The sequence below is a fragment of the Camelus dromedarius genome, chromosome 3 (assembly GCF_036321535.1).
Source record: "Camelus dromedarius isolate mCamDro1 chromosome 3, mCamDro1.pat, whole genome shotgun sequence".
Lineage (NCBI taxonomy): Eukaryota > Metazoa > Chordata > Mammalia > Artiodactyla > Camelidae > Camelus > Camelus dromedarius.
In genome coordinates this window covers 18,792,217-18,936,395 of record NC_087438.1, presented here as the reverse complement: position 1 = coordinate 18,936,395, position 144,179 = coordinate 18,792,217, and the positions used below count along the sequence as shown (strand labels likewise).

The 144,179-nt window shown below is 32.8% G+C and overlaps 1 protein-coding gene across 1 annotated transcript; it reads left to right on the top strand.

Annotated features, from left to right (window-relative positions):
* The first annotated feature begins 24,401 nt into the window (after positions 1 to 24,401).
* Positions 24,402 to 137,624, top strand: CDH9 (cadherin 9). The gene is made up of 12 exons (XM_010985509.3): positions 24,402 to 24,842; positions 64,304 to 64,576; positions 107,815 to 108,109; positions 114,680 to 114,799; positions 115,386 to 115,553; positions 117,683 to 117,870; positions 118,838 to 119,091; positions 128,693 to 128,829; positions 129,305 to 129,426; positions 132,790 to 132,907; positions 133,008 to 133,259; positions 136,717 to 137,624. The coding sequence occupies exons 2-12, from the start codon at positions 64,349 to 64,351 to the stop codon at positions 137,202 to 137,204; spliced, it is 2,370 nt and encodes a 789-aa protein (XP_010983811.1). The 5' UTR covers positions 24,402 to 24,842; positions 64,304 to 64,348; the 3' UTR covers positions 137,205 to 137,624.
* Positions 137,625 to 144,179: the final 6,555 nt, after the last annotated feature.

Here is a 144,179-nt window from a genome sequence, read left to right as displayed (position 1 = left end):
TATAATCACAGCCTTCTCCTTATTAATGACTAGCAGATGTTGGGTACAGTTTAGTGAGATAGGCAAAGCAAGCATACTCTAAATGACTAAAAATCTGCTGGTTGGGCTATTTTTGAAAATAGATATGAAAAATATGAGTTTGGTGCTGGTGGTTTTTGAGCTAATTATTCTCAACTGCCTGTGAATAAATATACAATCTAGGGGTCAATATACAGAGTCCATCGTTGGTTCATTTATGTAACAGACAGCTGTTACTTTTTATTAAATAGGGCTCTTGCTGTGTCTTTTGTAAGAGTACACCCACTTTGTGAACCAGATCTCTAACCCTACATAACCCACAGTTGTGGCAACAGGAAGCAAGCAGATTTCATTGTTCTTTGAGAGTGAGGATGAGGGGGTCCCTCTTGTTTCCATCTCTTTATTCTCAGCCTCATGTGTTCTTCTGATTGGGAACACTGCTCCATTCAAGTGTTTCTGATTCTGTGAGTATACCACATCCTACAGAATGACAACCCCACCCCCACCCCCCAGAGAATTGCCTCCATGCTGGTGCCTCATCAGTTCTTTCAGGAGACCATTCTGGAGCCACCTGCTTCAGGGTGGTGAAGCATTTCCTTTGCTGTGAAATGTGTCTGCTGGCTAAGTGCTATATCGTGGAATTCCATGTCTATGGACAAGACATCCCGTATGCCGCTGGATGGTGGGTGCTGGCTGAGACTCTGCGTGCCAGAAAGGCAAATCCACAGCTGGACTCTGTATTCTTGTCAGAATGAACCTCTGGCTCATACACGATGGAATAAACTCATTGTAATTGACCTGTAATTGGCAACCATGTGGCCCAATTGATTTTTTTCAGAAACAGTGCCAAACTAGGAGCCTGGCCTTAGTCTCCTTTGTGGGCAAATTTGTCACATAGCTGTGGCAAAAGCTAGTGCAGTTTTGGTGAGTAGAAGTCTATGCTATTAGGCCCATGTAGACTTCATCTCTTCCACAATGACCACTCTACTGTTCACCCATCAAGTCAGCCAGAGGTGAGTGATAACAAAAACTGACTAATGCTTGCTGATTATCTACTTGTTTACTTGCTTTCTCAGTGCCTCTGGTATGGTTGATTCTTACTAGTGGGTGTTGTTGGTAACAGAGCAATAGTTAACAATCTCCACACTCTGTAACTCCCATATGTCCAGCCACATATCTCTATACCCGACATACTTGCTTTTGATCTTTCAGATCTTTCTCTTGCAGGTCCCTGTCTAGGCAGCCAGGCCATTTGCCACAGCTTATGATTCTGAATAAGTTTTCATACTGGACCACTTTCTTTTCATATAAAGAGGATAATCAGGTATTATAATAATCAGATAACCAGTCTAACTTTGGCCCTTTGGAAAGATTTCCCTTCTCCACTGTCTTTCAAGAACATGTCTCTGTCTATGTTTGGCTTAAACTCACATATTAAGGTTAGTCATCAGTAAACTCAGGTCAGATTCCTTCAACTAGCTGTGCAGGACCTCCTCCCTTATTGACATAGAAAGTAACTAAGGGAAATACGCTAGTACACCATGGTGGATGAAATGGGAGTCCATGTTACCAACTCATGCAGCTTACTAGTGCCCTCTGGCCTGGCTTAGGATTGATCCTAGATATACAGTTTCCAAATTATGGTAAAATTCTGCTAAGCCTGTACAACAATATGTCTCATCAGATTTGAGAGAACTCAGCTCATAATGGATAATTCATGTCCTTCTATCAGGTGTCAGTAGATTACAGAAGCTGTTTCTCAAAAAACATATAACCCTTTGCTGCAGGCCTTGCTACAGATACTCAGGAACCATATTGTGGTTCTCCCACAATTTTTTTTTCACAAACTCTAGATTCCCCTTACTGACACCCCCATCACAGGGTCTGCAAGATTGCATGTTTCAAACAACAGGGCTGCTTGGGTCACAGCCTGAACATACTGTCTCTTCGTCTTACTCCCATCTTTTCATGCAACCCAGATTGTAGATTAGAGCAGTATTACTAGGTATAGAATGTACTGCCTTTAGGAACCAAGAGCCCTATTAATCATTGTGCCCCCTTCTTTATATCAAGAGGATGCAAGATGGAAAAACTTGTCTTTTACTTTGATGGAAATATCATAGGATGCCCTCTAGAACGCTATAGAAGTGGCAGGTTTGTGAAACTTTCTCTCTCGTCCCTGAAGCACATGTTTTTCATCAATTTCTCTAGCAGCCTAGACTCCTCTTGCTCATCCTGCCTTATAAACCTAATCTTATTTATGTAATTGAGCAATGTGATATTCTTTGGGATGTCCAGACAAACCAGATCATTTTGGACTGAAAGCAGGAGATCTACATAGTCATAGAGCAAAATAGTAAAGGAATATTGTTGACTTTTCTGTGAATGCAAACTATTTTTGATCCTTTTTGTTGACTGGGATAGGGAAAAAAAAACAAAAAACGTTTGCTAAATCAATAGCCATATACTACATACCCTTTTAAACTACATTAGCAATGATACTACATTCAGCATGGAGCTAAGATCAGGACTACTAACTGTTTTAGCTTGTTATAGTCTACAGTCACTCTGGGTTGCCACAGTAACCAGACCAGTGGGTTAAATGCAGATATGATGGAGATCATCAGCCTTGCATTCTTTAGACAAATGCTAGCACTAATCTCTGCCATTGGGGGCAGAGCCCAAGTCTTTGACCACAATTCTGTTTAGAGACTGCAGTGCATTGGCTGTGCACCAAGTCTGGTGTGGGGAGGGAGTCTTTCTTTGTGAGACTTTCTAGGTACAGTCTTTGTAATTACCTGTGGACAGACTGGACGGTCACATACAGAATTACGATCTCGAGCTGGACTCAAACCATTTAGCTGTCTCTCCATGGCTGTTAAAGTAGCTAAAGCCCTCTGACTTCTGGCAGTCTACAATCCTGCCTCAGTTGCTCCCAGGTTCAAAAGTACCCATGTCTATTAATGAGCCAAGAGACTCTATCCCCAACTTCAACCCTGGGCAGCAGCAGAGATCCAACACCAAACTTCTTTGTGAAGCTGGTATCTTTTCACCATTGTCATCCTGATGGCATTGGTGAATGATATGTCCTCTGAGCCTTCCTGAGGAACAAAATCCTCTGGTATTTCTTCTTACCCTATATAATATACTCATTCCTTTATGCCTGTATCCCTCGGCCATTTTCTCCTCCATTTGAGATAACAACTCAAGCATTCCAACTTCTTTCAGTACGGGCCATTACTCTCTCCAGACTTCTTAAAGTCTCTCTAGTAGTGAGTTTACCTTATTTGCGGGGGTCCCTGCTAGGGAGTTAAACCATGTATTTCAAATTAGTGTTCCCAAATCAAATGAACTCTTGTTCATTTAGTTTTATGTACTAAATCCATTGATCAAGCATTTTCAAAATTCAATCCACTGGTGTTAGCCAGGTCCCTGCTGGTACTTGCTAGCTACTTTAATGTGCAATCTCTTCTTTCCCTCTTAGGCCCAGCTTGCATATGCTTTGATTTAATATTATTGGCCTAAAAACTAAGAAGGAAGTTGAGATCAGCCCTTGCCTTGTGCAAAAGTAGTCTCCCTTTGCAATGTACTTCTCATGTGGGAAGTGCTCCTTCTTATCAGCAGTGGATGAACTTCTTCAGATTCTGAGCATTCAGAGGAATCATTGGAACCACAATCCTATTGGGATCCATCCAGATGTTTCCATCTCATATTTAGGATATTTCCATCTCATTTTCTCTCCCAGGGATCTGACCTTAGCATAACAGGCTTGTTATGGCTGTCAAATCAATCTTTGAAAGTCTGAAATTATAGCTGAAAAATTCTGAGACTGCCATCAGTGGTGTTGGTTCCCCTACTACAAAAGATAAGGAATTACTGTAAGAGATAATCTACAAAAGTGTCCCTCTGTCTTCCAAAAATCATTTCTATGGTGTGATAACCAACCTTAACTTCTATTGTCCTCCTGGAAAGTGTCAATGTACCTTAGTAATAAGGAGACAACTCCAATACTTTTAAAGGTATTATTGAGTTCAGTGGTTAGGAAATTATTTCTTTGATAATGACATTTGCTTTGAGGACTAAAGGATGTAGATAAACCAGGTATAGCAATAACTAGGAAAAAAACATTCTAACTATCTGAAAAAACAAATGGAAAGCCATACAATGGAAAAAGAGCTTGGTGGACTCTAGGAATTGAGAAGAAACTACCATAAATTAAAAATTTGCTAGATCAAAATTAGAAACAGAGGAAGGAGGCAGATTATGCATTTTCCTGTAGGCTCAGGTGGAGAATTTTGTTTTACTCTATATACCAAGAATAGGTGACAAAATTATTTTAGTCAGATACATCATCTGATTTGACCGTCTTTCTTAAATTATTAACTTGTTGTTTGGTGAATGAATTCAGTGGTAGCAGTAAGAGTTGAAATAGAGACATCAGTTCTGAAGACAGTGTAGTAGTCTAGAAAAGAGATGGAGAAAACTATACTCAGTATTGGAGCTCCAACTGGTGTATGCAAATATTTTTGAGTGGCTAATGTGAACATCTTCAGGCTATGTACATAGCGGAAATTATAAAGACACCTAAATCAGCCTGAAGAGATCACTACCACTATACACTTCATGCTAATGGATAATGGCATAAGGAAAATAGTGGCTTGCTGAATATTCAGACCAGCAAGACTGCCCAAGTGGTTTAGACTTACTGGCCTATTATGACATAAATATCAAGTTTATACATCTAATTCCTTTGTATCAAATCATAATTATCTCTGCTTATCATCAGTCTTGCACAAAGCCCAGGGTTACCTTTGTTTTTCCCCTGATTTGCTTAATAGAATGTGATCTTCTTTAGGACAAGGTAGGTCTTACTTATTTTTGTACCTTCAGATTTTAGCTCAGATCCCAGCATAAAATGTGAGTTCATTAAATGTGTTTTTGAATTAAGAAATGAAAGATTGAACAGAGTGGAAAAGTCTAACAACACTTACTGAGTATATTTGTTTGGCTAGTGATACATGTTTTTTAGGTGACAAATTGGGAATTATCACTTAGTATTGAAAATTAGGTTTATAAAAGTAGAAGAATACAGAATCCAAAACTTAAACTTTTTCACTGATTCTTGATCAGCTGTGAGGAAACTAAGTTGAGTGAGGATTCAGCATTTCCATTTTCCTTGAGTTCCCAAATCACCGAGCAAAGTTCTAGGGGGCAATGGAGGAATGCATAGATGAAAAACAATTATCAAAAAAGATTTGATTATTAGATACTCTGTTTTCCATTAAAACTGTATTTTAGTCCTGATAAACTATATTCATTGTTTAGATGTTAAAACATTCAAAACAATGCATCAGTGTTGGGGGCAGGCATTTTGGCCATTTACAGCTTTAAGGCAACAAAAATTGACATTGGTTCATATCTGTGTATTTTTCTTGTTAAATATGATAACATCATTTAACAAATTGTTACACTATGTTTTAACTACCCAGCCCCCAAAATAAATAAATTAGGTGAGGTAAAGATAAAGAGGATAAAGATGTAGGTTTTAGCTGAGAGTGAGGGCCAAGGAATAGTTATCAAAGACACTGTACATCAATATAAAGGCACAGAGTGGGAAACTGAACTTTAAGGTAAATTGAAGAAATATCTCAGAAAATGTACAGGGTACAATAACAGGTATTTCTAAAGTACAGTTTTCAAAGCCAACATCTGGTTAAGAAAACAGAGGCTACTAAATATATCCCAGTTAGGTAATATCAGGACGAGGGCTTATAGCACAACTGGGAATACTGAGGAAGCTAAGGTCAAAAATGCCACCATTCAAGTTCAGAAAAGCTGTATTGTAGAGCATGGAAGCCACTATCGAATATTTTCACCTAAAGCTCCAAAATGGACATTTCTCAAGAGTTTACTGGAAAGACTCTGTTGAATCTTGTCTACTCTTGTTTCTAGTTGTAAATAACTCTAGAGAATAATGGCTTTTCCTTCCCTTCTGCTTTCCAAATCTCATGAAAGTACCTCTTGTTGTCAAATACTAATCTGGAATTACACAGGGAAAGGGATTTGGAGAAAGGTAGTTTCTTGCATTTCTTATGAGGTACAGAGATTGAAGATCATAGAAGGAGGTCATTGTGATATCAAATTGAAAACAGACATAGAACAAACTAACCCTTCATCCATTCAGTATCTACACACACACCTCTTTTAACTATAATTAATTTCAGAATTCAGCAAAAATGCATAAATTATTCTTCCAAAGTCGATGCAACTATTCCTTGTACAACCAAAAATGTACATGTGCCTTCCCTAAAAATGGAGACACTGAGCTCTATATTTGAATTTATCCATCTCTGAGTGATGATCATATGATTTAGTAGCTTAATCACAACAATTCTTAAATGTACTTAAATTTAAATTTTAAATTACAATTATATTCACAGTATATGAATAATGACATTATATTAATTTAAGGTTACTGTGTAAAGGGACCATTAGTTTTGTATAATTTATGAATAACAAAAGGAGAAAGAAAATATGCTTAGCTACTATTATCTTCATTTTTGCAACTGGCTATGTGGCCAGAATATGTATTTATAATTTCTTTATACCACTGTGCATTACTTGTTTCCTTTCCCCTCGGTTGGAATCTCAGTTGGCTGTAATTTTTTTTTTTTAACCTAGAGATAGGTAACTAAAAACTTTGTTCCTAATGGGAATTTTATATTAAATATCCTGCCTGCAATGAATGATGAAATAAGATAATATTTATATAAGGGCATGGGATAATAAGAGAAGGCTCAGAGAATCTACTGGGTTGCAGACATATCCTTTCTTGCTCCCATTTCATAGTAATAATTCTACCCCCCCTGATAACTATGATCAATCCCCTCAGACAGTAACTCTTTTTTTGGTCTATAATTGCAGTGACAAGGATATTCCAAAAGGTCAGGAGACAATCTCAGCTTCTAGGTCAATGGAAACCTCATAGTGTTCCTCAAATCCAGTAAGTCCCAGGGTATGGATATGGGAAGCCATTTTTGTTTTTGTTTTTGTTTTTCCCTAGTAAATAATTGGGAGTAATAGAGAAAGTAGTCACTCCAAATTCTACACCTCTATTCAGAATATATTATCATATTCTGGTTTTGGGGAAAAGTCATTGTAGTGGGTTCTGATAAAAATCATACACTGCATCCATAAGATAAGCCTTTAACTCTAAGAGCTGTCACCATAACAGCGTCAACAAAAGGCCATTCTCTAAGGTGGCTGCTTTGGGGCAAGGGTCATGTAGAAAACTTGAAAATTCTCTGAGCTCACTGCCTCACTTTATTTGTTCTAAAATATGTTTCTTGGTCAAAAGTGATGCTGTGAAGAATAAAATAATGAACAAAACATATAAATCTATTGATGGTAGTTTTGAAAGAAGTATTGTGACAAGGAAAGCAAATCCGTATCTGGAAAAAGTATCTATTTTAGTGAGGACAAATCAGAGCCTGCTCTATGATGAAAGGGTCTAATCTGATAAAAATGGCAAGACATGGGTGGATGGTTCTCCCGGAGAATACTGGACTATGGAGACTCAATGTTATTCTCTGCTATTAACAGTTTGGGACTAAGCAGTGGCCACAAGCAGATCTGCCTTGTAGAGACTTGGAATTGTTACACAGATATTTTTTTCCCTGAAATTGTTATATAGCCTAAAAATGTAGAAACCTTATGGATTATTTAGTTATTGGGGACCAAAAATATGCCCAAACAACAAATAAGCCTCATCCAAAATACAGCTGACCTTTGAAACATGAGATGGTTATGGGTGCCAACCCTTCGTATAGTTGAAAATCCAGGTGTAACTTCATAGTTGACCTTCCATACCCAGGGATCCACATCTGTGGATTCAACCACCTGCAGATTCTGTAGTACTGTAGTATTTATTATTGAAAAAAATTCATGTATAAGTGGACCTGTGCAGTTCAAATCCATGTTGTTCAAGGTTCAACTGTACAAAGAACCTCCTAAGCATGACAGGCCTTTCTTCATGGTGGGAAAAGCCAGTTGTAGCACGTCTTTAAGAATGCAAGGGATATCTCAACACACCCCAGGCCACTGGAAGCATAGAAATATTACTGGTTTCTGGGTCATATTTCTCACTATTTTTCATATTTGCTTCTAAACAAGGCATATAAAGTACTTACTAATTCTCAGTCACCAGGTCCAATCAACATTGCCACATCTTCATTTCACTCCTATCCAACTTTCTACTGCTATCCTGAATGCTTCTCTGAGAACACGTTGCTACACAATCCACAGCCTTAAAATACTGTAGAATTGACACCTGTTCCTCAGAAACAGACCAACTAATACTAAAGGCATACCGGGTGCCAAAATACCAAGATTCATAGATGTTCAAGTCCCTTACATAAAATAGCAAGTAAAGTCGGCCCTCCCTATCTGAGGGTGTGGAACCCACCGAAACAAAGGGCCAGATGACTATCATGTGATAAAGAATAAATATCTATCTAGATTTAACAGGGTTCTAATCATAAAAGTTTGAAAATGATATGTTCTTAACTAATTGGCTTAATATCTTGATAACATATATCCTAGGAAGATTAATCTACTAATTGCAAGCAGTAAACCAAGGAGATACATAAATAAATCTAAAGTTATTAAAAAAAAAAACTAAATGGAATCTACTTTTTTTCTGTTAAAATGGGATGAGTAATTAAGGCTTCAATCTGTTCCATTCTATTAGCTATCACTAAATAAAAGAAGCCTTCGACGTTAGTAACAACATTCCAAATTTAGCTTAGGGACTATGGCAAGTGAGATGTGTCCAGTTTTTAGTCCCAGAGTTCTGACCTTTCTGATTTAAATTTGCTTAAGCACGCATGAAATTTGCATTCTACTTTTAAGAAGCAGATCAGAACTGCTGATAAGGTTTGTACACGCACACACACACATGCACAAATAATAACTTCTAGTACCAGCAATGGTTGGAAAGTAATTTAGTCATGTACAGTGGGGATGTAAACTGTGTCAAACTTTTGAGAAAATATCTGGCAGCATAAATTAACATTAAACATGCGCGTTACCTTTGACACATCAAACCAGAATTTTGAATTCTAACAGAAATGATAACACTACACATATACTTTAAAAAAAGGTTGTGGGAGAACACAAGAAAGAAATTAAATGTCTATCAGTGAGAAATAGTTGACCTTTTCTATATCCATTCAATGGAATTAAAACACCACACATCCATGTCCAGTCACCATAACTAAGTATAAAAGCAAGTTGCATAATTAGATACACAAAAGGAAATGGAAGGGTGGAGAGGGGTGGGGAAGAGAGGAGGAGAGGAGAGAGACAATTGAAAAAAATATCAAAGGAAAAAGAAAAGGTAGCTACTAAATTGCCCAAACTGGAGACCTCATGGGCCATGATGATACCATAATCATACTTTAAAAAAATTTTAAAAACAAATAAGCAAAAACTAAAGTGTAAATAGAACATACACATGGATTCTTAATGAAGATATTAAAAACCTTCATTTAAATATAGAATTTGAGGGAAAGGAACAAGCTTCTTCCTCTCTCACTCAAATATATAATTACAAACATAATCAACATTTAACATGCTCAACCTCTGAAAATTCATCAGTCACTTTTTCTGGACTTTCTATTGTCCACATGGAATATACTATTCACTTTAATAAATTAATAAAGAGAGTTATAGTAATGTTTTCCTCCTAAATTCTTTGGGTAGACAGCAATGACATACTCAAAAAAAAAAAAAAAAAAAAAAAAAAAAAAGGTCTTTGTGAACTCAGTGTTCTTTGTGAAACCATTTTATAAAATGTATCTTACCTGTAAAATACAAATCACTTTTTTCCCTTTAATACTCAAATGGTTACCAGATCATCCAATATCATTGTTTAAAAAGATCATTGAAAAGTTAGGGATTTAAATAAATGTAGAAGTTCACAGTCAAAGCTAAACTTACATTTAAATTCCACTTTAAGAATTTACTTGATCTAGAATAAAAGAAATATTTTCCAGTTTCTCAAATTTACTTTCAATTTACAGCATTATAAAGTTAAATTTCAACTATTTTTCAATTGAATTTTAAGTGATTACATAGTTATGTTATAATCCAATTGCTGACAGGCTCTTAGCATCTTGATGTTCATTATTCATTTCTGCTACAAGGAAAATCAAACTAAAAACTTTTTCTCTTATAATTCACACTGTTCAATACCTGACTTATTTTAAGACAATGGAAAGGAATAGTTATACATAAACTGATTTGATTTAATGGTCAGTCAGATACGATTTGGGGAAGAAATAATTTGATACAATGTAGAAGAAAAGGCTTACCTGTTCGTCTGGGGGCAAGGGAGACTACAGCTAGGCAGATGCACAGATACTTCCCTTTGGTATTTTGCTATTTCAGAAACTAAGCAGAGCTAATACAACCTCATCTTTTTATGCCCATTAACTTCCCTTGGATTTTCATTCTTTCTCTGTATCCTTCTAGAAGTTGTTTCTGTGTAATTATTCTTCATACACCTTGGCCTTTTGTTAAGATACAGAAAAGGCAGTATATCAAATTTTATTTTTCTAGTTTCTTAGTTTTCTAATTTCCAGGTAGTTGATTATATAATCTAATTTTGTGACATTTTGTACCTTAGTCCAAAAATTGGTATATCTAAGGAACTGGAAAAACACTCATTTGCACATCGAAATTAAATTGCCAACATAGATACAATGATTTTATGGTTAGTTGCTATTTGCCAATAATATGTCCCAAAGTAGAAATCACTCTAAGTGAAGAAGAGGGGGAAAATTTTTAAAAAAATATATAGAGAAAGACAATGACATTTCTACACAAAGAAATTTGAAAGATCAATGTAGTAGCATGCCTAGTCTCAGTGTGTTTGAGAGTTTGAGTTTAGATAATCATCGGTAAAATGCATTTGTGCATTTTTGGTTTAATCAGTAGTATTACACAGTGGCAGGAGAAAAGTCTCAGGGTGCTGACATCAGAAAATACTGTATTAATTGTGTGATTGATAAAATGTTTGAAATAGAAAACTTAAGTCTATTGTCAAATGCAGTATCAGTGAGGAGCCTAATTCCACTTTCATACTAGAACAATAGAGATATACAACTCTGCTTAAATTTGTCTCAGTGTGCAGTTCATAATTAAATACATTGTCACAGGTGCCTTTCCTACTTCTAAATTAATGATTAACAAAAGAATAATTTCACCTAAATGGTATGAATTGCTATTCAAACAGAATAATTACTTTATATCTGTATATATACATGATCCACACTTAACTTTTAGAGAAAATTTTGATTAAAATTATGCGTACATGTTCATAAAGATTTGTAAGACCTTGTTTGATTGTACACTTTACAGTTTTATGAATTTTTAGTGGTAACAGTCACACGGTACTACTTCAATTATACAAACATATTTTATGTACGTGCTTTCTAATTCTGAAAAATTCTAAATATATTATTTACTTTTTCAGAGTGCCATGTTTTTTTCTTGAGGTTAGGAGTTACTTTTTAAGAAATTAGTAATATATATTTTCTAAAAATTTATATATGTGTGTGTCTGTATATGTGTATTAAGATAGTGCATTTAAATTAATTCACTTTGATGATTCTATTATATTAATCTGGATTATAACAGAATTAAAAGCTTTTCTCCTATTTCCTATTGTCTTAGTATGTCATCTGCACAATTTAAAGTAATAATAATTTTGCTAACACTTTCATTCAAGTGGAGAATTACTTGGTTTTGGTTAGTGGAAAGAATTTGGATTCTACAGTCTTAGAGAAACAGGTTTCTGGTAGTGGATTCATGACTACCTATTATGGAAACTTTCTCTATCTCAGATGTTGTTTGTTTGTTTTTTAAACCTTACATTGGAATACAGTTAGAATAATGTGAGATACTTCACCTAAGGCACTAAATATATCAAGCCAATACTGCTTAAGAAATCAAATATATTATTATACTTTTTATTCATATGGTCATTTATTTTTTACCTAACAGGTATTAATCAATCACCCCACTCCCTCGCACCTGTAATAGTGAGAGAGATAGGAATACAAACAAAAGGAGAAAATATGTTCTGTTTGAAAAGTGTATGGTCTAGTATGTGATATAATAAACATAAATAAATGCTAATAAAGTATTCTGTTTAGTGCTTTTTGGAGCATAAAGCAAGAAGCTCTTAACTCTGCCTAAGCAGTGAGGAGAACAATTAAAGAGAAGGTGATGTTTGAGCTGTGTCTTAAGAGGTGAATATGTGTTCTTTAGGTAGATTGAGTTTGAAGGTAGAATGGGCAGGCAGGGAGAGAATAAATAGAACTGGAAACTTTCTAGGCAGAGGGACTAACATACGGAGGTAAAAAAAAAAAAAAATCTACTTATTTTCAGCTACCTGAAAATAAAAGCACATGGCTTAGATTCAAGCATGTGTGCAAGAGATGAGATTTTAAACCAAAAGAAGTCACATAAGCCGTCTGCTAAAAAAAAAAAAAAAGGGCTAACAGTAGCAGATCTGTGAGATACCCCTTCCCAACTTGATGTTAATTTAACAGAGCACCAATTTTTCTCTAAGACAATAGCCAATTTAGTGCCATGATAGTTGAGAGATAAGGAAAGCACGGAAAGTAAAATTCTTCTTTATCTTAGCTTTTTCCCTGGGTGTTTTCCAAAGGTGCACAGGAAAATGGAGTATAAAAAGAAAGTAACTATATTGCTACATGGATGAAACAAAGATTGGAAACCAGGGTAGCCAGGGGAACTAAGTTTTGAAGACACGATATGAGACAGGTGGAGACTACACACAAAGATTCTCCAAAATCTATATAAAAATTCCCCGAGTGTCTGTGGCTATAGATATTCAAGGCAAAACTCTGGGATGCCTAGGACAGAAGAGATGCTGGTAGGCTTAGAGTCAAATGGAAATGCCAGAGTTATCACAGTGCTGAAATATATTTGTGTATGAATCCAGACAGAATGGAGATAACAGTGAAGATTCTGAGTATTTAGTTGAGACTCTCCAACGCACGAGGAGAAGTATCAGACAGAAGTAAGTCTGCCTTAATGGGCCTAAAATCAAATTTCCACAGGATCCAAGTGATCTATGAGAATTAGACTGCATATTAGAGCAAATAGCAATATCCTTCAGAAGAAGACAGCATAATCCCAATTCTCAGGACATATTATTCACAATACTCAGTACATAATGAAAGTCACTACACATGTTAGGAGATAAAACATTCAAGTGATATTCAGGAGGTGAAACTGTCAATAGAAGTATACTTGAAAATAATGCAGATATTGAAGTAAGCACAAGCATCAAAGCAGTGAGGATTAATTTATTAAATAGAGAAAATAGTTGACAGAGTGGTTTAATATGTTGAGTTAACACCAGGCTAGTACTAGCAAATAGGACTAGAAAAACCTGAAGACAGTTCAAGGAAAAACATTCTATCTTAAGCACAAGTGAAAAAATGGAAAGGAGAGTGAATATAAGAGAAATGTAGCATATGATGAAATACTAACAAACATATGATTGAGGTCCTAGAAACAGAGAGTAAGAGAATGAAACAGACACAGTTTTTTAAAAGAAATAATGAAAAATGATTTCCCAAATATAAACAGAGATGTCAAACTACCTTTTCAAGGAAGTGAATAAATAAACCACAAGAAGAAACACAGAGAAAACTACACCTAGGGAAAACACAAACAAACATCAGAGAATGAAATATGAGAGTAAATTTTAACATCAGCCAGAGAAAAAGAAATATTATCTTTCATGATCAATAATAAGAAAGAAAACTGACTTCTCCACAGAAACTGTCTCAGCAGAAGGCAAAGAAATGTTATCTTTCAAGTGATGAAAGAAAACAGAATGGTTACCAAAGAATTCTATATCCAGCAAAAATATCCTTCAAAAATGAAGAAAATGAAAATAGTCTCAAAAAAAAAAAAAAAAAAAAGCTAAAGGAATTTGTTTTCAGGTGCACTGCCACTATGGAAAATGCTGTATCTCAAATGCAAGCAGATAAATCTAAGAAGCAAACAATATTGGAAGCGGTAAATATGACTAAATTTAAAACTCTATTCACTGTGTGAGACAGTATTAAATACTATGTCTTGTGTTTTATAAAAATATGCAGAGTTAAAACATATAACAATTGCACAAAATGTAGGCACAGTGAAGAATGAAGGTATTCCATTATCATTCTTTTTCCATTGTTTTATATGCTTTAAAATACTAATATGTTGTCTCTGATAATAAGAATATATATTGTTTTCTCTAACATATTAAAACTGCATTTTCTAAGATAACCAGTGGGAGATAGTAACAAAAGGTGTAGAAAAACAGCTAGTAGAAAAGAGAAAATGAAATTAAAAAAACCCTAATATACAGAATGTCAAGAAAAGGAGAATAAAGGAGAAAATGACAAACAGAGAACAAAAAGCAACATGGTAGATTTGGACTCAGCTATACTAGTAATTACGTTATATGTGAATGATCTAAACGTCCACATTAAAACTGAAATATTGTCCCACAAAATTTTTAAAAAGGTAAGTCAAACTATTTTAAACACATATACTCACTAAATGTAATTAATTACATATGAAGCTGACACACCCAGAGTCATGCCTTACTATAGATATGTGCATTACATAAAGCACCAATCTAACACTGATGACATTACTACTACAATTTTCTTATTACTGGGATTTTTCCCCCACAGGTCAGGAGACGTGCTCTCATGCTGTACATTGCATACGCTCAGTAAGTACAATTTGTATTTTCTCCTTTAGCTTTTTTTCTATAACAATGTTGGCAGATTCTCCCTTCTCTATATGCAAAAGAGTGATTTTTCCAATCATCGTATCCTTGTCACATTTTGCATAATTGAGTTAATATTCCATGAGCAGGCTTAGTCAGTGTTAGCTCTCTGTTATTCTGGAATCCCAAAGTGAAAAAAAACAATCAGACATCGGACACTTCAGCTGTGAGTGAACTGATGCACAACCAAATGCTTAGTCTTGGCCCAGGAGCAAAACTGGAGGAACAGTCAGTGTCAAATAGGATGATACAAGGCCACTGGCACCAGAATAATTCTAGACTGGATCTTGTCCCTGTAGGTGCACTTCTGTCTATTTTAAAAGCAAAACTTCCAAATTTGACACCAGTCACTTAACACTTCATTCTCTATAGCAATGCCATTGCCTCGTTTGGTCCTCACAGAGATCCTATGATTGTTTCCTCCTTTGTTATGTGAAAATTGAGGCTGTGAGTCATTCTGTAACTCACTCAGATTCACACAGCTAGCACATGTAAAACTTGAATTATTACCTAAATTATCAAACCCACTCTGCTGAAGGGTAGGCTATGAGAAGAAAATCCGATAGATGTGCTCAGAACATGTACTCTGATGTTCTTGTGTGTACAACACACTAAAAATAACAAAAGTGTCAAAGAGTAAAACAGATCTGAGTTCAACCACAGCTGTGTTACCTGCTAGCTTGTCATTTAGCTGTTACATTTGACCGTTTCTGAGCCTACTGTTCTTTCTTTGTAAGGTAAGAAAACTCATGCACGCCTTTTTGTATTATTGGGGAAATCCAATGAGGTAAATTTAGGAGGTACCTAGCACGATAACTATCACAGTGGGTTTTCAAACTATTGTTTAAAAATAACACCAATTATACTTAAAGCAAAACAAAAGTACGGTCCAATTATTCTGTATGCATTTTTCATTTTAAGACTAGAAGTTAATATATAGGTACTAAGATATTAATATTTACACACAATAGCTAGAACTATAAAATCAAAGTTTGACTACTATTACATTTCCTTTTAAAGTGTGTTTGTAATAATTGTTACTCTAGCTTTGCTTGTTAAATTATGCTGCTGTATAGAAAAGGTTAGCAGTATTTTGCAGATAATGTGATTGTAGACAGCACTTCCATCTAGAAAACAAAAAAATGAGGTCTTATATATTAACCAGTTGGCTAATTTAAACATTAGAAGGTCCCTTTTATGAGCCTTACTATATACCAGGCATGAAATAATGTATGTGCTGGTAATATCACAATATGTGAATAAGACAAGATTTTAGTCTTCAAGGAGCTTACTCTCTGATTAAGGGAAGTGGACCTGTCTCCTTCCAAGAGACAGAAAGAATGTATGCCCATTACTGATATCTCAAGAGGAGTGGTAAATCGTTACTCTTGCATGAAGGATAACTTCACAGAGGAGATGGCACTTACGCTGTCTTGAAGGATTAGGAAAAAAAAAAAAAAAAAAGAGAGAGAGCAGTAAGAGTTCCTTGGCAGAAGGAACAGTGTAGTATCCGAAATATGCAAAACAAAGAAAGAGGAGCACATTCAAGGAAGGGTGAAAAGTTGCTTAAGTTCCATTCGCCTCGAGCACTGCGTACTGGGACTGGAAGCACTGTCGCCTGAAGCCTTCAGAGCCCTCTAGACATCACATGATAGACCTCTCCTGAACATAACACTGGGCCTCAATTTGCAAGCCCATTTTCAGATCAACTCCTAAGCCTGTGGTTGTTATCTGACGGATCTGCTCATTGGAATCACCAGGGAAGCCAAGGGAATTGCCAGGCTCTGGGTTTTATTTACACTGGAACAACTGAATCAGAATCTCAGGATGAGAAACCTATGCTTAGGTGATATGTGTGACCAGGGCCAAGAGCCACTGACCATATTACTCCAACCAGGGTTAGATGCTAACAGACAGTAGATAAGAGTCAGAAGTCTTTCCTTTCTGTTGGTTTAAAAAGAAAATTTCTCAAGATCACCTTCACTCTGCAGGGTATAAATTATCCCTTTGGTGTCTTAAGAAACTCAGACTTTCCACTCTGGTGTTTCAGTGCTTCTAGCAAAGTACTGTGTGTGAAGATATTCTTTAAGGGTTTGCTTATGTATGGAGATGATGTTAAAGTCACTGTTTAACTCAGAGCTCTTAGTTTGTTTTTGGTTTTTTTTGGCAGTGCACTTAAGATATGTACACATATATTTATAATATGCTAACTGTAATTTTTGTACAATTTATAATATATTTATTACAATTATAAAATGTTGATACACACATTGTGGAACACACAATATAAAAATTTGCAAAGATTAAATAAATATAAATTTAACAGTATTATAAAATTTAAAAACTCTAAAAGAAAAAATAAAAGACTGACAATACAAATTAGATTTTTATCTTTAAAAGACATGGGAAAAAATTAAAAGGACATCATTAGCTGAAAGCTTTGCAAGACACTTATGTTAAAGGCATGGATGGAAGTATCCCTATGAACTACCTGTTTGAAAATAATTGCTATTAAGTAAATCAAAACACAACACACACACAGAGATAAGCATTAGCTTACTTAATGGGAATTATTTTTCTACTTCAAATTCTCTACAATTTCTGCTATTTGCATGGGAAAGCGCCTATTTTGAAGCTTTGAGATATTGTCTATTATAAAGCTATTTGATTTTTTAAAAAAAATCACTGTTTTTAGAATCTAAATTGTTAATGCCAAGCTTTTCAACATCAAAGTTCTCAATTTATATTTTTCTTTTCAAATTTGGTGGAGCAAATGACATTATTTTTTGTTTTTTGATGCATTAGTAAACTAAAACCTACATGTAGAACCTGCATAACCCTGAAAATCAAACACAGATATGTAATATCACTCCTTTCTGATATACAAATGAAACACAGTCCAAGAAAGAAAATAGCAGAAAAGGAGAAGATAGTAAGCGAACTTCAGAAACTTGAAAGTAGATGACTGAGTGTTTTACCAAGAAAAACAAATCCTAAAATTTCATTTCAGAAATCTGATACAAACTTTTTAAAGAAGAAAATGTCCATAAATATATAAAAGATCATATTTAGCAGCCTTTCAAACAATATGTTTATAAATTGACCTGTAGAGATGTTCACAACATATTAAGTAGAAAATCAAACTTCAGAGATGGTAATGAAATATGCTGTTTATTTTTAATTAAAATACTCAAGGTACATGTAAACAATATAGGTAGAGAGATCGATAGATATAAATAGGTGATAGAGACACAGATACATAGGTACAAAGATAGATGCATAGGTTAGATAAATGAATAGATTTTTAAATTTGATTACATTAGGTTAAGAGGCTGTTACTGTCAGTACCTACATCAAAGGAAGGGGTAGTGAAAGAAAAGAGGGACGGGGTGAGGAAAAATAAGAGGAAAAGAAGAAGTGTTAAAACAAAAATTTTAAAGTATCCATGATAAAAATAATACACAGGATACAATCCCATTTATTTAAAATGATTGTGTGAGTGGTTTGTTACATACTAACTAACTAAAAGGAATTTTTTTAAATTTGAGTGTTATCAAGTGATTTTATTCCATTTGACTTTTAGGATAAGCATACAGTGTTTATGTACAAGCTTATAACAACACTATTTTAATTAAAAATAAAATAATGACTTATTCATTAAATTTTCATTTTGTTTGAAACTTGTATAAGGCTCATAATATACCATTTACTGGCTAACTTCTCTGCTCTTTCATGTGCTAAAGGAATACAAAGATGAGTAGAATTTTAGGGGTTTTAAATGTAGGTGTCAGGGGAATTTTTGTTATACCATATTATTGTCAGAATACTTACCTGACTAACATAATCTGGACAAGCATTTGTTAAGTATTTCCAAAGATTTACTGATGAACCAGAAAACAAAAGCTTTAAAATGTGTTTAATACTTATCAATCATTTATAAATTGGCATGATCTTCTAACCGAATTCCTTACTAGACTTACTCTAAATTAGATACACATTTCCTCTGTTCGACATCATATAAAAATATCTTTAGCAAGAATAAACATTTTAGGTATAATTCTATACTGTGTAGAAACTTTGTGGATGAGAAATCTCCCTAGGGGATATACAATATTCCAGTGACCTTTGGTCATCCAACAGTGAGTTTTGATGTGCTTTGTTGCCAATAGGCAGTTGAAGGAAGCTCTATGGTGCTTAAGAGAATGGACAGCGAACTTAAATAGAACTGGTTTCTACTTCTGGTTCCATTAACTACCTAAGCTAAACAAATTTTGACAAACAACTTCATTGACCATCAGTTATCAGTATCCTTACACTGTATCAAGTAAAAACAAAATCCACCTTGTAGAGTTGTTTTAAGACATTTGTAAAATGCTTTTAGTTATTAATGCAAATATACAATAAATTAAAGTCATTTTATTATTATAATTAGTTGTATAATTATTACTCATGATAGCAGTAGCAGTTGCCATAGAAATAACAGAGGTATTCAGGCCATAATAATAATTATAAGCAGAATTTTAAAAAAAATAGTAGAGAACCCATATACATCATCCATGTTCTGCATGGTTTATGAATATCTAAGGATAGACGCAAGGCTTCTGAGAACTTCTGAAACTTCCATCACCTATATAAAGAATGCAATATGTTGAAGCTTTTCAAACTATGATAAAAAAAAAAAGAACTACAAACACTAACTCTAACTCCAAAATTCTACTTCGCTGTATTATTTATGTAAGGATCACTCCATGCTCTCAGAGTCTGTCTATGGGTCATAGTTCATTGCCACAAACATGATATAAAGTCCCCTCCCTTTTCTTTTTATCACCATCCTCCAAAAAAGTATCACTCACCAGAAGAGGCAGTTTGTGTGGAGTCATGAATCAGAAGTAGAACAGAGAGTACACAAAAAAGTGGTTTTAATAATGGGCCCTGGGATCAAACCTGAGCCAAGAGTTAGAATCTCAGAGGGGAGACAAACATCGAAAGAATATATGTGGTCAACGGAGGAGAGGTCCTGAAGGAGAGGTAGAAATGCTGGCATAAGTCACAGAGAGACTGACTTGAACGTAGGAGTCAGAATAACAAAATGAAAGCAAGGAGGAGTCAAGGTGTTGTGTGGATCATCTAAGTGGTTGCTGAATTTACTAAAAATGATGACACTTGTTGAAGAGACTGTCTTTTCTTCACCATATATCTGTGTCTCCTTTGTTGTTGATTAATCGACCATAGATTCATATGTGGATTTATTTCTGGGCTCTCTATTCTGTTCCACTGATCCATATGTCTTTTTTTTTTTTTTTTTTTTTTTTTTTTTTTTTTTTTGCCAGTACCAGGATATTTTTATTACTGTAGCTTTATAGTATAGTCTGAAGTCTGGGAGAGTGATACCTCTAGCTTTATTCTTTTTCTCAAGATTGCTTTGGCAATTTGGGGTCTTATGTAGTTCCACATATATTTTAGGATTATTTGCTCTAGTTCTGTGAAACAGAGTTTAGAACATTTCCTCACACCACATACAAAAATAAACACAAAATTAATGAAAGACCTAAATGTAAGACCTGAAACAATAAAACTCTTAGAAGAAAATATAGGCAGAACACTCTTTGACATAAATTATAGCAATATAGTTTTAGGTCTGTCTCCTAAGACAAAAGAAATAAAAGCAAAAATAAACAAATGAGACATAATTAAATTTAAAAGCCTTTGCACAACAAAGAAAATCACTGACAAAATAAAAAGACAATCTATGAGATGGGAGAAAATATTTTCAAAGATAGAACTAACAAAGGGTTAATATCCAAAATACATAAAGAGCTCATACACCTCGATATCAAAAACAAACAAAAAAACCAAAAACCCAAACAACTCGATTACAAGATAGGCAGGATTTCTGATAGATGTTTTCCAAAGGAGACATACAGATGACCAAAAAGCACATGAAAAACTGTTCAACATTGCTAGTTAACAGAAAAATGCAACTCAAAACCACAGTATCACTTCCCCATTTGTCAAAATGGCTATCATCAAAACGTCTACAAAAACAGATGTTAGAGAGGACATGGAAAAGGGAAACCTTGTACATGGTTGGTGGGAATGTAAATTTATATAGCCTCTATGGAAGACAATATGGAGGTCCCTCAAAAAATTAAAAATAGAACTACCATATGATCCAGCAATTTCACTCCTGAGTATACATCCAGAAAAATAAAAACACGAATTTGAAAATATACATGCACCCTAATATTTATAGCAGTACTATTTATAATATTCAAGCTATGGAAGCAACCCAAGTGCCCAACAACAGATGAATGGATAAAGAAAATGTTTTATATATATAAAGGAATATTTCTCAGTCATAAAAAAGAACAAAATACTGCCATTGCAAAAATGTGGATGGAACTAGAGAATATTATGCTTAGTGAACTAAGTCAGGCAGAGAAAGACAAATATAGTATCACTTACGTGTGGAAACTAAAAAAAAATACAAATGAATGAATATGCAAAACAGAAAGAGACTCACAGATAATAGAAAACAAACTAGTGGTTATCAAGGGAAGAGGGAAGGGGGGAAGTGAAAATTAGGGGTGTGGGATTAACAGATACAAACTACTATGAATAAAATAAAAAATTAATAATGATATATTATATAACCATTATCTTGCAATAAATTTCAGCCCCCTGCCCCCAACTGAGATGTCAAGAAGGCAAGTCTCAGGACACCATCTCTGTGTCTTATAATTTAACACAATTCTGACACTACCCAGAAATAGCATCCACAAGTTAAAGGGCTCAGTCCTACAAGACTGCCTACCCCACAGCTTCAGACACCAGCCACAAGCCCAGGCTATTACCTGTACTTCTGACCATATGGCTATAAATCAGAGGTTTCCATGACTCCCACTTTGGGTTTTATTACTTTGCTGGAGTGGCTCACAGAACTCAGAGAAGCATGCTACTTACTAGAGCACAGGTTTATTACAAAAGGATGTATCTCAGGGATAGCCAGATGAAAGAGATGTGTAGGGCAAGGTATGGTGAAAAAGCATGGAGCTTCCATGTCCTACCCAAAGTGCCACTGCCCCCAAATCTCCCCTTGTACACCAACCTGCAAGCTCTCTAAACCCTGTCTTTTTGAGTTTTATAGAGGCTTTACTACATAGGCATAATTGGTTAAATCATTAGCCATTGGCCATTGATTCAACCTCCAACCCTTCTCCCTTCCCCAAATCAGGGGAGTGGGGCTGAAAGTTCCAACCCTGTAATCACATGGTCAGTTCTCCTGGCATCCATTCCCAATCTTTAGGTGCAGTCCAAAAGTCACCTCACTAACTTAAGAAAAGATACTTTTATGGATCTTATCACTTAGGAAATTCCACTTGTTTTAGGAGCTCTGTGCCAGAAACAGGGACAAAGAATAATTATATATTTCTTAGTGAAAGTCACAATATCACACAGGAATAAATCAGTTGTTTTGAGGAGTGTTATATATAGATGGAGTCCTCAAGTATGGAGATGCATTATATTCAAAGAAGAAGAAAAGAAAATAATTTCATGGTATGTTTTTTGCAATAAGGTACTACATTTAAAATACCAAATGATAGAAAAGTTAATTCAAGCTAAAGTAACCTTGAAAAGAATAATTCAAATAATACTTTCATTTACTGTAAATTAATTTTGATGTCAATACTCCGGAAGAGGAAATATAGTCATACTACTATAAATAATGATGATGATGAATATTTTTGTGCAAATCTCTTTACTAAGTATTTGTAAACATTATTCTAAGTATCAAAAATTGTCTTCCACGAGGTAGAATGCTACTTATATTTGAAAACTTACAGGTAGCTATACACACGATATAAAATAATTTTCAATAGTTCCAAGGCTGAGGTCCCCTGTTTTCAAATGCTCCATAATCACTGTGACAATTGAGAGAAAAGCAGAGGACTCCTGAGACAGGAAGATAGTAAGCATTTTTTTTTTACTTGGCAAATCCCCCTTTCCACCTTTATCTAGAAGTAGTAAAAATAACATCAAATAAGGCAATAGAATGTTTTGTTGGATTGTGGATTTCACACAAAACAAGTCTCTCCCTAAAGTTGGGTTTCACTGTGAAATGAAATGTATGCAACTTTAGGGATTTAAAGCTTTATTTGTGAACATTTACCTTAAACTATGATAAAATATTTTGTTTGGTTCATTTTCCCCACTTTACATGCATTGCTTTACCTCAGCATTAACAGAGAGACTTCCTATATGTTTATCTAAAGGAACAAGTAGACCCAGAAAAAATGAATATAGAGGAGAATGTGAACTTTATATAAAGTGTCTTTGCCTCAAGAAAACACTCTTAGCCTCCATGAAGAATTCACTAAGCTGTTCATAATCACTTGGATCTATGTAGCCCCAGACAATATGCTTTATTTCTTCTTTTTCTTCCTTTATTTGTAGATGAAGGAAGTAAGGTTCTGCCTCATTTTTTTTTTTTTTGCTCCTTTTCCTGCACTTCAAATTTGCAATTATTTAAAAACTGTGTACCACGAGTTCAATTACCGTACATTAGCAGTGTCACATTTTATTTTGGGACATGTGAAACTGTATTTTCTAAGTATTTGTTTTCCCTTTCAAGAAATGAATTTCCATGATGCACATGTCTCAGATAGGCAGCTGTATTATCTACACTTCATGGATAAGCTTCACCATTGGCAGGGGCGGGGGGGAGTGGTGATTTTATTTTTATTTTCTATTGTCAGTTTTCTTTTGAAGCATCAAATAAGATATTGATATTTTTTGGCACTTAAGCTATTTACTTACTGTGACTTAACGAGCCGTTATAAAGTGAGCCGTATTCCCACCGTGCACTTCATACAACTATTACCAGAACTTCTTTTCAGAAGGATTTATCTACTAATCAATATTTCTCTTATTGTTCCATTTCCAGAAGTACTAAAGAGACTTCTCTTCTGAAACAGGATTTGATTCTGTTATGGTTTACCCTCTCTAACAGTTGTACAATGTACAACAGCAAACCTAACAGGTGGACCATCTAGTTCTTATGATGTTGCTATGGTCACAATTATATTTGGACATTTCCAGGGAAGGTGAAAATCCCTCAACTGCATTGTCAAGTAAAAAGCAAAGTGCTGCAGAAATTTGAAATTATACTTGAAATCATTCTCTTTACTGAAAAAGAACATGTTAAGAATCAACTATCAGATATTTTAAAATTACTGTTTTTGAAAGGTTATTTTAATTTAGAGACTCAGAGACACAGATAAAAATTCATCATTAAAACTGATAAATATAATCGGGATTCTTTCTCTTCCTTTTCTTAAACTTGGGATTTGGGTATTAAAATTGAAGTAGGTAGTCGTGAATTCTGCAGGGGCTACACACAAAATTCCTCTTGAGCAACAGGACTCTTCACGTGACACATATTTTCTAAAGATGATTTACAGGTTACAGACATGCTGTGACCTTTCTCTCCCAACTGCAACCGTATTAAGCAGAGCTGATTAACGGAGACTAAAAACACTGGGTTATTTTCTCTCACGGGGGTCTTTGACAAAACCCTCCTCTCTGAGCCCTCCCACTTCATTCTCTTGTAAATCACTATGCCTAAAGAGTCTTTACTCCCCCAGCCCCAGTCCTGGAGCCCTGCAGCGCCATCAGCGGCAATATCTTCCTATGTGAGGGACGTCTCTTATTAATCAGAAACGCTGAATGGAAACCAATCAGATAGAGAGTTCCTTTGGCTTCAGCTTCCTGCCTGTCTGAGTTAAAAGTGATGCTCGCTGGAAGAGGGAGGCATACGGAGATTCATGAAGATTCAGCTGTGAAGATACTATAAAAAGAGAAGAGAAGGAATGAGACAGAGGCAACACCGGAATTGTCGGCACTGAGCAGAGCTAACTCAGTTCCGCTGCTAAACAAGGTAAATGTCATTTACTTTGCTTGACAATATAAGCTCTTCAATTTTTGCCTTCTTATAATGTAGTAGTACAATTATTGCTTTTCTCCTAGTTGCTATATTTTGCGCTCTCTCTCTCTCTCAGCATTTAGAAGCAGGTAAGAATACAGTTTATAGTATTTGAATAAGATATTAAAATGATCAGGGAAAAACTTGCAATGTTTGTTTCTTGTTTTACTTTTACAAAACTGATACCTAGCAAAGCTCTTTTTATAGTGCTCAAATCTGCATACGGAGCATTATTATGAAAATAAAACTAAACTTCACATTGTGTTAGTTGATTTTGGTCGCTTTGAATTACTCACATATTAATAGTGTTTAGGTGTACTATTATATTAACTTGAAATGGACTCTGTTTTCTCATAACTTTTGTTTACATAATTTGAATCAGAACTGTCAAAAATAAAGACATTTTTCATATTCTAATAAGAAATGATTTATTTTTAATATTAAAATAAAATGATACATAAATAGTAAAAATAACACATCTATAGACAGACGTAAGATGTCAGGATTATGGTGATCATTTCACCTGGTAAAGGAGGTTTCTTCACATATTTGTGGTTCTCACTCAGGTCAACATTCTGAATGTGTACATCTGTTGGCTATAATTGCTCTCCATTATTGTAGGCAAATGTATCTTAATGTAATAAGACTGGATGAAAACCACAGGAGGGAGAGTTTCAAAGGCAAAATTAGTATGCTTTATTTGAAGTAATATGGAAAATGCAGTGACTTGATGGAGCATTGTTTTTTTTTTTTCTTTGCCTACCCAATATAACCATGCACATCGATTAAATTTTCAAGCATGCTAAAATCAAAAAAGGCATGATGAATTTTAACTAAAAGGTTATCAATATTCTACAGCACTTACATTTAGAGACTGTTAGCAGTGTATGTTCTCAGAATTCTTTTTTTAAAAAAGTGTGTAAAAGAGAAGTGATCATCTATACTAGATAAGTTCACATTTATTTGTATTATCAACTTTTATTGAGAAAGTAATGGACTAAAGATTTGAGGAGAAATTGGAGGTCTTTTCTGGAAATTTGTTGTCATTTAATATTGTGTTATATATCTATGAGATTACTAATCAAGATTTTTCACAAGGTTTTTGAAATCTATGTAGCATTAAAAAATGAGTGATTTTGTAACAACAAAAAGTGGTAACTTTTGCATGACGGAAGGAAATCTTCATTTGGCTCTCCTTACTCATCTATGGAATCAGAAGATTTACCTATCTTCAACTATAGCTGACTGAGAATGAATTTGATCATTCAATGTTCTTAACTTAGAAAAGAGTATAATTTAAAAACCTCTAGAATTCAATACAGGATAAATGCTATTTCCTGATTCAGACACTGCCTCATTACCTAGGCAATGCTATGTCAAGTGTAGAATACATTTGTGTAACTATGTAACTAGTTAATACAGATTTGAATGGTAGATTTTTTGAAAAACAGAGAAAATGAAATAACATGCTATTCTAGCACATAGCAGCAAAGAATTTGGGCTTACTATGAACAGCATGCTTTGGGGTCTTGTCATTAAATATGTTATGGATTCAACTGAAGTTTTTTAAAAGGAAGTGTACAGAATAATTAAATGCACTTAATAGATATAGGCTGAGATACTGTCAACTCTGTATTTGTTTTGAAAAATGAGAAAATGTAAGATAGAGCTCATAGTATGAGCAAATCTAATTCTGGAAATAAATAGAAAAACACTTCAGAGGAAGCAGACAGTAGTGTCAATTCAGAAAGAATTCACTAACTTTGAGTCAGAAAGATTTGGTAGGACTAATAAAGCAAGTCATATAAGATATTATTTTCCAAGATGGAAAATAATTTTCCCTTTATTACACTATTTGACAGTTTGAAAAACAATTTTGAAATGGTTTAATTATGCCACTATTATTATATTAATTGCAAAATTGAAATAAAAACATCTTGTACTACTGCCTATGTGTAAAAGATCACGATATCAAAGTTGGTTTTGAGATTATGTTTTTAAATGTTGTGTTGCTCGACTTGATAAATTATGCTAGATCAGACGCTCTTCTGAATGTCACCTTGCATGAAAAGATTTCATGTGTTATTTTACTGTGACCCTCATATATGCGAAGTTTAGCCAGTTTAATGTCCCTTCTGTGGTACATTTACCAAATGTGAATAAAAAAGTTAACTGTAGATTTTTTTTTTTCCTACTGGGTTACCTCTTTTTAGACATCAGTAGTGATTTGAGGCAGCATGCAATCCCTACAATATTTGCACAATGTATAGGTACAACTATTCAGAATTCAGGCTTAAAATTATATAACATAAAATGTGGCAATACATTGTACGCAAGAACGTATAAATTAAGGTGAGACTTAATTTAAAAAATACATGTGAATGTGTCATGAATAAACATTGGCTGTAACTTGTTCTCTATGAAAGTGAACAGCCTAGGTGGATAATTATTTAGCATTAATACAAATGCTTAAATAAAATGGATCATTAGTTTGTGATATTCTTTAAGATTAGTTTTGTTCCTTCAAAGGAAAGTCTAAATATATTGTATAAATAAATCTAACTTTAAGAAAAAGTGTGATCATTAAAAAACATTCAATGTGATATTTTAAATATTTATATTTCTCACTTCAAGGATAGTTTTATACATATTAAGCTGTCATGTATAATATCAAATCAATAGTAATATTAACTGTAGAATAAGTTTGGTTTATGGTGAGATATTTTATAATAAAAACTCTAGTTATCTTCTTAGGCATTTTACTTCTTAATTTATCTACTTAATTAAGTTTTCTTAAGGAAGAAGAAAACACACTAAATGGGACCAGAGGACATTGGTTTTAATTAGCTTTGTTTTTACCTGATGTCAATTTATAGATATGATAATTTTTATTGTAGAACATGACATGTTTCCTACGGTAAAGCAATTTCTTTCTTTGTATCTTGCATATCTATTTCCAAAAATGAGTTGTGTCTTGAAATATATCCCCCAAAAGCTTCTCAATGTCTATGATATTAAATTATTTAGGTGTTTACGTAAGATTCTAAAACTTTAGAAGAGAAAACCACCTCCAACTCTGATGTTACACAAGAAAACTGAGGTTTTGGAAGATCACATTACATAACCAGTCCTGTCAAACTGTATATGAAAAATTGGCAACATTATGTTAAAATACATCATTATGTGGAAACATTATGTGAAAGTTGAGTCATGAAAATCATGTTAGGAATACACACACATACACGCACACACACACAGAGTGACTAGTTGAAAACACTGACTCCTGGATTGATTTTAACATCTTGAAAAAGTTTTTTTCCCTTATGAGTCACTTCAAACTCCTCTGCCTGGAACAACCATTATCTTCATCAGTAAAATATGGTAAGGAATGCTCAGTGAGGAGAGTGTCTTTATAGCACTCTCATACATCTTCATAGCAGTCCTAATATGTTAATGCATTTATCCCTAAATTTAGCACTACTGAGAGATGGTCTTATAGTCACATTAAGAATGCAAAGTGCCTGAATAAAAGCATGATCTCTGGAGCCTAACCAAGAAATTTTATATTAGCCCTGCAAGAAACACCTCCCAAAACATAAAAGTCATAATAATGGATCTTACTGCTTATGAAGAGAAAATGGAAACATCATGAGGTATTGTCGTTGTGTTGGTTGTGATGATGGGGTGTGTTTGTGTGTGTGTGTCTGTGTGTGAGTGTGTAAAATACATATTTATTTTTAAGAGAAAAGGTGGGAAAAGGAGAAGACCTGAATATTTTCAGTGACATTTTTTTCTTTTTCTTTTATTTCCTATTCCATTTCTTTGCTAATTTATAAATCAATTTCAGGAAGAATTAGTGCTTTCCTATTCTCTATTTATTTTTATGAGCAAGATTATTCTTGGTCTTTCTAATTAATTAATGAAACACCACAGCAATGACTGTTTCATAAGTATGAGTTAAAAAGCCTGCCCCTCATATCACTCTTTGACATTAACCCTACAATTGTAAAGAATGGAGATAGCAGTGGCTAATAGTTATTGTTTGATTTTTGAGTTTAAAGATAAACATAATGTATTGTAAGAAATAGATATAGCCAACAGAATTTACATTGGAATATGCTAAACTCATTACACTTGATATTTTATTAACAGAGTATCCAGTGCATAATGGACTTTTTTCTCATATTTACTGCATAGGATCTTAGGAAGTTATAAAAATACAAGAAATAATAGTTACATGAACAGTATAAGGATGACAACAATGCATAACAAAACAACATGTAATCTAAGCAAATAAACACCAATAATTCACGTCCTGTGCCAAAAAACACCACATAAAATATACTGCTTTGGGGAGAGGGTGTAACTTAGTAGTAGAGTGCGTGCTTAGTATGCACAAGATCTTGGGTTCAATCCCCAGTACCTCCATTAAATAGCTAAACCTAATTACCTCCCCCCCACACAAAAATTTTTTTTAATTAAAATATACTGCTTTTATAAACTAGGCAGTCAATCCTAAAAGTTTTCAAAGGGGGTTTTCCCTCAGACACTTTAGTAACTTCTTGATCATCTATTTTTTTCCACCTAAACACATTACTCTAATAATTTAATGCAATTGCCAGAAATATTTTTCAAAATATTCACATTTATGTGTTATAAATAGTTACTGCAAAGAATATATCAGAAATCTAAGAAATTCAAATCTGTTTTTCACTGTAATGGTAATTAAACCACAGATGGAACATCGGAGAAAACTTACAGGTCAAATTACAAAGTAAATCTATATACCTGTATATTTTAATCCTTATCTATATATCTGCATCTATCTCTATTTCTGTGTATATGTATCTCTAAGTTGATCTGTGTGTGTGCACCCAGAAAAATATATATGGAAAGTAGAAAGGAATAACACAATCAGTTATTTCAATGTATAAATGAGTTACACAGTTATTTAATTTCTTTAAATTGTTACAACGGCATGACATTAGACACTAAAAATCTCTTTTGTCAGGCAATTATAGATATTACATTATGAACAAATGATAAAATAGCAATTAAAACTATTTCTTTAATTTTGGAAAAATTTAAACTCAGAGTCCATGTGTCATGGTTGATTTGGATAATTTTTTGAATACAAAGAATTAGACCTGCATTTTTAAAAACTGTAACTGGAAATAACCATTCTCTATTGAACATCTAAAAGTCTTGAAGACCTCATAAAAATGTAATCTCTTTGCCTGCTATTATGGTAGATGGGAAAATAAAGTAGGAATCAACACTATCTCAAACCATCTTAGGTAAAACTAGCATAATTATTAATAGAAAATGAGATCTTTATTATTTATTATCTGTCATATAAAATATAGAGATAGTACATTACATGGTAAAATTTTAAATTATTTGTTTGGTAATTTTCCATAATTGAGGGTAAGATCAATAGGCGTTTTATATTTCTTGTATTAATGGGTAAGTTAACTATTTGCTTAATTCCAAATTTTCTTTATATTAAAATATGATACAAAGATCAAATAGCATTGCTTTACATCTAATAACATATATGCAATAATTTAATAAAATAGTCAAGGATAAATATTTGTATTATTTCCATTCCTTCCAGGTTAATGTTATAACTTATTAGTACGTTATAAACCAACTATGCATGTACTAAGAGGGATTGAAATAGGTTTAACTATTAGAGGAGAAATAATATTTTTTCTTCTCATAGATAAATATTGCCAGTTTATATAGATGATGTGACATTTTATATGTAGTTTCAATTCAGTTATGCTTTTTAGTACAAAAGGATTAAAGAAGATTCAGATTTGTATTTCTGACAATACTTACTTTTCTAAGGGCCAAATAATTAATGCATTATTATAATAATATGTATGATTATGTATGCAAATCATACTTTGTCTGCCTTTTATGTTTAGCTTAGAATTGACAGCCCTGATAATAATCATTGACAATGAAGAATATTATTATCATACTGGCAATAAATACATTTTTCTTTATAATTAAAGTTAACTTTGGTCAGTTTAAAATAGGGAGTTCTATTGAAATATAAATGGCATGCCAAAAATAAGTTTATAATTTTAATGTTGTAGAGATGTTTTAGTACATTAAAATGAAGATTTGGTAAATCAGTGCTGTCTATATCTATATATTTACTTCTCTATATCTAGACAGACAGATATATACACATGTATGATGTGTCTCACTCACTACTTTGGACTGAAGACTTGGTTAAATTTCATTTTCAATAGTTAAATATGGAAGATTATTTTATTTAATTAGGAAGGAAAGTTCTATTTTGGAAATTTTTTGTGGTTTTAGAAAATTAACAGGGTAATTGTTCTGACAGAATTTTCAAAAAATAAATATATATCAGGAAGCAAGTACTTGAGTTTATAATTACTTACACCCAAAGATGAATACAGAAACTGATGGAGTCCAAATGATACAATGGAGACTAAGAAAATGGCAGGATTCAATTGGAGACTCAGTAGTAAAGTAACACAATAATTTAATTTAATAATGATGCCCTTCTGTGGTACATTATGGATGTCTGATGTCTCCCCAAATCTATGCTGCTTTTGGTTTGCTGCTAACAAATGAAGCACTGCCTTTAGGATCATTACAGCCCTTTAGTTAAACATAGGCATGGAGAGTCTTCTCCATTATACACAAGACTAAACTGTGTTTATTGGAGTCTTACATTGAAATCAAGCTTTAAACATATTTGGGGAGGAACGAAATGTTGTTTCAGGATAAATATGTTACTTGTATATGTCTTACACTATATTTCAATGACCATATTTATAAATTGCTCTCTTCTAAAATTACAAGAAAATGTAGGTAAACAGCCCATTTAGAAAGAGTGTTGAGGAAATTCTACCGTAGAATGAAAATTTTATTTAGATTATGAGTTTGGACAAACATATCCCTCAGTACTTATAAACAATATTTTGTTATATAAAATATGGACTTAAAAGCAGATTTTAGAAAGTAAGTAACTATTTGATTATATAGAATTCTATACATATTTATACAATATAGTAGCTTTCTACAAATATGTTTTATATACTATCACTGATATACATTTTTATTAAAATTATAGTTTTATGTCATTTTTCTAAATGTAATTACTTGATGTTTTTATTACTTTTCATCCCTAGTATTTTCGCTTGTGTCAACAGGAACCCATGGTGGGGGGTGTCTAACTCAGTCATAGACTGCATGCTTAGCATGCATGTGAAGTCTTGGGTTCAATCCCCAGGGCCTCCATTAAAATAATAATAATAATAATAATAATAATAATAATAATAATAATAATAATAATAATAATAATAACAAAAACCAGGAAGCAATATGAAAACTAATCTTTATTTTTCTCCATAATGAGAAAAAATTTAAGGTATTAAATGGTCAACTTGCTATAAGTAGATTTTCAAGCAATTTAATATATAGGAAAGTAAGCATATGTTAAGATTACAGAAAAATTTTTAGTATGTAACATGGATTAAAAAGTTCTCAATAACAAATATACTAATATGATATATCAGATGATACACTAGTAAGTATATAACTATGTATAATGCATTAATAAGTTGCTATTTCTATTATGCTAGATGACATGTATTGTGCTGAAATTTAAATGTATTTTCTCCTTTAAATATAACTGTAATCTATGAGGAAAGACATTATCCACCTTTTATCTTTTCTCTTTGGCTTGAATTCTAAATTGGTGGCTAAAACAGACTTCACTTAAGTCGTACATTGCCTGCTGCCTTCAACCAAATCGAGTGTAAATCTATGGTGATTCATAGAAAGCAGATTTATTTTTCCCATGCAATGAACCGTGATCATTTATTTCTCTTGCAGCTTTAACTACTTGTGCTTTCTTACCTTCACTGAGGCTTTAGCTTTGCGGCTACTTCTGTTTCTGTATTTATTGCTTTGCTTCTGTCCCCTTGTCATTTTTACCTATCCCCACTCTACCTCCAATTCAGAGACAGAATATATTTAACTACAAGTGCTTTTCTTTCTTAATTTGGCTTGCATTTTGGGGAGATGATTCAGAGATTTGTAACAGAAGAGTGGCTTTTCTAACATGAGAAACTCCTTAGATGAGGAGTGAATAAAAATTGGTCAATAGATGCAGAGACAATTTTAGAAACTCTTCCCTTCTGTTCCACCTCTCCCAACTTTCACTTTCTAACTGACTGGAAATGGGCCTTATGGGGAGTCAAATAATACCAAGGTCACAATTCATTAAAAAGAGATAAATAGAACAAGGAGACATGGTACTGTTGGGGGAGAATAGGTTCTTGTTCTGTGAAGCAAAGAATTCAAGAGCAAGGCATGGTAAAGTGAAAGCAAATTTATTTAGATACACACTCCGTAGGCAGAGCGCAGTCTGTCTCGGAAGGAAACACAGCTTAGGAGATCACACTCCATAGGCAGAACGTGGGCCATCTAAGAAAGGTGAGTAGGAGAGAAGCTGAGAGGTGTGGGGTGTTTAGTTTAAAGTAAAAGTAGATAGATGCACACTCCAAGACAGAGTGCCGGCCATCTCAGAAGGCAAGACAGAGAGTGACCACGAGGTGCGGAGCTGTCAGGTTTTATGGGCTCGGTAATTTCATATGCTAATCAGGAGGAGGATTATTCCAACTACTTTGGGGAAGGGGCAAGGATTTTAAGGAAATGCACCCCCCTGCCCACTTTTGGCCTTTTTATGGTCGGCCTAGGAACTGTCATGGCACCTGTGGGTGTGCCATGAAGCTCAAGGTCTATTTGAATCTTCCACCATCTTGGTTCTAACCAGTTTGTCCTGTCCTCAGTTGCTGTGTCATTCCTTCAGTGGTTCTGCCCTGTCCCCTTTCCTCCCGCTTCAGTACTACTGACAAGTGAGTTTGACTCTAAGTCCAGGAACATAGTCCTGCATGTATACAGCTGCATGAAGATTTGAAAATCTAAAGCTTTCCTTGGATAGTTAATACTCATAAGGTGTGTATGGGAGAGACAAATTGGTAGTGTTTTGATATTGACTGCTCAGCCTTGGGAATCCCAAAATAGATACATACAAAATTTTCACATTAAGAAGCTGATTTTTGTGTCCCATTTTCATGTGGTAGAAATGACAGTATCAGGAAGAAAGATCTTCAGATTATTTGTAGTAAGTAATTAATTCATCTGTTGACTGATTATTTCATTTTTCTTACCTTTGAATTTACTCATTATTGAATACCTGCTACGTCCCAGGCTCTGTGGTGGTGGAACATGTGCTGGGAAGACCTTCCCATGGAAACCACTCTTGTTTCCAGTTGTTAGAGATTCTCCTCTTGTCATTAGTGACAACATGTATCTATTCAGAACTTCTCTTTTTATTTTGTTTTCGTTTTGCTTGGTACTAATCTTTATTTCACCCCTATCTAATAGTGGTCAAAGAAAAGCATTCAAAGAAAACCTTGTCTAGCCTATACTTTCTCTTCAGTATAAACATCTCTCATTACTTCAATTTTAAAATAAGTGACACTTTACAGACTGCCCCACCATTCTAGTTGCTTTGTGTGAATCGAACCCTTGTTTGATATTATCCATAACGTTGAAATCAACAATCCCAATATGAAACAGGGAGCACATAATAAGTGGGACTGTAACTCCCTGTTAAAAACCACTTTTCTAATTAATCCAAAATCATGTTTCTATTCCAACTCACTGCTTCCAAAAGGTGTGCATAGAAAAAAAATATCTTTGTGATTTGTAATTCTGTCTTATAAGATAAAATGGCAAATCCTGAGAGTATAAGCTTGTCACATCTTACATTGTTTTTTTACTATCCAGTCTTTCAACCACTTATAAAAATCTTAATGTCTCTTTGCTATATTATTATAGTAACCTTCTAATTGCTCACCTAGCCAACAACTGAATTACTGGTACATTCTATGAAGTATAATTTTGTAAATGAAGGCTCTAAATAACCTTTTCTCCCCTTACCCACAACTCACACTCCATCACATCTAGAAATGTGTCAGTACTTCTCAGCCTTGGATCCCAGTCTTCAGCAATTGTTTTTTATCTTATATTTAAATTTTTTTCTGCTAAATTCGGAATCATAAAAATATAGCCACAACCTTAAAGGGCTCAAAGTATAGATTTCAAGTGATCAAAACTATCCTGAAGTCCTTACAGAAATATTGTATTTATGATTTATTGTGAGTTCCCTGGAATAAAGGCCAAAACTTTCATGATATTTATAGAGTTTTCATATCACCCCAAAAAGATAGAGACTGCTTAACAGTTTGTAAGTTAAAATATTTATGCTTAACAATACAACTTTATCAAAATAGTAGTAAAAATACACTAGGTTGGTGATGTCAGTAGACATACAGTCTCTTCCCACCTCCATTTACTAGTTCTGTCTTGTTGGTAGGTTATCTTCATTTTTGGGTGCAAATTGTCTTATATATAATAAAATGCAATAAACGAGAAGTTTAGATAGGTAATATTTCATGGTGGTAAGGGCAAGCATAGTCCTGGAGTGAGACATTCAAAGTATAAAAACTAGTTTTACTATATACTTCATGTATGAGTTTGAGAAAGTCTTTTAATGTTTCAGAGTTCTAGGAGCTTCCTGAGTAAAATAAGGATATTAGCAATGTCTACATTACAATGTATTACAAAGAGACACCATTGATCCTATAATAACTACTGTTATTATTATTATTATTAAGAATGGTATTGCTCAGGTTCATTATATCTAAGCAAAGTGTACTGAAACTTTCCATATAGGAAAGCATGAGAGAGACCTAGCTTAATTTGATGACTGCCTGCATTGTTCTTGAAATTAGATAGCATAGATCTGGAAGTCAGTTACAACATTATGAATATAAATATTCATATATGTCATGTGGTTCCTTAAGCTGACATAGCATACAATAAAACCATTTTATATTTTGAACAGTTTCGTGCTGTGAATTTATACCATATTGAAATTAATAGAGAATATTTACTATCATAGATAGAATACTATAAAGTTTATTGCTTTAAGTTAGAGTGAGTACATTACACATGGATCTTGGAGATATGAAGGAGTTATGAAAGTCTTTTAAATCAGTGGCAATAAAATTTCATAGTGTCTCATATCATCACATATTTTAATGCCAGGTATTTAGCTTTCCTTTTCTATCATTTTTATGGCTTTCTCCCCTTTGTTCTTTGAATTACACTAATGACTACAAAGTGAATGACATTCTTGACCTAAAAATGAATAGAGCTTATAAAAATGGTTTATTTGTAGAAGAATTTTACTATGGTTTGAAAATATAATTCAAACAAAAATGGTAATAATGATTGCATGATTGTGAGTAACACTCACTGAAATTAACTTGGAAGTTATATTTGTGGTGAATGTTGTTGATTTGCTGGTTTATTCCTAATCTGTGTAAAATAAAATATAGAAACCACATTAAGTTATATTTACTTAGTATTTACTATGCACATAGCATTTTTCTGGGTGCTAAGATCATAGCAGGGAACATGATGCAAAGAGTTTCTAATCACAAGATGGTACTTTCTCAGGGAGTAATACAAGTAGTTAATAAGATAAATATGGTATTGATGAATGCTAAGAAAATAAGTGGTGGGGTAGAAGGTTACTGAAGGTGTGAGTGGAACTTTATCAAGGTAGTGAGGGAGGTTTTTTTGAGAAGGTGATATTTGAATTGGTTCTGAATGGAGAGAAGGAAATGTGAGAAACATCATTTTAGGTAGAAGAAATGGCAGGTACAAAAGCTCTGGTATGTTAATGAATTTTACTCATTTTATAATATCCTAATTACAATTAATTTGTAAAAACTAGATTGTTATATTATGCTTGCTTAAATGCTTATAAACTTAGTAATAAAAATGTGAACTGGACATTTTCCATTTTCCACAGTAATATTAAACTGCATTCTTGCATTTTTTTCTTGCTTCATTAAACAAGTGGTTTTAATATAAATATAATGTTCATCTTTGTATGTATACAAAATTAGACTTTTATTAAATGTTACTGTGTACACAGTGGTAGGAATTTAAGGCAGCTACTACAGAATATTTAAATATTAACTATGAGTATCCACAATATTTAGTTCTCTGATTTCTCCTGGTTATGAGCTGAGGACTCACTGAAGCTAAGGCAGGAAAGAGTATCCTATTGCAAGGAGGACATATAGACCTGCACATACCTCTGTATATTTCTGTATCGTTATCTAACACGATAAGAGACAGTCTTACAACTCAAAGAAAAAAAAAAAGAAAAAAGAAATCCTTCTCCTTTATCGTGAATGTTGAGGGAGGTTCTACCTTTAAGGCATGAGGGACAGCAGGGTCTGTTCTAGAATTGTCTCAAATGTCTCCAAATGTTGATTTCTTCCTATCTGTGTGATTACATTTTGAACATGATTTTCATATTTCTAATAAATGTTCCAAAAGAAGGAGTCTAATTATGTGACTGCAGTTCTTCTCTGCTTCTGAGGATCTGCTGTCCTACAGGCTCCACTCATTACTTTGTCTGTTATGTCACACCTGGCACTTTTATGGCTTCTCTTTCTTTTTTATAGATTTCCTCTTTTCGACGATCTCTGATTAAATTTTCAGAGATATTTGTATTAGTCTAACTCTTATTTCTTTGTAGCAGGATCCTAGACAGTCTTTTGGTTGGCATTCAATACTTTTCTAACCGTATCTCAATTAGGTGACCCTAGTCATATTCTCTTGGGCCCTCGATATACAATTTATTTGCTGAAAAACTGACCTTTGACCTCACAAGGACTGGTTGGACACCGTCTTTAAAAGCACTTGTTAGCACAGTACTCAATGTATATTGGTAGGACTATACTGTTTGTGCAAAGTAAACAATTATAATGACAATATTCTCACCCAAAATAACATAATATGCTTCTAATTCTATAAAATTGTGTTAATTTTGGCTAAAATGTAATTTATAGTTATAAAACAAAAATGAAAATACGTCCAATTTGGAGTTTTAAGATTACATCATAAAAAGGTTTTGGCTATTTTCAACAAGGAAACACAATAGTCTAAGTATGCCGAGTGAATCATGGTTTGCTAAAGAATTCTTTCAGTAAGTTCTACATTGCTTAATTATGAAACTGACTCATATACCATATTGGAAGGTAAGGTATTTATAATTTTTGATCCGATGCTAACTCTATATCTCTTAACTCCCTGCTTCTTCCTTTCCCAATGCAAATTTGCCTGCCCTTCTTTTTAGGCTGCAGAGCAGGGAACAAATCACATTTATTCAATAACTTCAATAGTTAAGAGCTTAGATTCTTGAGCCAGAAACACCAACTCCATCTCTTACCTCCTGTGGTCTCAGTGAATTTATTTTCATTTTCTTAAGATTCAATTTCCTCAAGTGAAAACGTGGATAATTGTAACATTAGGGTTGTTGCAAGAATGATTATGACAATACATGCATGAAAGTGCTTATCATAGTACCCACTTAACAAATATTAATTTTGATAACTATTTAATAATAGTCACAATGCACAATGAATATCAATTTTTCTTATTATAATTATACTCACAATGTACACAAACTGTCAGTTTCTAATACTGCTTTTAGGAAATTTTACTATGATATTTGGAAAAAGTAGTTATAATATTCTGTACATGTTTCAGGAGTTTTCCTTGTGTAGACTTTTAAAAGCAGGCAGAAAATGAAAAATAATTACACCTCCAAATAACTGATGGAAAATATGCTTTTGCCCTATGCTAAGATTTTACTTGATTAGGCAATATGTTTTCTCCTAATAAATCTTCACTGGCTTTTAAAAATACTATATAATCAATCATGAATGCAGAGAGTAGGAGTGACAATAAGAACATATTGGAAAAATTGAAGAAATTGTTGCTAAAAATTATGTAAGCAATCATACTTTCAAAAGGCACAGAACACTAAAAAACACTCCCAATTATCAGAGTATGAAAAATATGTTTGAAATTTATGGAAAATATGGATCTTAGAAAACCGATTTGTCCAGTTTTCATTATTAATGGAATTAGGGCCAAGTTGTCACAGTGGTTTTTTTAATGCTATTTTTAAATGAAAAAAGTTTATCCTATAAAGTGTGATCTCTCTCGGAAGGAAGATTAAATTAAGAAATGAATGAGTCAGTACAATCAGAGATTATTAACAGCAAGAATAAACCCAAATGACATTTTTTTTTAATTGACGGACTTTTTTTTACAGGTAAAGATACTAAGACCCTGAAAAATTTGCTTAAACTGATCTTAGAGGAGAAAACCAACAGTAGAATCTAGATCTCCAAGAATAAATTACGTGCTTAAAGAATGTCTTATCAATGTAAATTATTATAATTTTGTAAAATAGGTCTTGATTCACACCCTTCACATGTAAAATACCACATCAAGTGTGAATAGCCAAAGATAAAAAATGACTACCATTTAATTAACCTCTGTGGTTGGGCCTGGCTTTCCCTCCAGAAAGAGTAAGACGAGCGAAGTCAATTCTTTATGTAGAGAAGGAAACACAGAGTTATGACAATTGTCTATGCCATTTTCAAGGACTAAACTGGAGTTAACTAATTGTTTCCCAAATTTTACATGGTGGAATTTCATTTCAATCTAGTTTAGTAAAGAGAACAAGGGATGGGACTAAAAAGATTGGAGATAGGGGCTTTCGTATTCATAAACTAGTCTGGGATTTCATTTCTTCATTTTGAAAATAATAGAGACAAGAAGATATCTAAGAGCTTTTTCAGTCCTGATGTCAATTAAATTTGTGAAAATAGTTATATTAAACATTTAATTGCTTCTCTAACAAGTTTCCATCTTGTAGGGAAAAAATAGAACAATGGAAATAATTAAAATACTTGACAGTATCCAAATGCCTGGATATTATGCTCTTATACCTGGTCCTTTAGAAGGCCTTTGCTGAGATGTGGATCCCTCTGTGGTGGTGTCTACTCTAGTGTTAGAACAATTTCATCTGTTCAATTGACCTTCTCTATATTATTTAAATTTCCTGCATTGATACCAGAATTTCTGTGTATAAAAATATATGAGTTGGAATTTTATTATTGTCACAAATATTCAGAAATGTATTAATTTATCATGTTATAGCACCAAGCATTCTGCGCTATTTCAAGTATTGTGTTGGCATATTCACAACTACTATAACAAATTTAAATATCAATCACCTAAAAGAAATTCATACTTTTCTAAAGAAATAATTCATCTTAAATCATTTTTTGTTCAATTAATGCAAATAGTGTAATCTACTCATTTGAGTGAACTTTTGCATATATTTCTGCAGTTATAAAACTGTGCTATATGTATAAATTATTTCTATATTATAGCAAAGATTGCATGAAATGAAACAATTGCTAATAAAACTGCTCAATATTTGAGAAAAAGGGAAGTATGTCAGTCTAAGTTTTAAAGACCAAACTTGGATTCATTTGAAGAATAAATAATTCTAGTATCAAATGAATTCCTAACAAACACTCAATTTATAAAAGACTAGATTTTTAAAAAGAGGAATATAGGTTAGTTATGTCTTTGAGACATTATATATTGGAATCTTTTAATAATTTTCTCCTTGGATAGTATGTCAACAAATAATCTCTCAGGCACTTCAGGTATTAGACCCTTCAGTTAAATCTGGAAGAAATTACTCTCCTTAGCGATGTTTTATCTATAGTGTTATGAGAGTAATAAAAGCATGAGTGTGTAAGATAAGTTTTCCCAAATCACAAAAGAGCAACAGCCTCTGTTTCAGTGTAATGTCTTGAGGAAACATAACAACAAAAGTACCTGATAGTCTATTAAACATTTTCCTTTCAAAATCTATTTACATGAAAATTAATTATTTATAGGTAAATTATCTCCTCTCCTTGTGATTTCCTACTGGAGTTACAGATTTCTTTCTGATGTTCTGAAAAAAGAAATTAAACTATTCACTAATTAAATTAACCCCATTGTAAAGTTTTCTTTGGTAACGAACATTTATTTATAACAACACCTCGCCCTAGTCTATGGGGAAAATGGGTAGCAGTGATGCTGGATAAACCGCACATAAAATTGGCATACAGGATCTCTTTGCCAGTGATATTGCTGGTTATGTAAAATATATATTTTTTGGTGTGTACTTTATAGATGCATCATACTTTACATTACTTTTTGGAATATTTATGTACATGGAAACAACATCAATATTCTTAGTTCTAATTACATAAGTGTAGAGAAAAATGATGTGATTCAGGTTACCTGAGGCTTATGTATTCCTCTCCTTTTATAAGACTCAATTTTAAGAGATTTTACATAATATTCCATCCATCTTTTTAATTTTATTTTTATAATTTTATGATGGCTGAAAAAACAATTTTCTTTCAGGGATATATACAATTTTAAGGCCGTAAGTTAAATATTGCCCATAATATCTCAATGTTAATAAGTCAATATCAGACCCAGTTAAATTTACATCTAAACACATTATGCAATTCATATGTGAAATTGATCCAAAATCTTACATTTATAAAACCAAACTACTTAGCACAATACTTTAGCTCCCTCTTTTGGTTAGCCCAGATTGCAATATGAAAATATGAGGAAATGCCCTAACATGCTATCATTTCTACTGGCAGTTTATAATATTTGAGACAATACTTATTCCATTATTACTGCCTAAATTAATCACTCACATCAGTTTTCTAATAAAAAGAAGTCAAATCTACACCTGGACTTTTTTTTACTAGTTGAGTGATAAGTTATTGAAACACTTCATTTTATAGTTAAAGATGTATTTTGACACAATTTTACTACATATTATTTAAAATAAATTAGTATTTACTTAATTTTATGAGGATTTAAAAATATGATTTCTCCAAATAAAATACAAGCTTATATATCACCTATATCTGTTTCTTAATCTCTATCAATATGTGTATCTCCAAATCTATATTCTCATCTGTAGTCAATTTTTCCAATCTATTTCTCCAGTTTTCAAATTTGTTCTTTCCTTTCACAAACAAATAACCTGACCTTAGCTCCAGCTTGCACAATAAAAGCAAACTGAGTCCACCTTTCCAAATATTTCTTTAAAATTTCTAGGAGTATTTCCAAAATTCTAGATTTCACCTTTTACTACTTGCTTACGATTCCTCTTCAAGTTTCTCAGCTGATCTCAGTGCTTAACCCTAATAGGCTCCTGCTTGTTTCCCTCAGTCCTACTAATACTAAGACAGAATAGTAATTAATAATAATAATATAAATTAACACCCTTTACAGGATAAAAGAATGAAGGTAATGTTCGGGAACAGAAGACATCAGGAAAGGATAATTAAAATGTAGTGCATTACTGCGAAATCTGAACTCCCTAGTCCAGGCAGTTTCCCAGGACTTGACTCCTAGGTATCTCCATCCTTTGCTCTTAGCTTGCTGCCACTTAGCTGGAGAGCTTTTCTCTAACCAATGAGTATTACCCTGACAGAAATTGTTATTTGGGAGCCCAGAATCCTCAATTCATCTCAGACTAGGGGAAGGGATTAACAAAAAATGAAATAATTGACTCTGATAGTATTATTCCAGAGGTGCCGACATTTAAAAAAAAATTTTCATTATTGAAGAGGAAGCTTAATATCCTTGTATGACATATAAGCATTTGGATTTTTCCATCAGAAATTGTAAGGCCATCACTTAACCTATGTCTACATGATTTAATGGGCTCCCCGAGAATGGAAAGAGCTTTCATAAGAACAAATCACACCTAATTACAGGATCTAAAAAATAATTCTATTAATTTTTTCAATAATATTTTGTCATTAATAACAACTGTCCATGAGTCAGAAAAATTTTGTACTATTTTTCTCTCCTAATTTTGGGTAGGTATGAAAAATACTTAACTTTTTAATGTTTAATATGTGGTTAGGTAAAGATGATAAATATCTGAGAGACTTTCTATGTATAATAAGTGAAAACCAAACTTCTTTATCTCTTCCTGCAAATAAACGGAAGCCTAAGTCAATCCGAAAAGCTTTCTATTTTTTTTTTTTCATTTACCCCAATTTATGAAACATCCCATTTGTAACACAGGAGGTAATTCAAATAATTTGAGAAAGATAATGGGTCTTAAACTGTTTCTTTTAAAAAAAATGAATAAAAATTAGAATTAATGTATTTCAGCCTTATTAGAACCAATGCCAACTTTTTATGAAAAAACAAAGACATATAATCTCTCTTATATGTATATCATAATTGGAAAAGAGCAAATGTGTTAAGAAACAGTGGGTCCCAATGTTGAAAATGTAGTTGGGTAGATAATGGAACTCTGAAAAGCAAGCAGAGGGATTTGAACCTGATGTTGGCTATATCAGAGGCTAGTTTAAACAGTAAAAATGAGAGTTACAAATATGTCCTCTGAAATGAGATCATGTGGTTTCATATTCCAACCCAGTCATGTTCTAAGTCCACTCCTAGAGGAGCAATTTGATCCTTCTGAGCCCCAAGATATTTCTGTATAAGAGACCCATAATAGTTTTTCCTATATGTTCATTTGTGAGGCTGGATGAAATATACCTCAAAAGTATGGGTTTATCATGACAAAAGAAATATTAGACAGAAAAAAATATCTTCAGAAAGGTATTTTGACATATGTATGTCAGAAATCAAAGAAAAATCAGAGTGAGGAAAAATAGAAAGAAGATATGAACAGTTTTGAGCTAATGACTTCCTATATTTATTAAACTTGAAGCTTGTCATGTTGAAGAAAAGGAGACAAAAAAAAAAAAAATAATGACAGAACTTGATAACACTCTGGCACTGAAACTCCAAGCGATCTGAATGCAACTTCAAAAACTTTCAGGGTTTAATATAAGGGAATAAAAATAATGCCTTTTCTCTCTGTGGATTAAAAAACAATGTTCTTTGTAACTCTCTGCTTCCTTAATTTTCTCTCAGTTTCACCAAAATTTCATAAATAAAAAGTTACCAGATCCGAAGTTTTAGACTCTTAAAAGCATTTTTAATGATTGGTTGAAGAAAACAGAATTTTATTTCATGATTAATTTCCATGTTGTATTTAAGATACTGTTAGATTTAAAACTACTACTCAGGAGAAAATTAATTGGCCAGTCATGCTAAACTTCCTCCCAAAATGGATACAGCCAAATCCTCAGATTTTTAAATGCAACCATTGAAAAACTCTAAGTTCAAATAGCTATACTTAAATAAGCATTCATATCTTATAAAATGAATACCATATAGGTTTTGAGTATATTGGCCAAATGATTTTCCTTTCTGAAATGCTGGCAGACTCTAACATATACAATGATTAAACTTTTGTATATAAATCCTATAATTGTTTGTGTTCACATAATGGCATTTTGTGAGAAGTATTGTATTTTTCCTTTGAACAACAATCTTTCTCTTCTTCATCCCACTCCTCAACCTAGTACAATTTCAACACTAGGTTGTGGAAGTGACTTGTAAATGTATGGCCAAAACCCATACTTGATATTCCATCAGTGCTCTGGAAAATCCAAGATGAAGTTTATTAATGCCACTTATATACCAGTACTGTCTGTTAAAGATTTCCTGAGATGCTACAGTATCTATTTCTGAGGATGGTTGCAATTCAGGAAAAAAAACAAACTGCTCACAACCAGTAAAATAGGTAGAAATGTTAGAGGTTTGATTATCTCACCAATAAAAAATTATATAAAATGTCAGTGCACATTGCGATTGTCTTTATTTAGTCCCTCTGTCTATTTACCTACTTTAGTTCTGATGCTGATGCTGTTGATGATGTCTCATTAGATTAGGATGACAAAATCATGAACTAAAAATAATTGTTCACTAAGTTATTATCAGGAGATAATGACATACTGAGTGTTCTGAGTTGCAGTGTTGACATGGGCGACCCTCATATGCTTAATAAGCAGAATTAGACAAGACAGCTGTGTCAAGTGTTTGGCAGGGCATATGGTTATATTATTATGTAATAGAAACATGAATTAAACAAGGTTTGGGAGTCACTATTAATGTCTAAGAAACCAGAGCATCTATTTTAAAATTTATATATATTAATAGGTACCTTCTTAAGAGGCAAATACTTGAGGAATTTTTTTGGCTTTAATTAATATACTACATTTCATATTACATATCTCTGATGCTTAATGATGCTATTTAAGCAGCAAGCATATGCTCCTTTGGCAAAGATACAGAGAAAAAATGAAAAATAAATGGGTCTTATCATGTGGTAGACTTATGAATGAGTTTCCTATGGAGGAAAATATACAGAAAGAAGTGTAAGGAACCTCAATAAGGCCTGAATTTAGAAGGCTAACTCTGACGCATTTTTACTTCTTAGTTTTCCCCTTATAGCAAAGAAAAGATGTCCTAATGAAGTTTAATAGTGAGTGCATGATATTTTAAAATAAAAATAGTAACTACTCTCTCTCTCTGGAATTCAGTGGGTTAATAGAGATAAATCAACCCTTTATTAACCTCGTTAGTTGTGCAGTATTTCTAACTAAATTTTAAGCATTTTAACATTACAGTGCCTTAAAAATGAGATTCACTTATGTGCAGTATGTGTAAAGTGAAAGATAATATATTCAAATTGTTGACATTGTCTCCTATAGTTAGGTATTCATTACATCCCACCTTTAATGCACAGACTGAGTACACTGAGTCAGTTGAACTCTTGGTCCATTGTTCCTCCTCCAGGTCAGACCATAATTCTATACTAACCTCTGGGTACATGATGAGGATAATTAATTTTATTATAAAACACTTTTGATTCACAGGTTTTTACATACTGAAAAAGCCTTAGGAAGATTAGGGAAGCTAAGAGTAGCAGATGAGGATAAAAATAAAAATAAATGGATGAAACAAGAGAAGGTCCTTGTACAACCCAACAATAATTATAGCCCAGGCGCTGGGTGTATAATTAATTCAACCATTCAACCCTCTGCACATGAGTTTGGGCTGTGGGATGGGAACTGAGCCTATTCCTTAACAAATTTCCTTATAAATTCATGTGTGTGTATACGCATGCACACTCACACCCCAGTAAGTCATATCAGTGCCAAGTTCTATGCTGTCCTTTGACATATTGTTTTAAGTGGATCCCTTAATTTGTTCAGTAAAAACGATCACAGAATTACTTTAAGAAAGAAACTAATCTATGATAACTATCTGTCATTAATTCTCAAAACTCCTACTGCTTTATTTGGATTGCAACATAGTAGATATATTATGGATGCTAAAGCCAGATTTCCTAGGTATAAATGTCGACTATTCCTGAAAAAACCCAATGCCCAAAGGTCACCAAGAATACAGGGTTAGTTAAAGTGAGTGTATAAACTTTCTGCAACAAGGCCTACTGCCCATCATGGGGAAACAGAAGGTATTTCGGTCAGAGGGAGTTAGGATAGATCTAGTATAGAGCTGGGGCACTTGGGAAGCGGTTATAAAAGCAGAGAAAAGCACAGATTGGCACTTGATTGGATAATATCAAGGAATCGGGGCAATTCTGTACATGTATATTAATTTCTATATGGGATGCTGGAAAAACAGTTTGAAGTTGTCTTTGATAAACATGTAGTGACTAAGAGAGGGAGATATGTGGTCATTTTGGGGGTACCTGGTGCCCGTGCCTTGTGTACTCACAGCGGTGAGTGAGCCCATCTGATGATGCTGTTCTGTTAAACTGTTTGTGCTCAGCAGGGGAAAGCATAGCCGAGCTCTCCGCTGCCAGGCCAGATACCAGCTGTCAACTCTCAGAGCTGATTTTTATTTCCTCCCTCACCACCTAATGAATTCTTATCTTGGGCAATTTATTTAAACACTCTAAATTTTCATCGTGTGTGTGTGTAAAACGGGAATAATAGCACCTTCATGAGATGGATTTTGAGACTGTTATGTGATTTAAGATAAAAGCATCGGTCCTAAAAGACTCAGGTGTTCAGGGAGCTTAAAACAGACAAATGAAAAGTCTGATTTTCTCTTCCTCTATGTATTCATTACAGGTTGGCTGGTGGGGGTGTCAGGGAGCTGTTTGTTTTCTTCATTTTGGGCCCCAGGTGGGAAGTCTTGCTACTTGGTATGGCAAAGAGAAAAAGTAGCAGGATCATGTAGCAGTTCATAAACCTTCTTCCCAGAAAGAACGTGATCACATCCACTCAAACTTCACTGGCTAAATAGCCACAGGGGCACTTCACGATGTCAGTGAAGCATAATCCCAGTGGGCTAGCGGAGGGACACATTGGCTGTGTGCGAACAGACAGATGATTGCCCAAACTGCGAGGCACTTCGAGCAGTGCCGGCTTCATGAAGTGTGCTTAATAAATGCTAGAGATAACAGTAATAAATGCCTTACGTTATTATTATCATCTCCATTTTCCTTCCCTCCATGATACCTACTAATAATGATCTATCATATGTGAGTTTGTTTTCAGATGAACTTTCCATATGAAATAAACACTGGATTTTTTAATATCAGGTCTGTTACTGAAATATTAAGTAATTTTTTGAAGTTGCATTGTGTCTGAATAGGTCATTTACAAAGGTAACCATGCTAATACATTCTTACACTAGACTATCTGCAGAGTTTAGTTAGAGAGTATTTGAAATTTAAGACTTAGGGATAGTTCATGATCCTTGCTTGTTTCATTTTTTGGTCTGTTTAGTTTTTATTTGGTAAAATTAAATAATCTGTACATCCATTATGAAGTTGCCAAATGGTACACTAGACTCACATTACGCTGTGACTGTGAACACTAATTGAAAACATTACCATGGTGATTGCTATAGTAACATTTAAATTACCATCAGTGCCAAGAAATCTTTAATATTGATCTGATAGAGTTTATTTCTCAGCACATTTCAAGAATATAAGTGGAATTTTGCTGGTATTTTCATTCATGTAGGCTAAAATAAAAAGCATGTATATATATGTTTTAAGAATAATTCAATTTTTAATAAAAATGCTTAGATGTATATGTTCATGCTTTGTATGATTTTATATTTTAATGATATCAAAGTACCTCATATGGTTTTCTATCATATTTTTTACATTATATGTTCAGTTTGAATTCTAAAAGAAATATGTAATTCAATACACTAAATATTAAATATTTAAAGTTTACTGAGTTTATTTAGTCCCTCAAAATATATTTCTAATCTTCCCCTCTGCCCTGTGCAAGATGGTTTAATATACAGACAAAAAAAAATGCCTATTCTGGTTTTGAATGATAGTCTGGATAAGAGGGAGTCATAAGTAATTTAAACATAGCTGGCCTTGAGCATTTTTCTAAGCCTTTTATGAGAATTAGCATGATGATGATGATGATGATGATGATGATAAGCTTTACAAATTAAGAAACTGAGTCAGTGAGAGAGGTTAGTGTCTTTCCAAAAGTTAAATAACTAGTAGTTATCACAGCTCTCTGAAACAATTCCAGAACTGTGGTCTTAAAAATGTTGCATGTTTACTTTCTGCCCTAAATATTATGTACTTGATGATGCTGAAGCATAGAAAAAGAATCTCTTACTTTTACCACGAAAAGTCAAGAAAATATTATAAATTCATAATAAAGATTAATATTTAATTAGCTATGTGTTAGTTTTCTAGGTCTTTTGTAACAAAGTACAATAAACCAGGTGGCTTAAAATAGCTTAAATTTATTATCTTAAAGTTATGGAGGCCAATTGTCTAAAATCACCATGTTGGCAGTTCTGTACTTTCTCCATAGACTCTGGCAGAGGATGCTTCCTTATCTCTTTCAACTTCTGGTAGCTTGGTTTGGTTTGTGTCAGCATAACTTCAGTCTTTTACCTCCGCCTTCACATGGCCATCTTCACTCTATATCGGTCTCTTCTCCTCTTCTTATAATCCAGCCATATTAAATTAGGGCCTATGCTAATTCAGGATGACTTCATCTTAACTTCGTCACAGATCCTGTTTCCAAGTAAATTCACACTCATAGGTGCCAGGGGTGAGGAGTTCAATAGGTCTTTTTGGTGGACACAATTCAGCATGTAACAAGTACTCTTACATGTTAGTGAAGCAACCATCCAAACTGTTGACCAAAGTTTTCTGGATTTCCTTCTTCCAAACACATCATATAACTGTCCTTCTCAACCTCTGAATTTAGACACAACCATGGGATTTACTTTGTCCGCTGAAATATGAGTTCAAATAAACATGTCTCTTCTGTGTGACAGCCTGAGATGCTCCAGTGTTCTCGCCTTCTTCTCTTGGTAATTCTGGGAGCATGGAGATGGCACTTCCCTTGCCTTGGGTTCCTTGGGAGGATAAGGTTTATCACAGCCTCCCAGGAAAACCACAGTGGTCATATATCCTGAGCAAGAATAAACATTTGTTTCCAAAGCCACTGAGATTTTGAGATTTTCTGTTACCACAGAACAATGTGATTGGGTACATAAATACCTACTAGAAATGATATGCTGTCCTAACAACAACAACAACAACAACAACAACAACAACAACAACAACAACAACAACCACCCATAAAATTTGTAGCATTGACTTAAGGCCAGGCAGTAAAGAAAGCCTTATGAGAGTCTCAAAAGATGGAAATCTGTTTCATACAGGGGTGTACTATTTGGTAAAACTATCACTTGTAACAACTTGGAAGGCTGATTCTGGGCCCGATGAGCTTGTAGCCCTAAAGGAAAATGCAAAAACACAGGGTATTAGTAGTGTGTACTTGTCACTATGGCTTTATCGTCAAAATGCTATAAAAAGGAGCCAAATTCAGTGAGCTATTGACAGTTTGCTGGCAGAAATGTAAGGAGATGGAGATGGTCTGAATGGGATACTAACAGGGTGAGAAGAGGTAAATTTTATGATGCTCTTTCATAGAAGAGGAATAATAGTTTTGTATGAAAATGGCTGATCAAACCTTTTGTAGTAAAAAGCAAATCAAGAGAATGGCCTTCACACTTACTTTTTAAACTTCTGAGTTGATTATATCCCCTAGGTTCAGGACCCAGTTAAGTGCTGGGTTCCCAATAAGTCTTTCTACTTGGACAGATTGTCTCATGTTAATGACACTGAAGTTGTGGTTTGTTCAGGGAAGCCCAATAAGACCAAGGAATCTAAAATCAAGTAGACAAAGCAAGACTTGTGGAGCAGTGGTAAGAAAATAAATAAATATGAAAAATCAAAGAGGCATATTTAAATAGAAAATATGTCTATAGACTGTCTCTTGACACATGAAACTGACTGGAGCCAAAGAGAAAAAGATAATTTAGTTTTTAAGAGTTGTCCTGCCAAACAAACCACCAGCCCAGACCAAAAAAGTATGGGTTTCATTGTTAAAATGATCCTCGGGCCATCAACTTCCATAGCCAGTAAGCTGACTAAGAATTGTTTTTCAGCTGTCAAGGAGTGGTACTGCCTTCTTCAGCTGTGGTCAGTGAGATCAACGAATATGAAAGAATTCCAGAAGGTGAAGGGCCACAAAGTAGACAAGGGAACCCCTTTCAGGAACCAGAATTGAAGAATGAGGTCTAATGATGGCCTAATTCTCCACTGCCAGGATGGTAGGATAGGAACACATGATTTCAAAATTTCCATTGCTTTCAGAAGAAAAGCATTTATTGTGCTTATTCTGCCCTGTGTCACCACTCTTTATTGCATGTGTGGGGAGCAGATACACTATTTTAGTTTATTTGTCTCTGGTTGTGAAAAGCAGTGCCTGGACTTGAATTTGAACTTGGTAAGTTTGGATGGGAGTTGTATTTTGTGTACATTCTTCTCCAGGGGGATGAATCAGCCTCATATTTGGTAACTAGGAATTTAGGCATCATAATCATCCTTGTTATTTACCAAATAGTTCTGAGTGTTTTGTAGGAAGGTACTTGACAGAGTAACCTGATTTGGTCAGTGAAAAGTGAGTGGAATTGATGTGTCAATTCTAGGTGGAGATTTTAAAAAAATGAATGCCAAAGTTATTTTCTCCTGCTCTGGCAAATGTGGAAGCAGAGACTGAAGCAGCCTCAGCCTGAAATTCTGATAAATATGAAGTGGAACAACCTTCTAGTGGAACAACCACTAGCTGAACTATGATAAACATGCTGTGTGCATGGGACATATATATTATTGTTGTAATACACTGTTATCATTGCATTAACCAGCCCATTTAAGCTCGTATAATCAGGCACTATTCCATCTAGTTTATGTGTATCAACTAACTTAACTCAAAACACTAAAAATAATAATAATAATAATACAACATTCATATCAAGGCAACTGGGGAACCAATGCTTAAATAACTTTCAAGGTCACCTAGCTAGGAGTGGCAGAGCTGTGATTTGAAATCAGGCATCTGGGCTCCTGAGGTCATGACCTCAAACAGTGACCTGTAATAGTCCTGAGTTTTAAAATGTGAACAATTTTCTAGGCTGACTCCACAGAAAAAATGAAATAATGACAGATATTAGAACATTTGTAAATGTATTTGTCACTAAGAAAGACTGTAGCATCTTCTAGGAATTAAAAGCTAAACTATTTGACTTTTTGACTATTTAGGAAGCATTTGAATAATCCAGGTAAAAGACAATCTACATTTACTCATAAAAGCATTACAATATATTAATCACACAGTGAAGGTTATAGTTTCAATCCAATGTCAATTTCCAACCCCCATATTGTTGATCACTTGGTTTGATGTCACTACCTCCTCCTTGATACACTTTCCTCTCTGGGCTACAGGAACACCCTCACTCCCTCAGTTGTTCTGTCCTCTTCTCTACTCTCCCCCTCAGTTACTTCTCTCACATAGACCCAACTGAAATAAACCAGACACTCTATTGCTGTAGTACCCTTAATCCAGTTTATACTTTGCCTGAAAGAACACCCTCACATATCTAATTGGATAGCTCCCTTTTCTTCAAATATTTACCCAAATAATGCTTTATCAATGAGACCAACCTGGAATTTCACTTCCCTTTCCTTGCCCAGCACCTATATTCACACCCCACTATACTGCATTAATTTTTTAATAGCTCCAAATACCTTCTACCTACTATAAGTTTTTCATATTTGTTGTGTTTATTGGATAGTGTTTGTCTCTTTCTGTATGATTTGTTTGTATCCCAAGCACCTATAGTGTGCTGTATGTCTGGCAATAGTAGGCATCATACAAATATTTGAAGAATAGCTGGGTGGCTCACTTTCTAACAGACTAGATGCTCATTCAGATAATTTATACAATCTTAGGTGGTTCCCCTGAGTCAGTCTGAAAATTGGGTTTGAGTACAGGTGATTGACTGAAAATGTGCTGCTCTGGAGAAAATTGTAAGAAGGGAATAAAGCAGGAGAGAGGAGGAGAAAAAACACAGCACCCAATCCACATGGTCCCAAGTTTGAGCCTAGCCTTGACCTAATCTACAAAGAGAAGGCTCTGAGCATAAAGTGGAATAGAGAGGTGACCCACCTTGAGGCAAGGAGTCTGGCTATTTATACCTTAGTGTCACTGATTGGGTGGGGAGTGGAGGAACTTTCCTAGCTTGGTGGTTCTCACCAATCCAGAAAAATTCTCAGAAGGGAGCAGCTATAGGCAGCTAGCAGACAAACTTCACAGCAGCTCGCTGGCAAGTAGATTGGCTTGATAAATGGGATCCACATGAAGCACAGCAGCATCTACTATAGAATCCAGATTAACCCTTACAGTAAACTATGGATGTGCTTATGCCTGTAAAATGGTTAATATAATAATCTAAAATGACCCTTTCAAATCTCATTTATAGTTTCCTAGGCAAATGCCTACTGTTTTATTGAACGTTCATAAAATATAATTATATAATGACCTAATCAATAGGTCCAGTTTGAAGGAAAGGAAGACTGTATGTAATTGAATTTTATGGACCTACTAGATTTCACATTCTTTTTATACACATGATTTTATTTAATCATTTTATCTCTTGAGAAGGTAAGCTTATGATTCCTATTCTAGATATAATTAAAATAAAACCTAGTTAATAAATTCATCTAAGCTCATTAAGAGAGTAATAAATTCAGAGTAGTAATCCATATCCTCCTCCACATTTACTGTTCATTCTACTTTTCTGCCTACATTTATAATGTCAATGTAAAATTACATATTTTTCAAATTTTACATCCCTTTTATTTTGAAACATGGAGTCTAAATTTAAACTAAAAAAAATTACATCAATATTTGTACTAATCCCTAATTGAAGTTTAACATATTCCAAAATTATGTTTATAGGTATCAATCTACAGAAGTATTAGAGATATCTGTGACTTTATCATTAGTAGAAATAAAATATCATAATAAATACCTCATCTGTTCATTTTTTTCTACACAGTTTTGGTACTGATCAGATCTGCTACTAGGTCTTATTATTTATTGCATTAATTAAGAAGCATATGTATTATTTTATCACAATCAGTTTTGGAAAATAGTTTGATAGCTTATTTTAATAAAACGTGATTTCCTTTTTAATGCTACACATCTTGTAACTTAATTCATGTCTTAAAGACATTTCCATCATCAGACTGACAAGAAGGTTATGAAGCAAAAGTTAAAATTACTGTTTAAAATCCAAAATACTCTCTATTTTTGCTTAAAACATTAACTTGTCATCTGTATCTGTACTGTGGTGATTATTATAAGTGCTTGCATATTTGTTTTATAATTTGCTTGCCCATAGCTACTTAATTTCCCTTCCTTTCCTCAGTACTGCTAAGCACGTCCTACCACAACCAACCTGTTCCCATTCTCCCCTGCTCCATCCTGAGACATGAGCTGGGCAACAGTTTGGTCTGAACTATTGCTTTCTAGAGCTAACTCAAGAAAGAAGCTCTGTCAAATCAAGTACAGTTTTAAATACGGACAATTTTTAGCACTATGTGTTCTTTGTGAAGTGTGAAATACTTAGTGTAGGCTGATGCATGTGAGACACTCATTAACTTACATCTGACAGAGTCTGATGTTCATTTTTGACACTGGAAGCTGACATGAAACCACGGGTAAAAAATTCATTTACACCATTTTATTCCACTGATTAAAAATTTGAAATATAAATTTAAGATTTTCTTTCATTTTCCTGGTAGATTAAATATTATTCAATCAATGACTTCCAATGTCAGTAACTTATTCTGGGATGTGTTATAAATAAACTCCATCTTGTTATATATGTAGACTATATTCCTAGAATATAAATTCCTCAAGGAATAAGCTATTCTGTTCACCTAGACAAATGCCTGGACAAAGAGTAGGCATGTCATATATATTTGGTGAAATAATTATAACATAGATTTTTGATGATGTGATGATATGACCTTATATTACATATTAAGTTGCATGATTTACTTACCCTTTTCCTACTCTTAGACATTTAGTTCACTTTTAACTTTTCCCCAATGTTTCTGTCAGGATATTTCTGGGAAACAGTTGACATACTCAATGACGAGGAAGGGTTTAATAGAGAGTGTGGGCGGGGTTCAAGAAACTAACTAGGGATGGTGTAGTGTTTTAGGTGTGTGTGTGTGCGCGTGCGCATGCGTGTGCGTGCGTGTGTGCCTTAAGCACTGCTTTACTTTCTGGCATTACAAGATGCACCTGGCTCTTGTATATTTCCTACTCTAGTCCTAGAATCAGCCATTTTTCCAAGGAGCCCTGATTCCTTTAATTGGAAACTGGGATTAGAAACCAAGATCTGGGTGCTAGTGAGTTCCGTGGCAACAGGTGGTTTTGCTATCAGGCCATCCCAGCTAACAGAGCAAAGAATACGTATGCATGTATACTAACTTGTATGTATACACATATCTATAAATATTTCAATATATAATCATCTGTAATTATATTAAAGTACATGAGTTTTCACTGATGTCTCCAGCTCTAATCCATTACCACATGGATCATGCTGTCCTCCTCCTCATGCTAATCTGTAAATTCTCCCAAACAGTAACAAACCTGACTCCCAATATCTGCCATCTGTTTACTTAATCAATTTCAGTATACATGTAGAACAGCATAATTGCTAAACTATACCCTTGGGAGAAACAACTTTATTAACTAGGAAGCAGTGCATATGTGCAATTTCTTTCCATTTAGTCTAAGAGGCTCCACTTATTTCCAATGTTATTTAGGGCAGCACCTTTCTCTCCCCTTCCCTTCACTGAGGTTGTTTCATACATTTTTAATAAGTCAGGTTCTCTTGTGGCAGTCTGCATTCCTTCTTGGACCCCATGTCTCCAGTCCCCAATTCCTAAATGATTTCTTCTTTTAATGTGGATAGATTAAGACTCACTCTGTGCTGTAAAGTTGTATGAGTTTTGACAAATGTGTATTGTCACTCAGACATACCATACAGAATTCACTGTTCAGAAGTTCCCCTTTTCACCTGTTCATCCCTACTATTTTCTTCCCAAACCACTGCAACCACTGATCTTTTCTACGGTCTCTATAGTTCTGCCTATTTCAGAATGTCACATAGTTTGAATCATTCAGTATGTAGCTTTTTCAGACTTGAGTTTTTTCACTTAGCATCATGCCTTTTAGTTTCCTCATGTTTTTTGAGACTTGATAGCTCATTTATATTTATCTCTTAATAATATTATATAGACATACCACAATTTGTTTATCCTTTGACCTACATTTTGTGCTACTCTAAGCCTAATTATAACCAATGTTGTAGCTGGATCAGCCCTGTGTTTCTAATTATGACTGCAAAATACTCTCAGCAATAACCGTCAGAAAAATCTGGTTAAAAAAAACAAAAACAAAGGTTTATTACTCACAACTCCTGGAAAGTACATGGCACACCTGGGAGCACACATCTAGATCCTGGGGAGGAGGTGATGGGGTGAGAGAGAGAGAGAGAAAGATACTGACCTCATGGTCTGAGTTTCTGCTTTTGTTGGGGTCGAGAGTGGGGGCCTAGGGTTTTGGGGGCTCACTCTTTATTGGTGAATTTAAAACATAGGAGCTGGATTTAAAGTGCAAGAAGAGTAAAGCAAATGGCCCAAAAGGCCAATTATCAAAGTCAACCAGGATCTCTAAAACAAGAGAGCCTCAAAGGAGGGGAGCGGGCATCTAATTTTCTATCTGCTCCTGCGGTTGACAATGTCTTTACCTGAAATAGCCTTCATCTCAGTGGACAACTGGGCAGCTGCGTTACAAAAAAAAAAAGAAAAGAAAAAAAATCCAATTGCTATCAGAGTTTAAAGTACAACCTATTGACAGGCATCTTTTTTCCAGTGTTTGGAGATTATGAATAAAGTTTCTATAAATATTAATGTGATTTTTTGTGTGTGCATTATTTTTCAGTCGATGAGTTATATACCTAGGAGCATGATTCCTGGACTTATATAGTAAAACTGTTCAGTTTTGTAAGAAACTTCCAAATAGCCTTCCAACGTGGCTGTATTATAATGCATTCCCATCAGCAATGAATGAGAGTTCCTGTTGCTCCACATCCACAGCAGCAATGTATACTGTCAGTTTTTGGATTTTAGCTGTTCTAGTTTTGCAGTAGCCTCTTGTTTCAATTTCAATTTGCAGTTTCCTAATGGCAATTGACTTTAAGAGGCTTTTTTTTTTCCCTTGGTATGCTCATTTACCTCGGTATATCTTCTTTGGTGGGGTGTCATCTTTTCACAGGTTTGGCACATTTTTAATCGGGTTTTTTATGTTCTTATTATTGAGTTTTAAATGTTCTTTGTATACTTAGTATATAAATTCTTCATCAGATATGTGTCCTGCACACATTTTTCCCTGTTGTTGCCTTGTCTTTTCATTCTCTTAACAACACTTTCACAGAGTAGACATTTTTAATTTCAGTAAAATCTATCTTAATTTTTTCTTTCATAAAATGTACTTGCCATGTTTATATCTAAAACTCATTGTCAAACCTAAGTTTATCAAAATTTTCTCTTGTATTTTCTTCTAGAAACTTTGTAATTTTACATTAGCATCTATGTTTCATTTAGAGTTAATTTTTGTGAAAAGTATAAGGTTTGTATGGAGATTAGTTTAAAACAAATTTTTTTTGTATGTGGATGTCCAGCTATTCCAGCACAATTTGTTGAGAAAGCTATCCTTTCTCCACTGAATTGCCATTGCCCTTTTAATCAAATATCAGTTGACTACATTTGTGTGGATCTCATTTTGAACTCTCTATTCTAGTCAATCTGTGTGTTCATTCTTTTACCAAAACCAAGCTGTCTTGATAACCGTAAATGTGTAGTAAGTTTTGAAATTATCTTGCTTTATTTTTATTTATAACATTTAGCACCATCTGCCACTTAACTTATTTTATTGTTTGTTTCTCCTCTGTTTTGTTTGTCTGTTGTCCTCTACAAAATACCTTTACCATCTCTGCAGGTACGGTTACTTTGTTTAATTCATTGCTATATTGCCAGTGCCTGGAACCATCTTGCATATGGCATGTTTTCATCAATTTCGCTTAGATAGTGAATACACACATGTCTATAATTCACTTGTACTTCTTTTTAACTACTTATATATAACTTTACTATTATTACCTGTTTTAAGATTATTCTTTATGTATTAATGATATTGACTCATTCTATATAAAATTTGTTGTTGCCTTTTTCTCCTTTTCTCATGTATCTAAGGGGAAGTTCCCACAGATTGTAAGAGGTACTGAGAATGGGAACTTCCAACTTCTATACTAGCTTAATCACTCTTTCCTATGGAAAGCCCTCTCTTCACATGATTTCTTACATATGTTTTCATAGATCCTCTGTTGTGCTTTGTTTATTGTTTTTTTCCTTCAGATGAAGGTGTTATTGCAGGTGCTTATGCTGCTAAGATGGTGGGCATTCCCCTTAGCTTTATTGTAGTCCAATTTTATGCTGCATATTATGTCATTTTCCCACACCAATTTGAAAATCGTTTTGTCCAGTTTCCAGTGTGAAGAACACCTCAACTAAAAATGTTTCAAAATTCTACTTGTTCCCTACACCAATAATACCTTGTTAGCCAACATTCTTAAGTAAGTTGTGAACACAGTTCTCTCCTATCAGTTTTTCCATCTCAGATACTAACTAAAATGATTCATTTATAAGGCATATCTTCAAATTAAAATATACACAAAATAATACCCTCAACTTATCCCTTTTTTCTTTGTTTTATTATATTATAGATGGTGCCTTAATTGAACAGATATAATAATCTTGGCCAACCACAAAGGAGGCATCTTTATAATAGAGGGTCATATGTAAGTTTTGATCCCCCATTCAGAGTTTTCTTTTAAGATAAATATATTAATGTATGTGGAAATGCTTTGTAGATTACAAATCTTAAAATGATAAAATACTAAAATCAATCACATACACTTGTTTTGTACGTATATTTCATCTGAGAAGCTGCCTGAAAACATGATTGGAACTACTAAAATACTTTATCTGAGTTTAAACTATAGGGATAAGAAATAATGATCTAATTTAATTTTGGATGTGGATTTTACATGCTGAACATACTACTTAATTACAATAATGCACTTTTTCTTGGCTCACAAATAGCCAACAGTCATTTTTCTCAAATGCAATTGAAATATAATTAAGAGAACAAGGGAATGATAATAAAACAATTTTCAGTTTTTAAAGATAACAAGATTCAAGTGAATTCCCTGATTACAAAATCAAAATTAAACCAAACTTAAAATATTGTACTTCATAACGCATCTGATAGTATTTATTTATCAACAAAAACTGTGATTAAAATGCAGAGCATTTAAGGCTGATAGTGGTAATTAAGCATAGAAAATTTAGTAATCAGCTTGTTGCTATTGAATGAATAAAGGATATAAAGAATTTTTAATAAACCTTATGGGATAAGAGCTTGCTAACTTTAAAAACAAATGAAAAATAATCCTTTTAGAATTTGCACTTTTGTCTAAGAACTGAGGAATGTTCAGTGGTTAAATTGGCCACAGGAGGAGTACATTAATTTCCTCAAAAGTGAAAAAATTATGCCCAGAATTATGAAGAAAATAAAGAAGATATTTAATAAAAGGGCTGATCAAACACTCTATACCACTTTATGAAGTTCATACTTAATCCCACGTTACGGAAACTTTTATGAATATTACTCTTACTTCGTTGCAGACTGAATTTCATTTGTTAGCGGAAAAAATACCTCCAGAACTCTTTTAAAAGGCACGTTTCCTCCCAGTTAAATTCTTTGTATATCTGTATTGGCTTGTTTATGCAATAGAATATTGTCAATCTCATTTGCGATCGATCCCAGTCTCAAATTAGGGATTATTCATTTTAGGCATGAATCAACTAAACAATTAATTTTACAAATACATATTAAGAACCTACTGCATGTCAATAACTGTTTCATGCAGGGCACATTGATTTACAAAATATCTCACCACCAGACAAGTTACATTATAACTAAAGGAAGTAGTCACTAAACATATAATCCACTAAATAGAAAATATAATTAAAATTATTGTAAATTATTTGACGGAAATAAATGTATGGTAGGAATCAGTAGAGACTGAATTTGGGTAAGCTGTTCTTGAAAAGGTTGTTGTAAAAGACTTTGCAAGAAAGCAGAATATAATATAGAAACTGAAAATAATGAGAAGTTGGCTATGTATGACCGAGGTAAGACTGTTAAAAGTCAGAGCGTGAGTAAGGCGAAGATTTTGAATTGGGCAAGCACTTAAAGTACATGAAGGAGGCTTCCAGGTGGGCACATATAGAGCAAAATTACTTAACACCAGTATAATTAAGATCAGGAGCATTGACATCAGTTTGATGGAATTCAAATCCTAGATGCCTTCTATCTTTCCCACAGGTGCCTAACACCCTGTCGTATTAGCAAGTTACTTCAACAAACAAAGGCTCAGTTTATCCCTCTTACTAATATAGTCAATGTAATATTGTTGCAAGGAGAGTTAAAGAAACAGTATTTGAAAAAAGACAGCACATTACTATAAAATGGAAGGCAAGTTAGAACAAATGTTGGTTTCCAGCATCACAGATGTTAGTAGTCTATTTCTAGAGCAGTAGAGCCCAAGTGTAAGGGAGTTCCTGGATTTAATTTTCCACCATTCTGCTGCTACTTATATGAACTTGCACAGTCATTTACCTTCTCTGTTCCTTAGTTTCCTTATAATAATATGAGGAATTATAGAAGAATCTACTTTGAAGGTTGTCATAAATATATAAATTCAATTATATAAAAGCAGTAGAAAAGTGAATCAATTTGCATCCTATTATTAATTATGCTGAAATGTTATTAGTAGCAGTATAAAATGACTTTTTTATTTTGATCAAGAATAAGAAGAAAATGATTATTTTTCTAATAGATGGTCTCTTCCCCTGATATAAATGACACTCAAAAAATGGCTTAATAATCTACCCAGTTCACAAACTAATAACCTAGGAGTTATATATTTTTTTCTTCTTTTTAATCTTTTATAACCAGTACCCAAGAAAGTAGTATTTACTCTCCTGAATATGTGAATATGTGGGTCTTATTCAGGTCTTAGGTCTGATTTCTCGGAAACAAAGCCTGAGGCAAGGATTTGGGTGCAAGTGATTGGTTTTAACAGGTTGCTTCCAGGTCAGGAAGTGGAGAAGAGTGTGGGAAAGTAGGACAGGAAGAAGAATCCGAGAGAATATATATGATTTCAGTCAAAGTCCCAGCCTCAGCACGATTCTTTAAGGGAGCTCTGGGATGTAAATATTGTGTCGGTTTTAATACTTCTGCACCTGTTAGACACTGGCTCAGGGATTCTGTGGTAGATAACTGTAAACTTGCAGGCACTTTAGGCTCCCTGTGCCTGTGGGCAAAGTGGCTCCAGTAGCCAAGGGAAGTCCTCCAAAGAGAGTTGCAGGTGCAGGCCATTAGAAGCAAAAGCATAGAAAAGTACTAGTGCATGTATGTGTGTTTGTGTGTGTGTGGGCATATTAAAGAATCCAAGGAAATCTGAGTAGAGTATTAGGGTCCACTTCAAAGCACTTCTCTATAAGCCAACATCATCTCTTTCTGGACTAGAGTGATAGACTTTTAATGGATCTCCCTCTTAACCAAATCCTTTCTTACCCTATAATCTGTCTTCCACTCCGCAGCCAGATTGATCTTCTGTAAACATGGCATGATAAAGTCTTCCAACTGCTTTCCATTGCTCTGAAAATGAAAGCAAATTTCTTACGATAGCTTATAGATGCCTATGGGATCCTGGCCTCTGTCAAGTCTCTGGCTCCATCTAATATAACCGGACTTTTCTGCTTAAAGGCTTACATTCTACCCAAAGTGGGCATTGCAGAACAGATGGCGGGAAATGAGGAATGCTCTCCATTTTCTCTTGCAAGGGTGATCACCAAGGATGATGGCCAAAAAAATCCTCCAGTGGAAAGAAACCAGGGTAACAAGTGTGGTCAACGAAGGAATTTGTTGTATTTTATTGAAGTGAGTTCACAGCTGTTCTTGAAATCCTCTGGCTACTTATTTTCTATTGCACCGCCAATTATAAACAAAATGTGGGGTCTTTTCAGAACTAATGTCCACTAGATGGTACCTTTCCATTACATCTTTTCTAAAATATTATTTGAAATTGTAGTTTCCTGACATTTGCTTCAGAATTTTACATTGTTTTGGTTAAATCTACCAATTTCCTATAGTTTACAGTCTTATTAATACCCACATAAAGTTCTGATAGTGTTGATGGGAATAATTAATAAATCTATAATGAGAATAAAAAGAGTTTTGAGCCAAACTGAGGAGTATAGCCTGGGAGACACAGATTAAAGAAGCACTTGTACTGTGTTCCACTGGAATACAAAATGGGGGAGGCTTATAAAAGCAAAATCCTTTATATGTTAGAAAATTACATAAGATGTTTGTCAAGAATTAGGATTGGAGCTGGCAAGAAGAAAGGATGCTTGTTAAGCAAGGACTGGCTGGGGTCTGAAATGGTTGCACAGTTACAAGCTGCTACAGCTGTTAGCAGATACTGTTTTGAGGGCAGCTGGTGGTATCCTGGAGTCTGATACAGCTCAGGAAATTCAAGTCCATGCAGGAATGTGCCTGAAACCATGTCCACAGTGGCCACTCAGTTTCATTTTGGATGCCTGCACCACAGTTTCCCCATTTTGATTTTTAAATGCATTCTTTCCTTAAATGGTTAAAGCAGATGTACAATGCATGTTAAATAGGCCAAGGCCAAGCTTTTTTAGTGAGCATAAAGTTCAAGTTAAGTTATATTTACACCAGAATGACTTATCCAATATGTGAAAATTTCTTCTACCAAGAATAATTACCATCACCCAATACTTCAGAGTAAAAAATTAACATAACTCTGATTTCTCTCATTCTGGAGGAATGTGTAGATTCGTGGCCATATAATGTGTATTTTGTTAAGTAAGAACATTTTAACAAATAGTAGGTATGGAAATTAGGGTACATATAGCTGGACAAGCCAATAGCTTTAGACCATAGCAAACACTGATACTATTATCTGCCAATCACCATTCTCACCATAGCAAACACTGATACTGATACCTGCCAATCAGCCAGATATACACACACACACATGACTATGGTGGGAACATCCACGACTGAGGCTGAAGCTGAGGCTGAGGCTGAGAACATGAACACACTGAGAATTTGTGTGCAAGCACCACACTAACTTCTTTACATGTATTATCTTATGCAAAAAAATATTGTTTAAAGCTGTGGGTCTAAAATCGAGTTCATATACTTACTATCTGGATGGTTTTGTCAAATTCCTTAAATTCTTCACACCTCAGTCTTCTCATAGGTATGTGCTATTGTGAAAATAATTCCTTGTATTACAAATATCTATGACTTTGTGATAAAAGTTAAAAATAATATTAATAGCAATACGTTGTGGGTCAGTTACTAATTATTCTCCTTTGATAGCAATTGTTGAGACCTAGTGATGTGGGTAAATATCCAAGTCTCACAGAAAACAAGTGATAAAGCCATGCCAGAGGCTTATATTTGACCTTTATGCCTTCATAACAGCAACTGAATCCATAGATGTGTATGGTCCAGCACTGGGCATCTGGTCCAAGTCAGGTAAATTTGAGTCCATTTCCAAGATTTTTTTAAACTTAAAATAGAAAAGACTATCAGGTGCTTTCTGGATTGGAAGATGTTAAATCTGAACTTCATATATTCTTATATTTTAACAGACTGAGAAGGATTAGGTCAAAGCCAAAGAGAGAGACAGAGAGAGAAGGAGAAAGAGAGAAGTTACTCAAGTATCCTAGATTTTAATTCTAGTTTTCATGAACAGGAAATGCCCACTTCTTTATTGCTTTCATTCTTTCCTTTCTACACTTAATTTGATTTTATAATCCAATTACTTCTTTTATTTTTGCCTACACCACTTTGAGATGGGTTTCTTTTGCTTCCCAAATCATTATCATCAGCAGTCATGCCTCTAGATCAAATGCCTTGCAAATTAAACCAATTTACCGCTAAATAAAATTAATTTTGAAATATCAGATTAACTATCATTTTTACTTAGAGGAGAATCAATTTACTATGTCAACAGAGAAACATTGTTTATTTCAAAATTCTGGATCTAATTATCCCATAGGTAAAAACCCATATTTGATTTTGCAATACCAATTTTGTGTGCTCTGTTTTGTTCTATAATTTTAGAAAATAAATATGTGTTCTTATTTTTAATTATCAGGTAAAATGTTTTTGAACATGAGGAGAGCATGTTTTCCTGTCTCAGATAAATGTGACTGACAACTGACTGTTGGGTAAAAAAGTTATTGATTGGAAAGGATCAAATGGAACAGTGCTAGGCACTGCAGATACAATCGAAAGTATATTTGGTATCATGTAATTTGCCTCAAGGCAACGTCTCAACATATTAACAGAAGAATAAGGAGGAGGAGGGGGAAATAGAAGATGAGGAAGAGAAATAGCTTATAGAAGAAAATAGTGTTCTTTAAAGTATATAGGTTCACATATATGTACATATTAATAAATACTCTTATTATTAGGAATAAATATTCTTTTATTATTATTATTATGAGCTTTGATATATTATAGAACTTAATTTTTTCAAAATTCTTAATATTTTAAATTACAAATAAATTCACATTTATGTGCTGTAATACAGTGATAATGAGGTCAGCTGTTAACTTACTGTTTAATTTATTTGTGTTATATATGTTTTCCCTAATTATCTGTATAATACGTGAGTTTTAGTGATAGTTCACTGATGTAACATGGAAAAATAATGTATAATATATTATTTATAACACTTAAATAACATTCAGGAAATGTTTACAGTATACAGGTTATGGGAAAATGAAACACAACCTAATTAGCCATTTTTCTCCTCCTACTTCTCAGGGGAAACAGCACATTGAATTTGATATCCTGCTGAAGCCGCAGATAATGAGGACTTACCATTTCCTACCACTACTCATCTGGACCTCTGTGTTTCATACAATTGATGCTATCCCATTACAAGAAAATGCCAACAGAGATTTTCCAAGTGAAAGGATCATGGGTCTGACACAAGATGATGGTAAAGTGCTGCATCGCACCAAGCGTGGCTGGATGTGGAATCAGTTCTTCTTGTTGGAAGAATACACAGGTACAGACACACAATATGTAGGCAAGGTAAGAATTTTTTTACGATCCGTCTAGCAGCTGAAAGTGATAGTAATTTTTACAGCAACTTTCCATTGTCACTAATGATTATTTTATAGTATTTGACTAATTACGATGTGCAGAAGGCATGATGTTGCAAATTCTTTTCGTAGGGTAGAGTGAGGGATGTGAGTATTCAGGTAGCTAGATTAGGTCCGTATCCATAGTAAGCCTCAAAATAAAATTACTTATTTGTGGAGTTATTTCATTATTAATCAGGTAGATATGATTTAATTTTATGTGTGTGCATCTAAAAGATTAAACAAACTTTCTTTATTTAATTCAAAAACAGGTAGATAATAAGTTAATGTGTTATATGAGGCAAAACAAAATGCAATTGTAATGTACTCAAAATTCCTAAAATATACTGGTCTTTGCTGATGCATAATTTATCATAATTAAAATAGTATGCTATGTATCAGAAATAAATTTGAATACTTCTAGATGCTCCTGTTTCTTATCACCAATCAAAGTGAACTGCTTCCTGCCTGTAATGATGACCAAAGGGTTTAAGGCAGAAGGAAGAAGAAAAGGAAAACAGAAGTAGAAAGAAAATGCTACCCTTAGAAAGATTTAATTCCATTTTAGTAGCAGCAAGTGAAAAATTGCTCATTAGCATTTAGGAGCAAATGGCAACAAGGAATATGTAACTTCCTTGGTGTATCCAGGTTTGAGGAAAGAGATTCATTACCTCTCTTCTCTTTCTTCTGTGTCTTGAAATAGGTGATGTGATCTTTCTGACATCCGGAATTTTCTCTTTATCTATCTTCCCCTTACCAATCTCATTCATACTATACTATACATATGACAATTCCTGTTCACTGTTCACTGTGAATTATCCCCAATTTACACCTATTGCTGAGGCACTTTTAAATTCTGAGCATAAAACAAAATAAACCACTATAAAAACTAACACTGCCCATGGATCATATATTTATTATTTATTCTTGGCACAAGACACTAGAAGTGACTCTAATGGTACAAATATTTGTTTGACTCAGTGGCAACATCAGACAAATAAGAGAATGAGCCAAAAATGAGAACATGAAAAGTAGCCAGTAGCACAAAAGTCATGCTTATTGTTGTTAAATTGGAAATATGTTTGTCTGTGAAATTGCTGAAATCTTGATCTAATTTTTCATTTTCTCTGTTTGACAGTGTACTTTTGTCAAATACCGCTTCCTTTATTGGAAGCATATTATTTCCTATTCTTTTAATATCTCTCTTTTCTGGTTCCGTAGGTCATGTTCATTTTGCCCCACACGGTTCACTTGCTGATGCTTTTTTCCTCTCTTATTTCTCCTCAAGTTAGTCATATGAACCCCTCCAGTACCCCTCATTTAACATCACTTTTTCACACTATAGTTTTTCACACTATAGTTAATAACTAACATCAGGATATTTCAAGTTCAACTGACAAATGTTTGTGTCTCAGGGCTTGAAATTGCCTTATGATTCTTTCTCTAAGGCAGTGTATAAAGGACACATTCAGTTCATGGGGCCTTGCACAGAGTTTTATCCTTGGAGAGTCAAAGATACAGAAGAATAGACACAGATAAAAAGAGATACTCTGAATCTTAAGACAATCAAGGCTCCACTGCAAGCATTTATTTTTACCTGTAAACAAAAATGCTTTCTTTAAAAGTGGCGTGCACATTGATTAACTGACCACCATTACTGCACTGACATTTAAAAATGTACATTGTGCTTTAGATCTTTTTGTACCATCTTGCTTATATTTAATTAGTTCGGTAATCTGTCAAAAATAGTTACTAAAAGTGTGTGCCTAGCTCTGTTAAATTACTTTTCACAAAGTATTTTATCACTTGTCTTGGGAAAATAACCTCTTTTCACCATGGACAAGTTAATATGCTCAGTTTTTTGTACTTACTTATACTTGACAACCAGATCATGAGCCCAAAATAGAAAACCCTTTATAATAATCAGAATATTTTTCAAATGAGGATAATCAAACCAAAACTATGTGTCAACTATTTTTATATTATCCATGGAAAACAATACTCATATGAAACAGAAACTTCAAAAAATAAAACAGCTATAATACTTTTTGGAAAAAAAAATTTCTGTTTTATAATAGGGCCTTGTCTTAGATATGCCATGCACCACATATTTAGTTCATTATAAAAGTGGGATTCCAACTACTCTTAGCATTTATTAAACTCTTAAAAGTCTGTAAATTCTCTCCTCACCTGCTCTCCTGGCTTTTGACTGTATTACTAGTTATTTGCATATACAGAGACGGGGTAGCCCCCCAACCCTGAACTTGGTCAAACACATGAGGTCTGACGACAGCTTAATTTCTTGAACAACATACAGACTGTCTTTTTGACCACCTTCTGGTTGCCCTGGGTAAACTCAAACTGAGTCTTTTAGGATCCTCTGCATTGGCAATATCCCATGTGAAATAAAGTCATACTATTTACTATGCACCAAGATTGGGAAAGAATAAGAGCTTCTAATGGGAAGAGATTTTCATGGTTTTAAAATTATTTTTCAGAAGCTAGGTATCACAGAAAATGATAAGACCTATACTAATTTATAGGTGATACAAAATTGTATAAAGTTGGAAGGACTTTTACTCCTTGGATATAAAGTCTAGGATTTGATCCTGAATTTAGAGGAAGTAGTTTTAGAACAAATAAAGTAGCAGCAGCAAAATTTAATAAATATTCATTGCACACATACACAGACATGCAACTTACAAGGTTCAGTCCTGACTGTGCCACTCAAACTGTGCAGAATTTGTAAGTCAATTATACTTTCCAAAACCTCAGATTCTTGTTACATTAAATTAAGTTGTTACTAAAATTTCTTTAACTCCAAATTTCTGATATTTTCTAGCATTGTGAACGGAGCTTTGTCTGTAGACAGGAAGAGCCAGTAAAAAAGTTAAAAAACTGCATGTGGATAAATCCAAGGAGATGGGATTGCATGTGGCAAGATAAAAGAAACACACACACACATACATACACACACACATACACCCCTACAAAAAGAACAGTCTAATAGGATGGTGTTAGACCATTACTATAAAAGGCCCAAAATTCCATGCTGAGTTGTTTTTACATGAAGCATGGGTTATGAGTCCCTGCTAAAGGCTCTTGTACAAATTCCTTATTCATGGAGAACAAGTATGGGATCATCAATTTGCCTTCATTGTCAGGATGGAGTGGAGGGCCAAGAGAATGAATCATGAGGGTATTTTTATAAGGAAATATTGTAGAATATTTCCTTATGTCATTTCAGACATTTGCAATACAAGAGAGAAAAGTCAGAAATGTTGTTTTTGCTTTCACAATAATGAAATCTGAGATTTACTAATTCTGTTTTCTGTTAAAAGGGAAACCTTTGGTTCTCACTCAAGATGACAAAGTCACAACAATTGCCGTGTAGCTTCCCTGTAATTTAAACAGACACATGTGCCTAAATTACTTGGTCAGAAGAGTAATACTGCTCAAGAGAGGAATTAAAATAAATTTAACAAGAAGCATAGCAAAGACTCCTACTGTTCTGTCAGAGAAACTTCTTATGCAATTGATTTTTCACACATTAGATCTAGATCTTGAAAAATCCCTAGTCATCATGGATTAATAAGTAATTGATCAATTATCTATAATTATTGAGAATTGAGCAGAATTTGATTTTACTATCTGGTTTTTAAAACATTTATTGCATGAAGAGAGAGACTTACAGGGATAGTGTTTATTATTTTGAAGGAAAACATTAGTATTTATGAAATAATTTTGAAACATCGACTATTAAGTTGACCAACTGACCAATACATTTTAATTCAAAGATACATATTCATACTTAGTTTGCTCAGGGCAGTCGACATAGTGCCATGGAACTGCCTATAAATAAACAGTCAACATCTAAATACAATAAGGTATCTTCTTTTAAAAAATTAGCTCGCAATTTTTCATAGTTTTAATTCAAAATGTTTACTGTTCTGAAGCTGAAATCATCAGAAGTATAATCATGGAATTCTGAACTGGAAGGGAACTATAATATTTATGAAACTCTTGGTTGCAGCTGGATACTTTTGGTATAGGCGTTAACTGAAAAATGGGAAACAGTGGTACCAACAGACAAACGGTTAGGAGTCTGGTTCATATTCAATTGAGTGGTCAAACAAAAAGAGGATGACTCTCTTTTGCACTTTCCTATGTTGATGTGTGCACTAAATGTGGATATTTCCCCTGAGTATATATAAAATAATGGACTTGGTTAGACTATTTTCTCTTAGGCTTTTAGGGTATAGCAGTTTGATTTGTACAGAGACAAATAAAGTCTGAAATTTCCTGAAGGATGTTTGATAAATTTTTCAGTATATTATAGTGTTTTTCAGAATCTAAATAAATGATCTTTCAAAAGGTTTTAGAAGGTCATTACTTATGGTGCAGTACATGTAGCAGCTGCTTCTGTTTTATGTGATCTTTACAAGCTGCTTGTTTAAAACTAAGAACATATGAGAAAAATATTAAGCATTAAGGCTAGATGCTCAGGACAGTCTACAAAGGCTTATTTCATGCTGAGTTCTATAAAAATACCTACTTTTACAATAGAGTGCTATCATTTAATTCTTACTGCCAGTCCCCTCACTGCAGTATTATATTACCATGTTCCTGAACTATTGCATTAGCACACTAAATAGCCTTTTCACTTGACCTTTTTTTTTTTAAGTCTCAAAAACATATTACACACTGCTTTGTGAATGATACCAAATTCTTGGACAAAATGTCTATAGAAAAATAACCCAAATTTACTTAAGTAGAATTCAGTGTTCAGTATCATTGCTTATTCCTGCCTATGTTCTATGCTCCCTTAATTAAGCAGCTTAGCTCTAGAGAAAGTGAAATCTTTTCTTTTTCAAATACTTAGCCTTTATCCGATCATGTTCAGAGGTCCTTTTCCAGGGAGTCTCCAACACCCTTTTCCAAAATCTCACTTCTTCTCTTTGCTTTAAGTCCTACATCAAGTGCATCTTCCCACCTAAAGCCCTAAATCTTTATTCTCCCCAGCTGGGATTTTCTGTCAAAATTATGAAGTCATCTACCAAATCTTATTCATGGTACAATTTTAATTATTTTGGTCTACTAATTTAGCTCCTAGAATCTGTGACATTTGCACTTTGAATTAGTGTTAGATTGAAGGTTTTTTTTAACTTTCTCAAAATATTTGACATCACATATTTATTCAAAATTAATATTCAGTTACTATCTCAATAGATCTTTATTTAGCATTAATATTGGTCCTGAGAAACTGACACTACAAAGCACAGAAAGAGCAGAGAAAAATTAAAAGAAATGTATTTCCATTTGCTGACATAAGTTACACCAACGTTGTTTCCTTTTCTGTTATACTCAAGGACCCTAATTATAACCAAGCCCCTCCCATTTTGCTGTAGGCCCTAAAATAGAAAATGTACTTCAGAATCACAGTCAATTCAAAACAATGACTATTTTTTTAATATAAGTAATTTCAAGCAGTTATTTATAATTCTAAAATGAGATTAAATAAGTTCTGACTGAATTAGGAATTAACTACTCCTAGAAATATCTGTATTTAAAATTCAAGATTTTTTAATCTGAAAAATAAGTAACTGTTAAACCATTGAAAAAATATTAGAATGTGATAGAAAATGTTTATTAGTAAGATTACCAAATTATATGTGTAATTTTTCCTGATCTCTTTTACTGATTTCAGTACTTCTGAACTATTTCTAATGTCCCAACATTCTCTTCCTCTGTTTCCAAATTTGCAGAAGATCAAATCCACCCTTACAAAGTCATCAGTGTTAAAAAAAAAAAAAAAAAAAAGAAAGAAGAAGAAAAGAAAAGAAAAAAAAATAGAAGTAGTAGATTCTGCAGGAGGATAGAGATGGGTGGGGGAAAATAAGCACAAACATCATCAATTGCTATTTTTAATAGTAATAATTATCATTATTACCAATGATAAAAGTAATCTGTGATCACTCTAGATATGCCATTAAATTAGTACTTAGTGGAATTTCCTCAGTAAATAATTCTACTTCTCAGCTAGAATTTCCTAGGGATATGATTACTATAAATCATCATAGTCAGAACTATACATTAAAAAACAGAGGCACAAACAAAAGTTCAAGATTAATGAATAAATGACTTGGCAAATCTAAGAGGAAAGGTGTCTTTTTCTATAGTGGGAAGCGATGTATTTTTATGTTATTTTGTGAAAGTTCCAACTCCGTTAATACTTTCTAACAACAAAATGGTTTTTTTTTTTGAAAAATTAAGATTATATTCTCCTACAGCTCCTATTCTATTTTTCTTACTCTATAGACACAATCAAGATATGTTACTACTGTGTGTTATTTTAGAAAACCTGCAATTTTTACAAACTATTTTGGTAAATGTGTCTTAATACTTGAAAAAAATGTGAATTGCTTAGTACAGGGTATAATATTCTGCAGACTTAGATAAAGATAATGATGGTATTGTTCAATTCTCTATCATTACAGTTGTGTGTCTCCTTGTTCAAAGAAGAATATTAAAAAGTTCCATTTAAAAAATTCTCTCTTTACCTTTGTCAATTTTTTTCATTTATTTTTATGCAAGTATTGGGTGCACGGTCAATTATCTTTTATGTCTCTGACTAATTGACATTTCACTATTATGAAATATCACCCTTTATCTTTGACAATACTACTTGCTTGAAGTTTACCTGATCCAAATTTACCCATGCCAACTCATTTATGCTTGTGTTTTTGTGGTTTATCTTTTTCCATCCTTTTGTTTTCAGTATTTCTGTGTAATTATGTTTAAAATGCAGCTCTTGTAAACAGCTCAGAATTAGCTTATACTTTTTTATCCAGTCTGACGATCTTTAACATTTAATTGAGATGTTAAGTCCATTGATACAAAATGCAGTTACTGATACACGTGGATTCAAGTCTACCATTTTCTTGTTTTCTTTTGCCCCGTTTGTTTTTATATCTATTTCTGCTTTCTTATTATCTTTTGGGTTAATTTTTGTTAATATCTGAATTTGTGTTCTGTATAATTCATTCTTGATGTATTATACTAAATATTGAGTTAGTATTACATATTTTACTATTGTTTATAAAATGTTTACAATTATTTACAGTAAATTAACAACAGTGTAATTTCCTTTCCCTTGTAGGTCTTTATTTTATTTTTGTCATATATTTTTCTTCTGTATATATTACAAACTGAGTCATATATGGTTAGTGTTTATTATTTAAGCATTTCATTATTTATTTAAAAACTTAAAAATAAAATTATATTATATTACATTATAAACTTAAGAGATTACCATTCCCAGTCATGCTTTTTATCTAAATTTCTGGGTGTTATCATTTCCCTCCCAAATGAAGACTTCTTTTAGAATACTTACAGTGTGGGTCTGCTGGAAACAAATTTTCTTAGCTCTCTTTAATCTGAAGATATCATTATTTCACGTTTCTTTTTGAGAGCTATTTTAATTGGATATAGAAATATATAGATTGACCTGACAGTTCTTTTTTCCTTTCAGTGCTTTAAATTTTTGCTGCATTGCATTGTGGATTCTATTACTTTTAATAAAGACGTCATTATTCTTATCATTGTTGCCCTATATGTAATGAATATTTGTTTCTGGTTGGTTTGAAAGTTCTGTCTTTATCATTGGCTTTCAACAGTTCATCTCAGCTGGTATTTTAGTTTGATACTTCACATGTATTTTATTAATCCTGCTGGGTATTCACTGGCTTTTATATACCAGTGGATCTTTTTCCATCTAATTTTAAAATTGTCAGATCATTTTGTTTTTGTGTCTTGTTCTCTTTTATTTTCAGGGACTCCAAGTACAAATACAGTAGAGTACTCCACATTGCCCCATAGATTATTCAGATTGTGTTATATATATTTTAATATATGTTTGTCTCTGTGCTTCAATTTGTTTATTTTTACTGTGAATATTTATTACTTCTTACGATTCTGTGTCTAATCTGTTATTATACATTTTTATTACAGATGCTATAATTTCTAGTTCTAGGTTTCTTTTGTTTATTTGATTTTTTATATATTTTATGGAATTTTTCATTACTTAACCATTATTTTAGTGTACTCCATAAATTCTTTAATGTATTTATGATAGTTATTTTTAAAGTCTTTGCCTGTTAAACCCGACAACTGAATCTTATTTGTGTCTATTTCTGTTGGCAAAAATTCTGTCATTTTTGTTATATTTTTATGCTTTTTCAATCTATAGGAAGCTTAGATTACATATTGGATATTATGAGTAAGACGTTGTGGAGATTATAGATTTTGTTTTCTTCCTCTGAAGAATATTAAGTTTTGCCCCATGAGCAGTAAAATTACTGAATGCTTCTTTGATTCTTTGTAGGTTTTTAGAATTTTCAAGGCAGACTATTATGTTTACTCCCTTAGTACTGCAGTGTAATCCTAATTCCTAGGACATCTTCCTGACTCCTAAGTTATCATCTTTCTTATGTTTCCTTAGAAATCTTCATATATTTGCCAAACATATCTACCTATAAGGAGCCTGAATTTTAAATTCTTCATTCCTATTATCTGGAATGGTTAAAATCCTGTTCGGTTTTCAACTTTCATTCTGTTCCTTTTCTCTGGATTCTTTGGGGTCTTACCCTATACATGGTCAGTTTGGAAGTCAGCCACATGCTATGTGTAATGTGTATTCAAGTTTTAGGTTGCTTTACTCTGTGGCTTCCTCTGTTTCTGGACTTTCTTCTCTCAATTTTCAGCCATTCTTGCAGCGCTGAATCCTGACCTCTGATCCCTCAGTCCTTAAAAACTGCTGATTTCTGCTTGAGCTCTTTTCTGGGTGGCACATTAAATATGGAATGCTTGCAAGGAAAAGGGCTTAATGTGGAAATTGCTTTATTTCCTATTTGCTAGTAATCCTCCCAGTTTTTGTCTGCCGTTGGTTGTTATTAGTGCCCTCACAGAGTTTTTTGTGTGTGTGTTAACCAATTTGTAAAGAGTTAATTATTTGTATCAACAAGAGTGTTGGTCCCACACAAGCTATATTCTATGATTGGAACAAGAACATGTTAAGTATTTGTCCTTTATTAACACTTATGTTTTTGTAAATAAATGTCTGATGATTAAATGCATGTCTGAAGTTAACTCCTACAACACAGAGTCAACAGTGCAAATATGGTTTAGATCATATAGGTTAAAAACTATTCTATGTCTTTTAAAAAATATTTTTTCCTTTCCTACGGCACAGTAGGAACTGAAGAAGGAAGTGGATGTTAAGACAGCTAGTATGTTATGCAGATAAAATTGTCATTAAAGACATTCATCAAAATTGCCTCATGTCTTAATAAAAAACAGATTTCACATGTTGAATTTCTTTTATATCTTTCTACAAATCTTTGATAAAGGGCCCTAAGAATTTCACATGTTTCACATAATAAGTTTTATGACTCTGCTTTAAATGACTATTTTCTGACTTTTAATTAAAATAGTATCCTCAGAATGTTAGGAAAGATGGTTGAAGGAAGAAAATTGCTTAAAGAGAATATTAAGTCATTAGTACATAATATTCCTAACACTATATGGGAGTAATGGCAGTGACTATGCAGAAGTACATATTTGGATCTAATTGTCCTGTATATCCATCAGACTTCCTGGGACTGTTGTTTCTTCTTCTGTCAACCACTATTGAAATTCAGCCAGTATCTTTAATGAATTAGAGGATAATTAACTTGTAGGGCAAAAAAAAATTCTCACTAGCAACTCTATTTCAATTAATAACCAATATTTTACAATAATTATGTTAATGTAGGTTTTAAAAACACATATTTTTAAAGTTCCTATTTACTTTAAAATTACTCTTTGTAGTCACTATAGTATATTTTGTATTAATAGTACTCAATAAGAAATGCAATATTAAATGTCTTTAAAGCAGCAAAACACTAGATTACTTATTGACAAAGGTTTAATTTACAAATCTCTGAGAAAAGCTTTATTGACTATTTTATGCTTATCCCAATAAAGGTGTGTCTTAAACTCTTATAAACACCTTTATTTCAAAGTAAGTGAACTCATTTTTTATGTGTATAAGAGAAAATAATAAAAATGGCTTTGTCAAATGACAGGCTAAAAAAATCTTTGTTTACGTATAAGTAATGTTTCTAATATACAACAAAAACAAGATAAGCTATATCCCATGTATCCTAAAATTTGTCATGAAATGTGTTGATTTTGACAAAATTTAAAAATCTAATTTACAATAAGCTAAGTTTACCAAATGTATTTTACACAAGTGAATACATCCATTTTTCTTCAAAATTAAAGTAGACAAAGGAGTGTTGAAATTTTACTATAAAATGGATATTAGGAAATAGTTAAAAGAAATAAAATGAAAGAGCACAAATAGAAAGGAATGTTGTTAATATTTCCCATAAATCCATTATAATGACAGCTCTGAAGTAAATTAGGAGAGTCTTCAGTATCTGTCTCCAAATTACATAGACAAGGGGTACTGGAAATTATTCATTTTTCCTCTTCTTAGTTTTGTTAGGCTAATATTAGCAATGGACAATTCGTTTTGTTGGTGATAAACTGGAAATTCAAATTGAGAGCTAAAAACTTTGATCACCCTCAAACAAGAGAAGAAAGGTAAGGTCAGAGGTAAGAAGGATAGACATACTCTTAAAGAATGCCTAGCTCTTTTCTCCACAAATTACCTTGTCTGTTTGGTGCTTACGGAAAGAAGGAATAAAAAATGTCTAGTCAAAGAGTACTGAAACTGTGTAATATTGAGAGTGCCATTAAGTTTAAAACAACAGTGCTAGAGTGATTCTCTGATTATGAAAACTGATAACATTAAGAATTAATTCTAGAGAAGTTGTATTTGACCATATATTAGGAGTTTTAGTGAGACTGAAACAAATTTGGGTGATGCATAAACACAAATTTAAAAATAACTCTTGGAAATGTCAGGAAATTAATGTTGCATATTTGCTCCCCAACTTTTTTTTTTCCTAATTTTACTCTCTTATTACTTGGATTAGTCAGCTATTAACATTTTGTCCTTTGTAATTATTTTAAAGTTCAAAGTCCAAAGTCAGTAACATAAAATGTGGAGATGTGAGATGAGAGTATTCAGTGTAGAATTAGAAGATTTTTGAATAATTTAAAAACTACAAGTGACCAATAGTAAAATTTTCTTTTGTAAAGTAATAAACACTTTTCTCTCAAAGTATGCAAAGAAAGATTAAATGTATACTGATAGTGTAGAGTTACATTGAAGAATAATATAAAGAAGAAAGTAATATAATCTCATAACTCATTGATAATAATATTTATGAGATTAATTTTCTCTAGTATTTTTAGTTTATTTTGATGTCCAAAAATGATTTTCCAGAAGATAGTTTTTAACTGCTATGTAATACTGTATCAAATAGAAAATAATATTATGAAGAATTCCATTACAAATTATGATTGTGAACATAAATAATTCTGAATCAACAGATAAGGATTCTAATGAACGCATGTGTGTATGTTTGTATGTGTATGTGTTGCCAACTTGATTTGTTTAAAGATGTACATGTATAAACCAATATATGCACATCTTAATTGTACAGCTCAATGAAAATTTGTACTTGTATATACCTATGCTAACATGATCAAGATCACAATATGGAAAATTTCTAGAATACAAGTACAGACCCCCTCATTTACTCCTTTCTAACTCGCCCTCCAAGAGGTAACCATTTTGCTGAAACCAATCCCTACTGATAAGTTTGCCAGTAGCTGAATTTTATGTACATGGAATTAAATAGTATGTCTGGCTTCTTTTTTGAACTTTATGGAGGATAAATTAATTAATGACACTTTGTGTAGAATTAATTTTTTTAATGGCTATGCAGTTTTCCATTGCATAAATATATCACAATTAATTTATCTATTCTACTATTGGTAGATGATTGATGTGCTTCTAACTAGAGGCTATTACAAATAAAACCGGTAAACATTCTTACACATTTTATTGTCACACGTGAATTCATTATCTTTGGGTATATTTCAAAAGCAGAATTGCTGAAAAATAGAATGGACATAGATTTATCTTTAATAGGTACTAAGAAAGTGTTTTCAAAGAGACTGTACTAATTTATACTCCCACCAGGAATTTGTGAGGTTTCTAGGGACTCTGTACTTTATAAGGCTTTATATTGCAAGTCTTAAATGTTTTTAAATTTTAACCATTTTTGATGATGTGTAGGACTATCTCATTACAGTTTTAATTTGAATGACCCTGATCATTTAACAGTTAGGTATATTTTTATGTTGTATTGGTATTTGGATATATTAGTTTTGAATTGATTATATGGGATTTTTGCTCATTTTAAATTATTATCTAATTTTGTCTTTTCACTCTATAAAAGCCATATAAATACTGTATATGAATTATTTATTAGAGATACTGAAATTCTTTTCTCTCAATCTGCTTTTGAGAAAACACATCATGATGTAAATATGCATGTTTCATGGACCAGTGAGACTTGTAGTAGTGTAAGATTTTAAAATATTTCCAATGTGCTAAGTCAAAATGAGTTCTCCTTTTCCTCCCAAAGTTATCCTTATTATTTCTGTTTCATGCTTTATTATGTTTGGTAGAACTTCCAGAGTGTTTTATCTCATAAGTGATGGTGTTATCAGTTCCTTACTGTGATACGGTACTCTAAACAATACAGTCCTTGTTATTTTAAGGTCTTCTGGTATGATAAGAAACATGATGGCTCACTGCTTTCTTTCTGGCAAAGAACTCAGACCTTCAAATGGAAATCTGCAGTGGCCATTTGAAAACGTTTTCTATTCACTTCTTGTCTGCACCAGCAAGCCTACTGTAGCGTCTCAATTCTGCTTTTCCATTCACAATCAAATGCCCTGTGAAATCAATGATAAATGTCCCCTCTTTCCAGGGCAATTTTGAACACTTCCATTCCAACCATTAGTACGTAAATGAGAATACGAGGGCAGAAGACAGGTGTCACTAGTTAGCCTGAATCTTCTGAACTATCTACTTTTCTACCATATACAAAACAGAGTTATATAAAATAAACATAGACATCACCGTCTCGTTTTACTGCGTTTTATAAAAATACTTCCATTATATCCATTCAGACTGACTTATTCTTTGAAAATAAAAATATTTTCTGCCTAGCTCAGTGTCTGGCATATATTTTCACTCAATTCAATGTTGATATTAATCTAAGTTTTTGAGCACAGGACTGTGATGTTATCATCACTATTATAATCACTGCACTGATTAAACATAAGATAGAGCTAAAAATGAACAGGCAGATAGTTTCCAAACCAACTGAACTGCTTTAATGGAGTTTTGCAAAGGGAAAAATAATCACGTATGCCTTTTTATGTATTCATTTTCATAAGTAGAAGAATCATTATTTTAAATTAAAGATGGCCTTTTCTTAACATTGAGACGCAATGTTAACAAAATGGAGCAGAAGAGGGAAAAATTAAGTTATATAATATATCATGCAAGATACTTAGGTAAAATCGGGCCACACATAATATAAACATTGCATGTTATTTTATTGAATTTTAGTGTAATTTAAAATGTAAAAATGCATTATAAACACTGTTTTAGCCTTAAATTCATTCATATTAAAACAGAAAATGAGATTACAGTACAGCAAGGAAAGAAAATCCATACAAAGAAATATTCATTAACCTATGTTTCTGAAGGTACATTAGGGTACAGAGACAGATAGTTAAATCAGTGAAAGGATTTTTTGTTGTTGTTGTTAGACTCACTCGAAAAGCTCTGGTCATTGCTGAAATTGATGGATATTATTCTATAATTATATGTTTGTAATAAATCATAATTCAGTCTCAATTGTATATCAATAATTAATATGCCTTTCATGCTAATCTTCAAGGAACTTTTTAAGGAAAAGAATACAAAATAAAATAGATGCCATTGAGGTGACTGCAAGCTAAAGTACAAAAGAAAATGATATATTTATGCAATCAGATATTTAGCAGGACCTTCCACAGGCTACAGTGACCTTAATAACGTAGATCCTCCAATTTTCGAAGCCATTAACTGAAGTCATAGCACAGAGCTAATATAGAGAGCACACCGAGTAATTAATCTTAAAGCCCCATTTCACCATCATGTGTCACTTCAAAGCTGAATAAAAGTATACTTGCTATTATGTACCTGCAGTTATCAATCCTAAGAACAAGACTCAGTGGTCTCACTGCTTAGGTTTTTCCTCCCACCTGTAACCTGCGTCTCAAGTGCAGGACCAGAAGACATTTTTAAGTGTTTGGCCATATGCTGTGAGTCTTGATAGGAATTGTTTTAATATTTTTCCTCACACAGACACTTAAAAGCATCCAGTAGAGAAAGTATACAAAACTGATTCGAGAAGTAACAATGCATTGAGTTTATCACTGATGTCTCCTCTTTTTATTCCTCTTACGTGATTGATCTGGTTCTACTGATTTATCTTCCAAACTCATGCGTGTAGTGACATGTCTGTTACTCCTGTCAGCCATCAGAGTCTCTCAAAGTCTCTATTCTGCTTTCTTATAGTATTAAATTCCTAACTAGTCCTAGTATCCTTGATTTTTTTCCCACTTTCAAATTACCTTTCTATATCCCATCAGAGTACTTGCTCTAAATTATGTATCACAGTATTATCTTCTGCAAACATTTTTAGTGGTTCTTGCTTAGAGAAAATGCTCAAATGTTGAGATTACCATTCTTTAAAAACTCTTAACAGTTGAATATTCACTGCTATTTACACCATAATCACACTATACTTATTTTGCCATTTAATCTCCACCTCCCCACAGTTTATTTATACTTTCCATTTTATTCTCTGACTATTAATCCTGCTCAATTTAAAAGGTCTGCTTTTGATATCACTGTTTATGACCCATTTATCCATCTGCCAGGTAACAGTTGCTATTTTTTCTGTGATGTTACTGTATATTTTATAGTGCTTCTTTTAAACACTATATCACACAGGTGTATCTGTGTGTGTGTGTTCTTGTGTGTAGGCTGTGGAAAAAAACTAATTTCTTTCCAATTTCAATGCCCCTTGTACAGTGCAGGCGTAAGTACACACACACACACACACACACACACACACACACATTAGAGCCACAATAATATCTTGTGTGATATTATGATGATATTATCACACAGTATGATGTGTGACAGTAATTCACCCTAAACTCTTTTCTTTTTGACTTGCAGGTTTTTATATATAATGAATTTTGTGCATTGAGAGCACAATGGATAATACTATTTAAAGTTGTTCTGATTAAACAGGTATTTCTCCAAAGTTGGAATGGAATAGTGAGAGTGATAATACATTGCTGTAGTTAGCACTCCACGGAGTATAAAAATTGCCTCTTTAAAATGATGTGTTCAAGGCTATAACCTTCGTTTGTATTCTATGAGATATAATATGACTGATGAATGAATCCTAATTTTCTCTCGTGTCATTTCACTCCTGGTAATATGTGCTTCATCTTGACCACTTTTATGGTGAATAATGCTGAAATCATAGAGTACACATTCTCTTTTCTGACTTTCTGGTCAAGGCTAGAAATAGAGGCTCCCATTTTAGCTTTGCATAAAGCTGAAAAGAAGCAGAGTTTGCATTTACGTCACGAAGAACTTCATAGAATAAAAGGTAGCTGAAATGTGTGAACTGTGATAAGAATGGCCTCTTCTGTGTCAGAAGAATTTTTGAGGTTTTTACTGCTAACATTCTTTTCCTCGCTATGGATCAGAAAATTTAGAGGAAATGAAAGTTTATGTCGGTATTCAATTTGAATTATATGTGAAGATCCCAGGACCATTCTTATTGTATTCACACTAGACATTTGAATCACTGAAGGATTTGCAACATTTACAAGAAAAATCATCTTATTTATACATATACAGGTGTATACAGACAAGGTCAAATTTGCAAAGTGAGTTTTTTCTCAGATAAATAAGGTCTATATGTAAATATACGGAAAAATCAGTGAAGGCAGAGAAGTAAAGGTTCTGACTACTAATGAAAAACTTCAGGGTGTATTCAATTGTTCTGTCATACTTCTTTGAAGTTGCAATGATGTAGTTATTTTCTATGTTTATTTTAGGCTGACAAGCCTGTTAATATGATATAACTTGAACAATGAAGCTTGATCATAAATACCAAAGCAATACAACACTGGGGAAACCACTTATATGACATATGGAACCACATACATCATGCGTATGTATGTGTATTGATGTAGTGAGTTTGTTTTTCCTCATACAATTCTAAGATTAGGCAGGTTGTTAGAAAAACTATAAATAAATCTATAAGAATTATTCTTTACAGTAAAACAATGTGCCTTATGGTCACTTATTCACTTGGCTACTTGAACAAGTTTGATTAGAAAGTCTAGTAATTTAAGGTCAGTAATTATAATTTAAATTACACATATAAGTAAAAGGTCAGTGACTACTTAGTTTTGTGACATTTTTATAAAAACAGAAACCTGATATCTTGCAAATTATTAGAATTCAGAATTTACTACTGTATTCTAAACTTTCGTTTTAATTTAAACATTCAAAGTGTCATTAGAAATATTTAAGAACTTAAAATGTCTTTTATGAAGAAATTTTGAGACAATTTTGAGACTCATCTTTTTCAAGGTGTATATATACTCATATGTATAAATGTGTGTGTACACACACACACACACATGTTTATGTTTATATATGGCGTAATGTCCAATGGCATTGGGAGCAGGAGCGTATGTCCAAGGGAAAAAGCTAAACTTTTCACAGCCTACTTAATTGGAATTTCTACTTTTGCATTATTTCCATGTTCTAATTTATTACCCTGTTATTTCAAAAATTTTAAATGATCATCATCTTGAAAATATTTTTCTAGCCAATTAACATAACAGATTCTCTACTTCACTCACAATAACAAAAACAATATCAAAACAATTATTAGATGCAGTTCTTTTCCAGTGAGCCTTGTAAAAACTTAAAAAAAAAATTGAGACTTGGCAAGAGATTTTGAAGTGCATTTTAGCTATGTCTTCAAAATTAACAAAAATAAAAAATAATTAATAGTTGATGCAACAATTCTCCCACCAGAAATATATCCATTAGATACCTACCATCTTAGAAATACACAAAGATATATGTACAAGCATATTCATTATATCACTGGATAAAATAATCAGTGACAACAACAAAATAATGAACCTAAACATCCATTCATTAAAGATTTCTTAAGTAAGAATGAATACTTCCTTCACTGTGAAAAATGAGTATATGAAAGTTAAAATGATATGAGAAGCTCTGAGATAAATTATTCAGTGAAAAAAAAGTGCAGGAGACTTTTTAATTTTAGGAGGACAAACAATATAAGTTAATAGCTTCATATTTATACCTCATATAGTAGACTGTATTTCAGGTCAATGAGGTGAGAATAGATGGAATTTTTATGTTTACTTTGCTTTATATAGTATCTTAATTCTTTATCTTTGTCACATGTTACTTTCATACTAATGAAAACCACCAACCCTTCAATCCAGTTTTGCCTGGCATAAGAACCTGTTCAGACATGGCCTTACTGTGTTTAAATTCTAGGCACTTCCCCCAGTAATACCAAAATCTTTATCGTCCTTAGATCATATCATGCTTCTTATACCTCCAGCATTTTATAAATGGTTTGTTCTTTTTTCAAATTGTCCTGTACTATCTCCCACCTCTTTGGTTTGCATCAACTTAATATAACACTTGTTCATCTTTCAAAATTCACCTCATATATCATCAATTCTAGGAAAGTTTCTCTCAAATCTTTGCTGGGTTTCTTGTCACCCCTGAACATATTTCTTAATATTCTCTAATAATATCATTTTATATTTCCTTTGTTTGGATGTTTTGCATTCCACTAAAATGTAAATTCATTGAATTAATGTGTATGTTTTTATCTCTGCAGATATAATGGAATGCATAGTTGCTGGTATACAGTAGGATCTATAATTTGCATCTAATAAAAAACTATAAGAAATTTTTACAAATGGAGGTTTAAAGGGCTGAGTGTAATTTAAGATAGAATAATGTGAATACCTTTCACTGTTCCATGGTTTCTCTTTACTAGAATATAAGCTCCATTCAGCAGGCATTTTCATTTGTGTATTTCATTGCTACATTCCTAATGCCTTAAAAAGTGCCTGGAATATATTTTAATACTTAACAAGTGAATATATTTATAAGTACTCTTTTTGAGGAAACTTAGAATAATTAAGTAACTTTCCTAAAGGTTTTACTTTACAATCAATTTAAATTAGGATACAGTTTTAATTTCCAGGGGAGCAGTCCAACAGAACTTGGTGTTGAAAATTATGAGCAAGGCTACTGCTTTAGAGGGACTTACTCATATAAATCTGGTATTTAATGAAACTAGTGGGAATTAAGTTATGAGGGCAACAAATTTAGAAAGAAAAGACAAGAGAAAAGAAGACAAGAGAAGGGAAGACAATAGAAGAGAACTCTAGGTCTGAACACTGAGGAATGCATGTTTTTGGGGAGCAGGAAAAAAACTTGTCATTCCAGAAAGACTCAGAAATACACAGATAAAGAGAGGCTACAGGAGAACCAGAAAAATTCAACATTATGAAACTCAAGCAAGGATAATTTGTAGTAATTGTGTAGAAAATGATGTCACTGCAATATATTTATTTAGCTGGGCCAAGAGAAATACAGGATTTGTTAACTCTGAAAGAACACTTCACTTTTGTGGATAGAAGTCAAATTGTGGGCAAATCCTTGGGAATATTAGAAGAGTAATTTGAGAAAGTTATCAGAGACTTTATAATGTATTACAGAAAAAAGAAAAAGCGGAAGCTTTTTCAAAGCAGCAGAAATACAGTATTTTGTTTGTTCTTTGGATAATTAGAGGCAATCAAGTGATGTATATTCAGGAGAATAATTTGAATGTGGATTGCATCTTAGATTGTTTCCTAGGAAGCAGATTCTGAGACAGAGCGCCTTTGTATAAAGAAGATATTAGGGAGCACTCTGGGAACAAGAGCCACGAGGTAGTAAAAAAGTGAAGATTGGACAGAGGGAGAGGTTGAAATGTGATATTGTTACAAAAGCCAGCCCCATTAATTGTCTTTCAGAGCTCCTGCAGATTGAGACAAAGAGCCTAGACCTTTGTACTCTGAATCAATACAACACAGGATGTGGGGAGCCCCAGGGAAGAGTGTATCCTTGAGTAAGGTGGCTCCCTTTCACTGAGTTGCAATGACTGAAGAGAACCTCATTGGTAAACTGGGGAAATAAGTGCCCTAGTTCTGAAGAGGAGATAAGGTTTATTAGAATATATAGGTTTATGGCTCTAAATTCAACTGGCAAAAATAGTATAAACTATAATATATTATATTAATTATAAATGCTTTGCTTTATTCTATATTTTCATAGAATTTAAAATTTTTGTGTCGCTGTTATTACTGCTGTTGTAATGCTTTTGAATCAGTTCTACTGAGAACATGAAAAATAATGAACCAAATTAATCTAGCACTCTGGTTCTTTCTGCCACTCTGGTTTCCACATTTCTTGGGACAAACTCAGAAGTGTTCAAAAGTTAGGCTGAAATAATAAATTCAGTTTCTAGTTGTCTAATTATTGTTTCTTGTTCATAAAGCTAGTATTTGTATTACCAGCTGCAAAAGAGAGAGATTTTACTTTAATGGTATAATAGGAAAACTGTTTTACAGATATGGCCAGTTAAAAGTCAGTACTAATGTTACCTGGATGTTTTAATTAAAAGAGTTTTTTGATACAGGAATTGACAATTATTCTGTTAAAAAGGCATAATATGTAAAGGATGTTCTAATATATCTCAGGTAATTGATGAATTCCCTCATTGCCTGTCCCAGTAAAATCACTAGGAGACTAAAAAGAATGAAACATATTAGCTGGAAATATTTCCTAAGGAGATAAGTGATTGGAATTTTGCTGAATCAGAAGCTGTATTACTGATCTCTCACCAACCACCCCCCTAAAAAAAAACAAAAAAAAAAACAAAAAAAAAAACAAAGGTTCCTAAGTATAATAGTATTTAGGAAATTTATTTGGTTCATAAAGGCAAAACTATCTCACTCAATCAACACACTTGTTACTTTCCTGGGAAAAGAGAAAGATACATGGAGAAAAAATAGCACAGAATTTATAGTTTTTTATATTTTATAACTTTGATACCTATGAATTCTTTAAAAAAAAGGATACACCATAACGTAGCGGGCCAAAATCTTAGAGAGCAGACACAACTGTTTCCTTGTGGTGCTCTCAGAAATCTGGCTTCAGTGAGATTTGGAATGAAAAACAATCCCCATGTTCTATAATGAGTGTGTGTGTGTGTGTGTGTGTGTGTGTGTGTGAATCATCATGGAGGCTTGCTCTGTGTTGAGGTAAGTTTTGTGAAGATAAGAGAGTCTTTTCTTGAATAAAGCAATACTATAGCTCTGTTACAAAGCTTGTGAAAATATGATTCACCATGTCTTGATTACACTTAGCATGAACACTCATACTTTTCTTTTATTTTATGGAATATTATATTGTTAATCCTGTCATAGACCTTGACTATAATTTGGTAAAAGCTATTCAATTTAGTAAAATGGTTTGTCTTTTCCAAGAGCCTGAAAGTATTTATTCAGAAAGATTTTCAAACTCCTATTCCGTGTTCTTTCTATTAATCTTTAAGTTCCAGTTAAATGTACATTTTCCCACCTCTTTATTTTGTGCTTCAGTTAACATTCACAGAGTTACATAATCTCTGTGGATCCCTTTACAATGTCCATTGAAATAATGTATCATTAAAAAAAAGAATGATAAAGGAGTAGTAAATTACCAATCTGCACTAATGTTTATATGATACATGGTAAAGGTAATCTTGAATTTATGCTCATCACTGTAGAAAAATATAGGTATTAATGAAGTAAAAACTCCTGGGTTTCTCTGTTTCAGAAACTTTGGAAGAAGGTTAATGGTGGCTACTGATTGACTGACTGATTGATTTGTTGTTGATTTCACATCTTTGTAGCAAAATATAAAGTATTAATCTATATTGCTCTGGTTGAGCTCAAATGTCAGCAATGCACAGTTGCTGTTGCCACAGCCCAGGAAAAAGAACTGACGTTCAATGCCTTTGTACTTATCCTTATTTTTTCCATATACTTTGAAAGAGTCTAAGACATAAATGGCTTATCCAAAATAATTTAAAAAGTAGTCCATCAGAGAGCACCTAAAAGGGAACTGGAGCCAGAAGCCTGATTCGCTGCTATCATACATAGGAATGTAAATTATTTGGGTACTGTTTTATGCTTTACATTTTCCTCTAGGCAAAACAAGTACTATTCCTTTAAAAGGACAAAAGTCTGAAGGCTATAGATTGATGATTATATCATTACCAGTAGTTCTAAACAATCAATTCTAATATGGTTTAGTGAGTTCTGATCATTATTCAGTATTTACATGAATCATAGTAATTGCATTTGCAAATAATGGCAACATGAGTAATTTTTTACCTTTTTTATATTCTCATGAAATCATTGCTGATTAACCTGTTCAAAGAAAATAGATTTTGGGGGGTAGTAAAATATATTGACTTAGTTTTTAGGAGGGTACTTTTTATTAAGGAAATACATTTTTTTAAGAAAAAAAGTTGAATGGATTAGACGGAGAGTGAGATCTTTAGAGCAGAATTAAAACCCAATACAAAAAGAGAGGTAAAATGAGAAAGTTTGGGGCTATTTTGGTCCTATTGGTGGGTAGTGCAACAGGAGAGGACAGAGGTAAGGAGACTACTGGTGACAGAGGCTAACTGCTCTGATTAAGGATTAATAAAAGTCAGTAATAAAACCCTGTGTTTGGAAGCAAAAGAGGACTCTAAGATAATGAACACATAGTGTTAAATTTCTGGATAGTGGTCAAAGTAACTTTGTGCTAGGGCTTTCATGTAGTAAATGAAATCTCCTACAACAAAATTAAAATTATGTATGGATCTGTTACGTATGTTAACTGGTTCACTGGTTTGGGTAGAAATTAGGAGGATTAAATTTATTTTTTCTTATTTTTTTACTTTAAGAAAAAAAATATATATAGATGATGATCTGGAAGACACACAAGGGAAGAGGAGTAAAAGTGATAGAATATCAGCATCCTTGATAATTGTTCAGCTAAATGGAGCTGGCTTTGCATTTCAGTAGGATATTAAAAGGGGTTAGTGCAGTTCTATTTAAAATTTCAAAAGGTCAGAATATACCAACTGATACAGAGTTTACAGTTGGAGATTTAATATATACTTGAAAATCAATGCTACTTAAATAACAAATGAAAATACTCAAAGCCTCAAGATCATATGAATTTTCTTAATATCTACTAGCCATTAAAATCATGCCACTTTTTAGTTTTAGTTTGTTTCCTAATTGAACTATTAATACTTTCCAGAGATTTTTAATTTTTTTGAAGTAACTGATTGTCTTTTTTATGTGGCAAAATGTATAAATATCACTCTCAACACAAAGCCTCCAGTGCCTTAACTGTATTATGAATTGGAGAGCCTAACCTGATGTCTAAACTTTTCATTGTTTTATAATGGCATACGGAAGGTAAACTGTGTCTGTGAATGAATTGTCTTAATTTTATCCTCATATTTAACTAATTACTGAATATGAACTCATTTTCAAAATAACTTCTACATAAACATAAACAGCACTGGTCACTCCTTATCTTTTAGTGTCCAAAGCTGTTAATGGGAACATTCCTGCACAGGTGATCTCTCTGGAAGCATTTAGTATGCTTTCTCTTTATGCAGTATTGTAAAATTTCATGATCACAGAAGAAGAAGGAAATCAACATTAAGAGGATCTGATTTCTTATGTTTCATCACTTTATCATGTTTATAGTTTTTTGGAAATATTACTAACATAAATGTTTTTGAAGTATATAATTCAGTGGAATTTAGTACACTTTCAGTGTGCAACCATCACTTTTTACCTAATTCTAAAACATTTTTACCCACTGCCTCAAATAAACCCTACACCCATTAAGCAGTCACTACCTAGTTCCCCCTAGCCCCAGCCCTGTCAACCACTAACCTGTTTCCTATCTTTAATTATTTTCTCATTTTGGATATTTCATACAAATGGAATCTATAATTTGTCATCTTTTATTTCAAGCTTTTTTCATTTAGCATAACATTTCTGAGGTTCATCCACACTGTAGCACTTGTCAGTACTTCATTTCTTTTTAAAATTGAGTAAAATCCCATTACATGAATACACCACATTTTGTTTATCCATTCATCCAGTAATGGATCTTTGGTATCAGTTTTGTGCTATTGTAAGTAGTGCCGCTCTGGACATTCAAGTACACATACTTGTTTCAATATATGTTTTCAATTTTGGAGGGTATACAATTAGGAGTGAAAATGCTGGGACACATGCTAATTATATTTTTAACTTTTTGATACTACAAAAACCTTTTCATGTTTTGTTGGTCTTTTGTATATCAACTTTTAGGAAAAAAACATTCAAACCCTTTGACCATTTTTTAAATTGTGTTGTCTTTTGGTGTTAAGTTGTAAGAATTCTTTATATATTCTGGGTACTAGACTTTTATGAGATATATGTTTTGAAAATATTTCCTTCCATTATGTAGGTTACTTTTTTACTTTCCTGATAGTGTCTTTTGATGCACAATGGTTTTTGTTTGTTCATTTTTGGCTTTTTCTATGATATCCAGTTTATCTATGTCTTCTTTTGTTGCTTGTATTTTTGGTGTCATATATAAGAATATACTGTTAAATCCTTCTTCTAAGAGTTTTATATTTTTAGCTCTTAAACTTAGGTCATTGATCTATCTTGAGTTAATTTTGGGCACTGTGTTGTTTTTATCCCTACTTTTGTCCAGTTGTTCTTATCAATATTTTTGCATTTGTTCTTATTACACAGATTCTTTCTGGATTTCTAACTGTCCTTCTTTTATAGTGAAATATTTTATTGTGGTGAATGTAGTCTTTCTAAGTATAATAAACATAATTTAGAATTTGTTTAAAGTAAATTTGTCTTCACTGTACTGATGCAGTATCTTTTGGGTGCAATTTTCTTGTTATTATTTTTTTAACTTTTTTTAATTGAGTGATACTCATTTTACAATGTTGTGTCAAATTCCAGTGTAGAGCACAATTTTTCAGTTATACATGAACATACATACATTCATTGTCACATTCTCTTTCACTGTGAGCCACCACAAGATCCTGTATATATTTCCCTGTGCTACACAGTACAATCTTGCTTATCTTTTCTACATTTTGAAATTCCATTCCCTTCCCACCCCCCGTCCCCCAGCAACCACAAGTTTGTATTCTATGTCTAAGAGTCTGTTTCTGTTTTGTATTTATGTTTTTTTTCTTTTAGATTCCGCATATGAGCGATCTCATATGGTATTTTTCTTTCTTTTCCCGGCTTACTTCACTTAGAATGACATTCTCCAGCAACATCCATGTTGCTGCAAATGGCATTATGTTGTCAGTTTTTATGGCTGAATAGTATTCCATTGTATAAATATATCACATCTTCTTTATCCAGTCATCTGTTGATGGATATTTAGGCTGTTTCCATGTTTTGGCTATTGTAAATAGTGCTGCTATGAACATTGAGGTGTAGGTGTCATTTTGAAGTAGGGTTCCTTCTGGATATATGCCCAGGAGCGGGATTCCTGGGTCTTATGGTAAGTCTATTTCTAGTCTTTTGAGGAATCTCCATACTGTTTTCCACAGTGGATGCACCAAACTGCATTCCCACTAGCAGTGTAGGAGGGTTCCCTTTTGTCCACAGCATTTGTCATTTGTGGAGTTTTGAATGATGGCCATTCTGACTGGTGTGAAGTGATACCTCATTGTAGTTTTGATTTGCATTTCTCTGATAATTAGTGATACTGAGCATTTTTTCATGTGCCTATTGATCATTTGTATTTCTTCCTTGGAGAATTGTTGTTTACGAAGAACTCATACCAGTCCTTCTCAAACTCTTCCAGAAGACTGAAAAAGAGGGAATATTCCCAAACTCATTCTATGAAGCCACCATCACCCTGATACCAAAACCAGGCAAAGACACCACCAAAAAAGAGAATTACAGACCGGTATCACTGATGAACATAGATGCAAAAATCCTTACCAAAATACTAGCAAATAGAATCCAACAGCACATAAAAAAGATTATCCTACATCATGATCAAGTGGGGTTCATCCCAGGGACACAAGGATGGTTCAACATACGCAAATCAATCAATGTAATAGATCACATCAATAAGAGAAAGGACAAAAATCACAGGATCATCTCAATAGATGCAGAAAAAGCTTTTGACAAACAAACAAAGCATAAATACAAAACAGAAACAGATTCATAGACATAGAATACAAACTTGTGGTTGCCAAGGGGGCGAAGGGTGGGAAGGGACAGATGGGATTTCAAAATTGTGGAATACATAAACAAGATTATACTGTATAGCACAGGGAAATATACACAAGATCTTATGGTAGCTCACAGAGAAAAAAAAGTGACAATGAATATGTATATGCTCATGTATGACTGAAAAATTGTGCTTTACACTGGAATTTGACACAACATTGTTCAATGATTATAAATCAGTAAAAAATCTTAAGAAAAAGAAAAAGCTTTTGATAAAATTCAACACCCATTTATGATAAAAACTCTCACCAAAGTGGGTATAGAGGGAACATATCTCAACATAATAAAAGCTATATATGACAAACCTACAGCCAGCATAGTACTCAATGGTGAAAAACTCAAAAGCTTCCCACTAAAATCTGGGACAAGACAAGGATGCCCACTATCACCACTCCTATTCAACACAGTCCTGGAAGTCCTAGCCACAGCAATCAGGCAAGAGAGAGAAATAAAAAGGATCCAGATTGGAAAAGAAGACGTAAAAGCGTCACTATATGCAGATGACATGATATATATACAGAAAACCCTAAAAGGTCCACACAAAAACTACTAGAGCTGATTGAAGAATTCAGCAAGGTAGCAGGTTACAAAATTAACGTTCAAAAATCAGTTGCACTTCTTTACACTAATGATGAATCAACAGAAAAAGAAAGTAAAGAAACAATCCCCCTTAAAATAGCACCCAAAGTAATAAAATATCTGGGAATAAATCTAACCAAGGAGGTGAAAGACGTATACACAGAAAACAATAAAACGCTGATGAAGGAAATTAAAGAAGACTTTAAGAAAAATGGAAAGATATCCCATGCTCCTGGATTGGAAGAATCAATATTGTTAAAATGGTCATAACTGCCCAAGGCAATCTACAGATTTAAAGCAATCCCTATCAAATTCCCCAGGACATATTTCACAGAACTAGAACAAATCATAATAAAATTTATATGGAACCACAAAAGACCTAGAATTGCCAAAGCGTTACTGCAGAAAAAGAAAGAGGCTAGAGGAATAACTCTCCCAGACTTCAGACAATACTGCAGTTTTCTAATATTAATTTAGTTCCTTTCAAGACTTCAGTTTTCTTCAAACATATCATAAGCATTTTTTTGTCTGTTCATATCTATGTCTATTATTATAGCCAATATCCTTTAAATTGTAGGTGACCTTTAGATTTGTTTATATGAAAGATCTCTACAGAAACAACAGATCTCTATAAAATAACAGACTTTATCTCAGGAGGCACATGTGGGAATAGGGCAGGCAAACAAGGAGGGCATTCATTACTTAAATAAACAAGGGAGACTAGTGGAGGAAAGATTTCTGACTTTGAGATCCATGGTGAAGAAAGAAAGTCAGTATGGTTATAGTTTAGTGAGCAAGGAGAAAAATAATGCCTAGATAAATTTGGAGAGGTAGAAATAGGCAAGGCCATGTAGGTTCTTGGAAATCATGGTAATCTTTTGGCTTTGTTTTTTTGGTGAGAGAGAGAGAGAGAGAGAGAGAGAGAGATTTAGTGCAATGAAAAGCCATGGATGTGTGTTAACCAAGTGAGTTGCACATAAACTGATTCTGTTTTGGAAAGAATCAGTCTGGGTGTTATGTAGAACATGGATTCTAAAGGAGAAAGAGATTCAAGTAGACCGATTAAGAGTCCATTGAAGAGGAAATACTTTTGACACGATCAGTTTTACAATGGGTAGCACTATTTGACTACAGTGGAGTCTACTGGAAAATGCAAGGTTAAGAGATCAAGAGAGGATAACTCAGAAAGAAATTCTTTTGGGGCCATATAAAGTTTTAAATGGTTTATCTGACACATTGATGGACATGAAAGGCAGGTATTTCAGTATCAGATTTGGAAAGACAGTGGAAAATTAGCATGGAGATATCACATACAATCTCATTCACATAAAATTTGTACGTAAAAACATTTTACTAGGTAAGCTACTTAAAGAGAATGTATAAATAGAAGACAGGGATAAGGGTTCCTTTATTGTATAATGATAAATTCATTAAGGCAGCATCCTAGAAGACAATGCTTTATGAGCAGAGTTACAGTGTACTAGTGCTTACGTTTTATTTAAAAATATTTTTGAAGTATAATAGAGAAAAAATAATAGAATAATAGTCAGATTTTCAAATTCACTCTGTAATAGTTGAATCAAAATGATACAATGTCTGTGTATGTCAAATTACTGTCTCATTAGGTTTTCTAAGAAAGAATGTTTGATACATTACTAAGTAAGAGCTTTAATGTTTTCCAATAAAAATGAGGAAATGTGTTGCAGAATTATAAAAGCTTCTAAAAACACTGAGGTTACAGTGAAATCAATGTGAAGAATTAACTGCAGGCAGTGTGTTTTATGCTGATACTGCATAGAATATCAATTCTACAACATGCTTCCCAATTACATATTTAGTTTCCTTCGTTGTTTTGAAAACAGCCTCACTATTCAACTTTTGACTATTCTTTCCTTAAACTGTTTGCTCTTAAGGAATGAAGACATTTTGGATTAATTCAATGAACATTAGTCTCAGAACAGCAAGGAGAACTGTTTTGTTTTGTTTTGTTGTTTTGTTACTGGGCATATGTGTTGAAGATGCAAGTTTAGTAGGCACATTTGAACCAGTAAAAGAGGAATCTGTGAGAATAGAATCGGGATGGCACTGATTAAGGAATAATAAGTGTGTCCTTTCCTTTCGAGCTCAGACAAATGAGAGGGAATTGTCAGATCAAATCTGTATAGATCAGAGCTATTGCCCCAAATTAAGTTTTATTAATAGTTTCAAGGACACATACAATCTATGGAAAATATGAAGGAGGGAGAGGTGCAGGGTATTCAGTGCAGCATCTCTGATTCCTACAGGATGCATCTCAAGCCCATGACTAATGAATAGGTGTAAGTAAGATGGGCAGTCACTTGCTTTATAAAACATGGCATATTTAGGTTATGAAGTATCTACATTTTATACTCATATAGCTTGTGTGACATTTTCCAGAGAGCATGCCTCATGAATAATAGATTCTTGATTTAATTACCAAAGGCAACCCTAAACCAGATAGTCTCCTAAAGGGTTTTAAAGATGAGTATTCTCGTCCTACTTAATACCATTAGTGTGTGTTTAGAACATCCATTCTTAGTGGGTTAGCAATGAGTATAGATCATGTTCATCTGCCTTCTTTCAACCTAAGGAGTGTCTCTCCAGTAATGCAAAAATATTTTATAGGTGAACTATTTCCTAGTCTACCTACTCTCCTCAGTACGTATCTCCTTACTGAATATTTCTAAGACGTATTTTCATTTCTGTCTTATATTTTGTGCTATATTTTCTACAAAGATTAATCTTACTAGCATCATGAAAATTGATTGGATTTTTGACTTACACAGTTTTTAATAAGAATCTCTTTTGCAATATTTGTTAAACATGATATGTCTTCAGAGTTGTTTTAATATCCTATTGTCAGTGCAGTTACTCTTATTCTTGCAGCAACCACAGTTATTTTAACTTTTTAAATGTGTTGATGTAAGCATTTATTGAATGTTTAATTTTTATAAGGCCAACTTTACTTCCTTTTCTGGACAGTTTTCAGAGAGCTTTCATCAAGTGGTGGCTCTAGTTCAGATCATAAAATATATTCTCATCCTGAAGAATTATCATTTACAAAAGTCTGGTTTTACTTTCATTCTATAAATCAATTTTCAAAGCATTCGTTTATTGTACTGGTTTGTCAGAGAGATTAATGTAGTAATTTCCCTATGCACCAAACTTTACAACTGACTGAGATAGTAATCAAAGAACATTATTCTGTGAATTCTGGATTACATTTGGTTTGTGGACATACAGTATCCCAGTGATAATAGGAAAGAATTTAGGACATTGGGGTCCAGGCGTCACTGTGTTACACAGTCCACGTATATCCAGTGGAGATGACACAGTTTTGCTTCTTTGTTTATTCAAACCCAGTGAGTTGAATAATTGCCATTTAAAAAAATTTGTGATATTCAGGCCACTAGAAAACAATGATAAAAGCCACACTTCTTTGTGATGACCCACTATTACTTACGTTTAATATAGTATTTATACAATTGAACTTCCTTTGCTTGTTTCTTTAAGCCACACAGTCACTGACCTTTAAAGCCATCGGTGACTATATCTGATTCCCTATGCTTGTAATGAATAAGCCCTCTGCCACCACTGTTGACAGCTTTGCTAAAGTTATTATTAAATTAATCTATATAACTACAGTTTGTTTTCTCTTAAACCAATTTCCAGCCATTCCTAGTCTCCTGGAAAATAGCTTTTCTAATGCCTCTATTTATGTTAAGCAAGACTTTTTCATCATGCTGACAACCTTCTAGGAATGTTATTTCAATCCTACTGAGAATCTCCAGACAAGCTCCTAACATACCCACAGAATATTTGAAACAATGGGACTCATGCTTATCAAGTCACCACATATGTTGTTGCCATGGAATTCTTCTGTGGGTATAACAAGTCCTGAGGTTTCTCCCTCTAACTGGGCATCATTAGATTTGAGGGGAATAACTAAGAGTATTACTCTCTTCTGATGAGATGCTTGTTTGGAAATTGCATAGTGGCACCCCTCTCTAGTATTTTAATCCTTTTATGGGTACCTTTTCCATTTGTTATGTGACCCATTTCTATTTATTACTTTTCTTTCCACCCAAAATGATGTGTAAGCATCGTAGGCATGTTATATACCTATAGAGCTGATAATAAAAGCAGCCTTATTAACACCTGGCCACTCTCAACTCCTGTCTTAGGCAGTTGAGGCATTTGAAAAGTAGAGAACACAGGACAAGCCCTGCTGCTTGGTGATGGAACTGAATGTCCTGAAGGGCTGATGACTCATCCTAAAATACCTTTAGAAATATACACAGTAAATTCAATGACATCAAAATCAGGCCTCAGGCATTCTTTAGATATACAAAAATGTTAAATGGGTCCAGCATCACTGGAGAAGGAATAATGGAAGAAAATTTTTCTAAGATGGAAATATGGAGTGTTTTATATTGCATCCCCCTATTCCTCAATTCCTACCGCTAGATTTTACAAACAATTCCAGTGAGGATCTCGTATTACTCCCTCCCATTCTCAAACTTAGGACATATTCATTTAGATGATTAAACCAACCCATAGAGTCTTTTTAGTAATCCATTTTTTTAAAAAAAATTTATTTATATATTGGGGAGGGGGGAGGTAATTAGGTTATTTATTTATTTCCTGATGGAAGTAGTGGGGAATGAACCCAGGACGTCGTGCATGCTAAGCAGGCATTCTACCACTGAGCTATACCCTCCCCCACCATTTTTAATAACAGGTATTTCAAATGCCTATGGAATAGCGCAATTCTCTGCATGTAATAAGTATTGTGATATGCTCATAAAATTTGTTTCCCTAATTCTTTCACTATAGTAAAACAATGTAAAAAACGTGTAACTTGAACAGAAGAAATATACCTGTGTAGGCCATGTTGACAGAAAATTGCTGTTCTAACCTTTACATGTATTCTCTGATGTTACATTTGTTACATGATTAGCAAAACTAAAATAAGGATTGGTGTCAGGCCTGGATAATTCATATTTGAAACCCTTAGGGCTACCAGTAGAGATGAAGTGGCATGAGCTATGTCATGTCCTAGTCCTAAGGAACTTTAGCCACATCCATTTTCAAGCAATTACTTTTCTGTTGATACTGGATGGATTTCTGGACACATGAGATATTTGTAGGGTTTTAAGGGAATTTATCTCTCAGCTATCAGTGATTGGTGGAACCCCTTATGTCCTTTTCTTTCATAAACCCGAATAGCGCTATAAATCCAACTAGGGCATTCCCTTAGCATTCCATTGTCTGAGTTGCCATCTATTTCTTTTTTTTTTTAATTGTTGTTTAAAGAACAACATTTTATAGTGATTTTAAATCAAGATTTACATAAAATAAAAGTAAAACCACGCAACTGTTCTTAAGAGCTTGACGATGTCACATGTATATATACACTCACACACACATGCATGCACACACACACACAATTTGCGACCACTTCTCAGAACAAGGGATAGAGTCTCCATCATTTATGAAAGTGCCATTTTTGACTTTTCCAGTCAATATACTGATACTGTGATTTATTTTCACCATAAATAGTTTTGCATGTTTTTGAACTTTGTATAAATGGAATCATACAAGATGTTCATTTGTATGTTTGACTTCTTTTTAGTCACTGTACTGTATTTGAAATTCATACGTGTTGTTTTAATGTGTCAGCATTTTGTTTTTTAATGCTGAGTAGTGTTTGATTGTATGGACATAATAATTTGTTTATCAATTCTATTAATTATCAGATTATTTTGAATAAACATATATAAACACTTTGATACAATAAAAAATTAATATGAACAATACAATATAAATTTTTATACAAGTGTATAAGTGCACATTGTCATATATGGGTACCCACAAAAGAGTAAGTATAATTAGTAGGTCTTAGGATTAAGTGTATAGTTGATTTTATTAAAAACTAGGAAAGAGTTTATCAGATCTGTAAAATAAGGACAAAAATTGGACAGTTTTTTGGACAGCTTATTTTTGTCAGTTTAGTTTTCAATTTCAGGTATTCTATTTCTAATTTTTTCATATTTATAGAGATATGGCCTGTCCTAATACATATACTCTGCAAGTATTTAATTTCAGTCTATGGCTTGATTTTCACTTTCTTTACATTGACTTTTTTTGTGACTTTGTATTTTTTGTTTTGTTTTTAATTAATAGAATTTATTTTTAAAGCAATTTTAAGTTTACCAAAAAACGGATCAGAAAGTAGAGTTCCCGCACCACTTACCTCATATAATTTCCCCTATTATTAACATCATGCAATAGTGTCAAACATTTGTTAAAATTGATGTAACAAATATTGTAATACTGTAATTAACTAAACTCCACAGTTTAGAGTTTACTGTTTGTGCTGTACATTCTTAGGATTTTGGCAAGTGGATAGTGTCTTGGATCCACCATTATTTACTGAGCCCTAAAAAGTCCCATGTGCTCCATCTATTCACCTTTCCCTTACTTCCTCGAGGTTCTACTAAAAGAACAAAGAACCAAAGCAATGAATAAAAATAATTACAAATATGGCAGATATGAAATCAACTACATCAAGAAGCCAAAATACATCTCTATTAATTTCTGTGGATGATGTGAGGTATGGCTGAAGTTTCTTCATTATTAAAATACTGGTATCAGATTGCTTCAGCAAGATTTACTGAGAATTCTTTAACATTGAAATTGCATTGGCACCTTTTTACAGACCCAAATGACTGTATATATGTGGGCTTATTTCTGGATTTTCTATTTATTCTTGTTTTTCTTTCTAATACCTCACTGGCCTCATCGTTGTAGTTATGCAATAAGTTTTGGAATACAGTAATATGAGTTTGATTACTTTATTTTTTTTAAAATTGCCTAGTTCTACTCTAGGTCATTTGCATTCTCAAGTTTAATTTTAAGTTTTCAATTTGTGATTAAAAATATTTGCTGGATTTTGATAAGGATAGCATTGATTCCATATATGACATATGATATAAAATGTTAAAAATATTAAATATATATTTTTGGGTAAGAGGGAGGAAAGACATAGTGCAGATCATACATAAACAGGCTGTGGGCCAGATTAGTACACAGCATAATGTGGTGAATGTTTCAAGTGTACTTTATAAGAGAGATTTATGTTTTTTTAACTGTTTTATTTATTTTCTTGGGGGGTAATTAAGTTTGCATATTTCATTTTGAAGGGAGTGCTGGGGATTCATGTGTACTTTAAAAAATGTATATTATGCAGATGTTAGGATCTGTGTTACAGAAATATTATTGTGATTGATTTGGCTAATAGTATTGTCCAGATATCTTGTATCTTTATAGTATTTGCTTTTCTGTTCTATAATTACTAAAATTAGCATATTAAAATATCCAAGTGTAGATATCAGAATGAACTTTATATTGATACAACTAGTTTCATACAGATATATGTATATACATGGATTAGTATACAACCACATAAATTTTTTGCCTATTTTTGACATATATTTGGTTTATGATGTGTGTACAGCATAGTGATTCAGTTTATATATTGAATATATATATTCACATATATTCCTTTTCATACTCTTTTTCATTATAGGATGTTACAAGATAGTGAATATAGTTCCCTGAGCTATACAGGACTTTGCTGTTTATTTATTTTATATATAGTAGTTGGTATCTGCAAAGCCTGAACTCCCAATGTATCCGTCTACCTCCCCTTCCCACCCTGGTAACCTAAGTTTGTTTTCTATGTCTGTGAGTCTATTTCTCTTTTGTAAGTAAATTCATTTGTATCCTCTTCTTAGATTCTACATATAAGTTATATCATATCACATTTGTCTTTCTCTTTCTGGCTTACTTCACTTAGTACGAAAATCTCCACATCTATCCATGTTGCTGCAAGTGGCATTGTTTTTATTATTTTTTATGGTTAAGTAGTATTTCACTGTATCTATATACCACAACTTCTTTATCCAGTCATTTGTTGATAGACATTTAGATTGCTTCCATGTCTTGGCTTCTGTAAACAGTGTTGCTGTGAACACTGGAATGCATGGGTCTTTTCAAATTAGAGTTTCCTCCAGATACACCCATATATAATTTAATTGTTCTATCAGCTGAGCAGTTCTAAAAGTGATACCCCAGCAGAAATCCACAGTAGCAATCTAGCAACTAGATCTTGGTTTCTAATGTCATTCTTCAATAAAAAGAATCAAAGCTTGTTGAAGAAATAGCTGATTGTAGGACTGGGAAAGGAAATACAGAAGATGGTTCTGGAATATTTTGTATTGCCAGAAAATGTGCACACACAGAAACACACAATGAAGTTGAGGGTATAGCAAAAGGACACAATAATTGACTTTAAGGGTTCCCAATGGGCAAAGCTGAAAAAATTGGAGCATTAAAATAAAAAAATCCAAGTCCATGTTGATATTAATATATAACCAATCATAAATAAGTAAATGGGAGAGAATAAATAAATCTTCCATATAGAGCAACTCAAAATAATGTATGAAGATACTCCTCCTTCAAAGAGGTTAAGCATATTTCCCCATTTCTTAAATGTTGGTAGAATGCAGTGACTTCTTCCCAAAGAATACACTAAACGAAGGGAGAACTTGACAGTGGAGAAACTGGGTAAACACTAAGTGTATTAACTTAACATCAACAGTAATACATCATGTTGAAAGTACCCTTGATATGATGTGATGAAATGACACCTTACCACTGTGGTCTTTTTCTCCAAAACACATAATCCTATACAATCATGGGAAAGAACATCAGATAAATCCCATTAGAGGGCCATACTATAAATACATGGCATAATTCCTCAAAACTTTGGAGGTAATTAAAAACACAGAGAATCCTTTAAACTGTCACAGTATAGAGAAGCCTAAGGGGCACGAGGACTAACTGCAGTTTAGATAAAAGATATTAGGTAAAAAGTAAGGGATTCAGAATAAAATAAAGACTTTAGATAATAATAAGTTGTCAACATTGGTTCATTAGTTGTAAGAAATATGCTATAGTAATATGAGGTAAATAAAACAGAAACTAGGGGTGAGGTATGTGGGAACTAACTGTAGTATCTTTGTATTTTTTCTGTTAATCAAAAAATACTCTAAGAGCATTATTAACATAATGCACAGTATTAGGTGAACCTATCTATTCTTTGTACATAAATTCTTATTTACTGCTTTAATTACATGTGATCACCTATTCTAAAATATCATTTTCATTATATATCTAATGTATTCATTTCTCATAAGAAATAAAAGCTAATCATTTCCACAATAAAACTCAACTGTGATTTGGATTTGTATACTACTTCTTTTAGTTCTGTGAAATGTGCTTCACGTGTTTTAAAATGTATTATTAGCTCCATGAACAATAATGATTATTATATCTTTCTGAGATAAAGCCCCTTTCATTATGATGAAATATTCCTCTTTATTTCTCAAAGTTTATTTTGTCTGATATTAATACATTCCACATGCTTCCTTACAATTATTATTTGCTATTGTTTTATTTCTTTACTTTAAATGTATCTGTGCTGCTATATTGAAATCATGGCTCTTGTAATCTACATATAGTTAAGTATTTTTTAGTGGATTCTAATAATCTCTGTTACTTGAGGTTTTAGCCCATTATTGTACTGGCCTACTTGTATTACATTTGTTCCTTTATCCCTTCTTTGTTTCCTGCCTTTGTTTATAGAACAATGTTTCTATTTCTCTATGTCTTTCTCCACTAACTAGTATTCCACTTTACTTTCACTATTGTCTTTTCAGTTTTATCTTCTTCTGTTATTTAGTGACTGCTCTAAGGATTATGAAAAGATTATAAGGATAAGATAAATATCCATCCTTAATTTACTTATGTCCAACTGGAATATGATGCCATCACTGCAAAATGTCATAACTTTACAAAAGTACGATTCCATTTACCTTTCACACACTTGACTATTATTGCTATATAATTTACTTTTAGTGTGTTGTATAAACCTCATATTGTATCGATATTATCCTACATTTAAATAGTCAATTGTCTTAAAGGAATATTTTAAAAGTCTCATATTTACCAACTGTATTGCCCTTTCCAAGGTTTCTCATTTCTTTATGTCAAGGATTCAATCTACAATTATTTCTATTCAGCCTAAAGATATTTATTTAGTATTGTTTAAAATGAAATCCTTATTACAGTAAATTCTCTCAGCATTTTTTCTCTCAAAATGTTATTATTTCTTCATTTTTGAAGGTTATTTTTACTGAACAATTCTGGGTTTCATTACCTCTAATGTGAATTCAGTTGTCTTTATTGTTGTATTTTTTTTCCTGAACATATGTTTATTCTTCGGATGCTTTAAAGATCTTTTCTTTCACAATAGGACTAAAACTGATTAAAAATAACAGGAAAACAGGGTAGTATATTGTGAATCATTCTTAACAGTTTATTTTTTCTTGTTTATTTCAGATAAAACTACTTATTATCTTTACTTATATCTTTACTTCTCTTCTCCAATTACATGTATGTTTGTTAGTTCATAATCTGAGTTGTTTGTGTTTCTGCTTCCATTGAGATGGGTATATGTATATACATAATATATATAAATACATTATAAACTATATCATATATATAATATTCTCCTGATATTTCAATAATTGATTTATATTACTATATTCTGGGCATCGTAGATAATACAAAGTCCTGTCAAGTCTTAATGTTTATATATATACACAGACATACTATATATATATATATATATATATTTATATATATATATATATATATATATATACGCGTATATATAGTATCTATCCACTGGGAGGATTTCTCTTCAACTGTGTCCTTCAAGGATGTCCCGGAAAGGGACTGGGGTGCTGCAGTCCACTTTCCAGTGATGCCTGAATACTATGCAAAATTCTCTTCAAACCTTGCCCAAGACTTTTCTCTTTCTGTCACCTGATAGAAAGAGGTTCTCATGAGGCCATAGGTGCAGACTGGGAGAGAGAAGGCAATGTAGTAGCAGTGGAGACTATGGGCATTTGGGTCCTTCTTCTGGTAATTTAAAAGTTTGTGTTTTCAGGGCATGTCCAGGCCTGATCACATACTACACAGCTTCCATTTGATGATGAAGTGCTGTTGTGCACACTCAACTTTTTGGTTTTATAGGTCAGGTAACATCAGTGGATGATGAGCATCTCAGGTTTATGGTAACTTGGTGCCCCTTTGTTAAGCAGTCAGTTTCTAAAGACTCATAGTAGGCCAAGAGGTTTTTCTCAAAAGGAGATTAATTATCCATGGAGGATAGCAGGGCTTTGCTCCAAAATTAGGAGAGTCTACACTGAAACTCACCTATAAGGGCTTGTCAAAGGCTCCAACCAGCATCTCTATCTGCCACTGACACTCTAAGCACCTCTGGATGTGGAGGATTATACGGCTAAAGTGGTAGAGCAGCTTGCACACCAGCCCAGACCTGCTTACTGGGACTTTTCAAGTTCTTAGTCCTACTCAAAACCAGCAGCTATTCAGGTAACTGGGTAAATGTATAGGAATAAAACCCCCAAATGAGGAATATGCTGCCTCTAAAATCCAAAGTGGCCCACCAGGCATTGTGCCTATTTTCTGGCTGGAGCATGGGCCAGATGTAACAATTTATCCTTTACCACAATGGATTTGGGGACCCACTGACTCAGTATGAGACAAACCTCAGGTATAAGTCCATCAATCACCTGAATTTCATGCCTCTACTCAGATTGGCATATCATATTGATAGTTTGGGTCTCATGGTATCAATGTAAGTTCAGAACCAGTGTCCAGTATTCCAAAAATGCCCGATTATTTCCTTTTCCCCAGTGTATGGCTACCCTGGTAAAAAGGCATAGGTTTATTTGCGGAAGGCTGAGAAAAAGACTCAAGAGTGCAAATTTTTGGTGTGTGCAGGTGTCCTTCCTCAAGAAGACTTGACATCCTCTTTATTCAAGGCATGTTAGGTCTGGGAATTGATTAAGGGGTCATATTTGTTTTTATGACTCACACTGGTCTTTTGTTCTCTTGATCTTGAACTTTTCCACATTTATAGGTCAAGTGTGAATGTAGTAGTTTTCCTATCTATTTCACTTGTAGGAACACCATAATCAACTAGCCAATGCTATAGGTCTGTGTGAGTCAGGCTACTGACTGCTCCTTTGACTTTGCTGTTCATTATGATAATGCTGCCACCTTTCTTTAGGCAGTTGAGGGCTACACTTGGCCCCTGTCACTCTGGGATCCAATTACTCCCATTGCATTTAGGTTTCTCAATTCAGTGATAACAGTTCCCACTATAACACCTGGCCTATGGAGAAGAGTGATCACAAAACTCTTCAGAGATGCCTGAGCTCCCTTACAAATTTGTTTCTCACAGTAGTGGTGAAAGACATGTCTTCTAAACCCTCTCAGTGTAGGTGAGTAGATCTTAAATGACAAACCTCCTCTAACATTCCAATTTTCCTAAAAACTATTGGTTTGTTTTCTCTGAAAAACCCAGACTAAGAGAGATTTTATTTATGTAAAATATAACTTACATATAACATATATTATTTGTATATTATATGCATATACCCAAAATTACTTCCCTCTCTGTAAATATGTTATATATAATAAATATATACTTTATTATTATATACAAATATATATTTATATTATTATATAAAAATAAATAATATATGTACAAATAATTAGCTCATGATTATGGAGCCTGGAAAGTCCTAAGATCTGCTGTTGGCAAGCTGGAGACCTAGAATACCGATGAAATATTTCGAGTCCAAATGCTTGAGAACCAGAGAGTCAATGATGTAATTTACAGTCTGAATTGGAGATAGAAGGCAGAAAAAGTAAATTCTCCTTTATTCAGTCTTTTTTGTATTTTGGGCTTCAAAGGATTAGATAAGGCCCATCCACTTAGGGGAAGGACCATCTACTTCACTCAGTCTACAAGGAAAATTGTTCATCTCTTTCAGAAGCATTCCTATAGATACATGCAGAATAATGTTTAAACAAATATCTGGACATTCTGTGGCCCAGTCAAGTTGATATATTAAAAAAACACATCACAGTTAAAATTTTTAGCCTATTTTGCATATACATGCTTATCTTCTCAAGTTTAAAAAAAATTGTAGCAGAGTAAAACTAAAAATGATACTGTTGGAAAATAATAGTTGGCATTTGAAATATTTATCTAAGATTTACTTTGCTTTCAGTGTATTTCTTGAAGTTTAGAAAAGGCAAACAGTTATTTCCAGGAAGAGGGGACTACTTGCTTCACTGACATATGAAGAAAATAATTACGTTTTGGAACTCTTATTTCTTAAGGCCTTTTATGTGGGCTTTGTTCTATAATATACACAATATTTTTAATATCTACTTTATTTTCACTGATCTTATAAAACTATCAACTTTTGGGTTTATTTTTAAGAGTTTATATTTAGGTTATTGTATAATAGGTTTTACCATTGATTCTATTAATTCTAAGTGTATAACTCAAAACTAATAATGTACACAATAGAGAAATTTAGTATTTTAAGATAATAGTTTTTGTTTTTGCTAGATTGCACCAGAAAATAACTATTGGAAGCTTTCATTCTTAAAATCAAGGTGTAAATTAAAGACATCACTTTAAAATGTGTTTGATTTTGTGTAAAATAATTCTTTTAAAATGGCATTTTTCTAGACTCCTAACTATTTTGAATGAGTAGAAATTCATTCAGAAGTAAATTGTCTCCATTGGTATTTGAATCTAAGTAAGATGTAGAATCAGATCTAATTTAGTGTGATAGATACAGAATTAGTTCCCTGAACATTTCATTATATCACAATAGAATGTTAAATAAAATATTTATTAAATGTGAAAAATAAAGGTATAATATACTAATCTATTATAATATTATGATAATTATGTTAAACATATGGAAAATAATGGAGAGGAATACAGAAAAAACTAATTTTTATTTTTGTGTATATATATACATACATATACATATACATATATATGTCTAAAATTTCCACTGAAATTTTCTAACAGTACAAACTTGTTCCTGCTTTTTATTTTGGCTACTTATTAATAATTTCCATAATATAAGCATAAGATGGGGTCCCTGACATACTACACAATCTTTGCTCCACACCATTTAACATTCCACAATTTTCAAAAAATTGCATCATTATCCCTGGATTATCTTTGTTTCAGTCTGAAACTACATTTGATGATATTGACAATTGACCAATCTCTCATGTTCCCTTTTCTGTGTACAAATGTAAGAACAGTAGAGTATACACTGTGGGAGACATTGTGTAGTTTATTTCCTCCATTGCTCTTGACTAGTTTTGTTTACTTTTCTTTTCTTTTATTGAGAAATTAACAAAAATCTATTCATAAAATGTATAAAATATGTACAACTTAAAAATAAAGAGAAATTTTAAAACTGTATAGTTGCTTTCAATACTATATACCTGTTGACAGTATTTTTATGAAAAATAAAGATGTAAGAAGGTAAAATTATGCACAATATACCATATTTTGACATAATATCTCACTTAAATGATTAACCCAACAGTATATATGTAGGTCATAACTTTAATGGCTGTAGATAGCAGCATTGTATACATTCGAACCACATTAATAAGGTGAACATTTTAGTTGTTTCCACATTTTTTGCCAAAGTAAGTAAAGCTTCTAATACATATAAATTCTCTACCATCTATTTTTATCCTCTTCTAATTTTTTACTTTCATTAAAGCATCTTTTCTTTTTATCCTCTTAGAATAAAAGTACTAGTAATACAAAGATACATGTACAAAAAATAGTTTGAAAAAAGTATTTGAAAAATGCAGTCATTAAAATAATGTATTTACATATAGAGATTTCTAATATGTAATTTTAGTAAAAAAGGCAAGTTTTATATTATTGATGGTCTGATTTTTCTAATAATCACTGACAATTAAATGCATATGTATATGTAAAAACATATTGTTAAAAAAGAGGAAATATTTTGTTTTTTAGGAAAGATGTATTGAAACTAACAATTTTATATATACATGTATACTATATCAATATTTTATATATATATATATATACACACACACACATATCTATATATATATATCAATCGTTCTCTTTTGGATTTTACATTTCAGTGGGCACAAAAAATAATTTAACCAAATGGGATGAATATCAGGATAGGATAGTGAAATGTGCTTTATAATTACACAGGAGATATATTAATTCTCATCTAGAGAGTCAGGGAAGGTATCCCTAAGAAGGAATTTTTAAAACGAGATTTGATACATATTTAGTTAGGGGAAATGCAGAGAAGAAGGGTGTTAAAGGGTGAAGAAAACATCTGCAAACATCAGGTGTGAAAGCTTGAACAGGCCTTCTGAGAAATGAGGAAAATAAAAGGAGGCAAAAGAAAATAATTAGTATGTAGAGTGTATAGCAAAGAGGATAAAGGTGGCAGAGATGCATCTGGAGATGAGAAGAAGATTAGGGGTGATGCATAAATAAAGCTATAGGGTCCAAGCAATTAGAATAACAATAAAATGATTCTTTTAAAAAAGAATAGTATCCCCTTTTAATAGAAGCCACATAAATTCACACACACACACACACACACACACACATTGCCCAATATAACAGAAACTTGATAAGACTAACCCTGGTTTGTAAGACATTAGATTCATGGTTTTTATGCACTGTACTTGGTTGAAGATTTTTTAAGCTAAAAGTAACATGACTAGGTTTGTGATGTGGAAAAATCAACTTCTTTAGTAAGAAAAACGGTTTGGAGTAGAGCAAGAGGGAGGTAGGCATCAATTAGGAGACTGCTGCAGTGGTCCAGATAAGACTGATCAATAAAACTAGGGTGCAGCCAGAGAGGTGGAGACAGATGAATGAGGAAGATTATTTCAGAAAAGAAAAGGCTGCATATGGTTACTTGAACATCGGGCTTAAAAGTGAGGAACGAGTGAAATATGAATCCCAAGTCTGAAATTTTGGCTACCATAAAAAAATAGATTAAAACAGTCAAATAATTCAGAGATGAAATGGGACACCAAAGAAATAGGCGTAGCCAGCATGTAATGGGAATTGCTATGTATTTGATGGAAGACAACAGAGCAGGTATAGGCTAGTAAAGTACTCAAGTTTCAGAATAGTCTTAGGTTTGCAAAAATGCTAGGATTTTTTCAAATTCACAATTTCTATGAATACATGATCCACTTGTCTGTTTTAAATACTCAATGAACAACCTTCTATACTAAGATTTTACTTTTAAGATGGAAAAGAGTCAGAAGACATTTATGAAAAAAATTCTAAAATTTTCATCAAACTATATGGCCAATGGAGAAATCCTGTGTGTTTTATATCACTTGAAATTTCAAATCAGTCTATAAAATACATCAATTTCTAAAAAAAATGAAAATACCGTGATTGAAATAGTATCCTCCCAAAGTCATACAGAGAATGATCTCTGAGGTTAAAATTCTCTTTCTCTGAGTGGTCTCCCTGATGACAGAGCCTGTGCATCTGCAAACAATATTATCCTGAAGGGAGATAAAATCATTTTAAAATTACAGTATTTATCCTAATCTTATCATTATAATAAGGTCAGAGATTCCTCACATCATCTCTTTGAGTTTAGTGATTTTAAATATAATCAAAAAGATATTAATATTTTACACTTAAGAACTAGATTAATAGGTTTTTTATTGTTAATGTACTAGAGGTTCAAATTTTGGTAGCATTCTATTCAAAAATATCTTGGAAACACTGTGTTTTGGAAAAGAGATTTTTATCTTTATTTTATTTAAATTTTAATCCCTTAAAATGTGTGTTTAAAATTTTTGAGAATGATGAAGTTGAACTGCTCAATTTCTCCAAAGTGAAAAATAAGGTAACCATTGCAGTCATTGTTCCTGTTATGTCACATGGAGATAAACTGGTATTTGCCAAAATTATTTTTTCTATAACAACAATGCATATTTACAGAACTCTTCTTTTCTACCTCTCTGAAGCTTCACACTGACCAAGATAAAGGAGACGGAAATTTAAAATACATATTAACAGGAGATGGGGCTGGCAGTCTGTTCGTAATAGATGAAAACACAGGAGATATTCATGCTGCAAAGAAATTAGACAGAGAAGAAAAGTCCCTGTACATTCTTCGTGCCAAGGCTATAGACAGAAAGACTGGACGGCAGGTGGAACCTGAATCTGAATTTATCATTAAGATCCATGATATCAACGACAATGAACCAAAATTCACAAAAGACATATACACTGCCAGTGTTCCTGAAATGTCTGGAGTTGGTAGGTATATGCTAATCCATGTAAACTAACTTTTAATTTTTTTTTTTTTGCTAAGATACTTATTATGAACATACAGTTATGAGACACGGCCTCTCAAGATAAGAACTGTAACTGAAAACTACTATTTAGTGTTAGCCATCTGACGTCTAATAATTTTCAATGTATGTTTCTTAACATTTCCTGCTATTTTGTAACTGGCATCTAAGGTAATTACTGAGAACAATTACTCCATTGCAGTTCAACCAACGTCTTCACCTCAATTCAACTATCATTCAAATGGCAGTCAAGTTTAATGTATTTTTGCTTTAAATGAAAGGAATACCAAATAGTGTCAGCAGTTTTGGACAGTTTTGCTTGCATTATTTTGCACAATAACAACTAATGCTTGCACTTGACAAATTTCTTTTGATGGTCTCATTTGATCATTGAAACAACTTAACGTGGGAAGCATGGCAAATAGAACTTTAAATCCCCATTCTGTTAATTAGGAACCCTGGATTCAGAAAGATTAAGCAACTGAATTAAGATCAAATAACCTGGTATCATAACAACAATATTCCAAGTCTTTTTTATGTTATTCTAGTTATATTCTACCCATTAATGGTTTATCGTGAAGTCTACAAATAATTGGTTCATTTTTTAAAGCTGCCAGTGATTTTAGATACTATTTGTTATTATGAAATGTTTTTATGAAATGTTTTAATGTGACTACATTTAGCTATACTTACACGAAGGGTTTAGCTTTGTTAATGAGACAATAAGAACTGACTCTTAAGTCATAACACATTTCTAAAACTATCCAGTGATATACACTTACATTTTGGGATATATTTGGGATATAATATAGTATATTATAACCCAAATATGCAACCAATTTTCAAAATTCGGTATTTAGTTGAATATTCTTTTAAAGTCAGTTTTAAATATATAACTTTGACATTATTGCAATTAATATAAGTATCAGTCTCAAATAATTTCTTTATGAGGATAAACAAACATATCCACTTATACTGAGTGATGACGCTAAATGTTTCTTAACTATGTATGACATCTAGCCAGAAGATCCAAGAGTCTGTAAAGTTATTTACAGACTCCAAACTCAAATGAAATCACATGTCTGAGCAAAGTGCCGTTCTGCCTTTTGAGGTATTCGTTCCAATAATATGAAAGGGACTTACCAAATTAGACAAGAGTCCTATGAAACCATAAAGTCTAGGATGAAATATGAGTGGTTGTGTTTTCTTTAATATTTTAAAATATCTGTTAGCCTCGTAAAGTTCCATGAAAAGTACTGAATTGGTGCATTATAGGTCGACCAGTGGGCTAATGTAGATGTATACTTTGTCTGTGGGCTTACATCTCAGATGAAGTTACATCTAAAATTATGCTCTTCATTTCCGCTCCCTTTGATGAGCAGTCTAAAGTAGTTTGGTTTTCCAGTTAAAACCCTTTAACCATCACAAAACATTATTGATTTTTTTCTTGTATATATGTCATTTTGTCAGATACTTTGACACAACAGTATAAAAATTTTCACTTATCCTTCTCCAAAAATGTTTGATATACCTATAGGAGTAAAAATTAAAATTAAAAATTCTAATTAAGATGACAGAGATATTTTAATATGATAAATTTTGATAATAATTGATTTAAATTTGAATAACTTTTTAAATTTTTCAAAGCATTACTTCAGTTTTAAAACCATAGTATTTATTTATCAGAGCTTCTATTTGAACTCAAATAACCTGTATTTTCTGCTATATTATTTTGTGTTATTTAATAGAATATTATCTCTCACTCAGAATATTCTTATAATCTACCTACCTAATTCAAATAGTCTTTCTCATCTGAAATACTAATACAATCTAGATTCTATTAATATTATCAAATGTGTAATAAAATCAGAACTGCACTAAGCATTTCTCTATTTTTTAAAAACATTTTGCTTATTCAATACCTACTTTAAAATACAGAATACATAAGTTTATACATGGGAAAAGGCTTACAGATCATTTTTCCAAAAAATCCTTCATATAAGGCAATCTGTATTTCATTTATATAAACTTTAAATTGTAGGCAGTACAATCTCTGATTATTGCAGAATTGTAGACCTTAAATGTGAGAACCTGGGCCACTGCCAACTGCATTTCTTGCATGTCTACAAATTTCAAGAAAACTGAGAATAGTATATGAGAAGCAGCTATATGGCTCTGGTTGCAGATTTTGGTACTAATAAATAAAGATTTAAGAACTATAGGTAAATCTTGATCCTATTTATAGAAGATGGTTATTATTCCTTATTAGTAATATTGGCATTACTGCACTAATTGATTGTGTATCTATTTTTAAAAATAAACGTACATATTTATAAATATAATATTTATATGTGAAAGATACTACACTTAATTTAGTTACCTATTTTAGTAAGTAAAAAGTATCCCAGAATATATAGTGGCAACTTATTATTATACTAGTTTTAAAAAGAAAAAAATAGTTAATAAAATGTAAAGATGGCTGGATAATTTTTATACCTCACTATTTTTCTCCACTGTAAAATAGTGATGGTTATTATGCAAAATTAGTTTGGAAAACTTCTAAGTTTATAGGATTCTTAGTGACTCCTCAAAAAGCAACATTTTTATTTTATTCTTTTAATTCAAATTTCTCTCTTAGTAAAATAAATCCACATAAGTGTAAGGTAAGGGGGAAACTGCATTTTACTATAAGATTACATTAGATTTTAGATCCATTGTATGTATGTGTGTGTGTGTGTGTGTGTGTATAATTTCTAAATAAAAAGTAGATGTATTTATATCCTGAAATTTTATTGTTCTTTTGTAACTCTCCTACCTGATTTAAAGGAAAATAAAGATGAACTTATTATACTTTTATATATTTTTCTCTGCTTTTACCTATGGAAATAACCATTTACAGAGAAATGTAACAGTTGAACTTAGGAATTTGTCAGGCTATGTATAATCCATATATTAACATTCAAAGCCCATGAACAATCTCATAATAAAGAATTTCTTTCTAAATGAAGTAATAATGTACAATGATTTAATTCTAAAGTTATTATCATTATATTAGTGATTTTAATTTACATCAAAGAATTGAGAAACTACTATTATTAACTTTGGGGGTAAATGAAGTCTAATGGAATAAAATACAAATTCTTTATTCTCATTTTACCCTTCTTTCCAATGTTACCCTTCAGTGTTCTCCTTTATCCTGTCCCCGTCTCCTTGGTTATTTTTGTCTTAACACATTTGTGTTTTCTTTTTCTCTTTTACCATATCCTCTTCTTGCTTTCTCCTCTGCCCCTGATTCTTTCTGTCAAAATCATAAGTATCATATGTCATATTTCATTTTGGTTCTCTGGATTATGTGTCCCTCCCTCTTTTTAGTTAAAATCAAATGACTGAAATTAACTCTTGAAATCTGAAACACATTAAGCCTCTTCTGATCAGAACACATAATCTGAGTGATATATGAGGATACAGAGTGAAAGAAAATGGCATAAACTTTGATTTAGATATTTACAGCAGATGCCTACTTTTTTATGTTTTCCATTTTTTGTGGTCATTATACTGTGAGTAAAGATTATCTATCAACTTTCTATATGTCCATGCATTCATCTCCCTCAAGGCAAATTCCTATTGTGTAATTTTGGTGATTTCTCATTAACTGGAAATTTCCCCTAACTTTGCAAAAACTTACCCAGTTCCCCTCCCACGCCATCCCCTCAATAAGGAGTCTGTCTGTAGATATTCACAGATCACACAAATACTCACAATAAATGCTTCATGTCCTAATCTAGGCTCTTTCTTAGAGGTTCACTGCCTGTACATTCAGTAACATGTTCAATTATATGTCCAGACAGGACATTTAGCACACTGTTTAGAATGAAGCTTCTTTTTTCAAACTAGTTAGGTCAAATCCCAGTCTATCACCTACTAAATGTGTGATTATGATCAACCTCTGTATGCCCCAAGGTCTACATCCCAGGTTTATCATGAGGATAAAAAAATGATTAAAATCAAGTGCTAAGAATTCTGCCTAGTCTACATTAAACATACTGTAAATGTTAGATCTTGTAATGACTTTGCGCTAGAAATTCTGCTGGGCTTTAGAGATAAAATGGTGAACAAAAGCAGACATGGCCCCTGCGTTTGGGGAGTTTATATCACACAACACAAAACCAACAAATAAATGACTTAAATTTATCATTTCAGCATCACTATATTTCAGTTGACATTGTTTAATAAAAAAGTAAAATTCTTATTTTAAATTATTTGGGAATATATGAAACATATATAGCTCAGAAAATTTAGAGGGATATAAAAATCAAAGTGGTATATTCCCTTTTAGTCTGTCTTTATAAACAAATATTTATAAAATTAGTACAAAAACACATAAACCACTTCCTGTCTAATTTTATTACTAAATAGTACTAACTGTGTAATGTCATTATATTTATGAAAAAAAATCCATTCCCTAAAGCTGAACACACTAGATATCTCTCTTTTCCTCATTTTGCTATTATGAATAACCATATCAGTGACATGCTGTCAGTATTTATTATTGCTTAACAACATTCCTAATTATTACCATGATTCTGAAAGGGGAGGGGCAGTATTTTACATGGGTGTTTGTAGCATGTCAGGCACCTTATGGGATTGATTTCTATTCTTTATTGTTTTTTAGGTCAAGTATTTTGGGGTAAGTTCAAGTTCACATACCCATTATAAAGAGCAAATGATCAAACCAAATTTAACAACAAAAATAATATTAAAAGTGTCAGAAAAAGTACAGAGGAGTGCTGTTACCTGTGCACATTATGAAAGGATAGCCACAGTAAAAGAAAAATGAATCTGGAGCAAAAGAAATGCCATAAAGTTGATGAATTAACCACTTGCATTTAGCATCTTGCTTAATAATTTATATTTCAAATAATCCTCAACTATGAAAATAATTCTTAATCTAACTAATATAGGTTCACATAGTTATATGTTATATAAAAATAAATATCAATCAGAAAATCACTTTAGTAGAATTTCTGAACATTATTTTGGGGTGGAAATAACTTTATGAATTTTGCTTTGGTCTAACTTAGACATGAATGGATGTTTTTTAAATGATAAAAGAGTACACCTGGGACCAACCGAGTAAATTGTAGTGTGTCCTCTCACAGGACATATCAATTTGGTTGCAGCTGAAGAAACAGAGGCCTCAGGAGGAAGAGCTCAAATTCTTGCGCTAATTTTGAGAAAACATAAAAAAGACTTGCTAAATTCATGTATTGGTATTCAAACACATTGATGAAAAACAAAGCTGTTAGTTTAACCTTAATGTGCAACGTACTGATTTTTAGAATCTGCATGAGTGTATACATGCAAATTTTGAGAAACGTTCACTACAACTCAATTAGACGAACCATGAATGTGTAATAGATGCGGGGCATTAAAGTAGGTGACAGAGCCAATATGGAAATCACCCTTCCAAAATAATTTTAAAATCTATGTAAGAATCAGAGTCAACATTTTGAAAAATTCTGTGTAATATACTGGAAAATGTCCTACAAACTCATTTTACACAAGGACTACATGGTAGGCTTTAGTTAACGGTAGTTTTACAGTCGTGCTTTAAATATTTGTAGAGTTCTAGAAAATAAAAGTCCATAAATATATTATATCTTGTATAAATATCTATTTTTATATAAAGTATACACTGTGTATATATACATTATATTTAGCTCCTGAAGCTAGCTCCTTTAAAGCTCTCTTATCTTTTAAAAAATAATGTGTGACAAAGTTAAGGAAAAATAGTTTAATATTTGCAAAATAAAATTAAACAAAGAATAATGTTAAACTATAGTATTGCATGTGACACAATTATAAACTCTTAACTTTGGGGGGTATATTTGCTGACTTACATATGTGTAGCAAATAATAATACATAGCATGTCAGTAGGTACAATTATATATGACTGTGTTAAGTACATTTCAAAGAGAGGCACAGACACTCAATAGTCATATATATCTTGCACACCAAAAATTTTGGCAGTCAATTTTATATCTTTTGTTTGTTTCTTCATAAAAACAGAGCCTCTATTTTCACTCAACTTACAGTATATAGTTAATTTATCAGAATAAAAAGCAGCAGGAGTGCTTTCAAGGTTGAGTTTATCTTTGAATATATATTTCCAGTTAGCAATAAATGCATTAATTAAAAATTGCACATGCATTGTATATTCAGTGAAAAAGTGCTGTCCATCACAGTATTTTCAACCAATTAACGGAGCAGTGCATTTATCTTATTACATTCATCCTTATGATAAAATTTGTTTTTGGATTTTTTTTTAGATAGCTCAAACAATATTATTAAGGAGTATTTAAATTAAAAATAATAAAAGAGATAAGTGATATTTTTTGAGTAATATAATTAAAACAAATTTCTTGAAATTTATACCATGGACTAACACACCACACTCCCAGTAATATATTTTCAGAAAGATAGCTTCAAATTTATACGTATTTAAGTGTCTGTGTTTGGGTGGGATTCATGTAGGTACATCTGTCATACAAGTGACTGCAACAGATGCTGATGATGCCAACTATGGAAATAGTGCGAAAGTGGTCTACAGCATATTACAAGGACAGCCATATTTTTCAGTGGACCCAGAATCAGGTAACAACATATAATAGTTGGTATCTTTCTCATTACATAATACATCTGGATGCATTATTAATTTCTATATTTAAAAAGCTATCTATTAAGCATATCATGTTTTACTTATTCCTTATAGTTATTCCATGGAAACAAAAGCAAATTTCCTATTGTTTGAAAATATTTGAATCCTTAGCTCTTTAGATCACTATTTATTAAGTTTAAATTTATGACACTAAATACAAGATTTTAGAGTCAATAAATTATATGTCTTAGGAAATACTCCATACCTGAAGAATGTGACCATTGTCAAAATTAAACAAGCTTATTCATCTAAAGACTTTTGACTGAGGCTGATTTTTTAAAGCAAATGGATAATTAAATTGATTTAGCAAAATTCATTCCCGAACAATAGCCCATGGAAGAATTTTTTTTTTTCTGTTCTGTGAGTTATGTTAAATTGGTTATGGAGTGAAAGACTTATTGAGGTACACTGGCATGTTATCATCTGTTTGTTCTGGTTAACTTCTGTAAAATGGATCTTGCATGGCTTAATTTTAAAAGTCAGTGATTAAGTTGTAAAATATCTTTCTACTTTTTCCAAAAGGTATAATAAAAACTGCATTACCAGACATGAGCAGAGAAAACAGAGAGCAGTACCAAGTCGTCATACAAGCCAAAGACATGGGTGGCCAGATGGGAGGCCTTTCTGGAACCACCACAGTGAACATCACTCTGACAGACGTCAACAACAATCCTCCTCGATTTCCCCAGAGTAAGGAAGGTTTCAGTAATCTCAGTGGAGAGCTTCTCAAACACGTTATGAACAGTCTAACACTTTTACTAGTATTTTCACTACTGATTTATGCATAAAGACAAATCTACAACCCCTCCCCCCACAGAATATGACAATTTCCCACATACTAAAAGTGACTTTCATCATTTTTATCATGATCACTCTCATCATTGAGTAGGTAGTGGAGAAAACAAGGAAATGAGGTTCTTTTTGGCAACTTTAGTCTTCTTCTAACTTTTGAAGAGTTATAACACTTTCTAGACTACCTATCCCAATATTTCCTATGATCATCTGGCTCTTTTTCTTATCTCTTTCCTAGTTAGGAGTGTAGACTCCCAAGTCTGACTTTAATCTGGCTTTAAATCTCACGTCTGTCACTTGTCTTGCCTCAGCTCTCTTGTTTGTACTTAACAATTATAATCTCTTATTTATTCAGTTCTAAAACACAGGCTTGTTGATGTTTTAACATCTCTGAAATCAGATACTACATTAAAATCAATATATTGATTTAATTAGCCACATTTCTCTCCTTAGTGGCCCATAGTATCATGGTATGCCTTGGTTGTGGTGACATCTCAGATATGTTAAAGTTTGCTAGTATCTGCCATCTACTGGTGAAGATTGAATCAGTCAATAGCCTTTCAGTTGTCACCATTTGGGGCATGTATGTTAAACCATGAATTCGTTGCATGCCATGAGATCCTACAAAAACAGACTCTCATCATCTGCTGAAAATGTTTCCATTTTGCAGCAAGTAAAAGTTTCAGGGGCTCTATCTTGGAATACCTAGTTAAGGGAAGGGCCCTCAAACTTAAATTTATAGCATTGATTCCAACAGAGAAAAGCATTTTCTCAGGCTAATCAAATTTGAAATACTTGATGATACAGCTCCGGATGGTGGACATATGATAAATGTTAAAAAAATAAAGTTTTCTGAGAATATGAATAATAAGCCTAATTAAATAAATCTAAACTTTGCATTCCATTTCCTTAAATATAAACTGAAAGAATATGATTTGATGCATTAAATGACCTGTCACTCTATTATTCTATGATCTACTATAATCTTAGCAGAAAGTTTGAAACTGTAACAGCAATAGTAAAAATGTCCTTGAAGTAAGAAGTGGGATGAGCATATTCAAGACATAATTTCATGTAATCTTCATAACAAACCTAAGAGTTAATTGCTCTCATTTTATATTATAGATGTGGAAATCAAGGGTTAGAGAATTTAACTAACTTGCCCAGTGATGAGAATTCAAATTCAGGGTAGTTTGATTTAGAAGTCCATCTTCTTAATCACCAAGCAAATTGGAAAGAGAATAGACTTTGAAGTCAGAGAGACTTAGTTTTGCCTTCTGCTTTCCCCAATTTTATGGGATGATTTCCTTGAGCCCTATCTCTGAGGTCCTATGAGGACTAATATTAGATTAAATAAATTAACAGGGATGGCCACTGGCCTTATGTAGATTTCAGCACATTTGAAAAACATTTCTAACTTTCATTAACATTTTTTTGTAATAGTTTCCTATCATCTCTTGAATAAATAATCACAAACTAAAACGTTTTCATGAACAGCAAAATGCAATATAATGATTAGCTGAAATTGCAGGAAACAGAACATTTATATCCCAGTTAAAGACTTAAACAAGCAAAAAAAGATGAAGTTGCTGTGTATGGATTTATTTTTTTTTCCATTCTTGAGTTAGAATATAGGAATAAATACATGTTACTTAAATTATTTAGTATTTGTAAAACTGCAATGACAACGTTGAAAGTTCCAGACAAGCAGTAAATTATTGTTTTACTTGCCCTCTTAAGTCAGAAGTTCTGGATTCTAATATCAGGACTACCATCTATTATCTAAATAACCTTGAGACATTCACTTAATCTTCCTGGAACATATATTTCTCATTTACAAAATGAGAGTGTTCTGCCTTTATAAATTATTTTTCCAGCTTAATAAATCTATAATTTTGACAGCTTACAATTCAATATGATGAAAAACTCAATTCGAAATTTATTTATTTGTGTGAAAAAGGCAGAGGAAATGAAAGATTTTGTTATCTAAAGATGCAATGTCAAAACAGCTGTGATTTAATTTTCAGGTACGTATCAATTTCATTCTCCTGAGTCTGTACCTCTTGGAACTCATCTTGGAAGGATAAAAGCCAATGACCCTGATGTGGGGGAAAATGCTGAGATGGAATACAGCATTGCTGAAGGAGATGGAGCAGACATGTTCGATGTCATCACTGACAAGGATACACAGGAAGGGATTATAACTGTCAAACAGGTTTCTTCTCACTGTCTTCATTTTTTCATTGAGTGCTTTATAGTTTATTTTTGCTTTTCAGGGAAGAAAAGCCTAGGATTTATTTCTCTCATCCTTAACATGCTGTCTACCCTTCATCTAAGTGGGAAAGTTGTGATTTCATTCCAAATAAGCTAGGCATCTTCATCATTGACACTTACAAACTGTTATAAAACCTTAACTATTTGTGCTTATAGTAGACAACAATCAAACTAGGATTAGATAATCTTGAAAGTTTTTGTTTTATATTTCTCCATGGCAGAAAAAATAGGCATGCAAACATCACATTATTTCATGCACTTTTCAAAATATTTAAATTGCTAAGTGTTATGGTCTATTCAAATAGATGAAGGCTGGAGATGCTATGTGTTTTACGTTGAATTTCTTGATTTTTAATGCATGTAGGAGAACACAATAAAATGTAACATAGAATAATCTAGCTAAATATTGAAATTTCCCTGCTTTCATTCACATCTTGCTTTCCACAGTGTTCAGTTTAATGAAAATTTTTTTTCTTTTTAAAACACCAGTTTTAGAAATGTAAGGGCTAAGGAAGAAACATATAAATAGTTTACTGAATCTCAACTTTATATGCTGATTTTAAGTTTGTATAACCTTAATAATAACAATAATAGAAATAAATTAATAAGCTATGTATTTATTAGATAATACTTCATTTAGCTATGACCACCAAAATGTAAAATGCATTACTAAGTGGGAATCAACCTTATAGTGTTTACTATTATATTAAATTACTCCTTATAAATAAATGTAAGGCAAAACAAATTTTTACTAATTTATTTGATATACTCATGAGGCAATAAGTGGGAAAGTTATTCAGTCAGAATTATTGGTATTGTTATGAGAGGTGGTTATTAAATTTTGAAACAGTCTTCCATTGTTATGTCTGCTCTGTTATACTAATTTTTCTTATTTCCTTCAACTTCAGAATTTAGATTTTGAAAACAAAATGCTGTACACTTTAAGAGTGGATGCAAGTAACACTCATCCTGATCCACGATTCCTACACCTGGGACCTTTTAAAGACACAGCTGTGGTCAAAATATCTGTGGAAGACATAGACGAGCCTCCTGTGTTCACTAAAATTTTTTACTTGATAGAAGTCGATGAAGATGTTAAGGAGGGCAGCATCATTGGACAGGTTACAGCATATGACCCAGATGCCATGAACAATTTAATAAAGTAAGTACTTTGAGAAAACCTAAGTTTGCAGAAAAATAATAATCTTCTAGCTATTTACAAGCTGCACGAAAAGAAAAAAAAAAAAGGTTCAACATATGATCAAGTACAGTAATAAGACCAAACACTTCTATGGCACAGACTCTTAGTGGGGCTGTATTCTAAGTGCTCTGGAAATATTATTTCATTTGACTCTTATCACACTCTACAAGGTAGTTCCTATTATATCTTTCTGCAGATAAGACTAAGACACTGAACATTTAAATAACTTGCCCAATAGTCACTAGCAAAGCTTGGTTTGAGAATCAGGCTGTCTGGCTCCAGAGTCCATAATTTTAATCCCTTAGCTATTGATGTGTTTCTTGTCTCATTGTCCTTCTTGGATAAATCGCAGTTCATGTAATAAGTGATCTAAACAAATAAATTAGAACAAATACTCTACTTGAAAAGCTATTAAGAGATACCTTGAAAATTGTTGAAATATCTTCTTTTGAAAATAGTCACTAGGCATACTGAATATCAAAATTTTGGAGAAACAAAATGTCGATTACCTTCTAATAACACAGAGGATTGGTAAAGAGAGTAATGATACTTGAGAATGGTAAAACTATTAAAAATTAATATAGTATTGAATACTATAGGGTAATACTTTCCCAAAATTTGAATATTGTAGTAATTTCAAAGCTTTCAAATATGCCAGAAATATTTAAATAATTTCTATACATGGTGATTAAGGAGAATATAAATACAGTTGTGACATAAATAGATGAATAGGATGGGTGGATGAAGATGGATAGCTATATCAATGAAGACACAGAGGCTAAAGAGACAGATAACATATTGACATACTGTCTATTAATGGGTGGCTAGTAAGATGCCTAAAATTCTGCTTTTTTTTAAATTTAACTTTTAATTAAGGAAAATATATTGTTAAATTATTATTGGGAATGCCCAAATTTCCTAGAATTTATGTCATACTATCACACATAAAAAAATTAATGAGCACAATACTGAATATATAATTATTAAATTTAGTTTAAGATGTAATTACTCCTCAAGTGTTAATTTACAAAGCAACATTTGTTGCTCTAAATATATTCTAATGAATATTTCATTTGTTGGTTGATTAATATATTATAAAAATAATGGTTCATAAAATTTTAATCTGCAGTTAATACTCAGAGTTTAGCTTGAAATATTTGGTTAGTGTTAGGTTAATTAGAATGGAATTCACTTAACTTTCTCTTTTTAATAAATGTCTGGGTTCAAATTATATATTTTATATATTGTTCAACATTAATTTTAAAACATGAGTTATGATAATCCCAATGCACAGAAAATTATTTTACTCTCACAATTTTGTATCAGCATACATAAAATATATTAATTTAAAATCCACAAATTGTATTAAACAAAACTCCTAAAATGAAAATGAAATGAATAAGTAATCTAGTTTTCTAGTAGTAAAAAAAATATATATATATATGTGTGTGTGTATATATATATATATTTTTTTGCATTTATAGACTAATTTGACTGGCATCAGTGGTACAAAGCTGAGACCGAAGAACAAAATTATATAAAAAGCAAACTATGTCCCTCAAAATTTGGTCTAGTTTTTCTTCATCTAATCTGTTGCCCACAATAGAACTATTGCCCAGTTTTACTGAGATATAACTGACATTCAGTAACGTAAAAGTTTGAAGTGCACAGCATAATGATTTGACTGACTTACATACATCATGAAATGATTACTATAGTAAGTTTAGTGAACATCCATCATCTCATATAAATACAAAATTAAAGAAATAGAAAAATGTTTTTCTTGTGATGAGAACATTTAGGACTTACACTTTTGACAATTTCCACGTATAACATATAGCAGTGTTAATTATATTTATCATGTTGTACATTATATCACCAGTACTTATTTATCTTAATTTGTTGATCTCTTAAGTACAAACAGCTTTTAGCAACCCAGTATTTTTACTCCCCACCCCTCCATGTTTACTGTATATGACATCATCTTTTGTAACTTTAAGTTTTGTGTATCACTTAACTACTTATTGTGTATGTAGATGATTTTACTACTTTTGTCTTTTAACCTTCCTACTAGCTTTACATGTGATTTACCACCTTTATTGTATACTTGTCTTTACCAATGAGATTTTGCCTTTTGTAATGTTCATATTTCTAGTTCTGGCCTTTTCTTTTTTACTTAGAGAAGTCCCTTTAAATTTTCTTATAAAGCTGGTTTGGTAGTGCTGAATTCTTTAGTTTTTGCTCGCCCGTAAAACTTTTGACGTCTCTCTCAAATTTGAATAAAAACCTTGCCAGGTAGAGTATTCTTGATGGTAGGTTTTTCTCTTTATCACTTTAAATATATTGTGTCCCTCCCTCTGGCCTACAGAGTTTATGTTGCAAAGTTGATTGATAGCTTTATGGGAGTTCCTTTGTATGGAACTTGTTTTTCCTTTTCCTTGCTGGGTTTTTTTTTTTATTTTTTTTAATTTTTAAAATTTTTATTGAAGTGTAGTTGATTTACAGTGTTAGTTTCAGGTGTACAGCAAAGAGATTCAGTTAGACATAATCTTTGCTGCTTTTAATATTCTCTCTTTATCTTTAATTTTTGCCATTTTAATTAAAATATGTCTTGGTGTGGTCCACTTTGAGATTAGTCTATTTTGGACTCTGTACTTCCTGGCTTGGATGCCTGTTTCCTTTCTCAGGTTCGGGAAATTTTGAATATATTATTCTATATACAATGTGCATTTCTGCACTCATAGAGGACTTTTCAGCCATGTTTTGTGGTTTTATGTCTACATATCAAGAACATATTTTATATTTTTTATTGCTTTATTACCCTGGCAAATACCACCAGAACAATGTTAAATAGAACTGACAAGAGCAGAAGTTCTTGCCTTCTTCCTTGTCTTATGAAGAAAACAGGTTTTCATCACTAAATATGATGCTATTTCTGCTTTTGTATTTAAAGTATGTTTCTTATAAGAAGGATACAGTTATGTTTTGCTTCACTGCACAATCTAACATGCTGTGACTTTTGACTGTGATGTTTAGACCATGTACATTTAAAGTGACTATTGATACTGTTTAGTTTATCATATTGCTATTTGTTTTATTACTGTTCTTTTTTCTCCTTCTTAATTTTTGCCTTATTTGAATTAATACTTTATATTATTTTGCACTCCTTTTATTTCCTTATTCTTATGCTATCGTTATTTTTTGCTGGGTATAGAATTTTAAATTGATAGTAGTTGTTTTCTCTAGTTGTAATAGTAAAGATTTTGCACTGTCTTTATCTACTTTCCTTCTTGTAAATTAGTTTTTCCTTATGATGCATTTAAATTCCGTCACCAGTTTTAAGCAATTTGATTATTATGTGATTTTCTTTAATATGCTTCATATATTTTGTACTTGAAGTTATTAACCTTCTTGGATCTGTGCGTTTATGGCTTGTCTCAAACTTGGGAAATTTTCAACCACTGCTTCTTCAGTATTTTTTGCCCTACCTTCCTCTCTTTCAAATCATTTAATTTTAATTATGTTAAGTCTCTTGAAAGTGTAACAGCTCACTGGTGCTGTTTATTTATTTATTTTTTAGCCTTATTTTTCCCCTCTTAGTCATTTTAAATAGTTCCCATCCATCTTACTTTTCAAGTTTAATCATCTTTTTTTCCTGAAATATTTAACCTGCTTTAATTCCATCCAAGTATAATTTTTAACTGTAGTAGTAGACTGTAGTTTCTTCTCTAGAAGTTCTGTGAAGGACACTATCTATCTACATCTATATCTATATCTATATACCTATATATATTTATCTATCTATATTATTTCCTTATTCTTTCTTCTAAGTAAACATATAGAGCTATTTAAAATAACATCTTAAATATCATTTTCAGATAACTGTCAACTGCATCATTTCTGGGTTAGTTTCAATTGACAGATTTTTCTTTTCAGTCACATTTCCTGTTTTTTGCATGCCTATGATTTGTGATTGGATGATAAATACTGTGTTTTTACTGTGTTTAGTGTGGGACAGCTTTGCATTTTCATAAATACTCTTGAGCTGTGTTTAGATGTGTGGCTAAGTTACTTGAAACAGCTTAATCCTTTTGACCCTTGCTTTAGCAGCCTTTTGTCTAGAACTAATTTTTCTCCAGAAGTCAGGTATGAGATTTCTGAATAATCTACCAAAGCCCAATGAATTATGGGTTTTTCTACTTTGGCTGGTGGGAACTAGAACTGTTTCAGATGCATGCCAGTTCAGTGTTGCTCCCTCAGGCCCTTACAGTTGGTTATATCTGTGGCTTCATTTTATCTGCTCCCATGCATGTTCTGATCAGTACTCAGCTGAAGGGTTGAGTAGAGTCCTCTTTAAATTGCTGTAGTTCTCTCTCCGTGAAGCTCTATCCTCTGAAGTTCTCTGCCCAGCAAATTTTAGCTACCTTGGTCTCCCTGGACTCTCAGCACCATTTCCTGAACTCAGGGGTTTGACAGACTCCATCTGGGCTCCCACTTCCTGCATGATACTCTACAAACCCTCTCAAGGAGCAGTCAGTTTTAGGAATCACATTGTTTCTTCCTCTTTTTCTCAGAAATTACCCTCTCTGTCTCCTGATATCTAATGCTGCAAAAATAGTTTCATATATTTCATCTAGTTTTTAGTGGCTTATTTTGGGGGGGGGGATGGTAAATCCAACCCCTTTTATTTTATATTTGAAGAGGATATTCAAAATATCATTTCAAACATGTTTTTGATTATATAACTGTAGCCATTTATTTTAGAGAAAATGGATTGCACAGGTAATTTTGTAGCAAATAAGACATGTGTAATTCTCCCCTTAGTAGATACTCCAGTGCTATTTTATTCTACTTGCATCAAATATTTCAACTTTCAATTTATTAATTTCCAATTTTTTATTAAGTAGAGCTTATATAATACACATATAGGTTTATGTATTTTATCAATTATGAATATTTGCTAATGTCATTAAACTTCTTAATAAACTTCCATTGTACAGATAACATACTAAAATGTAGGTAATGCATCACTGATGAGAATTACATTTTTTGGTGTGTGTATATATACCTCCTTCCCTGTATCTGATAATTTCCTTAGGATGTAATTTTAAGAGAAAAAATTTTTAGTCAAAGACTAACAGTAAAACTTGCAATCTTACTTTACGGTATATAAAAGTGGCTGGTACATTTTTAAGTTTATAGCTCTCCCAGAAATACTTGCTTTTTACAGGGTACTCAAGTCTTGAAAAAACAGTGCACAGCAGTTTTACCTATAAAATCTCAAGAATTATAACAAAGGGAGGAAAAATATTTGGAGAACAAATGAATCTCAAATTATATTCCTAAAATTATACTGCCAAGTCTGCCAAAATACAAGGCAATGCTTGAAAATATAATACATAAGCTTATTTCTGTTAGTATAAAAATGTATAGAAAAAAAAGCTTTAGATTTTCAATTGTAATTGTGAAAAACCATCAATAATTCAACAAGGAGACAACATTGGAATATTTTATTCTTGTTTGCTCTGATAGCATTTAGGACGATGACTGATCCCCAGAACATAAACAGGCTATGATAAGCATCATGGAGAAATATTTTCCAGGGAAAATTTGGGAAGTAATCTTCACCACACCCCCCGACCAAGTAAATCTGTTCATCACATTTTCTGACATACATCTGCCACTTGCAACATGAGATTATGGTTACAATTAGCAGCTGTTGTCAGCTCTGCTTCACCTCATTAGTAATCATGGATTTCCCAAGTTATAGGGTTGATTATAGCTTTACAGGTTCTGAAATAACATGCTGCCTCATTTCACACCTATTTTATGCTCAACATATTTAAAGTTCAACAAATTTTAGAAGAAATCATTTTTACTGAAATCAAATAGAGAAGTAAGTACAAAACAAACTTGCTGGTGAGAAATTCAGTTTATGCCACAATACAATGTACATGATTCCACCATAAGCTGGAATAAGTAAGTGCCTTTGTATATATCAGTACTTTCTTAATATTTGCTTGATTTTATTACAGAGAGTAAAATAATAGTAATTTTAAAATCATGTCACTAATAGTTGCAAAAAAAATAAAAAGGCTTCTTGAACTTTTAGTTCAAGCATTATATAGCCATATTCCCTTTTTAAAGGGGAATGACGATTTCATATTTCATAGCTATAAAAGTATTTCTGGAAAGCAGTAGCTGGAAATGAATAAGCAGACTCATGGCCTAATTGTACTGACTTAGTGGAAGATGTAGCTGGAATTCAGGAAATAAAAAGGAAAAGGAATGCCATCTTTGACAAACTCCTGCATATTACTGATTCATTCTGGTGTCTGTAATTTAATATACATATTTTCTCATAGTAGGTGAAAATACAGGGATCCACAATGTGTTTGATTCTTAATAGTAGAACATTAAAAACAAAACAAAACAGAAACTAGAACCAGAGTTCACCTGCCAGTTTAGCTCTCTTGCAATCTTTTTACATTGTCATTTTTACTGCCTATATGATTGGATCCTGTCTCTGCAAAAGGTATTCATTGAAAAAATTAGCCAATAATCTTTTGAAAAAATATATTGTTCAAAATTCAATGTAATGAGATCAATAAAATGTTGTTTTAATAAGCCATTTGCTGGTACATGGAGATAGCTTTGTCCTGCATTAAGTGTTCATCAGCCTCTTTCTGGTCATTTGTTGCAATCCAGTGTATTTATTATTAATAGGTAAACCAGAACATCCTATTCTGTGTTGAAAATAGAACACTGGTTGCTATATAAAAGAAAATTATTTCTGAGCTCTGAAAAACTGCAAGACATCATTTGCAGTAGAGCAAATTTCTGAATACAGATCCGGAAGTTTACAGTGTTACTGTTAAAGTGAACTATTAATAAATCATCAAAGTGATTCTCCTTCATGAATTCTTAACTTGAAAACAGTTCCTTTCAAAGTTGAACCTAAGAGTAGGGCAGCCAAAAACACCAACCTACTTTAATCCCACATAAGCTCCAAGTGAGTCAAAGCTAGATTTGCATAATGTTACAATTGTTCACTATTCCTCAATCATAGAAACCCCCAAACTAATCTCTAGGGCAAGTAGCAATGAGCACAAAGCAATTTTTATTTTCCTCTTTGGTCTTTGATGCAAATGGCAGGAAGAAATCCAACATCTATTCAGTAATAAGCAGACAATGGTTAACTATTGACCTTTCAACAATGGAGATAAAGATATACAACTAAATATTATTAATTGAGTTCCATTCAGCACATAGTTTCATTCTTTGTGTTCCTTTTAGGATTATGTGTACTCAAAATCAGAATTTGGTGTAGATACTTTAGGAAAAAAATTTTAATGGTCCAGTGACTTTGTTAGCCCACATTAGGAATTAAACTGTAGGAAGATTGAAACCTAGAGATAGGAAACACTATATTTTGTTTCATTTTAGCATTATTTAGGCAATAGAAATTAAAAAGAGAAAATTTCATTATGATTTTCATCCTTGATTTTAGTACATTAATGGATTATTTTAAAGATAAGAACTATCTCAGATCCTTGTCTGACAATTTCTTAGTTAAAACCCTACATAACTTTTGCTTCTGGAAATATATGTATATACACACCATTATGCATTTTAATAATTTTTATACCCAAGTTTCTAAATTATCCTCTATTTACTTAGGATTTTGCACCCCAGAAAGATGGTTACTCTTGGACAGTGACCGTATGTCATTTGAGTTTTTTAAAAATCCCCTCTTTTTCAGAACAAGCATGTAGAAAAAATTATAATCACAATTATTGCAAAAGTGGTGGAATACTACCTTTTCCATGTAGCTTCACTGTCCACTGCATAACATTTCCAAAGGACAACAAGAAGGTGACTGAGCTGGTTTCATATTTATGGGAGTAAAGTACAGAAAGAAATCCGAGACCAACTATGCAAAAGTTTTAGCGATTCTACCTTTAAGATGAAACCCAATATATATATTTTCCACATGCCCAAAGACTCACTTTGAAGCAGTATTTATGAGTCAAAAACAATAATTTCATAAAGTTTAGTAGAAAATAAATTAGGTAAGCACATAATATACTATATAAAATTGTTAAAATTATTTTTGAAACCTGAGTTTACTAATGGATCCCTTAAGTTAAGCAAAGTTCTTTTAACAATAGACTGTTACATGTTCTTTATTAAAATGACCCACAAAAAAAAATCACAGAATTTGGATAAATGTATTTTCATACAACATTTTAAAAATTGCCAATGTTTCACCATGTTTAGAAACCTAAATATCTATTTCTTATTTTTGTCAAAATCAGTGCCTGATAGTGGATATATCACAGATTTATAACAGAAGTTAATTCCTTAGTTCACCAGATTAAAAAGAAGTTCATTTACTAAGTGTCTTTAATAGATACCCAGAAAAGTAAGGATGATACCAGATGCTAATTAGTTGTTCTCTGTCATTATTGTTCCTTTAACTGTCCTTATTCTAACCAGCTTGTCCCATGCTATGCAAAGCCTTGTCTATGGACTTTACTACTGGGATTCACCTAACAGTCTGTTAGAAATGCAGAATGACCATTCCCACACTAGACCTACTGAATCAGTATCTGTTTTTACCAAGAGTCCCATGTGATTCATATAAACAATAACGTTTGAGACACACTAAGAGTCCCATGTGGCTCAATTAAACACTCCGCAGCAGAAACCTTAAACATGCAAGAACGGTAGCTAGTACAGCCTATCATGGCCTGATGGAACTAAAGGATTTTCATACAAGCTAGAATTTTACTTTTCTGCTTCTTCTTCCACTTTTAAGAGTTCTTATGATGAGTTTAGGCCCACGTACACAATCAAGATTAATCTCAAATCTCAGTATCTTTAGCTTTAATCATACCTGCAAAGTTACTTTTACCACATGAAGTAACATATTCACAGGTTCCAGGGATTAGGAAATGGACGTTCTTTGGAGGGGGGTGGGCAATATTTTGCCAACTACTGAATGGTACAAAGTTTATGGTGACATCTTTCACATTCAGCCTTGATGAGAAAGAGTCACGTAATTCTGCAGACCTTTGTCACTTCAGTTTTTATCTGAAATAGGTTGAAGGGAGAGATTGGAGGAAGACCTCTAATTCAGCTGAGATGATCCTTGAAGAGAACCATTGAAAAGCCATGTATTTTACAACAGCTTCTGCATATTCACTTATAATCATAAGGACTCTATGGATACATGCTTTTATGTGTTTTTTCAACTTAATTTCCATTTAAGCCAATGCAAATGATAAATAAAGTGACAATTAAAAACTCACTTAAAATCTCCCACAAGGATTTACAAGTATAAATAATGACTCCAAAGCACATATAATCATAGAATAGTAATAATGAAAATGGTCAAATTTATCAAATTGTCTAAATGAGAATTACATTATATCAGAAAATGCAGTATTTTACTTGTCACATTTATCAGACCATTGTGTGAACTACCTATAACTTTAAGATATGGCAGATGAACTATAATGTTAAAACAAGGCCTAGACTTATGAGTCTTTTCTGCTAGATACTCTGTTGATCGGCATACTGATATGGACCGGATTTTCAGTATTCACTCAGAAAATGGCTCTATTTTCACTTTGAAGCCTCTTGACCGGGAATCAACTCCTTGGCACAACATCACTATTACAGCCACAGAAATAAGTAAGTTGGAAATACATCTATCTGAACACGTTATTTTTCTCCAAAGTAGTAAAATAATAGCTTTAAGTAGGCTTGTTTTCTTGACTGGAATGATTTTACTAATATAGCAAGGTCTGAGAGAAATGATTTAGAGTGTGTTGGATTTTTCAATTATTTTAATGATTATCAAATATTCATTTATTTTAAACTTGATTTCCTTTTATACCCTACTGTAGGATAAAAATATAATTTAACCTCATCCAAATAGGCAGTCTAAGAAAATTATCTCTTATAAATAATATTCATTCTCAATTATATTCTCCTCTTTTTATCATGCTTTTCATCTGAACCACATAAGAAGCTGAGATATCCATCAGCAACCCAATCCAGACGTGAATACCACAGAAATGATCTGTTGCTAAGTTACAAATGGGGCAAATAGTATCACCACTACTCTGTAAATGAGACTGAAATCTCCCACATGTTCTTTCTGCAGATAACTCAAAGCAAAGTAGCCACATTCCTGTCTTCATCAGAATTCTAGATATAAATGACCATGCTCCAGAATTTGCCATGTACTATGAAACATTTGTTTGTGAAAATGCAAAACCTGGGCAGGTAAGTTATTATAAACTTAAAAAAAAGTTTCTCTTCACAAAGGCAGATGACATTGCATTAATTTACTTGCGCAATTTTTTTTTCATGCAAACTATTCTCAGTCCTCCTTGTCACTTGTTTATGTCCTCTTACCAAAAAGCTCACAATGATCTTAAAAAGATGACTTTTTAACTTGGTTTTTATATCATTAATATAATAGGAAAATTATAATATATGTTTTACTTCACATACCAGTTACATAATCAATCTCATATATATTAAAAACTTCCTACCTGGATTAATAATTATACTGATACTGAGTTATAATCATGAATAGAATGAAAATGCATTATTAAATAAAACATGAAGTATGAAAATAAGTGTTTAATGTTAATATAAAGGAAATCATAATAATTGTTTCATTGATTGTATCTTCCCACTTTCAGTTATTCAATCAAGATACTTCGGTTTGATACAGGTTGTATTTTGCTTGTGATTTTTCAACATTAGTATTAGTGAGATAAAGAAAGATTGTACAAGAGTTACAAAGTCCTCTTATAAAGTAATATTTCAGATATATCTAAAGTAATTTTAAGAAAATGCAGAGTATGTTCATGTGTACATTAATATAGTATTTAACAAATGGCAGTAACTATACAAATCTTACTGAAAGAAATTTTAACCAGTTATTTAGATGTTTCTTTAAGGAAAAAGTAGTCAGCTGCTAAGAATCATATATAATTCTATCATCTTTTTAATATAGAAAATGAAGTGAAATACAGTCTTTCATCTATTCTAGTAGACATTATAATGGAGCGAATATTCCTGTCCCCCCAAAATTAATACGTTGAAGCCCTGTTCCCCAATACGACTGTATCTGGAGGTAGGGTCTCTAAGGAAGCAGTTAAGGTTAAATGAAGGCACAATGTGGGGCTCTGATCTGACAGGATAAGTGTTCCTTAAAGAAGAGACACCAGAGAGATCACTATGTCTTTACAAACACTCAAAGCAGAAGGCAGCTGTCTGGAAGCCAGGGAGAGACCTCGCACCAGAAGCCCACCGTGCCGATACCCTGATCAGCACTTCCAACCTCCAGAACTGGGAGGAAATACATTTCTGCTATTTAAGATATCCAGTTCTGTGGTATTTTGTTACCGTAGCTCAAGCAGGCCAAGACAGAGATGCATATCACATTCCACTGACAGACAGAGAAATACAAATGAAGTTTTTATTTTCTTTTCACCTGCACAGAATCACTACGCAGTTATTTGGATTAAAAATTGTTTTCCTTTTTTCACTTTGTAACATGTAATGGGAATACGCTCAGTTCAGTGAATGATTATCTTTAACTTGATGCTTACTTTTCATAGCAAAGCTACACATTAGTTACCTTATTCAACTACACATTTATTAATGGAAATTTGGTTTACCAACAAAACGTTACTCTAACAGACAGCCCTACAGTGAGCATTATAATACACTTATAGTCATATATGACCTGGTACCATTTTTCTTTGATATACTCCTCAAAGTAGAAATAAATTTTATCCATAAATATTCATCAGTGCTTCTAAATTGCTCTCCAGATACGTTCTGTATCTGTATTGGTTAGTAATAACTTCCACCAATTGTAGATAATTGCTCACTTATTAGGCAACACTAGGTTTTAAATATCTACCAATACTCAATATCTCGTGATAATATTAACATGAATTCCTCCAAAATTATTGGAGCTGAACATTTTTTCATAATTTTGGCCATTTTTAAAAAGTCTTCACAGCCATATTAGTTTTCTAAGGCTACCATGACAAATTACCACAAACTAGTTAGCTTAAAGCAACAGAAATATATTCTTCCCCACAGTTCCGGAGGTGAGAAGTCCAGAATCATTGTGTCAGCAGGTCCATGGCCTTTCAAAAGACTCTAGGGGAGGATCCTTCACTGCCACTTCCTAGCCTCTGTGGTTGTTGGCAATTCTTGGCATTCCTTGGTTTGTGGACCTAGATTACTCCAATCTCTATTTCCATTGTTATATGACATTCTTTCTGTATCTCTCTTTGTGTCATATAATGAAAGGATCAATGTTGTTTATGTTTAAAATATTACTAAATATTAGCTATGTTATTGCTATTCTAGAATAGAAGTTTGAGCAAGAATATTAGATCTTATGTGAATTTTTCAATGTCATGCTCCAATCTTCTGAGAAGAAAAAGTGTATCAAGTTTGTATTAATTATGCACTTTCAGAAACACTGTATAAAGAAACATAAAGTTACATGTCATTTTATCAGTAAAATGAATGAAATTATATAGTTAATATCAAGTTAAAGAGGAAAATGTATTGACTAGTGAGTATGCAGACTGGGATGGCCATAGAAGGTGCACAACAACCAAAGCAATGGATGCATTAAACTACAATGAAATTCCAGTAATTCTTCATCATAGAATGTGGAGTATTATACCTCAAAAAAGTGGTGCAACTATTTGTTTTTGTAGAAGAGAAATTTGAAAGTCATGATAATTAAATGACTGTGATTACAAATCACACAGATGGCAGACCCAGGACTAGAAAACAGGCACCCTGATGTGTAGCTTTGTGTTCTATCCATGATAAAATGTTCAATGGAATTTTTCTGCCCAACCTGTCATTTCTGCTCCATCTTCACACTATGGCACAACTCTGACCTACAGTGAGCACAGCTGAGAGGTGCTATAATTTCTCAAGTTGAAGAATGATTTTACAAAATGTTAGAAGAATTTATTTTTACATTCTTCTAAATTTTGTGAATACTACTAAAAAGAAAAGCAAACAATTTGAATAAAGTATGCAATGTGATTATAATTATGGTGCCCCATAGCTTTAAAATCTTCTGCTTTCTGATATTATGCAGAATATTGCTTATTTTTCCAAAACTCTATTTATAGTTTCCTTTATCTCTAGGAGTGGTTGTGCTAAGCATTTTTTTTTAATGCATCTGTTATGTTCTCTGCCTTTGAAGCAATCATTATCTAGTGGAGGCATTAGATTGGTAACCAAATAACAAAGCAGACTGGTAATATATATTTACAATGTTAAAAGAAGATAGACATTGGAATGATCAATGTTTTCCGTAAGGCTGGATGCTATAGTGGCCAGGACTCAGACAACGATTCATACAGGTCCTCTGCAAACTGACACTAGATAGGTGTTTTTCATTCCTCATTAAATAAGTTACATTAGACAGAACTATAAAAAGCCTTGGAAAAATTTTCTGAAAGTGGCATATTTTTTGTTTATTTCATTTCAGTGATATACTTAAAGCACAAACGCTGATTTAAAATGTCTTGTAATAGCAAGAGTTGCTTTCTGTTGTGCTTAAATTAATTAATTTTCATTTGGTTTTAGTTGATTCAGACTGTCAGTGTCATGGACAAAGATGACCCTCCCCGAGGCCACAAATTCTTCTTTGAACCAGTGCCTGAATTTCCCCTCAATCCAAACTTCACCATTGTAGATAATAAAGGTATGGAACATTTTTAAAGCCAAATATTAAGAAATCCCAAGAGGCAAAATTTAAGAACTAGTCTGATTTTTTGTTTTTTCCCCACCTTTTTATTTCCCAGACAATACAGCGGGCATCATGACTCGAAAAGATGGGTACAGCCGCAACAAAATGAGCACCTACCTACTGCCCATTTTGATCTTTGACAATGACTATCCAATTCAAAGCAGCACTGGCACACTCACCATTCGTGTGTGCGCCTGTGACAGTCAAGGCAACATGCAGTCCTGCAACGCCGAAGCCTTGGTCCTCTCTGCCGGCCTGAGCACGGGGGCCCTCATCGCCATCCTCCTCTGTGTCATCATACTGCTTGGTAAGCTGTGTCCCTGAATGATATGCACCCCCAAGCTATGCTCATTCAACTCATGGAATTCTCTCCCTCACGACCCAGTACTGAAGAGCACTCTTCTTTATAGATAAAGATTGAAACTTTCAACTTTGTATTAAAATAGTTCTTTCAATTAAAAAATAAAATTGAGTTTCTGACTGCATGGGGATAGGTCTAGCTCTCAAGAGACCAAAAACCAAGATATAATAGCTAATGTTATATAGGTATATTTTACAATATATTTTATATTTATAGTGTTTTGTGTTAACACGGTCACATTTCAATGGACATTTCATCTAATAATTGATTGAATTTTCATAGCAACCGTATAAGGTAAATACTTTTATTCTTCTACAGAAAGGTCAAATAACTTACACAAAGTCACTCATTTAGAAGGCATTTAAACTAGCATTCAAACCCAGACTGTTCTATTCTAGAATTCTCCTTTATAACCATTATCCTTAATACAAAAGACTACTTTACACATAATATTCCTAACAAATACCAAGCTATGTATATCAGACATAGAATTGGCCAATGCACTTAAGTTGTCACAGTAAGGTAATTTTTTTTTCCATAAAATGTGTTAAGTGTAGGTCCAGTATACAAAATTAAAAGTTTAAATTCATTTAAAAAATTATCACTATGGCATTGTGGTCATACCTAGTCCAGCAATGTTTCATAATGGAGTCATGCTTCCAATTGCAAATGTTTTATTTGAGCATGCCCTAACAGGACAATGATTTAATTCAATTAAACAGTTGTTCCACTGTAAAACATTCCCCCAAAACTTGTTTCCATCAAATATTCATCCAAAATGAATGCTTAGGGTAGGAGAGCTGGCCAAATTTATGTTCCAATGCTCATATGTTTTGGCTCCTTTTCATTGCAAATCCTTTCAAGCTATCTGGATGAAATCCCTTTGGCCAGATATTCTTGCAGGACTTCAGTGGGGAACTGATGAAAGTGAGGGGAAAACATTTGTTTCATTTAAGATGATCCAACTATTTAAAAGAACATTTTTTCAGGGTGGTTTAGAACATAGACACTACTACCATAACCTTCAGCAGTCTGCATCTCCACCTGCTGCTAGAAAGTTCAACTCCTCTGTAAAATATTTTTGTATCCCCAGGGAGATTAAATTCTGGCTTATCCTTTTAGCTAAGTGTTACTGATACCATATTGCTTTATTTGCTCAAATAGTTCTACTTTTCTAATTTAAAACAACATAGAACTATGCATATTTCAAAATTAATTTTTTAAATTTTAATATTAATACAATAACACGCACATAAAGACATGCATGCATACATGGAGGAACAAAATCCACCCCTCCGAAATAAGTTTAGATAGTATAACATTATCCAACTAAATTGTATTATATTTTTCTCTATGCTGAAATCCTTAGAAGGCTTCTTTCATTCTGAAAAGTCTGCCATCTTTCTGCCCTGAGTAATATAGAAGGCATACATTTCTTTTATTGTATCTTCCCAATTTATTTGCCTAAATGTGGAATGATTTTCTATTATTTTAGTTAAAATGGGTTCTAACTCATAAAGTTTCATCATAAAAGCTCCTTAAACATCCTTGCTGCTATTCAAGTCTTTATACTAATGGCTGGACACAGTTACTATATTTCTGTAGTTAGCAGAGTCTGCTCTTTGCAAGGTGGTAATATAGCACGGAAAATAGTATTTTAGACCTACCCTGTTACAGTTTGAAAAATGTGGTTCTTAGTTCATATCCATGTTACAAGGCAAAGTAGAGGATGAAAACCTAGGGCAGGGCTTTTTAATCTTTTTGGTTCCTTGGACACCTTTGGTAATCAGATACAGCTTATGGACCTATTTAGAATAATAATTTAAATTTATAAAAATAAGACATGTAACACAAAAGGAAATATGTTTGTCCAAATTAAACAAAAAACAAAAAGGGAGACAAGCTTGATTACTGTTACATGTGCCTTGTTCTAGTGCAAGTCTAATGATCCCTCGAGATGTCCTAACCATAATGCAATATAAAGTACCTGTAATTTCTGTTGGCTTAATAGTCACACATACTGGTACTATCACTACAGTTTATCCTGATATTCATTACAGAAAAAAAATGCTAAAACTCAGGTTACAGATTAGTGAAAACAGTGATGCACTTTTTTCAGTTTCTTGTTTTAGCCTCTCTAAATACTATTCACATATCCCAGATTAAAAACCTCAGTTGAGGGAAAAGAAGCAGATAATTTGACCTGGCAAAGGAGAAAACACTGAGGCCAGGTTCTAGGGACCATTTGTGAAAGTCTGTAAACCTTTTATTAGTTAAGAAACCCTTAAAACAATTTGACTTTATGGTTGTTCTTCTATGCAAAAAAACAGTAGAGAATTTATAAATTAGTTTATTCAATGTTAAACTTACTCATGGTTCACTAGATTGGTGAATTTCATATTTATGTTGGACTTAATTAACTTATGTTCGATCTTTAGTAGGTGAGAGTATAGATATATCTCATTTTTAATGCATAGTTTTAAGAAATGTCTCCAACATAACTCAGCATTCAATGTCAACTCTTGGGAAGTTAGTGAAGATAATTCTAATAAAATTTTTGTATTCTTTCTACCAACTAGTAGGAAGTGAGAAAAGTTTGTTGGCCAATATGACAACAGCACTGGACAGGACTTTAGTGTAGTTATAGAGGCCTATACTTACAACTTACAACTTAAGGATGAGTTTGAGTTTGAATTTTATATTGTAGCCTATAGAGTTATATTTCATATTTTAAGCAGACTTTCAAAACCAGATCAATAAAAAAATTTAGCTAAACAGATATGACATATGGGAATAGATGAGATCAACAGCATATATATATATATATATATATATATATATATATATATGCATAACACATGTGTAATATATACACATAACATACATACACATATACATACAACCTATGCATATAATGCAAATATGTATATATGCATATATGTGAGTAATGTTTTACATGTATTCTCTTGAGTCATTAAGAAAATATTAAATTGGTGCTCATTTTCTCTTGGGATAATAATGTAGCTTTAGAATTTTAGTATTTTGAAACAAACATGCATTGGGGAAGAATGAATGATTATATACTTACAGTTGACTAAATGCATTGGCCATAGTTGAATAAAGTTTTTCAATGCCAGAGCCCCATAAGAAATTGAGTCTTAAAAGTAAACAAATGGCACTATACTATCTGCTTCTTTATCAATACAGTGCATCCAGTCATTGGCCTAAGTCATTGTGAATCTGTATAGGATAGTTACTTTTTATATCCAAATGAATGTAACGCCTCTTACACCACAAACACAGAAGTGTGTTACATTTAATTTAAGCCTGAATCATGGAATCCCACAATTTTCTCTCTGTCCCTTTTTTGTTGTTATTTTTATTTGTTTGTTTTTGTTAATAGTTTTAGTTGTGCTGTTTGCTGCATTGAAGAGGCAAAGAAAAAAGGAACCTCTGATAATTTCAAAAGATGATGTTCGGGACAACATCGTGACCTACAATGATGAAGGCGGTGGGGAAGAAGATACCCAAGCGTTTGACATTGGCACATTAAGGAATCCAGAAGCTAGAGAAGACAGTAAACTTAGGAGGGACGTAATGCCTGAAACAATTTTTCAGATCAGGAGGACTGTGCCTCTGTGGGAAAACATTGATGTACAAGATTTTATTCATCGGAGATTAAAAGAAAATGACTCCGACCCAAGTGCACCTCCTTATGATTCACTGGCAACATATGCCTATGAAGGGAATGATTCCATAGCAGATTCACTCAGTTCTTTGGAATCTCTCACAGCAGATTGTAATCAAGATTACGATTACCTTAGCGACTGGGGGCCTCGTTTTAAAAAACTTGCTGATATGTATGGGGGTGACGATAGTGACCGAGATTAAGAGTATGGTATGACTTCATAGATGTCAGTGGAAGTACTCTCTTTGTTACTAGATGGAGTGGATTCTCTTCCTTGGAGGAAATTTTTTTAAAAATCAAAATTACAAACAATACGTAGGTGTTGTCTTAGTAAGGGTTTGCTTAATCAGTAAGTTTCTGTGAATGAATACGAATGACATAGATCTTAAAAAGTAATAATAACCAGTTCACCCTCTTTGCCTAACAATCTCTGAAGGAAAGTATATCACATCAATAATCAATAAGAATCCATAAAAGGCTTTTTGTGCCTTTTCTTAGATATAAGAACTTTATAAATAATGTTTTCTTAACTGACTTAGTCACCTTTACTATTTAATGAAACATTGTGCAAGCGCTTTGTAAATTAATATGAAAAAATATATCCCTAAAGAAATAGGAATGACTATTACTGCCATATTTATTTAGTTGAAGAATGTCTTTGTGTTAATTCATTCATATTTTTATAAATGTATATTTATATTTTTGTATTTTTATGAAATAAAATAGTATTTATAAAAATAAATTTCATTTTATTTAATTCCTAGAAGCAGCTCTGATCTCACTTGTAACATTTTTTAAACATCTTTAAAAGTAAAACATGATTTACTCAGGGAAAAAGCAGCTAAATTACAGCATGTAATTTGGAACTAGAAGGCGACAGGACTATAAAGGAGCTTTAGAGCAAATTGTGATTTTCTGCTACAACTACTCAAATATGGACAAATGTTTATCAAACCACTGATGTTTACCCATTGATAAGGATGTGAGACACATTTGGAATATAAACTATTATAAATTTACTTGTGAATAATTAACTATAAGTTTTTTGTACAATTCTTTCCTATGGTATCGAGCAGTGATTTTTATTTGAGAGTAAATGAAGTATGTGTTGGTAATGTTATGTAGATGAAGAAAAAAATCTAAATCACTCTTTCTTCATCAACAGTATAGTTTTCAGGATGAGAAGTAATAGTTCTGATTTTTTTTTCTTTATGAATAGATAATTCATGGAATATAATTTGGGTAACATTTAAAATGTGTATCAATAATTTTTAAATTAATAATTTTGTTGTAGAGGTTGGAAGTCATTGTATTTGAGCAAATCTTGATAGAATTAGTGACATGCAGACTAGCGATAAGAAACTTTAAGAAATGTAAAGTTTTATTAGTGATTAGGATTGCCCAGAAAAGAAAATATAGACACCTTAAAACTTGGGAAAGAAGAGAGAAGGAGAATTTTGCACGATAATCATTAGCAAATCTTTGAAAGACTGCAATGCAGCAAACTAGCCCTGGTTTGGCCTGGAGAATAAATCTAAATTGAAAGATGGGTCCTTCAGAGGGAGACTACATGCATGATATCCATTTTCTGTGTCATGAATTATCCTTTTCTTTCTCATGTATTACTCCTTTTTTGACGAGCAAATGTCATGCCCATGGTGATTCCTCTTAAAGGCTAAGATTATTTCAGTAACTTTACCATCAATAGGGAACACATATTAAAGATTTGATTTAATGCCAAGAAAGCAAAAACATACTGAGTACTTAAGAAATATTTGAAATTTTTCTAATTGTTGCACTTGCCCAGAAAACAGAAATTTTTGTTTTAGTTGTAGTTCAGAAAGTATTAGCTTTTAACTCAAAAAGTAATTAGTTTACCCACTGCTAGAAATATTCCAACATAAATTAGACAAATATTTGAGAAGGATGGTATAGAGTGGTTTAAGGTAGTCAGAAAAAATGAATTAGGTATTTATTTATGCCTCTTATAACCACTTTATTCTGTAATCACTAAAGGGATAAGTAACAATAAGTAAACATAGTCTTAGGGGGCTCACAATAAGTAATGGCTGCTTAAAAAAGAAGAAACGATGTCAAATCAGAAATGGGAAATTGGTAGTTACGTTGCCTGCCTAGGTTTACCATGCTGCCAATACTAAGAGCACCACAACCAACCAACCTTCAGTTGTAGACCTATAATTGTTATGAAAAAATCACACCAATAACAAATAAGACATATTAAATTTTTAAGCTCAATTGTGAAGAATTGTTAATTTGACTACGACTTTTCGGCAATTAAATAATGAAGCTAGTTTCAGAGGTCTCCCTTTTGTTGACCTGGAAATCACTGATACACTACTGGAGTCTTTATAAGGACAGGCTACCAGATTTTATATTTAATAGGTACATACTTGTTTTTGCTAAAATCCAAGGGTCAGAATTGATCAAAGAAATTACCAGATCTGTATCATAGTAATACTTCCTATAATTTTCCAGTGACCTTTGAAATTCTTGTAGTAGAAAAAATGCATTTAGGAGGCAGAACAAATTTTATTTCCTACTGGCAAATAAAGAAATTATTTAACTTACCTAGAAAAATAGATTTGATAATATTTATCCTATTGGGTTTGGTTAATTTTATTTCACTAGATGCACACAATACACTTGATGATATTAGTTTCCATTACTTGACTCTCTTGGACTGTGGAGTTGGTAAAATTTGAAAATTACTAGTTACCGTGTGCTTAGTTTTCAAAAAAAATTAATTAGCTTTGACTGCTTAAACTTGAGGTAGATTTGAATTAAAACCATTTGAGTAACCATCTTTACAAATATAATTAAAACCTAATTACTGTTTTATTTTGAATGTTCAATAATTTTCAGAAAAAAATGTGTCTATATTTAACCCTGAATATTTTTCATTGAGAGGAACCTACCAACATTATTAGGACTTTAACACACAGCCTGGATATCATCACATTCCATCCTGCTCTCAGACATATGAAATAGATTCCAATGACTTAAAAAACAAACAGTAAAGACAACTAAACAGCATTAACAACAAAAGCAAGCCAACAAGTACAAAAAAAAAAGGAACAGCATCTTACCTTGGCCAGTGATTGAACTGATCTCAGTCGATTATTCCTTTCACCATGGCAAAAACACAATTGCTTTCCAGGATTCCACATTATTTTGGTTTTTGTTTTACTTTACTCAGTGTCCTTCATTGGTTCCTTCTCTTCTTTCTGACTCTTTATTTTGGAGTGATACTGGCCCTAATCTTTTTCCCTCTAAATTCTGGCCCTTGATGAGCTTATTTATTCCCTCAGTTACTATATACATTCGATACCTATAACTTGATACAGCAATAATTACAGATACAAATTGAAAATTTCCAAATTCAGAACTCCCATCTTTACCTCTTTCCTATAATCCAAACATATATACAACTAACTATTCTAAATTGTCACTTGCATGTCTAATTAAGTGGGATATACCCAGATTTTAATTTCTAATTTTCATCCCTATATGTGTTCTATTCTCCACTTGTCTTGCATAGGCTGATGACAAATCAATCCTTCTACCTGCCTGGGCCAAAACCCTTGCAGTCACCCTTGATTCCTCTCATTGTGTTATCCTTCATACCCAATATTTTAGAAAATCCTATTGACTATACCTTCAAATTTATCTGATATACGATGACTTTTCATCACATCTCCTGCCACAGTCCTGGTCTAAATGTCTTACCTGGATTACGGCAACACGCTCCTAAATGTTCTCTCTCACTAACCTTTTCTCCTACCATCTTACTTTGAATACCAGATACAGAGGAGGTGGCATTTCTTTTCCTGTTTTGTTTTGTTTTAACTAGATATGAGCATCCAATTTCTCTATTCAAAACTTATCAATTGCTCTCCAAAGCAAGAGTTAGTCCTCCCAAATTATCTACTAGATCAGGATCATGTTATCTCTTTGAACTTATTCTGCCCTATCTCCTTAATTTGTGTCACTTTAGTTATTCTGGGCTTCTTGTTGTTCCTTAAAAATGCTAAACATTTTTCCTTTGAACCGACTGATCAGTCTACTTGGAACCATCTTTCCCCTGATATCCATGAAGTTAACTGTAACACTTCCTTTAAGTCCTGGGTCAGATGCCACTTTCTAGATGAGGACTCATATTAAGCAATCTATTGAAATCTGAAATCCCCCAAACCCATTTCTCCTTTACCCACTTTTTAAAAAAATAAACATTTTCCACAGCAAATAGCACCATTCAACATTATACACAATTTGTTTGTCATCTAGTTGTTGTGTACCCACTTCTACTAGAATACTTTTTGATTTATAAACTGGCCCCTGAACACAGGACAAGGAGAGACTGAAGAAAGAGGCCAGCCACTCCAGATTGGTAGGTGGCAGCTTTAATAACCAAGAGAACTTACATAAGAGACCTGCCTTTGCAGCCATAAGACAAGTAGATCCCTGCACTCTCCTGCCAGAATCTTAAAACGTTTGTATAGAAGCCTTACCTGTGTTCCATCACATATTCAGTCCAGATGGTCTCAACATACCTCAGTCTCTCAAGGGTGTGTCCTTGAAACAGCTCCTGGTGTAGGAATAGTGGGAAGAATACGTGTTCCAAGGATGGAGAGGGAGTGAGGAACCTCCAACTGCCCAGGTCCAGCTTGCAGGTCAACCAACAGTCACGTCCTCTTGATGACTTCCTCCAACAATGATTGGTACCTTTGAGTAACAATTTTCATCTATTACATTCATTAGAATATTCCACATATGTAGATTACTGCTCTATACTGTGTTGAAAAGCAGCAAATATTTGCCAAATGTTAAGTGATATGCTTAATATTTAGACATAATACTAAATTTAGTAAAATATTGTGAATACATAGGATATTAAAATAACAAATGTAAACAGAAATAATTATACTCAAATTTATATCAGTGTGCATGCCTTCAACATGATATTGATTATAGCCTAGACTTCTAAATCAAAGTACTTTTTACTGAATTCTGGTTGATCATAATTAAGTCACTACTTGAAAGCACATTTTCAAAATTACAGAAAAGCATGAATAATTTTCCATTTTTTTAAAGCCTTACACTGAACTAAATTTGTTCTCAGTGATCTTTGCTTCTAAAAGAATATGGTAATGAGATTTTACTAGATTTCAGACCATCAATTCCAAATGTCAGAATCAAAATAGAAGCCAATACAAAGAAGTAAGAAAATAAATATCTTTCTCTTCTGCTGTTTTAATTATTTTTACAATCTCTTAATCACTGGACTGTTCTCAGCCTACTATTTTCTTGTCCTTGGGTAGCAGATTGTGGGTGAAGGCAAGATGGCCAACTCTTAGAGACTGTTTTCTTTCTTAAATGTGTTTAACTGCTTTCCAAATTTCAGTAATAATGTATGCCTATTTTTGAAGAATAAATATTGTTTGATGATAATTTATATGAAATAGAAATACTAGTATTTAAGTCTATATGTTCAAAATAGCAATGCACCATTACCTGGTTTGTAGACTTTGCTGCTGTTTGGTAGAATACTGTTAGCTAATTTAGTGTCAAAAACAATAATAAAAATCACCATATAATTGCCAGCATTTAAAAGTAAACACATTTTACTTATAAATCATTCCCTCTGGATTTTTCTGAAAATTCAACTAGTGAAATTAAGCATTTTTTTCTCATATATTAATGTGTCATTCAGTTTATTTCAAAAATTGCCAGTTCTTGTCTGGAAGTTTTCTTTTAGTTATTTTTATTTTCTTATTGTGTCCAAACACATAATCATATAATTTTGATAGCAGTATCTTTTCACTAATATATATTATAAATGTTTCACAAATATGTGGCTTGTGTTTTCACTAATTTATTTAATGTAATCAAAATGATATATACTATAGTTTATGGTTTCCCTGCTATTATTTTTGCTTGATTTTCTGTATGTCCTTATTCCTAGTTCAGCTTCATATTATGTGTTAATATTCTAAATTTTCTCTCTAGAGATTCAGAAACACAAAAAAGTAGAAAATAAATTTTATCTTCTTGAAGAAATCTTTCCTTCAGTCACTAAACCTCTCCATTAGGACAGATCAATTGCCCTGTATGGCAGTTGCATCTGGGTACCTCCTCCCACCATCAACCTGGGCCTTCCTGGATCTCTTCTTCAGAGTTGAAATCCTGATTCCCATTTTCCATGTCAGTTTGCTTTGCTTGTTTCTTCTCTCCATCACATTTAAAATAATATGTTCTATATATCTGTCTAGTGATGGCATTGCTTATTTATGTCAAATATTATATTTCCATTATATTTTTTCTTCCACTTGAATTGAGGTATACTAGACATACAGCACTGTGTAAGTTTAAGGTGTAGAGAATAATGATTTGATGTACACACATCATGAAATTATTAACAATAATTTTAGTGAATACTATCATCACATATGGATACAAAATTAAAGAAATTTTTAAAAAACCTTTCCTTGTGATGAGAACTCAAGATTTACTCTTTTAACAACTTTTGTGTATAAAGTACAAGTGTTAAATATATTTACCATATTTTACATTATATCACTAGTACTTATTTATCTTTTAACTGGAAGTTTGTACCTCTTGACTGCCTTCTCCAACTTCTCTCCCCACCTCCTGCCTCTAGTAACCACAATATAATCTCTTTTTCTATGAGTTTGTTTTTAAAATATAATTGACCTATGACACTTGTTACTTCCTGTTATACAACATAGTGATTTAATATTTCTCTACATTTCAAAGTGATGACCTTGATAAATCCAGTTATCATCTGTCATCATACAAAGACACTACATAATTACTGACTATATTTTCCCCACACTGTACATTTCATAAACATGACTTATTTAGATTGCAACTGAAAGTTTGTATTTCTTAATCTCCTCACTTATCTCTCTCTTCTGCTTACCCCTTTCCCCTCTGGCAACCACTTATTTGTTAGCTCTGTATCTGTGGCTCTGTTTTTGTTTGATTATGTTTGTTCACTTGTTTTGCTTTTTAGATTCCATATAAAAGTGAATTTGTAAAATATTTGTCTTTCTCTGACATTTCACTTAGCATAATACCCTCTTGGTCCATTCATTTGTCACAAATGGCAAGACTTCATTCTTTCTTATAGCTGAGTA

Excerpts from the sequence above, each read along its gene's own strand:
- CDH9 (XM_010985509.3), top strand. The coding sequence starts at position 64,349 with ATGAGGACTTACCATTTCCTACCACTACTCATCTGGACCTCTGTGTTT. Across the intron at positions 119,092-128,692 it reads GCCATGAACAATTTAATAAA|ATACTCTGTTGATCGGCATA; the intron begins GTAAGTACTTTG and ends CTTTTCTGCTAG. Across the intron at positions 133,260-136,716 it reads CTGTGTCATCATACTGCTTG|TTTTAGTTGTGCTGTTTGCT; the intron begins GTAAGCTGTGTC and ends TTTTGTTAATAG.